We start from the raw sequence: 127954 nt of genomic DNA, 5'->3' as shown, positions 1-127954 counted from the left end.
AACTCTATACTTAAAGAGGATGTGAAAATTAGCACTTCAATGGGCTTCTAGTTAAAAAGTTAAGAGCTTTCTATCTCTCCTCTATTTTGAAGAGCATTTTTTTGCTCTTAACTTATTATTACTGAATATAATATTCACTTTCTTTAATTTCTATTCACTTTTTCCTCATCCTCTCTTCAACTTTTCTCTCAAACAATAATAAAATTTGAATAAAAATTATATAATAACTCATAACCTGTTATGAGTTATTATATATTTTTTTAAGAAATAAATTAGGAGCGCCTTTAAAGATGTTCTAAAGTTTTTTTATTCCAAAATACTTTTGTTTTTATACTTTTCATTGTTATTAAATTATTTTAACGATCTAAAACCAAAATTCTCAAATTTATTTTTTTATAATTGTCCAATTATATCGGTTTTAAATCAACTAATTTGATAATTAACCAATTTTTTTAAAATAATATATGACCCGGTTAACTTAATCGGGACATAATTCACCTTAACCAAGATAATTCTCAACTAATCGATAATTTTAAAACATCGATTTTAAAATTTAATAAATCATTTTTTCTAATAAACTTATTCAAAATGATAAATTAAAATTAAATATTTAGTTATTGATAATTAAGTATTTATGTAAACATCAGGAAACTTAAAAACCTAAAAGAAACTGAGCACGATTGGATAGCCAAGTGGTGGGTTTATCCTCTGTTATCCCGGGAGACCCGAGTTCGACTCTGGCTCATCCGAAAAATATTAGAACAGATACTAACTAGTTGAGAAGCCGCGCGTTGCAGCGGCCCATAAAAATTATATTAATGATTTAATATTAATATTTGTAAAATAAAATAATTTTGTGGCTGTATAGAAAAACTATATTAACGTTTCAAAATTAATATTTGTAGGATAAAATAAATTTTGTATTATAAAAATCTTGATGTAATACCAATACTAATATATAAAATTACAAAATTGGATTATAATTCATGGTGAAAAAATGAAAATAAATTTATACATGTAATTAACAATTTAAAGCACGACTAATCTTAATTTTATTTGTGTTTTTTTTTTCAAAAGTACTCATATTCTTACATTGTCACCTTCCGCTAATTTTTTTGGATTGATTGTGCACAAAAACATGTAACTTAAATCCATGAGGTTGTAGTATTGAGAGAGAGGGAGTTGTGTTTAGATGATCCAAAACCTTACGATTATAGGGGTATTTATAGGTGCAGAGAGACTTGTGTGCTACTCTTTCCCATAATTACATAATCTGAAAAAAAATCAGATTAAAACTTTCAAGCTACTATATTCCGTAAATAATCTAAAACAAAATTAGATTCTGAAACTTTCTTCTAATATACCCAAAACTAAAAAAAGTAGTTTTAATTTTTGATATTTTTAATTCAAAAATTCCATAAAATTAGAAAAATCAAACGGAGCGATGTGAACACTTACACGCCCCTCGCTTCTCCACCATATTTTCTTGTATACAAAGTAAATCATATAAAACTTAACAACAACAAACATGTCCGATGAACAAAACATATATTATAAAAGAATAACTAAAAAACATACATCACTAATAGTTAATTTATTGATATCATTCATCAATATCATGTCAAGACTATATTCTTTTCTCTTGTTTCAATTTGTCGACTCCCACATAGTGATCCATAACTACCTTTGCTTGCAATAACTTTTATTTTTTTAATACAATATAAACAGACTTCACTTATCGTTGCAAAAGAAGGGCACCACCGAGTTAGAAATCAAGCAATAGAACTATCACCAGATAAAGGTAGAGTTGTGGTATTGAGAGAGAGGAGGTTGTGTTTAGATGATCCAAAACCCCACAATCTATAAGGGTATTTATAGGTGCAAAAAGACTTGTGTGCTAATCTTTCCCATAATTAAATAATTTGAAACAAAATCATATTAAAACTTTCAAACTACTATATTTCATAAATAATCTGAAACAAAATCAGATTCTGAAACTTGCTTTTAATATACCCGAAACTGAAAAAGGTAGTTTGTGCTACTATTTCCCATAATTAAATAATCTGAAACAAAATCAGATTAAAACTTTCACATTACTATATTCCATAAATAATCTTAGACAAAATCAGATTCTGAAACTTACTTCTAATATACCTGAAACTAAAAAAGGTAGTTCTAATTTTTGATATTTTTTATCCTTAAATAATCTGAAACAAAATCAGATTAAAACTTTCACACTACTATATTCCATAAATAATCTGAGACAAAATCAGATTCTGAAACTTACTTCTAATATACCTGAAACTAAAAAAGGTATTTCTAATTTTTGATATTTTTCATCCAAAAAATCCAGAAAATTAGAAAAATAGAACGGAGCGATGTGAGAGGCGCCACCTACACGCCCCTCGCTTCTCCTTTATATAAGTATATTGATTTGTAAGACATATAAACCTGCATTGTAAAAAAAAAAACCTGAAAGAAACTTGAAAGGCATATGTTAAGCCTATTTGTATTTAAGAGTATCAACTCAACTCTGATAAGAAAGAAAGTAAATTAGCAAGCACTATTGAAGGAATCCGTACGAAGAACGTCAAGTGATTTATTAAAATCATATGTCTGAAGAATTTCAGGATGCTGCTGCACACCACTGGAAGAAGTTCATTAATATGTTCAAGCCTCAGTGTACAAATAATATTTTGTAGCACGTCCAGAAGTCCAGAAGGTATAAAGTTTTAATACTTTATTTATTCAGAAGATTCCAAACTATTTCTACTTATGAAGAAGAACTACGAAGACAAAGACTCGATGAACAAGCCACTTCACAAATGTTTAATTGATAAAGAATATTTGATTCAGCTAGATACAGATGAACCAGACAGTACATTTGTGTGTCAGCTACTCCGATTAAATATTCTGCATCAACAATAGGTGGTCGTTCAATCAAGACAAAGAATCAGATCGTTTAAAGGAAGACAGAAGACCTGCTACTGAAGTTGTGCTCAATATAATTATTCTTTTAATTAATTCACATCTCAAAATAATTATATAAGTTATGTAATTTATTTATTAAATTAATTCACACTCGAATTAATTTAATTTATGAATTTATATAATTAATATAATTAAGTGGATAATTATTGGATTAATTATATATAAGAAATTGCATTTTATATGGTTTTTGAGCACGGTATGACAATCTATTTGATTGTCATACCGCACTATGTCATCTGCCATAGTCAGGAGGCATGACAAACCTTTGGTTTGTCATACCGTTTGTCATACGGTCTGTCATACGGTTTGTCATACCGTTTGTCATACCGCTTGTCATACTACTTCAAGCCTTAGCCTCCAAGTTTAGATTGTCATACCGTTTGTCATACGGATGTCATACCTATTCAAAATCAGCATGACAATGCTTGTAATTGTCATACCTTCCCACTGATTGTCATTCTGATTGTCATACCTTCCCTTAGATTGTCATACCTTCTCATTTGTGCCATGACAATGCTTGTAATTGTCATACCTTTTGTCATAGCACTTGTGTAATTGTCATAGGGCTTCCTAAGGGTTGTCATGCCTAGCTTTGTCATACAAGTTCAATGGTTTGCCTATATATATGGCTTCACCACTTCATTTGTTCAATGTTCATTGCCTTGTAAACTTTCAAGTTGTTTGTAACTTGCTATTCGTTAAATCCACAGTTTCCTGTGCTTTGATCATTCGGTTGTTTTAATCACTAAACTAGAATACATCCTGTCGAATTTATTCTACGAACTAGTGGACATTAAAACGAACCATATTAATTATATAACGACTTAAAAATTGTTATATTAATTAATTTAAATCTGATTAACAAGTTAAACTCCGATCAGATTATTCCGCCGCGATTATTTTGTGACGATTGTATTCAACCCCCCCTTCTACAATCGTATCTGGACCTAACAATTGGCATCAGAGCAGTTGATACCATTTTCAGTATCAGATCCTATACACACTCTGTAACGTCCAAATATTTTTTATTCGAATTAATTTTATTCCAAAAATTAATTTTGATTTAAAATATTTTTTCTTTCAAAAATCCAAATCTCTCCAAACACTATTCACTTCAATTTCAAATATTTTTTAATTCGAATTAATTTTTTTTTAAAAAAAAAATTATTAATTTTGATTTAAAATATTTTTCTTTCAGTAATCCAAATCTCATCCAAACACTATTCATTTTAATCTTTAAAAAATGAGTACGCAAAAGATCAGTAGCATTAAAATCCCACCGTTCAGCCAGGAACACTTTGGCCTATGGAAGAGGCACATGTTCCTATTCCTCCGCACTGCGAACAGAAAATACATCGGGATTTTGGACAAAGGTGTTACTACTCCGATGAAGGTCATTTTAGCACACGAAGAGGATGGTGTGTTGATACCTCATCAGGTCATTCCGAAAGAACTTTCTGAGTACACCGATGAAGAGAGTGATCAAATGAACTTAGATGATGCTCTTCAACTAATCTTGGTTGAATCTCTAAATCCAGTGATGTACAATGCTGTTGTAAATTGTACGAACGCCAAGCAAATCTGGGATACATTAGAGATTATCAATGAAGGCTCAGAGGAAGTTAGGGAAAACAAGAAAGAGATACTGATGGCTCAGTATGAACAGTTTGGTTCCCATCCCGGTGAAGGGATTTCAGAAGTATTTATCAGACTTAATAATTTGATAAATAATTTAAATCTGAATGGGAAATTCTACGACAAGAAAGAAGTCAACTTGAAGTTTCTCTTGACCCTTCCCGAACATCTGGAACACAGAATCACTGCCATCAGGGAAAGCAGAGATCTGCATGAGATTTCTCTGGAAAGACTCTACGGAGTTTTGAAAACTTATGAACTGGAGCAAGTTCAGAGTAAACAGAGATATGGCTGGGGTAAAACACAGAACCATTCGAGAGCTCTAGTTGTTGAGTCACCTGTACTGGAAGAAAAGAAGAAGGATGTTGTTGTTCCTTCTAAGACTACTCAGGAGCTTGTTGTACCTGAGATGGGTCAGACTGCTTCTTCCAGTGGTGACGAAGAGTTCTATACAATGGAAGAGCTTGAACTGTTAGAAGATCAATCTCTATCCCTGTTTGCCAAGAAGTTTGGAAACATGAGATTCAGGAAGAACCCCTCCTACAAGTACAAACCTACTGTCAACAAGTTTCAAAAAGGAGGTTATTCATCTTCTACAAGCAAAGGAGGATACAAGACTGGGATGGTGGACAGAAGCAAGTTCAAATGCTTCAATTGTGGTGAACCTGGACATTTTGCAACTGAATGCAAACAGCCCAAGGTTCAAGGAAAAAGAAAAGATTCGTATGATGAGCTGAAGCAGAAGTATGATGCACTGGTTAGAAAGCATCATGGTACTTCTGGAAGTCAAAGCTTCAAGAGCAAATCATATCTAGCAGAAGGGAAAAGCTGGGATGATACAGATAGTGATGAAGAAGAGCAGATTGGGAATGTTGCTCTCATGGCTAATGCTGGATCATCTTCACCTCCTCCTGCTGGAAGCTTTCAGGTAGATCCTACATGCCCTAAACTTTTTATGCAATTAGGACTTGAAAGAGATGATGCTATTAAAAGGTTGAAAGCTGCCAATCTTAAAATTGATACTTTAGTCTTGGATATTCATGCTTATAAAATGAATGAGATGAAAGTATTAAAACCTAAAATAGAACAATTGACTATGGATTTAGGATTACAATGTGCTAAAGTCAAAGTTCTAGAGAAAGGTGAGATTGCTTTAAGACTTCAGCTAGACGAAGAGAAAGTGAAATGTAAAGCCTTTAAGGATGCCTCCATGATAGTCAAAGAACTTAATGATAAACAAGAGATCAAGAGAACTGTTGGAATAGGCTTTGACTATAACAAATCTGTAGGTAAGGCTAGTAACATTACTCCCTTTAAGAAGAGTGCAAAGGAGAGAGGAATTCCTTTTGTTTTGAAAGATTCCCCTCAACCTTTGTTTAAGGCCTCAGAAGCTGAACCTCTGTTAGAAACTCCTGTTGTCATTAAATATGAACTCAAACAGGAAGACCTTAAAATGAAAGAGAGTAATGAGAAGAAAGATGAGATCCTGACATCACTGAAACCAATCAAAGTGAAAGGCAATGTTAGGTTGCCTAAAGCTGGTTTAGGTGTCAACTCTGAGAGAACTAAATTCAACAAGCCTAATAGTTTCGTGAATAGTAAGAACAAGAACAATAGATGTCATTCTACTGAGAACTTTAAATCTGATAACAAGGTTAGAGTAGAATCTATTGATGTTCCTACTACTATGACTGATACTCCTGTTGTTCCTGCTTTTGATGCATGTCATAAATACTGTGGTGTTGATAATTGTATGACTTGTGCTTTCAATTTGATGTCTGCATATTTTAAAAATTTGCATGCTAAAAATGAAAACACATCACCTAGACAACACACAAACAACAAGCATGCTAGATCAAAGACTGCTAGTCCCTCTCACAAGAGAAAGGAGACTTATGTTCCGAAGCCTAAAACCAAGGTTTATAAGGCTGTTCTTAAGGAAGTAAGTTCAGTCAAATCTGAACCAAGTATCAGTCCAAGGGGCTCTGTTGTTACACCTGATAGAAATCAGTTCTTTAAGTTTGCTGGACCCAATCAAGTGTGGGTCCCAAAGGATGTTTAATCAAGTTGTCTTTTGCAGGGTGCCAGTGGAATTGTTCGTGTTACCTGGGTGCTTGACAGTGGAGCGTCAATGCACATGACTGGCAACAAATCCCTGCTGGAGGACATAAGAGAAGGAGCTGGCCCTACAGTCAGTTTTGCTGATAATAGCAAAGGTCGTACTGTGGGATATGGCAAGTACAAAATTGGAAGGATCATCATAGAAGATATTGCAATAGTTGAAGGACTTCAACATAATCTCCTGAGTGTCAGTCAATTCTGTGACAAAGGATATTATGTTCATTTTGAAAAGGAGATATGTATCATTAAACATATCAAGGATAAGCGTCCTTCACTATGTGGCATAAGGAAAGGCAATATATTCGTAGCTGATTTGTCTTCAGGACCTGGAAACGAAGTTCACTGTTTCTACGCCAAAGCGTCTGCTGAAGATAGTTGGTTATGGCATAAGAAACTCTCACACCTTAACTTCAAAACCATGAACTCTCTAGTCAAGAGAGATCTAGTGAGAGGTTTGCCTTCCCTGGAATTCTCAACTGATGATCTTTGTGAAGCTTGTCAGAAAGGAAAAGCGAAGAGAGCATCTCACAAAGGCAAAACCATCAATACCATTACAGATCCACTTCATTTGTTGCATATGGATTTGTTTGGCCCTGTGAATGTTGCATCTATTGATGGAGGAAGATATGCCTTAGTCATTGTGGATGACTTCTCGAAATTTACTTGGGTTTACTTCCTGGCTTCTAAGGATGAAACCCCGTTGACAGTGATTGATCATATAAAGTTAGTTGAATTGGATAAAGGTGTGCCAGTCAAAGCTGTAAGGTCAGACAATGGCACAGAATTCAAGAATCAAACTTTAATCAACTTTTACTCTGAAAAGGGAATTAGAAGGCAGTATTCAGCACCAAGGACTCCTCAGCAGAATGGAGTCGTCGAAAGAAAGAATCGTACACTGATCGAAGCTGCAAGGACTATGATTGCTGAAGCGAAGCTTCCACTGTACTTTTGGGCTGAAGCTGTGTCTACTGCCTGCTATACCCAAAACAGAACTTTGATCAATAAGGATCATATGAAAACTCCATTTCATCTGTATAACAACAAGAAACCTTATGTCAAACATCTTCATGTCTTTGGAGCCAAGTGTTATGTTCTCAAGGATGGAGAAGAGAACTTGAACAAGTTTGAACCAAAGGCATCTGAAGCAATTTTTGTTGGTTATACTAATAATGCTTATAGAGTTTTTGTAATTGATACTCTGTCAGTGAAAGTTAGTGTCAATGTTACATTTGATGACACTAAACTACCAAGTTTACAATCTGCTGATCCATCTGAATCTCTGAAGTTTGATAACTATCCAGATTCTGATTCAGATGATGATGTGCCACCTGAGGTTGCAACAGGTGATGACAACAATGATAATGATCCAGGCAATAATGCTGGAGATTCCACTAATGCTAGTGGTGGATCATCAAGTCAACCTGGCAACAGCTCAGGGGGAGCTGGTGGATCAACTAGTCATACACATCAGCCTAATGATGATACTGCTGAATCATCAAGGACACAACTTCCAAGGGAAAGGATTTGGAGCAGAGATCATCCCTTTGATCTGATTATTGGTGATCCTGATGTTGGTGTAAGAACTAGAAGTGCTACGACAAATGAATGTCTATTCTCTGGTTTTCTTTCACAATTAGAACCAAAGAAAATAGATGAAGCACTTGCTGATCCTGATTGGGTTCTTGCCATGCAAGAAGAACTCAATCAATTTGAGAGACAAGAAGTCTGGGCCCTGGTTCCAAGACCAAAAGGAAAATCTACTATTGGAGCTAGATGGGTCTTCCGTAACAAGTTAGATGGTGATGGCATTGTTGTGAGAAACAAAGCCAGACTGGTTGCAAAAGGTTATTCTCAGGAAGAAGGAATTGATTACGATGAAACCTATGCTCCAGTTGCTCGTCTTGAAGCCATCAGAATATTTCTTGCATTTGCTGCACACTCCAACTTTCGAGTTTATCAGATGGATGTGAAAAGTGCATTTCTGAATGGAAAGCTGGAAGAAGAAGTATATCTGGAACAGCCCCCTGGCTTTGAAAATCCAGAATTTGCTGATTTTGTGTACTTCCTATTCAAAGCTGTCTATGGGCTTAAGCAGTCACCAAGAACATGGTATGACACCCTCTCTGAATTTTTGATTGAAAATAAATTTACTAGAGGTGTCATAGACAAAACTCTCTTTTACAAATTGCATGATAATGATATGATATTTGTTCAAATATATGTTGATGATATTATATTTGGTTCTACTAACGATAACTTGTGCAAGAGGTTTGCTAAGTTAATGCAGAGTAATTATGAGATGAGTATGATGGGTGAACTATCCTACTTCCTTGGTCTTCAAGTAAGCCAAAAGGAAGATGGAATATTCATTTGCCAGTCAAAGTATGTCAGAGATCTTCTAAGAAAGTTCAATCTAGAAGACTCTTCTCCGGCAAAGACACCCATGGCCACTGCCACAAAGCTTGACCAGGATAAATCTGGTAAGAAAGTTGATATCACAAGCTATCGAGGTATGATTGGCTCATTACTTTATCTTACTGCAAGTAGACCAGATATCATGTTTGCAACATGTTTATGTGCTAGGTTTCAGGCTGATCCTAAGGAATCACATCTTATAGCCGTCAAAAGAATCTTTAGATATCTTAAGGGTACACCTGGTTTAGGTATTTGGTACCCTAAGAATACTGGTTTTGACTTAACCGGCTATACAGATTCTGATTATGCAGGTTGCAGGATTGATAGAAAGAGTACGTCTGGAAGCTGTCAATTTCTAGGACGTCGGTTGGTTTCCTGGTACAGCAAGAAGCAACACTCTGTGTCCACTTCTACTGCTGAAGCTGAGTACATTGCTGCTGGCAGTTGCTGTGCTCAGATTCTCTGGATCAGGAATCAATTAAATGATTATGGTATTTCTGTCAACAAAATTCCAATATTTTGTGACAATACCAGTGCCATAGCCATTTCAAACAATCCAGTGCAACACTCCCGGACCAAGCACATAGATATCAGGTATCATTTTATTCGAGAACATGTCATGAATGGAACTGTGGTGTTACATTTTGTACCCACAGCTGATCAAATTGCTGACATCTTCACTAAACCACTTGATGAATCCACTTTCTCTAAGTTGGTTTGTGAGCTAGGGATGTTAAATATGCCATGATTCTCTTTGTATATTTTATATATTTGTTTTATATATTATTATATATTTTTGTGAATTTTCAGTGTAATTATATGTATTTTATTAGATTTTATATAATTGTTTGTAAATTATCTGATAATTTTCTGTGTAATTATGCATGTTCATATATGTCTCTTTTAATTTTCTAAGTGCTGCACACTCCCCTGTATTATTTATCAAGCATTTAGATGATTATTTGTGTCTATCTTGTATTTTTCAAAATTAATTAAGCATAAATATTAGTTTTTAAGTTAATTCATTTTAATGAATTAAAGTTAAATTCATAAATATTTATATTTAATTAAAGTTGAATTTTACAGAATATTTGTGTAATATTTTAGATATTATTTGTATTAGATTTTTGATTTTATGTGTAAAAGGGTTTTATTTCAAAAGAAAGTCAAAAATCATAATATTTGTATTTATTTTTTCGTTTTTATTCTTTTAAAACTCGGTATGACATTGTTCAAAATGTCATACCGTGTGCTTATTTCTGTTAATTTCCGTCGGTATGACAATTATCGATTGTCATACGAGTTCTGTGTTACTTCGGTATGACAAACTTTGCTTTGTCATATTAACGTTTCAGTGGTGTATCCTATACGCTTCAAAACCTCGGCATGACAATCGTAAGGATTGTCATACCGAGTCTTTTATTCACCTACCACACGACGTATCAAAACCTCGGTATGACAATCTTAAGCATTGTCATACCGAAGTCAAAATCCCCTATGACAATGCTTATCATTGTCATACCCGCTGTTTAATTCATATATATACACACTGCCGAAATACACACAACTCCATTGTTTCTTCGCCGAGTTTTTCAAGTTTTCTCGTTATAAACTTGCTGGTTACTCTCTTTTCAAGCTTAAATCGCTTGCTGGTTACTGATTTATCAAGTTCTAAGCCGTTATAATGCCAAATTTTTCTTAAAAATCAAACCCTCGTTCACGATTTCGAGGCTGTAATACGCGACTCTTGCTCGAATTTGGGACTTCAAATCTTTACTGTGATCTTCTCCTGGGATTTCCATCTGCATTGCGAAGAGTTTGACAGATTTGGAGTTTGTATCTTTTCGAATTCTTTGAGGTGTGAAGTTTCGAATTTTGAAGGGTTCGTGTGGATTTTGGGACTTGTTTGGCTAAGTAAGATTATTTGGGACTTAATTGAGTTATTGAGAATTTGAATTGGCCATTTACAATTTAATTAATTTTTAATTCGAGTTTAATCAATTAATTCGAATTATTAATTAATTGGTTAATTGTTAATTAATTATTAATTGAAATTTGCGAGAAATTTGAGAATTAACATTTTATTTGAAAAATTCTCGTTTAATTCAATTTTTAATTATAAAATGGCTGGCCAATTTGTTATCGGTGAGACAAACTACAACGGATATTTGGACCCTGATTCCAGCTTAGAGAGATTCCGACCTTGGGTGAGGTTTCTGAATAGTCAAAGCTTAGTCAGCACGGCCATCACTGCTCATGCTGATTTACAGATTCGTCCACTCCAAGACTTCTACTCCTCTGCACTTAATACCACTCTCTTGGACAGCTACAGGGTTTCTGGAAATATTACTGGTGGTCGGAGCATTACCATTTCAGTTGATGATGTCAACAGAATTCTTGGGTTTCCACGAAACAACTTTGCTGAGATTCCGACAGATGCTGAAATTACTCAATTCTTTCAGACCATTCTTTATCAGGGAGAGATACATCTACCAAGGATGCTGAAAGGGAACTTGAAACCTGAGTGGGATTTATTCTTCGATACACTGGCAAAGGTCTTTTCCCCAACCACTCGAAGTAACTTCAATATCATATCCTCCCTTCTTCAAATCATTGGATTCTGCATTGTTCACAATCGACGAATCAACTTTGGCAAGTTGATTCTTCAGTCGATTCTAAAGAAGTTGGGACCACTCAGTAGTCGATCAGTTGCACAGAATCCCAGGGTTGTCTGTTTTTACCCTCGGTTCTTAATGCTGTTTTTGAATGATAAGATGACGGACGCTGAGAAGAATTCATACTTCAACTCTCCAATTGCACCAACTCAGCGTGTCTGTACGAAGTTGATGAAAGCTCTGACAAACAAAAGGAAATATGAGAATCTTCCACTCATAGTGACTCCATACCTGATGGAGAAGATCAATGCTCAGCCACAACAACTTCATCAATTCCAAGTGGCTCAACCTCAACAGCAACAACCTCAACAGCAACAGCTTCAACAAGCTCAACCACAACAACAGCAACCACAAGAACCAGAACCACTTCAAATGCAACAACTACAACAACATCAATCACCACACCAATCACCACACCAATCACCATACCAATCACCACATCAATCTCCATACCAATCACCACACCATTCCCCTCTACATCAATCACAATCATTTGAAGACGAACCTCAGGAATACAACTTCTTCGAAGCTCAACCGTCTTCATCTGAACCACTACCACAACAACAATACACCCACTATATACCACAAACACAATCAACCTCCCAACCTTTACCTGCTGACTCAACATCAAATCCAGAGTTGCAGTCCTTTCGACAGGACCTACAGGTAGCTCAGGTACTTTCTGACTTCTCCTCTAATTTTAATGTTGATGTATCTGATTTTGTTGGTGACATTGATTTTGTTTTCCAGACTACCAGCAATGAACCTGACAACACACAGGTTCATAACCTAGCTGAAGATTCTCTTCAACAAATATTCGATTCTCCAAACACATCAACCAACACTTCAATGCAACCTGTTCGTAAAGTTGCAAGGAAACGGAGTTCGAGTAGTTTAACAAGTCAACCCGCAGCTCTGTCTTCCATTAAGAAGCCAAGGTTGGAAGCCCTGGAGACATCTGCAGCCTCATCCTTGCCTTCCCAAAAAGGCTTGGACTTGGAACAGGCAATGAAACAGTCTCTGGATTCATTCTCTCAACAGAATGAAGCCATTGAAGTTGACCGTTCTGCCACGGTACCCTGTACAGAGTCAAGCACTGCGCTAGCACTCACGCTAGTGCAAGACCAAACAAATACACAGGTTACTATGTTTACTGATTGCACAGATTTTCAAAACCAGTTTATCATGTATGAAAACTTTTCTGATCAAACTTTCTTTTCTGATCAGGCGGTACTTGGCAACGTGCAAGTAAACTTGCCCTCACAGGCTTCCGGAGGACAGTTTGTTCCTCCACTACCTTTGAACCCATCTCAGGGGGCATTGGTAGTTTATACAGGTACAGCTGGAAGAGTGCAAACAATGAGTGATGAAAGGCAAACACCGAGCGATACACATGCACGTGAGGCTAGTGAAACAGCTATGAGTGTACGTGAGGTGAGTGCACACACTGACCCGGCTCTGTTTGAGGAACAAATGTCTAAGCTTAGAGCTGAATTAGCCCGGATGATAGCTGAAAATGAGAGGCTAAAGGGTGCACAGTTGGTGACCCTAGAGAAGAAAGCTGATGAAAGCCCATCCAGTTCTTCCAGGGATGAGCTTAAAGGAGAAATTCATGAGTTGACTGTCGAGATGAGATCTAATCATGCACTGTATATGTCAAAATTTGATGATATCGACAGAAAGCTGGATCAACTCCTCAGTAACTCAAAGTCAGATGCTGATACCTCCAGAGAGGATCCCTCAACTAAGGGGGAGAATAGAAGAGATAGAGGAGGAGATGGAGACAAAGGTGACAGGGGCAATAGTTCGAATCAAAGTAACAAAGGGAATACTTCTGAATCTGCTCCTGACAATTCTGGAAAGTCTAAGGGCAAAGAGCCGGCACATCAATCTGAGAATGTCTTTGATTCTGATAACTATGATGATTTTCCACAAGACATGGATGATGATGACGTCTTCGATGCTACCTACCGTCAAGCAGAGGAAGAAGGCAAATTTGAGGAGAGCTATCTGTTTCAGGATGAAGAACCTGTTGACCCTGAACATGAAGAGAATGTCCGGAAGTTTAAAGCTGAGAATGAAGCGAGGAAGCGTAAGCTTCGTGATTACCAGAAACTTCTAGAGGACAAGTTGATAACTGAAGAGCAAATCAAGATAGAAAAGCAGAAAATCTATGATGCTGCGTGCAAGCAGAAGAATCTTGATATAAGAAGGAAAGTTGGAAAAAGCTGGGACATCGCAAAGAGGATTTTCAATGGACCTCAAAGGGAGTCTTTCAATGACAGAAAGTTCTTATCTCTGATCTACGATCTTCGAGAGGTAAACCCTGACGAGGATATCTTTATGCATGCCTTCGCTTTAGAAATTGATTACTTGACTGTTGGAGTCAATAACTTGCTAGAACAGTGGGAGCTGATTGTATATACACGGAGAAATGGTTCATTCAGATTATCTGTTGAATTTCTTAAATCATTCTCTGTGTCTGAGCTCTGGGTACTTCGCAATAAGGTAAAGCGATGCTCCAACCTGAACGAACTCCTTCGTGATAAGCTGTTGGATTGTGCTGTCTTCAATAGTCCACAGGTTGTCAAGAATCCATATTGTGTAAAGTTCGTTCACAAGGAGCTCTTAAGCACTGTCTATCTGAATGAAGAGGCTTTATCAAAGTATCCTGCTAAGCAACTGGCTCTAGCATCCACTCTACTTCGAACCAAGGGCTTCGCTTCTAAAGCCAAGTCTGATGCTGATGATGTGATTCTAGCTTACTGCACCCGAAGGAATATTTCTCAATATTTCCGGAAGATGAAGAATGTTACAAAGGCTCAGCCATCGGACTTCCAGGAAGACCCTGTAGAGTTGGAAGTGTTACATCAACTGGCTCTGGCACGAGAACGTAAGAAGCGTGGTGAGTCCACTACATCAGAAGTGCCATCCAGAGAAGAACCGTCAACTCCTGTCCTTCACAGTTCAGATATCGAAGAAGGAGAAGTTGATCTTTAGATTTGATAAGGAATTTGTAATATATGTTCAATAAGAACATCCTTATGTAATCTAATGTACTTGTTTGAATTCTGGTGAATGTTTAATGAAATACCAGAAACTTTTTGCTATTTACAATTCATGTTTAATCCTTTGTCTTATCAGTTAGTTGAGTTATCCTCTCGATAATTTGCATGTTATGTTAACAAACAAATAGGGGGAGATTGAAAGGCATATGTTAAGCCTATTTGTATTTAAGAGTATCAACTCAACTCTGATAAGAAAGAAAGTAAATTAGCAAGCACTATTGAAGGAATCCGTACGAAGAACGTCAAGTGATTTATTAAAATCATATGTCTGAAGAATTTCAGGATGCTGCTGCACACCACTGGAAGAAGTTCATTAATATGTTCAAGCCTCAGTGTACAAATAATATTTTGTAGCACGTCCAGAAGTCCAGAAGGTATAAAGTTTTAATACTTTATTTATTCAGAAGATTCCAAACTATTTCTACTTATGAAGAAGAACTACGAAGACAAAGACTCGATGAACAAGCCACTTCACAAATGTTTAATTGATAAAGAATATTTGATTCAGCTAGATACAGATGAACCAGACAGTACATTTGTGTGTCAGCTACTCCGATTAAATATTCTGCATCAACAATAGGTGGTCGTTCAATCAAGACAAAGAATCAGATCGTTTAAAGGAAGACAGAAGACCTGCTACTGAAGTTGTGCTCAATATAATTATTCTTTTAATTAATTCACATCTCAAAATAATTATATAAGTTATGTAATTTATTTATTAAATTAATTCACACTCGAATTAATTTAATTTATGAATTTATATAATTAATATAATTAAGTGGATAATTATTGGATTAATTATATATAAGAAATTGCATTTTATATGGTTTTTGAGCACGGTATGACAATCTATTTGATTGTCATACCGCACTATGTCATCTGCCATAGTCAGGAGGCATGACAAACCTTTGGTTTGTCATACCGTTTGTCATACGGTCTGTCATACGGTTTGTCATACCGTTTGTCATACCGCTTGTCATACTACTTCAAGCCTTAGCCTCCAAGTTTAGATTGTCATACCGTTTGTCATACGGATGTCATACCTATTCAAAATCAGCATGACAATGCTTGTAATTGTCATACCTTCCCACTGATTGTCATTCTGATTGTCATACCTTCCCTTAGATTGTCATACCTTCTCATTTGTGCCATGACAATGCTTGTAATTGTCATACCTTTTGTCATAGCACTTGTGTAATTGTCATAGGGCTTCCTAAGGGTTGTCATGCCTAGCTTTGTCATACAAGTTCAATGGTTTGCCTATATATATGGCTTCACCACTTCATTTGTTCAATGTTCATTGCCTTGTAAACTTTCAAGTTGTTTGTAACTTGCTATTCGTTAAATCCACAGTTTCCTGTGCTTTGATCATTCGGTTGTTTTAATCACTAAACTAGAATACATCCTGTCGAATTTATTCTACGAACTAGTGGACATTAAAACGAACCATATTAATTATATAACGACTTAAAAATTGTTATATTAATTAATTTAAATCTGATTAACAAGTTAAACTCCGATCAGATTATTCCGCCGCGATTATTTTGTGACGATTGTATTCAACCCCCCCTTCTACAATCGTATCTGGACCTAACAAAACTTTTAATGACCCACGTACCAGGACCGCCCACATTGTTTATTATAATAACGAATTTTCTATGGTGTGCCCAAGCGCACACAATAGTCACTAACTCCCATAAAAATTCTAGCTTTTGATTGGTGGATGGATAATAAATGTAAATGTCCCTCTGCATTCACATCAATTCCACCACTCAAAACAAGTCATTTTCATGAAAATTGGTACTTATTGTGTGCCTTAGAAAGACAGTTATAATAAGATAGACAAACAAGATCTCAACGAATTACGATCATATCTCCTAACCATAAACAATTAGCCTTGGCAGAGGGTTCAATGCACCAATACCTAGGAGATATAGTTATTTAAACACAATTACACAACACTAATGAAACTCCAAATTACTTTTGTTTTAATACTTGTCCTCACGCCGACCCATTTGCATTTCACGAGTTGCTTTGTATCAATAATCTATAAATCCACATATTCTTTAGCACGTCATGTGGATATGCACGCTTTAGGTGCTCAACATAAACTTGTATAATGGTGTTTGTGTTTATTTTTTCCAATAAAGTATATTCGGTACGTCAACTCGTTCCTTTTCCTTTAAGATCGTCAACAATTGGTTCTGTACAGAGGGTGGGATTTATATAACTGTAACGTTGTGTTCACCTGAATGGAATGAAATAAAAAGAGAATGAAATGAAAAATTATATAAAAATTTATGGAGAAAGAAGAAAGTATGAGCTAATAGTGACAAAATATGAATGAGTTAAATTTTTTTTGTCATTAAGATTGTAAAGAAATATGATGTAGAGATGGAATGAGCATTCCTTCCCAAACATGTGAGATAGAATTCTAGTTAAAATAGTAGGACTGGAATGATTGAAGTAATGAAAATTGTATACATTTTCTTTGATAACACCATTTTTGAGTACAAAATTCATCTCATTCTCCCTCCATTCCATTCCATCCAAATGAACACAATCAGATTGTGTTCATTTGGATGGAATGGAATGATGGGAGAATGGAATGAAAAATTATATAGAAATTTTATGGAAAAAGAAGAAAGTATGAGCTAATTGAGACTAAATATGAATGAGTTAAAATTTTGTGTGATTAAGATTGTAACGAAATATGATGTAGAGATGGAATGAGCATTCCTTCTCAAACATGTGAGATAGAATTCTAGTTAAAATATTAGGAATGGAATGATTGAAGTAATGAAAATTGTATACATTTTCTTTGATAACACCATTTTTTAGTACAAAATTCATTCCATTCTCCCTCCAAGTGAACACAACCTATGGAATGGAATGAGAGGAGAATGGAATGAAAAATTATATAAAATTTTTATGGAGAAGGAAGAAAGTATGAGTTAATTGTGATTAAATATGAATGAGTTAAATTTTCTTGTGATTAAGATTGTAACGAAATATGATGTAGAGATGGAATGAGCATTCCTTCCAAAACATGTGGGATAGAATTCTAGTTAAAATATAGTAGGAATGGAATGATCGAAAAAATGAAAATTGTATACATTTTCTTTGATCAACACCATTTTTTAGTACAAAATTTATTCCATTCTCCCTACATTCCATTTACTCCAAGTGAACACAACCTAAGTCCCTGATATTACGTTAATAACATATATTTAACTAGAAAAGAAATTTTAATTATAAATTTTGATAAAAATTTTAATGTATATGTAAATGGTGCTGTACTATCACAATTTCATTTAGCCGAAAATTATCTCATTTAGAAATTTTGCACATCCAACACTTTTTTTTCATTTAGTGGTTGTTTGGTACGAGTTCTTGAGGTACGTGGATTTTCTTCATTCCAAACTTATATTTGGTGTTTGGTTAAAAAAATATTTTGTAACCAATACCTCAAACCAATGAGATATGAGTTTTAATTTCATATTCAGGTAGGGTGGTGAGTTTCATACAATGATACGAGAAATGTAAATAATTACTTATATATTTATATAATTAGATGTATATATTTTATATAAAACTAAATCCCTGGCTCAAAGATATATAAAAATATTAATTAAAATATTATTTCAAATTAGTTAAAATTAATTATTCAAAAATATTTTATTCAAATAATATTCATTCCATCACATCTTCAACCAAACCACGCATCAGAGTGTTCGAACTTATCGCCAACTGCCTTTATAATTTTATTTAAGTCAAATATTATCAAAGCATTTTTTTTGGAAAGGTAGCTCTTATTAATTAATATTAATTTAACACGCTGACCAGCAGAATTTTGTATGCAAGTATGGTTAGATACTTGGGTTATAAGAAAAGTCAAGCACGAATGGCATGCCTGATGCCTCAGCGCCTTTGTGGTGCTAATGTCAAAACATTGTGATATTAGGCCATGTCTGGTAAAAGGTTACTCTATACTAACATACAAAGTTTGGTGGAGGTGGCATATAAAGCGCAGAATTGGAGTATCAATCGTAATTTTTAATTAAATCATATTTAACATAATAATTTGAGTATTCTATTTTGTACATAGTCTGTTATTTATAAAAGATCTTAGGCATTATTATCAATTAATTATTAAAAATTTTAAACTTTAACAATCATTAAGATCATTTTCTGTTTATGAGTTATATGGTATAATATAGCGATTTAAAAAAAATAATTGTTTAGCTTTTTGATTACAACGATTATGTTGTAGAACATAATCTACAGGTTGTCGGATATATAAATATATTATAAAACAAAAAAATTAAAATTAAAATGATTAAATTATATTTTATCACATTTTAAACTACATACATATTTTGTGTATCGCATAATACTTAAAATATCATTCCGGAGATTATTAGATAATGGTGAAAAAATAGAATAGGGGTAAGAGAAAACATAACAGGAAAAAAATGAAGATTTATTGAAATAAAATATGTTACTTTTTCAACAGGAAATAAGGAGAAGAGGAGACACGAGTATATGTCAAATCAGACTAAAGGCCTGTTTGAGAGTGCTATAAAAAATTATTGTATGATCAGAAAAAGTGCTGGTAAAAAAGTGCTGTTGTAAAAATCAGATAACTGTTTGGTAATTTTTTGATATTTGCTTATTTTAAGTTATAATATAAAAAAATTCATGGTGAGGTTTGATAGTGAAATTTGTAACAGCTTCCTGCAAAAGCTCAAAGCAGCTTTTTCCAAAAGAATAGGAGGATCTACTTTTTTAAAAGCAGTTTTTCAGTTAAAAACTGATGTTTAGAAAAGCTGCTTGTAGATTTACCAACCAGTTTTTCATCTGCTTTTCACCATTCTTTCACCAAAAAACTGCTGTTGCTGTCTACAACAGCAACCTCAAACCGTACCTCCTAATAAAACTTGGACTTAGAGGCAAGAAATAGACTTATTTGATGAGTTCGTGATCGCGAATCAGTTAGGTGTCCAAACATAAGATTTATAAGGTTTTGTTATATAAAATTTAGGATTCCTGGAATTAGACAATCTGATTTTGTTGTGCATTTTCATAATCTTCAAGATTTAGGTGTTGTTTGGCGTGTCGTTGTAGACAGCGACAACATTTTTTTTACTAAAAAACGGGTGAAAAGTTGTTTACAAATTTAAAACAGTTTTTCCGAAGAGTAGCTTTTAGCTGAAAACCTGCATGTGAATTTTTGTGATATCCCATAATTTTTAGAATAATATTAATTGATTAGTAATAATAATAATAATAAGAGGTTAAAATTGGATTATGATTAGGATTTAAAGGATCAGACTTATATGCGGATAGGGGTGGGTTCTGGTACAAACTTACAAACTTACAAACTTTCTGTGTTCAACACATATATAATTTGAGTTCAACATTTGTTTAACATATTTTGTTGAACATCGATTAAAATAGTGGTGGAGAAGTACATAAACTAATTTTTAAATGTAAGAACTAAGGTAAATGTGTTATATAACTAATATTTATGTTTCTAGACCCTACCCAAACCCCAGAGGTATAGTTTAAACATCTTTTTAGATATATTCAACACAATGATAATTAGTGTTCTACACCCGATGTTGAACCCCAGTAATTAATGTGTTGAATGTACAATTTATTTATGCGTTATTTTTAAAAATTGTGATGTTTTTTCAAGAATTTTCAACATGGATACTTTTTATAACTAAGGATTAACACCATGGAAGAATAAAAAAAAGTTTGTAAGTTTGTAACTTAAAAAAGTTTTTATTTGATCTTATTCCTATGCGGATAAGTGGTAGGTCTAGAATTAGGGTTTTGAGACTCTTTATATATTGATTGTGTTCTGTCATTCTTTTATAATCTTATATGAGCCGCCCAACTTTTTCATCGTCTTTATTACAAAAATTCGTAGGGCTTTATTCACACAAATCAGTTGTCTTGTAAAATCCGTAGTAAATTTAATTCTTCTCGGAATTCGATAATTGTTGATGTTTCGGAAAGTTCTTTCAATTTTTTACAACTTTCGTTCACAATGTTTTCTCATATCTGTTTCGAACTATTTTCAAAACTACAAAACATATTCAGATCCTGTTTTCCGCTTTAAATCTAAATCAGCAGACGTTTTATTTAATTCCTGATTCGTTACCAGACCGTTTTTGATGAGCCATACCTTTTCAGAAAGGTCTTTTCGTTCTCTACAACTTTTATGTTTTGAATTTTTCCAGAAAATGTCGTTTAGAGGGCCAAAACAGGTGATTATTGGTCTGGGCAAATTGGATTCATGGAGGATTTCGGAGTTTCAAATGAGATAATTTTGGCCTTTTATGAAGGATTGATTATATGATTTAGAATGATGTGAATTCTTAAGTCTGCGTCGGTGAGGTAAGTATTTTTTGACTTACCAAGATATTTTGGTTATGTGAATTTCGGATTTTCGTATAAGATATAAGAATAAGAATTTTGTTTCGGAATTTACAAGATATAAGACATGAGAATCTTTGAAGACCCAATCTCTACGTTTCGAACCCGTTCGTAATTTACGCTATAGTTCGGGAACTAGCCTTAGATACCCTTAGTAGACGCACAAGTGTGCAACTTCAGATACCTATTAAATGGTTATTGAATTTTAGATCTCGGTCACTTGGTAAGTGTGGCAAACGAATAACAATAAGATCCCGATCACTGGGAAAGTGTGGCCGTAGAGCAAAACTGTGGTATTTATAAGATTTTTATTTCTGTTTTTGTTTCCGTTTTAAATTCTGTTTGCTTTTAAAATATAAACTGTGGGTTGGATTCGCTTTTACAAATGTTTTTAAAATTATTATTATCTTGAGAAACAAGGTTTTATAAAAACACCCCCTGATTTCAAGATTAATTGTTAGTCAATTTGTTACTTGATGAGCTGTGTAGCTCATCCACCTTTACATTTTTTCATGTTTGATTTAAAGAGCGAGTTGATGTGCATTGTTGCTGGAGTTCGACTATATTAGATTTGGAGACTTTGACACGTGGATTAGAGATTTTAGCTAATGGATATTTTTGTGATAGGATTTTAGATTAATAAATTGTGTTGTATTTTACCTTTTGAGTTTAGTATTAATATTCTGAAAAGTCGGGATGTTACCGTGGATTATTTAGAAAAAAGTGTGGGTATCGAAATTCAGAATATTTTGTTGTTTTTTGAGCTGTTGGATTTGGAAAATTTTATGGTTTATCAATATTTAATGAATTTTTTTAAATAGCTAAACTCGTGTTGTTAAAAGATAATAATTCAAGAATAAAAACTCCTCAAATAAATATGATGTTAACTAATTACTTTGTCAGGACAGAGAAGAGATCTTTGTAAAAAAAAGGAGCATGGACCAGCATATCCTGAGGCAGTGACTTAATTGAGTTTGGGGACCAATCAAAAGCACTACATGTTCGCTTTAACAACGCCATGTGCTTGAATATCTCCTTAATATCGATTTACTAATTAATGTCCCTGCATATACAGAATACAGCTATAGACTGAGCTGTTCATCATATACACTTAGAGCACAACCGGATTTGAAGAAGAAAAAGCGAAAAAGAAAAAGCAAATTATGATTGTGAGTGACTATCTATGCATGTTTCTTAACTCGTTGAGATATGTGTGGGTAAATTTAAGTATTTAGAAGTTCATACTTTCCGGCTAGCAAAGTGATCCTGATGAAATCTGATATTCCACAAGTCAATTATCAGATTATTTTATTTTCAATATCTCCAAATTATTAATGATATAAAATGTTGTATAAAGATGATCCTATATATATTTGCAAATTCAAACTTCAGAAATACAAATAATTCAATAAAAGAATTATGATTCTCGGAGTAAGACTTATAATTTATAAATCAAAATTTTGATAAATGATTTTAATTTATAAATTAAAAGCTGAGTTTTTTTAATTTAATCAAACACCCATATTATAAGTTGTTGAGTATGCTAATGTTAATAAAGAAATCAAATTACAAAAATCCATGTCTTAAGCATATTACTTTGAAAAAAATATTCAATTTCTAAATTTATTTCCAAAAGTCCACTTTGCAACACCAAAAGAATTGTTAATGTATTATAGAGCAATCCTATTAAATCAGCCTCTTGCAACAACAAAAAGAATTGAAACGAAAAAGGAAAGACAATTCAGGTTACATACCATCTTTTGCGAAGATGAAAACTAATAATGATAATTTGTTCAAATTATTTTAGAAAAGTAGAATGAAGGAAAAAGAAAGCATCGGAAACTAGGCAAAGGGGAGGGGCAGGGTAAATCTGCAGAGAAAAAAGCAGGTAAATTCGAGAAAAAGGACATTAGAAAAAATCCCAATCAAAATCAAGTCTTTGTTTCCCATGCGCATGTCCGATCGTTGTTTTCTTATATTTCAGCTTTCAGCTTTGTCTGCCAGAAGTAACACATACAACCACCAGTCAATGCTTGTAACATATTTATCATATCCCAGAAACCAGATATAACATCCTGCTCCTGAGTTTTAAATAGAGAGGAAAGCAAGTGAAGATAAAGTAAGGTTATTTAACTTTCACTTATATTCATACTTTTGAGTTTTTTAAAGGGATGAAAGCGAGTGAAAGTGAATGCAAATATAACATACTTTTACTCCAAAACTTTCAATTCAAAAGTAGGATGCTTTGACTTCCATTCACTTGTTTTCTATTTTTAAAAAAACTCAGGAAGTAAGGCTTTAAGGTTTTAAATGGTGGACAGTTTCTAATTAGTTATGACTTGCAAGCATGAGGGATCAGCTTAATTATTCGCCAATTGTGTGCAAACAGCATGCACATTCGATCCAGGTATTCTTATGGAGCTACTGGGCAATGAAAATGAGACGGACAATTCGTGTTATTACATTTTTCATGCATGCGAATGTGAAACATATCACACGTGTGAATTTATGTATTTTATATAGAATAGGTATTTGATTGGAAATATTTTGTGTCGATTTTGTGTATTATAAATATAAATATGTCAATATAAATTAATAAAAAAATATATTGAGGATAAATTCTTTTATACAATTTTAATCAATATATATTAAATTTTATATTTACCTATAATTTTATACAAATTAATTTGTTAATATATTTATGTGTATTACTGCACTTATAAATATATTTGTATAATTTATAAGTATATCTCTTTCGTATATTTTTATGCATCCAAAATAAAAATATGTATCACCTTCATGTTTATTATAAAATTATGTATTTATGTAATTACGTATTTCAAAATTTGACGTTCGAGATGTTAAATTTTGATGTCTCTCATGTCATATAACGAATACCGACTTTAAGCAAATCCAAAAGAAAAGGAATGCACTTATGCACAGTAGAGTAACTTGGATTATACAAAAAATGATAAGAAGAAATATCATGGTATGTCGGAGAATCTTTGCAAGCAACAAAAACAAAGACCCCGTATTATCTGTCACATTGTACCCAGTTTTTGTGGCGCGCTCATTAACAACTGGGTGGATGGACCTCGACCTTTCTCCATTCTCCTTTTTTTTTTTTTTTTTTAGCTTTTTTCATAAATACTCAAGTCTAAATGATTTTTTATAAAAATATTGACATTTTTTAAAATAAACTTTACATATATTATATTTTAAAAAATATTTACAAAAATACAGAAGTTGCATATGCAACCATATCTGCAACTACTAATAACCATATATATCAGCAACTTTGAAAAAAAAATTGAATATCATATTTAGTTGCATAATCAGTTGCAAGTGGTGGCAACTGGTCAAAGACAAAAAATGAGTGGCTTGCACGGCCAATGCTAATATCACAAAAACAACTATGAAATCAACTCAAAATAACTATAAAATCAACTAATTAACATCAACACATCCATTAACTTAGCAACATCGCCTCCAACCACCACCACTCCTCTATCGGCACTAGATGCCTCCACTTCTCCACATCCATCTGTTCCGTCTATCTCCATCAATTCCGTTGCAATCCGTCATCTCCATCAACTTTAGCGACGTCAACTCCAACACAGTCAATAACCCTTGTTTCTGATCCAAGTCTTAGAAAAGGGATACCAAAAGACAAATCAATTAAAAGCATATGCTCAATTGAGCAAGAGAGAGGGGGAGGGAGAGGCGAATAAGAGAGGATAGTGAAATCAGCCCGACCATCATCGAGCGCTCCTCCGCCGCGAGAATAATAGAGAGAAAATGGATGCATGAGATAGACTTTGCTACGACAAAACTCACCTGACCACCATCGTCGTAGCGCTCCTCCGCCGCGACAGTAATAGAGAGAAAATGGATGCATGAGATAGATTTTACTAGGACAAACCTCAGAAAGCCCAATTCAAGCTCCCTTCTCTCTGGTTTTTTATCTGTTAGCTTAATACATGTTTTTTTAGAAGATACCGTATATTTGCATGATACGAAGGTAACAGTATATTTGCAATAAAAATGTCAAAAAGTAGTATGTTTGTTAAATTCCATAATTATAATGTATGCAATTTTGAAGAACGTGGATTACAAGACTTTAACAAAAATGTAAAATCCAAATAACTTTATCATATATATTTATTCAAAAAAAAACTTTATCATATATATATATATATATATATATATATATGTGTGTGTTTAAATTATCTATCCATTATATGAATTATTTAAATATATATATTTGTAAACAATATCCATAACACCACCATTATAAGTTAGTATAAATGTATAAGAATTATTAAAAATAGTGTATCACGATTCACACCTACAATTGCTTAAATCATTTTATGACTTTGTTGAATGTCTGAGTGAAAAATAAGTGCACTAGATGACATGCATAGGAAGCAAAATAAATCAGAAAAGACAAAGAAAAGAAAATTTGGTGGTCATGAAGATATATGGTTAAGAGGCCATGATATATTAAATAAATTTGTTTGGAAAAGTGTCGCACACATTATTTGATACCAGTGGAGATGGCCACCTCTCCCTTACCTGACCTCACCTGTATCTCTTTTCAGGATTTTCATGGCCCTACCTCTACTCTCCAATCCCGACCCATCTTTCTGTTCAATCCCGAAACCCACCAAGTCTCGCACCATCTTCCACTCACATGTCACGCATACCTTTGTTACCACTAATTATTTTTATTTTTTATATGTATTTAAAATTTTATTAAAATATAATTCAAAAATAAGTTATAAAATATTTTAAATGCATATTAAAATGCTTGTTGATGAAGCAATATTAAAAATAAATATCAGAAATGGAGAGAATGTTACTTATAACGAAAGAAATAGGATTAAAAATTAATTTTCTATTAACAGAATGGCTAACTATCTTTGTATACGCCGGTCTAAAATAAATATAATAATTTTTTGTGGACAAAAGAAATCGTCATTCTTTTAACAATATAATTATATATGTTTTAAAATTTGATTAATAAAGCGTTGATCATTTTTAAAAAAAAAACATATTCAGAGTTTTGACCCTTCATTTTTAATAAATATAAATGTGTGTTGCAACAGCAAGGCGTTTGTTGTGATATAATTATAAGCCTCAGCAACAAGAATCACTACCAAAATTATATTAATCTTTAAGTAGACTTTGCATTACTTATATTATCTATTATTGGTTTCTCAATATATATACTAGTCTGTATTGATTCCCTTGATTATCAAAACCATTGGAAACAAGTGGGGAGATCTTTGGTTGAAATTTGGTGAGATCTTGCTTTGTGTGCTGTGGATTTTCAGTGGGCACATTTTCTTTAGTACATAAGTCTCTTGTAATTATCTCCCACTCCATTATTTCAACTCAAACAAAAACATCTAAACCAGCCCAAGCTTCTCTCAACTTCTACATTTTTATTGCCATATCTGAATCATATATTGCTCTGATGGGATTAGCTACAGAGTCTAAGTTTCATGTCTTGGCTGTTGATGACAGCATCATAGATAGAAAGCTTATTGAAAGGCTACTCAAGACCTCTTCTTTTCAAGGTACTTCACAAATGAATTGTTAACACTAGCCAGATTAAATTTTTATCATATAAACAGAGTTCATTTTGTTTGGTTCTGATTGTTGTATATGAAATCATGGCAGTTACAGCAGTTGATTCTGGGATTAAAGCCTTGGAATTTCTTGGTTTGCATGAAGATGATGAACAGATTAGTCCCAACAAGGCATTTACATCTCCAATGAATCAACAGGTACTCATTTAACTTTTCTTATTATTATCTTTAGTTATAAACTTTAAATAACTTGGGAAGATTGCTGATATTAAGCTTCTTGATTTCAGGAAATGGCAGTGAATCTTATAATAACAGACTACTGTATGCCTGGAATGACAGGCTATGATTTGCTCAAGAGAATAAAGGAGTCATCTTTCAGAGACATTCCAGTTGTGATTATGTCATCTGAGAATGTCCCTTCAAGAATTAATAGGTAAGAGCATGTACAATAGTAACAATTAAATTTATTTTTTAAAAATTATTGTTCATCTCAAATATTAAATTAGTATGTTAATGAATTTTTGACAGATGTTTAGAGGAAGGAGCAGATGAGTTTTTTCTTAAACCAGTGAGATTATCAGATGTGAACAAGCTTAAACCCCATATAATGAAAAGAAAGAATTTAGATGGTGAGAATCTGAAAAGGGAAACAGGTCAAGAACAAGCCTTGGAGGGTTTAGAAGTGATTCAGTCATTACAGCAAGAAGCAGTAGCCCCACAAAAACAAGGCATTGGTAATAATAACAAGAGGAAGGCTATGGAATTGGAAGAAGCACTCTCACAAGATCATAGAACAAGACCAAGATGCAGTGGCCTCACTGTCATTTAGAACAAAATGTTTCTCCCTCTGGGTGAGTTCAGAGAGGATCAGATGTACGCAGACCAACCTCCCCCATGATTCCGTAAAGGCTTGGACAGTGCATTCTTTATTAACCGTGTACATATCATAATTAGTAACAAGGATCTCTGTTGATGAGAAACTTGGGCAATTTTGCTTTAGAGGATAATAGGTCAAACTTTTTTTCTTTTTTTCTGTGGTTATTGATGTACAGTAAACATAGTGTGACATCAAGATTTGAGATTCTTGCCTGCAGGCTGCAGTTGTCCCTTTGCATCTACAGATTCTGTAGCTAACGTATGACCTCTTTTGGATGTAAACATTCGTTGACTTTTGACTCACTAAGGTTGCTACCAAGTTCTTAATCTTTATTTTTTCTAGACTGGAAACTCTATAGTAATCCTCACCTGTGCAGAAAACAACCTTACCTTGAACAATGTGGCAAGAGAAAACAACTGATTTGGTGTTTGCGGTCCGAAGACGGGGCTATGGCTGATTTAATGAATTAAATTAAAGCGCGCACATGGAATTTAAACCATTTTTCAGACCACATTCGCATCACGCATAGATCCGACACAACAAAAATTGCAATTAATGTTTCCGCTAAATAAATGTAATTTTATGAACAGCAGATATCAATGAAAAACTGGGAAATGGCATCACAGAAAAATTCAGATGCCGAATATATTTATAAAATAGTGGATTAAATTTTGATGCAAAAGCGTGAATTTGAAATGGTATAACCGTTTAAAGATGAAGGAAAACTGGCTAGTGAGTGACTCAGTGGTATCCTAGTATAATTTGAGCAGAGACAAGGGAAGAGCCGCAAAATACGAATAATGAAATGGGCATTACACAAAATCGTTCCTTGTTTACTGATTATATCTGTTATTAGTTCTACACTATATATCCATGTAATTGATTGGACCCTGTATTCAAATCTAGCTTTGATAACTGTCACTGCAATATGCCAGAACACCTACAAGTTTTAAGGATGGGAAAAATATATTCCAGTTTCTTTCTTTACCATTGAGAGTTGATTACACTGTTAGAGTTGATCAAGCAGATATCAAGCAGATGATGTGAGATACATCATATCATATAGGGGTTTTTTAAAACAAAATGAAGCCATATCCACAACTACTCTGAATAGAACTTTTCTGAATGCAAACTTATACTCCATCCATGGCTCAAACACCTTACATATCATACCATAGAGGATAATTCTTTTACTGGTTGAAAACCGAGGATCCGAAGCTGTTTTGTCATACATTCCTGCATACAATACAATAAAATATTATCTGAGTTCTCCATAAAAATTATATATCATATATTTTCGGAAACATACAAAATAAAAGGATAAAATTCCTATAAGAGCAAATCCATGCAATGTTACAGTTAGTGATATTGTTATATTAGAGCATCAAATGCTATAATACTCAACTCCAAAGGGGTGTTATATTTGGATGCATCTATGCAAAAATGCATCCGTGGTTCTATATTTGAAACCAAGAATGGATCCTTCCTTCATTGCCACATTTTCAATAACTATAAATGAAGGTTAAGAGTTGAACAATATTGTATTGTACATCACCAAATACCAAAAGTGTATTAATTGGGATAAAAGCTAAAACAAAATAGCAAAATCTGAAACTACTTGTGAAACTAGCATTGGAGTCCAACTTTTATTTTAACACCAGTAAACACTTTTTAATGCTATATTATAACAATAGCAATAGATATTTAGCATCTAGCATTGGACTTGCTCTAGCAGTTGTGTAAATGCATAACTTTGTTTTGGAGTAAGTCTTCTCTTGACTATGGAATATTATTATTGTTGTTATTCAGTATTTACTCCTCCCTCCTTCCCATATTAATAGTCCACTTTGTCAAGAAAAAATTTCCCATATTATTTGTCCATCTTCTTTGTCCAATACAAATTATAACAAGTTTCAATGTTAACATTACTAGTTCACACAATTTTCATTATTTACAATGCAAACTATATTGACTTTTAAACAAAATGAATGAAAACTTAGTAGTATGTTTGTATAACCAATGCATGTCAATGATAACAACATATCACATTTAATACTTCTTAATTTGTGTGATTTGTGCAAAGTGGACAATTAAAATGGGAAGGAGGGAGTATCAAAGATTATGTAAAAAGCATGCACAATCACTGCCATCCTACATAGACAATACTAATATTGAGCATTCTTGTATGTGCCTAGGTTGATCAGTAAAGAGTGTTCATAAGACAAAAAATCATTGGAAGTTGGAAGTGAACTATTTACCTTTGAACTCTTTATTTATAAAACAGTTTTAACACAAACTATCTGCAAGATTCTCTGAACACTGTCTTAACTTATTGTTTGTTGAATTTATATGATCCTGATAAGGCCTCCTAACACCTTAAGATTTTGGATGAGTTGGTTACTTCATGGTATCCCACCCACATCAGTTTAATTAAGTTGTTTCTTTGTCTGTCCTCGATCTGTTTAATTTTGGTTATATGTTTGTCTGTGTTCAATTGTCATAAGGTTTTAAAAGAGGTGGTTACTTAACATTGACTGCATTTGTGATTAGTTACACAAGGTATTACTCCCACCATCCCAATTTAGATGAGCTAGTTGACTTTGGGCACGTAACTCAAGGTGCATTGACCGTCTAGTTCTGAAATTTAAATTTTAAAATTTTCTTTTGTAAGCGAAAATTTCATATTTAAACTTTTATCTGCAAAAATAAAATTTTAAAAATACGTAATGTTGCTATGCGGTCAATGAACTTTAAAGTGCGTGCCTGAAGTCAACGAGCTCATCTAATTTGGGATGGAGGGAGTACAATATTAACTAGTGGCGTGTGTTGTTTTGCAGTTGAACCCCCGACTGCTAAAATTTATGGGATAAAGAAGGTAATGTGGCGATATTTTCCATTTTGTGATAATCTCAAAAATATACAAACCAAGGGTACAATCAATAGATCTGAGTGAACTTTTTTCAAGTTTCCATTTTACAAGTATAAGATTGGGTTGGTTGACATATATTTCTACAGTTGTCCGTTCAAATCCTCATCATACAAGAAAAGAAGACTACATACGATTCAATTGGTAAAAGTTTTACTAATATATATACCAAAAAAGTAGGGAAGTAGGAACAAGTTGATTTGATATGAAGAGAACTTTACCTTCTTCGTGACCTGGTAATTCTGGGGGGAACTTCAGAGTCACACTTTTCATCCTTTACGGTGGCTTTCTTGGCTCTGGATTTCATCACCTCTGAAGGAATATAGAGATAAGTGCTTGATTACCAGAAAATCAAAGCAGAGAAGACTTTAGTGCTTAGGTTACCTTTAGATATAACTTGTGCAGACTGAACCTCGCTGTCAGAAGACTCAGGTTCTATCAGCTCACTAGAAGCAGGTGAATTATCTTCCGACTCTGGAATCCGTTCAGTTGGCACAGATGCAGTGCTTACTTCATCGGTGACCTCGCTGTCTGTCCCAGCTTCGGAAAATAAAGTACAACCCAATTCAAGATAATATTGTCACCCAAATTCAAGCAAATCAAAGTACAAGTTTACAACTAAATCAAGAAGCAAAGCGTGAATTGTCTCGTACAAGCCACTTTAGTAACACAACAGAAGGAAACTTTCTACAACACAAAGAAACTGAAAACAAATCTAATTGTGAAGCCTTAACTCGTAACATGTAATTTACTATATTTGATGCCCAATCCAACTGCCATCTATTTTGTATTTGCTACCCAGAAGCTCCAAAATGATTTTACTTTGTGAAACCACTAATCATGATTTTCTGTAATATGCCAAGTTTTTGTCTTTATATGTAGACACTCTTCTTGCTACTGTTACATTAAAGATATCAGTAGCTAAGTCAGAAATCAATAACATTAGTTTCAAATCGGGAATTTTAAATGAATTCCATGTTCCCAAACCGTGCATAATAGATTCTCTGATACTCATTCACCTTTTATCCCAAGATTACGAACCTATAAGCGTGTCTTTTTTTCCAATTCAATTGAATAATTTAAATTCACCCTTCACAATTATGAAGTGATAAATAGAACAAACTTGCATTTCTTTTTCATACAATGATATAGGAGAAACTTCCTAATGATCCTCTTGGCCTCTTGTGTTTTAACGAATAGCCACTGATTGAAAGATCTTCAGTTTCGTCATTTTATTAATGTGTCAAATCCATACAACAGATCTTGACTCTAGAATATTCTGGAGAGACAATTAAAGACTTGATATCCACTTTAAGACTTATAAGCTGCAGAAATCTTCTATTACTTAACATTAAACACTTAACACCCAATATGTAAAGTGAGATAAATAAATTTGAAACTAACATCAGTCTGGAAATAAAATGATTATCCCATGTTTCATATAAAAGATTTTAAGAGCCCTAGGATCTGGGAATATGTAAAATACCAAATATGATAGAGGAAAGAGAGAATTACACTCACCTTTAGAGGTTTTGGATTCCGTACTTTCTAGCCCATCCTCAACAGCAACTTTAATGTTTTCCAGGCTTCGAAGTTTTTGTTGGTGGGCCTCGGCATTTCTAGCAGTAACCTCTTGTTCCTTTTTTTCAATATGAAACTTATTTATCTTCTCCTCGAACTCCTCAATGCAAGTTTTAAGTTCTGGCTTAGCAAATTTCTTGCCCTGTTTAAGAATTTAAAAGAAAAAACTCATGAAACAGGGGATCAATTAATTTTTAAAATTCTAGTCAATAAACTATGAACCAGTGTTATTGAAGGCAAAAAGCACAGTGAAGCGTAAGTGGTCTCTTGCAGCTTAAGCATGAAGTACAAAACGAAGCGCGAGCTATTGTAAACGAAGCGCAGAGCCGCAGACTTTTGTAAACAAAGTGCAATATATTATTAAAAATAAATTTCTACATATTAAGATAATTAAACATGCTAATTACTATATATTAACTCAAAAGAAAAAACTAGACCCATGTGTCATGCTACTAAAATAATGTACAAGTGGATAAAATGCATTGGCCACTCCTGAATGTGTGCATTGAAGATTTGTAGCTGTTGGAAAGTCTTGTATTGGTGCTTCGTTGAGGATTTGAGAGGATGATTAGGCGGCTCAGTTTTTTGGGTGTATATGTGACTAAAAGTTGAGTAAGTATAATGTACTGGGCTTTTAAACAAGCCAAATAAAATTAAATATTGACCCACCTTTTGAAATCATGTCTAGATCTAATAAAAACAGCCATTTACACAAAAGCACACTTTTTATAGCTTTTTTTGTGCTCTAGGCTTCAGCATCAAGCGCGCATAAAGCGGGCTTTTTTATTTGCTCTGCGCTTCAGAAAAGCAAAGCTCAATAGGTGCGCTTTCGCTTAAGCGGCGCTTTAAGTACACTTTTGATAACCATGCTATGAACCAAAATTGGGATGCAAAATCAACAAGTATTACCTTATTGATGATATTTTTAAAGTGATCCATCACCAAATCTTCACACAGGACATGTTCATAAGTCTTGAATAACTCGATTAACTTTTTCATGCCTTTATCAGTAAAGGATAACTGAGAGAGACAGTAAGATATGTATTCCCATTGTTTGGTATCTGCACCAAAGAGAAGTATCAACAGTGAAACAAAAGCACAAAAGCTGCTAGGGTTCTTATCTTCAAAGTGTCAATAACTCAATGGTAGAAATAAGTTACAGCAGAAAACCTGAAACATTTTAACCATAAGATAGCAATGAACAGAATCAAGAAGAGAACAAAATACCTAGCTTCCTGTCACAGGTATATACAGTAAATAAACTAGAACTTGTAATGTGAATGCACAGATTGTTTCAAAATCTTTGTATATAATATTAAAACAAAGATAACAACAAAGCTTTTATAAACTGCATTCTCAATTTCATATAGCTGAACTTGCTTCCAACTGGTTACCTAGTTATATAAAAGACTAATACAAAATACTACTCCCTCTGTCCCAACCATTTCTTTACGCTTTCTTTTTCTGGATGTCCCTCACAATTCTTTACATTTCAAACTTTCTAAAGATAGTAAACTTTTATAACAAATAAATTACTCACCCGCTACTTTCATCCACATTTCCAGATCTATCAATTAGTTATTAAAGGTACCCACTATTTTACCCGCTTTTATTACTTTTCTCACTACTTTATACAATTTCCTTAAACTCCACAACCCACTCACATGTAAGGAATTGGGTGGGACGGAGGGAGTAGTACTTTTACCAGCTAAAATGAAATCGTAGGTAATAATAATAGACACAGTGACACCATCAAAAACAGCCACCGTCCAAAAAAACATGTCTGATTAGTAAGAACATTGCTAACGACTTTAAACTAGAAATTGCTTGGATATATTTAATATAACATTTTAGACTGATAATTCAGACCTGTGACTCCGCTGAATCTGTTGCAAAGCTTTTCAACGAGAGCCTCCATTTGTTTATCCTGAAGCCGACACAGGTTTCATGCAAGAACCAGATAATAATGACAACATCAGAAGGACATCAAGAGAGCAGTCTAACGATAAGAGCTTTCAAATTTGGCTGCATACTGTAGCCACATCACATCATACCTTCTTGATAGAACCAATCAAAAATTGCATAATGTTGCAAAAAGTTTCTCTTTCCAAGTTCTTGTTGGATAGTTTGCCAAGGATGTCAGGCAGCAAATTATAGATAGGATTACTCCCTGTAAGAAGAGAAAAGACCGTAACGTTTAATGCCTTTTTGCACAGACAGGTAAGAAACCACCATTTGCTGATCACCTATACAGATTTACAGTGATAGTGCACCTTTTTTTGACAACTCGTGAAAGAATAGTTTGGCAAGGCTAGAAATCCGTTCATCTTCATCTTCTAATCGTATAGCCATTTCATATATGTGGCCTTTAACCTATCACAGTCATGATTAGAATCAGAACGCAAAATATTTTGAAATAACAAATAGCATGAAACGATTTCCTGGTCTTCCAGACCTTCATCATGTCATTTAAAATCAGGTGGGACAAAACCAACACTGCATTCTTCCGAACAGCAACTGAGGTATCACTTAACCTTGCATACATATGTTCAGTCCACGGTTCCAATAAATTTGGAAATCGAACTGCCAGGTCTCCAAGAGCAATAGTGCAATTAGAGCGAACAGTTTCTGACGGCGCACTCTCCACCACAGTAAAAAGAAGCTGGAGATTTGCATCACTGGAAATATGTAGTTCATATAAAAGTATAAGAAACGATATTTTGGGTTTATGAACTATCAGCACCTAAAGATTCAGAAATATTACCAAAAATCTGTATCAATAATCATGAGTCGACATAGAGCAAGCATTCCAGATGCCTGCAACTCAGGATACTGCAAAAGAAACCACGCAAGGTAACTTCATCAAAACAACTATAATTTGGACAATTTCTAGTTGCAAATGAAATAGATTAAACAAAAGTAAAGTACATTAAACCAAATGGAGAATCAAAGCCATTCAATTTTGTTGCAAAATTTGGAAAACAAACCATCAACTTATATATTCAGTACATGTATCTTCCTCATGTTACTACCACATATGACAACACAAAATTTGCCGAAATCTACTTAATATCTTCAATAGACAATAATTCTTTATTATAACCTTTGACATAAAACACAGTAAATCACCTTCTGCATCAATGTTATATTTCGACAAAGTTTTGATAGAAAAGAGCCACACGACCCAATCAGATTCTTCTCAACAGAACCAGCAGAAACTATTTCCTTCTCTGCACTTGCAGATAAAGTATCAAGTATCGTGTCATCAGTGCAAGCCAGACCTAGCTCTGCGTTGATTCCATTTTCCTGTAGCAATAAAAGAATAGATGATTTACAATAACTTTTACCAGACAAAAGAAAGCTTCATCCTTACACACACATATATATATAGGCACATAAATTTCCATTCCACCTTGTCTGCATCATGAGGTGTCATGCCATTACAGTCAACACTCTTCCCTTCTGCAACTAATCTTTCTTTTTTTGCTTTCTCTTTCTGAATCTTTCGAACGCAAGATTCAATATAGACTAACTGACTCATGGCGATGTGGCTGACAATATATAAAAACCTGCTAAGTTTTGTTACTTCAAGTTTGGTGAGGACATCAGTATATTCATTGGGGGTGACAGTTTCCAGGTCATCCCCTCCATTAAAGGCAAATACAGATCTGACAACTTTTTTCACCAGATCCGCTGCAAAGGTCTCAGGACTTGGATGGATTGTGTATATTGTAGTAATAGCTTTATCAGCAGCAGCATACCATATGTTTTCTGGAAGACCAGACCCAGTAATTAGGCTTTCTAGAATACCAAATAACCGGCTTCCACTCTTAGACAACAGTTTTTTCTGATCCTCTCCTGACAACCTTTGAAGTGCAATGCAAGCTGTTCTAGCAAGCAAAGGGTCCATTTTTGCCCATCGACCGAAACCAATATCAACAATGTCTTGTAGGTGCAAACCAAGAACTGCAGGAGATGATTTTGCAGCCATGCAAAGGACAAATAAAGCACCACGGCTCTGCTCTGCTGTGGTTCCGCTGATGTTAAAACAAAAGAAATCCCATAAAGATGATAGCTGCAACAACAATTGCATGTAGAGGATTTAATTCGTATCCTGATCAGCGAAAACATCTAATAAAGAAGCTGAGCTGCTATGAAGAGTGCAATTTTTTAAATTTATGGATTAGGATCAGGATTCAGGACAAGAAGACCTACTTCATGTTACGAACTTTAGAACTAAAATTTCATTATATCCTCTTACTAAACTTTAAGCATAAATTTCAGGTCAGCATGAACTGTCGAAGATGCACAACAAAAGAGGAAAAGACAAGCAGTAACACTTCTTGGAGCAAGGTCCATATATGCTTTCACACGCAATGCTGCAGAGACTTGAACAATTTTCATTTGGTCTCAAATTAAGGAGACTTTTTGTATTCTTAGACAACTAAACTGAACTTTAATATAGAATGAAGGGGATCTAACAATTTCATACAAAAGACCTCAACAAGGAAACTAAACTCTTTTGCCAAAAGAAAAGTATAAATAACTAATAATGGGATGTGCTAAAATGAACAGCAGTCACATTAATCCTCCTCCTTTATGGCTTCTTTCTGTCACCAGGTCCGCACTTAGTGCCTTAACATCCAAATCGTAGTGGACAACTTTTGGATTGCTAAAATAACTAAATTACATAGTATTTCAGAAACCTAAAATCATATTGTGAAGCATACTACTTTCAGTATTTAACACAGTAGAAACACATAATCTCATTGTCATAAATACAATTAATACATAAAAAACAAATTGCGATATATAAGAGAGAAGCAATGTATACCATGCTACTCGTAATATCCCCTTTCGATACCAGAGCAGCAACAATGAACTCTAAAGCTGCAAGATCTCCGATATTTGATTCGATTGCAAGATTCATAAGATTTTTAGCAGTTTCTACAGGACTTTTCTTTAAATAGATTGTGATAAATGCATTCTCCACAGCTTCATATATAGATTTTTCCTGCGAGAAAACCTAAAGAAAACACAAACAAATGCCATTAACTTCTGTTTCATGATAGGCAAGGGCAAAAGAGATGCCACATAAATTTAGATAATGAGCTGCACAATATATCTGACATGTAATTAGAGCAGTACCAGGGGTAACATTTTACGGAGGCAAGATTCTGCTCCATCAATTTGAAACTGCTTGCACCTCATTAACAGTAGGATTGTGTTCTCAACATCAGATGCAGAAGAAGAAGCCATCAATTGCACAAGGGTTGACATTGTGTCCGATACACACTTCGAGAAACACAAGCCCGCCTCTAGTGATGCAATCAGAGTCCTAGTTTGCTCCATATTTCCAACATCTGGAACAACATTCTCCTGGATAATTTCATTATCTACTTCCAGCAAACAACTATCAGTTAAACTATCTTGTTGTTCCTTGGGTCTGGCTTCAGCTCTTGGATCATCAACCTCGCCATCTCCATTGCAAGCATCACTATCTAAAGGCAGCTCATCTAGAACATTCTCTGGTTGGGAATCAGGCACAAGCTCCTTCAACTTCTTCCTGTACTGCTCTAGAGTTGCCTCAAAAGAAGCTATTCGAAGTTGTGGACCAAACGGGTTATGTTGTAACATAATAATAAGTAAATTTAGTGCAGACTTTCGTACAATTGCACTTTTATCCTCCAACCTCCCTGCTGCTACTGCTGCAACCTCATTCCAAAGACCAATTGAAACAGCATGTTCTTCGCATAACTCAGCCCAGACTTGTAGAACCCGACTCCTAGTATAAGCAGAAACATCACGACAACGTTCCAGCAAAATTTCCAACATGGCCTGCTTGGTTCGAAGGCGAATAGATTTGGAACTCACTTCACCCTCGAAGTCACTGAAGGCTTTGGAGACCAACTTCCCTAAAACCCCAACAAGGGCATTCCTTATCTTATACGACTCTCCACCAAAGTGAGGAACCAATAAACCTATGTTAGTGGATATCAACTTTGGCAGTCTGTCAGAAAGTTCCACTAGAAACCGGCCAATATTTTCAGCCCCAACAGCATCTCTTACATACTCTTTTGGATTAGTTCTACCAATCTCTCGAATAAGGTAAGTGGCCATGCTTCCATCAGCATACTTCTTTTCAGCTATAGCGACCGCATGAGCCAAGTGGGAAACAACAAAATCATGTCTATGAATCAGATGAAGGATTGAAGCACATGAATGTGCCGTATAATGGTATTTGGTGGCACAAGTACCAATTATACGACACAAAGCATCTTTCGTGTCTGCATCCTTTAACATCGTTGCATTCTCAAACATAAAGAAGGAATTCCTACAATCATCAAAACCACAAAGAATAGTATGACATCACATACCAACATAACACAAAAATGAACACTAACAATGTGCAATAATTATACTCCAACTCACTTCATAATAAATGATATGTAATTTTCATCAGGATCCGAGGATCCAAATAACAAGGAAAGGTTGATCTCCAGAGAATTAGCAATCAAATTCAGTATCCGGCTTCTCTGTGATTCCCAGTTCCATGAATTAATAAGCTGTTTTTTCCTACTACTCGCTGCAACCTATACACAAATCAAGGAAATATCTTATAAACATAGCAAGCCATTTCAAAATCCTATGTAAGCTGTAAATATGAAATTACATACATAAATTGACCTACACCTAATTGAAAGAATTCATAATACAGTAAAAGCGATAGAATATGAGTTGTATCTAGAAGATGCAAATAAAGTAGTTTACTTTAGTGGAGTGATTGGTCGAAATGTTTGACTCCTCCGCGAGCACAACCTGAATAAGAAAATACGTGTAAATCTTAAACGCATTCCTGTGCGACGCAATACGATCAACAAGCGGAATCTGGTCATCGTGTTGAGACTGCGAAGCCCTGGAAAGAGAATCAACATTGGGAAGCAAGACACTGAAATTGGACCTTAGACTCTCGACGAGATTGAATTTGCAAGACGGAGAGAGAGATGAGAAGTTTTTGACGAGAGAGTAGACGCGGTCGAATAAGTCCTGCTCTTCGACACAGAAGAGCTCTTTGTCGGAGAGATCGAAGGAGACGGCTTTGACGAATTCTTCCAGAGAGGATGGGCGGAAGGAGGAGATGTCGGTGAGGGTTTGGACGGAGAGACGGTCGGACTCGGATTCGGTTTCGAGGTTCGGGGAGAAAATGAAGGGAGGTGCCATGGAAGAGTGAGCGAGTGAGATTGGGGAATTTTGGGGGTGTATGAGGGGCTGAGGGGGGGTTTCAGCTTTGGTGGATTTGAAAAGGGGAAAGTAGAAAGAGGCGGGAAATGAAATTTGGTATTGGATGGGTCATAGATGGTGTTTTACTTTTCTTTTTTTTCCCTTTTCCCTTGTTTTTTTTTGTCATAAGACTTTCACGTCAGTGAATTGTACCAAAATACAATACCGACAGAATCGGAAGAGTTTTTTTCATACATAAAAACTTTCATCTAACCAAAGGACATGTAAAAAAGCCCCACAAGAAATTAGATAAAAATTTATGATGCTTGAAAAAAAACATTCGAAGGAAAACAAAATATGCGGAACTATGAAGAAAGGAGAACCTTAATTCAAAAAAGTCTATCGACTAACCGAAGGTCATGCAGAGATGGCCCCGAAAATTTAGCCAATAAAACTTTAATGACTGAGAAGAAAACCCAGATGAAGAACAAAAATCCACGGAAAGGAAGAAAATAAGGTGAAGAGGAAAAAAGGAGGAAGAAAGAAAGAAACAAGCATGAAAGATTATGCTAGGCACCAAAACAAAGTAAATCTAAAATGACACAATCGTTAAAATAACGACAAGGGAAAATAGATTTTTCCCTTATTGATTTATTTAATTTTCGTAAGAGATGTGCATAAAATTCGCTCCTCACCGGTCACCACCTGTGCGTTTTTTGCCATGTTTTAAGAAGGGTTTGTGTGCGCCTATGGACATAAGCACGAAATTTTATATGTTTGGGACATTTTGATTGGTGTGGTTGTATATGCATGGGGTCCATCATTATTAAAATATAAGAGTCAATAAAAATGAGATAAACTTATAAAATTTCTCGCTTAGCATGTGCTCATAGGTGACATACCAAAAATACAACTGACACTCCAACCATACCCATCTGTTTTCTATAATTTTAGCCAACCTCCTGTGAATGGCTATATTTATCGAACCTCTACAACTCTGTAAAAAAATCTGTAGGAAGATTACACATCATTTCACGGTCCAATTTAGCCAATGATTATAGTCAACCCCATTGGAATTGCTTTTAAACAGATTATCTAGATACTCCCTTCATCCCAATTTATTTGTCTTGTTTGACTTTTTATAGTCAAGTTGATCAAATTTTGACTGAAATTCACATATGTAAAATACCAAGACCATGTCATGTTGACAATCCTAAAACTTTTGCGTTTATTCATAATTCATGTACTTAGAATTTATGTAGGATTCAGTGACGAATCCAGCTCCGAAAGCAATGGGTTTGATATAATATTTTGCAACAGTGATTAATCGGTTTACGTTAACATGTTAAATAGATTATTTAAAATCAACTCTAAATTTATTTTTTATATAGTAACTTTTTCAATTTTTCACTTAAATTAGTCTATTTTTCAATGTTCAATATTCATTTATCCGATATTTTTGTATGCGATAGTCTGGATAATCCCATTAAATGTTATGTCCAGTTTATCTTTTTTGAACATATAAATCATTCAATAGTAAACAAATCATGTTCACCTATAGGCTAAAATCTGATAAGTTGAAAATTCTAACTTAGTTTAGTAAAGAAGTCATGTATAAATCACTTTAAAATAAATGATATTATATAATAATTTATTATTATATTAGCAATTTTTATACCTAAGAAGTTGTAAATATCAAAATATTATTCGAACAAATTAAAATAACTTTTCATTTATAAGTAATTTCTCCCTTATAAGCATTAAACAATTTCTTTAAATTAATCCAAAGGACCTTAGTACCTTCTACAAGTTTATTGTCAACTATTAAAAGGTCAAAAAATCAATTTAGATTCTCATATCTGTTCTAGTATCCATCTGTCAATCTTTATAATGCCAAAAAGGTGAAACCAGTGTCAATACACAAAAAATTGTTGGGGAATCTGATTATTTGATTTCTAAGAATAATATATTAAGGCAGCTATACAATGCGAGGGTTACTAATTTTTACGAGACAAGGCTGCGGCTAGTCCACCCGCTACGAGTCCTACAACAGTGGCTGTAATGCCGATTCCAATGGCACCATCTGTAAATGAATTCACGATTAAGAAAAAAGCTAATATCACATTGAGATCTTAAAGCTAATAATAATGGCAACTAAGAGATAGCAAAATACCCTTTGTAATTCGATCTTCGATTGTCTTCTTAAGGAACAAAGCTTGCCTCCAATCTGGCGCAATCTACGATTCAACATAAAATGATTCCGAGTCACAAAATACTCAATATATTAATGCTCTTCTAAAGCAATATTACAATGTTGTGCTATGTAGAAACAAGATACACATCCCATAATTGTAGGATTTTAATCATCTGAGAAAAATTGAGTCCACTAATTTGGTCATAACAAATAACAAAAGAGAAAGGAATGGAAATGATGCACCTCTAAACATTGTTCTACAAGTTGCCTACTCTTTGCAAATTCACCACTTCTATAGTATCCAACTGCTAGAAGATACATTTTCTCTCTATTTTGGAGCGGACTATCGGTATTGGTTAAGGAAGCTGGCCATGGTAAAAATAAACAACAGGTAGTAGGTCAAATGTCAGATAATTTCACATCCAACGCGAAAGACAACAAGAAATTGTAATTGTGATTATATACAATGACAACTTGTTAAGTATGTACTTTGAATATAATGGGTTAATTAATGTTCTTCCCGTATTAAATGAAAGTTTCATTATATGATAACAATTGAAAATAGATGAAAACTAGAGCTTATAAGATAATGGAAGAAAATTGTAGACTTTTAAGGAGCTTCTAGAATTTCAGCCAAATTAAGAAACAATAGAATTTTACATTGCTTCAAGAAGACAAACATTTCAATAACTTTATCACGAAATACTTATAAATCCATAACCAACATGATGAAGGAATTGGCTATGCAAACTGCACTTTATAAAAGCTTTTATTATAGCATGGATGATAAACATCAAAAAGTAGTGATGGTCTCACGGAGCTAACATTCTATGAAATTTTATTATATATTATCATATTAAACCACATGTATATTTGAAATACCAAGAACAAAAAGAATGTATCAAAGGCATAAAACAATTTCAAGTTGTCATAGCAAAACTTTCTAAATTAAAATTCGAATTTGGTGATACTTTCAAGCATAGCAATCCCACGCTGCACATCGTCTGTCTGTCTAGAATGAACCAAAGCCCAAGAAAACCGCATTATACTCTCTGCCTTTTGTTCTTCTGAAGATTCTACAACCTCTTTCTCACAACCCTGGCAATTAAAATTGTTTATACCCTTTACATGAACAAAAGATCAACATATTAATGTCATAAACATGGCAAATTTAAATAGCATATACCTCTCATTCATGTTCATCGACAGTTAAATGATAAGATTCTCTTTCTGCTCATATGATTTTCCTCTAATTTTTATAAAATAACATGATCCTTTTATTTTCTTTTAGCGCTTTCATCCCCGGAATTTCAAAACTCCGTTGTAAAAAATACATTTAATCTATTCAAATTTGATGTTCTAACTCATCCCTTAAGAAACACTTGCTTATGATTCACATTTAAATCTCAATACTTAAGAGATAACCAATATAAACTACTCAGAAATCTGATTTGGATATAAAGGCCACATAAAAAACAAATAGCAAATCAAGTTTATGAGTCAGATTTGTGGGATATAATCTGATGTGAAGAAATATATGAGATTATAACCAAACATTAGGCATCAACAAACAAAGGATAAATAAATAACACGGGAGACACAAACAAAGAAAGCAATTTTTTGTCGCTGACAAAAGAAAGATGTTGCATATAGAAAACTCACGGCAACAACATCTGAATTGCACCAGGGAATATGATCTCCACCATTGAAAAATATGCGCACTGATTCCATAAACTCATCCATCTTTTAAGTTATAGATAGTCTCCGACGTGATTTGATATGAAATATGGAAATGATACCGGCCCAATATAATGAAAGGTATACATATATATATATATATATATATATATATATTTAAGTTCACTTCTTGTGTATATACATATTTTTGTTCTCTGTCATTAAAATCTTTTTCCGTGGAAGTATTATGTTAACAAAATTATATATATGATGTACTGTGTGTAAAATTCTATAAATGTTTTTAATAGATTTTTTTCATAATAAAATGGTTGACTAATATAATATAAAATAATGTTTATGTAAAATTTGCTCAATCTATAAGTCATTATGTTCTGGTAGAACTGATTATAATGATTTATTATATATTATAAATAGATTATTATCAGAAAAACTATTATTTCTAAATAAATGTAAATTGTGTGGAATCTGGAATTACACACCTAGAGGGGGGTGAATAGGTGTTATGGCTAATATACCCGATTTTTATAAGTTACCGAATAATTAATCTGTCAAAGACAGCCTGCTGTTAATTTTCAGAGTAAACTGTTAGCCTGCTAATAAGATAAATGCAATGCAAATAATGTATAGCAGTATGCTAGCAACACCAAGAATTTTAGCCAGGTTCGACCCCTAACCCTAATGGTCTACGTCCTGGTCCCCTACCAACTGGTAAGAGATTATATTATTAATCAAGAAATGTCAACGATTACAAGATTCAATAATATAACTCCCTTTCTCCCTTGTTCCTGTTATCAGCCTGCTGAAACCCCTGAACCACGAACCAAAAGCCTACCAAGACCTATACTTCCCAAGTATACTCTTCTAGCTAACTAGTTCCCTTGTTCCCTTGTTTCACAAGCTGGATACACAGCAACAAAACATTACACCTTGAACAATACAATGAATAAGTGTAATACAACCGAAACTATGAACTCTCAATATAGATATATATGCAAATATAAGTACTAGAGCTCAACAAAAGATTTAGCAATGTAAAGTGTGTTGTATTTCAGAAGCTTGAAGTGTGTTCTTGTTCTCTACCCAAAACGGAAAGCACACACAAATTTATATACATCATACCAACGGTCATAATCCAACAAATTTCCCAACGATCTTGGTAACAACCTCACGTTTAAATTTGAATTGAATGGTGAACGTTTGAATGATATATGTTTACTGAGTAAAAGATAAAATCCATTTGAAATCATCTCAGTAAGACATTTAAACTAAAACCCGTTTGAAACAAAATAGGAGTTTGTTAAAGATAAAATCGATTTGAAATAAAATCTCCTATTTGTTAGGAAAGCGTTTTTGAATGAAACTCTTTATAAAACTGAGCTCTAATATTTATATAAGATATATACAAATATTAGAATCCTTACAAAGTCGTTTCCTATTAAATCTCCATGAAAATAGACTTTGATCTTTATCCGATTGTTTCTCTGTTCACGCTGTTAGCCTGCTGATAGCTTGTAAATCATCCTGTAAGCTTGCTGACAGCTATAATCATGCTAACTTCCTGAAATGCTGTTAGTTCACATAAACACCCTTTGATAGTATGCTAACACATATCAGTTTCATGTTATTAGCTTGCTGTTAGTGTCATCATCAAAACCTTGAGAGTATCAATCTCCCCCTTTTTGATGATTACACTATATTAGGAAAAGTAATTAAACTCCCCCTAAATCTAGCAATCTAATATCACTAAACTTTCACAATTATCACAGAGAATAAAATCTAACAAATATATCTATTTCACAAATATGCAAAATTTAGCACAGAAACAATTAATCAAAGCAAATTGCATAGATATTTCAAATAATCCTAACCAGGATAAACCACCTGGTATCCAACAAAAATTATCCAAACAAAAACCAAGTTAACTCAGGATAAACCACCTGAGACCAGCAAATTCAAATCCAACCAGCACAAAATAACTTAGTCTAAAAGCAAATTAAACTTAGAGCCAAAGTACTTAAGCAGATTAAACAAACTTAAGTAAAAGTATTATTAATTTCCTAATTTCCTCCCCCTTAATCATTAAAAAGGTGAGAAAATCAAGTTCCAGCCTTTTCCTGATCATCCTTGTCCTTTGCAAACTTCTTGGCAAGCTCGGCAGCAATCAGATTTTCAGCCACCAGTGCATTCCCAGCAGCAGCATACTTAGAATCAGTTCCAGCAGCTTCCTTCAGTGCATCCAAAGCTGTCCTAGGCCTTGGGCTTTCTGTGGCATCATCTTCTGAAGTGAAAGTTGCCTTGACATCAGATGAACCACCAGACCCATACATCCGCTTGCAAAGTTCATAGGCAAAACTCCCAGAACTGCATTTCTCTGAGGCAGTTGAAGTTCTAGCCCCAAACATCATGTCCTTCCAGAACCCAAACTGAGAATTCAATGCATCCATCTGCTCAGACAACTGCTTCTGGCCATCCATCACCTCCTTGTGATTTGCTCGAAGCTCATCCATATATTCCTGAATCTCTTGTGCAGAGATTCCCAGATCAACCACATTCACAGACTGTGTCGTGGATGGAGGAGGAGGAACTTCAACAGTAACCAAGTGCCCATCCTTATCCAATTTTAAATTGGATTGAGCCAAAAACTTAGCATCCAAAAATTCCTTAGCAACAATGACTTCCTCATCAGCAAAAGACACACCAAACCACTCGAATACTCGAGTCAACAACAAGCCATACGGTAAACCACCAGTTGATTTACCCTCAACAGATTCCAACATATTCTTTAAAATCAAATCACTTAAGTCAAATTTACGACCAGCCACCAACATAGCAACCACAACAATATCTTGAGAAGATAAATTAGAACGAGTCCCCAATCTCGGACTGACATTCTCTATAGACAACTTAAATAAAGCTTGAGCCAGTGGGAACAATTGTGTAGTTGACGGAAACGCATTTTCAGAAACAATTTCAGACCCAGTGATTAATTTTAATTGATCTTTGTGAGAGAAACCCTCAACATCCTTAGGTCCTCTTTTAGTGTGAATAGACATAGTAGATGGTGGAATCTTAAGTATAGCCCCCAAAAACATCGAGGACAGACAGATCTTCACATCCGACACATACGATACATACTGATCAGACCCAACTAACTGCAAATTCGCATAAAACTCTCGAACTAGAGCAGGATAACAATTTTTAGGCATATCCACTAAAAATGACTGAAATCCTAAATCCTCAAAGAGCTTCACGATACCACAAGAATAAAAGGTTTTGCCAGAAAGAGGCTTACCCATGATGACTTTCCGACCCGCAAGACCACGGACTGCAAGAGCCTCTGACTTAACCTTCTTTTGTCCAGATTCAACACCTGCATCGCTTCGATTAACCCCGGATAACTCGTCGCCGCTTTCAATCGTAACCAACTCATCGTCTTCTTCGTCAATCAACTTGCGCTTTTGAGATGTCGGAGTAGGCTGAGGAGTGTGAGACTTGACATTTGCCCTAGTCTTCTTCCTCATCGCTAGTCGCAACCCGATTGATGCTATTGTGAAAACGAAAGCTTTTCGGAGAAAGTGGGTGAAAACCCTAGCGTCTCGGGGTGGGTTGTATATGTAGTTGAAGAGGCGTGGAGTGAGTAGTGATTTTAAAACTCTTTTAACAATTATCAGGGGAGTAGTTTTAGGAATAAAATTAAACGAACTAAAATTCCTAAAATAATTCATGTTTATCGACTAGATACCGAATTACTCACAAATGTTAACAGTACTTATCACTTATCACATATATATATCCATTTGAACTAATTTGAATTTTAAACCTTATCATAAATTACACAGATAAGCACATAATCACGTATCAAAATTCAACATAAAATTTCAACTTTCTAAACATACAACGGCAATATCATTTAAGAGCACAGATTTCAAATTAACACTTAAACTGACCGGCATGCAAAATAAATAAAAATTATGTAAAATACTAGGAGTAAGCTGATAGTACCCGGACCATGCTTAAGAGCCTGCTGACTGCACATCACACATACCCAATTCCCTTCTCAGCACGATATATCGTTCTTCAGGAAGAGGTTTTGTGAAGATGTCAGCTAGCTGATCTGCTGTAGCCACAAATATTAACTTGACAGCACCCTTTGCAACATTGTCTCTCAGAAAGTGATGTCGAACATCAATATGCTTTGTCCTTGAATGATTGACTGGATTTTCTGAAATGTTGATTGTACTTGTGTTGTCACTGAAGATAGGAGTTTGCTTGCATTTGATTCCAAAGTCCTTCAATTGTTGTCTCATCCATAGCATTTGAGAGCAATAGCTACCAGCTGCTAAATAAACACCTGCCTCCTGTTCTTCAAAGTTCAAAACATATATATTTCCTTCTCGTTTTGCAACTAGAGGAGTTTTGTTAGCACCAACAAGTATAGTACAATCATCCTTACCAAAGTTAACAATATGACCATCATCAAATAACTGACTTATACTAAGCAAGTTATAAGTAAGACCTTTAACATATTGTACCTTGTTAATAGAAATGATACTATTACCTATAGTTCCTTTGCCAAGAATAGGAAGAGTTTTGCTATCACCAATTGTGACACGTCCACCCTTCTTCATCTTCAAGCTTAGAAACTGAGATTTGTCTCCACTCATGTGCCTAGTGCATCCACTATCCAATATCCATTGATTTGGCTTTACTTTAGACACGAGACAAACCTACAAAACAAACACAAACAACTCAACGTTTTGGTACCCAAATTTTGTTGGGTCCAACAGTGTTAGTTGATAAGACATATAAAACATTAAGATCAGATTTCTTGATCCACATTTGGATCACTTTAGAACTCTTCTTCCATGTTCTGCTGGTCTTATCAGCATTCTGTCCTGGAGCTGTCTTCTGTCTGTTTCTGTTGTCAGCATACTGCCAGTGAGCTGACTTCCTTCCCCAGCTTGCTGATTGAGAATTCTTCATTGGACAATTATTAGCAAGATGGCCCTTCTTTCCACACTTGTGACAAGTCACCCAAGGCATGGCATAATTATATGGAATGCCATTTTTCCCTTCATATCTCATTGAAGAAGTGGATGTAGAAGCTGCACCAATGCCTCCTTTGTCATGAGAACCTTTAGCTTGTTTCATTATAGATTTGAGACTTTCTTCTCCTTGAACAAACTTTCCCATGGCTTTCTGAAGATCTTTGACTTCTTGCTCCAATGATTTGATCTTTTCAGCTTGAATAGAGATTTCGGCTAAGCTTTGTGATTTGCTTAACTCGAACGCTTCCAAGCTTGCATCCTTAGCTTTAAGATCTGCTCTCAGCGAGCTGAGTTCCTTCATGAGTGTATCATTCCTTCTTTGGATTTGCATGTTGTTCCCTTCAAGTTGTGAGATCTGTTCCTTGAGGGCAGCAATGATTCCACTACTAGCTTTGGCACTCTTTTCATTCAAGAAATCACCTATGACTTTCTTCAAATGAACGTTTTCTTTCTCGAGCTCATAATTCTCATTCTTAAGATCAATGAGTTCCATTATTGATGAACAACTCTTATCCTGCATGGTTAGTTCACAAGTAGTTGTATCAATAGCATGTAATTCAGAATTAATAGAGTTTACCTCACTGTTAGTGTCCGTATCTGAATCCGTTGTATCAATTGGGCCATCGAGACCAACAAGAGCCAAGTTAACCATCTCATCACTAATATCATCAGAAACTGATTCATCTTCATCATCACTCCAAGTTAGAAGTGCCTTGGATTTCTTTTTGTTCTTGTAATCAGCTTGCTGTCTAGGCGGCTTTGACTTGTTTTTCAGCTTGTAGCAATCCCTTTTGAAATGCCCTTTCTTGCCGCATTCAAAACATGCATCATCCTTTGGATCTTTCTTTGCACCAAAAGCTTTGCCCTTTTCTCTTTTCATCTTATTCTTCTTTTCGATCATTCTCTTGATTTTTCTGGACATAAGAGCTAGATCCTCATCTGATTCTGTTTCCTCATCTGATTCCAGCTTGCTGACAGAGGAGTGCAGTGCAAGATTCTTCATTTTCTCTGTTGGCAGCTTGCTGCTTTCTGAGCTGTTAACTTCAATCTTAGCTTCAAATTGTTCCAACTCAGCAAATATAGCCAGGTGATCCATAGTATCAATGTTAAGAGCTGACTCCAATGCTGTGACCTTGGCACCATATTCGAATGGAACAGCATTTAGAATATTCATGTTGATTTCCGATTGAGGAATCTTTTTGCCAAGTCTTTCAAGACTGTTGAGAGTGACTTGGAATCTAGCTTGGCTTTCTCGAATGGATTCTCCCTTCTTGATAGCAAAGCTTCCAAATTCTTTCATAAGCTTTCCGAGCTTGACTTTCTTTAATGCCTTTGAGCCTTCGCGATATGTCTCCAATGCATCCCAAATTTCTTTTGCAGATTTGAGAGAAGAGACCTTGTCATATTCAGCTTGATTCAGCCCATTGATTAATGTACTCCTTGCTTTTCCATTGGCAGCAACCTTTGATAGCTCGTCCGCTGTGAGAACATCAACGTCCTTGACTTTGCTATCGCTATCACGATATTCATAAGGACCTCTTTGCACAACTCTTTGCATTAGGGGATCTCTGGATAGATGAGCCTCCATTTGGCCTTTCCACCAATTGTAGTTGTCAGAACCCGTGAGGAGAGGAGCTCTAAAATCGGACTTTCCCTGAAAGTTATCAGCCATATCGATCGATACTATTCCTGTTACAGAAGTATTAGTACAAACCTGGCTCTGATACCAATTGAAATTACACACCTAGAGGGGGGGGGGTGAATAGGTGTTATGGCTAATATACCCGATTTTTATAAGTTACCGAATAATTAATCTGTCAAAGACAGCCTGCTGTTAATTTTCAGAGTAAACTGTTAGCCTGCTAATAAGATAAATGCAATGCAAATAATGTATAGCAGTATGCTAGCAACACCAAGAATTTTAGCCAGGTTCGACCCCTAACCCTAATGGTCTACGTCCTGGTCCCCTACCAACTGGTAAGAGATTATATTATTAATCAAGAAATGTCAACGATTACAAGATTCAATAATATAACTCCCTTTCTCCCTTGTTCCTGTTATCAGCCTGCTGAAACCCCTGAACCACGAACCAAAAGCCTACCAAGACCTATACTTCCCAAGTATACTCTTCTAGCTAACTAGTTCCCTTGTTCCCTTGTTTCACAAGCTGGATACACAGCAACAAAACATTACACCTTGAACAATACAATGAATAAGTGTAATACAACCGAAACTATGAACTCTCAATATAGATATATATGCAAATATAAGTACTAGAGCTCAACAAAAGATTTAGCAATGTAAAGTGTGTTGTATTTCAGAAGCTTGAAGCGTGTTCTTGTTCTCTACCCAAAACGGAAAGCACACACAAATTTATATACATCATACCAACGGTCATAATCCAACAAATTTCCCAACGATCTTGGTAACAACCTCACGTTTAAATTTGAATTGAATGGTGAACGTTTGAATGATATATGTTTACTGAGTAAAAGATAAAATCCATTTGAAATCATCTCAGTAAGACATTTAAACTAAAACCCGTTTGAAACAAAATAGGAGTTTGTTAAAGATAAAATCGATTTGAAATAAAATCTCCTATTTGTTAGGAAAGCGTTTTTGAATGAAACTCTTTATAAAACTGAGCTCTAATATTTATATAAGATATATACAAATATTAGAATCCTTACAAAGTCGTTTCCTATTAAATCTCCATGAAAATAGACTTTGATCTTTATCCGATTGTTTCTCTGTTCACGCTGTTAGCCTGCTGATAGCTTGTAAATCATCCTGTAAGCTTGCTGACAGCTATAATCATGCTAACTTCCTGAAATGCTGTTAGTTCACATAAACACCCTTTGATAGTATGCTAACACATATCAGTTTCATGTTATTAGCTTGCTGTTAGTGTCATCATCAAAACCTTGAGAGTATCAGAATCTTCTTAAAATATCTTTATAGGTTCTACAAATATATTAATTGAAAAAGTTTAAAGGTTTTATAGGTTTCATTTGATTTGGAACCGACTGGATATCCATCAGATTAAATTGCGATCACTAGATAAGTTTAAAAAGGCTAAAGACCAAAAATATCATATTTCACCATTTCTTTTGATGTGAATATCATTTTACAGAAAAATGATAAAAAAAATCTTATGTATTATGAAAATTTTTAAATTTTTTTGGAAGACGTGTTACGTATTCTCGGATTGGATATCACCGGGTAACAGATCGAATATATCTTCTTAATTTTTTTGAAGATATGTTACCTATTTAAAAAAAATGGATAACTAAAAACAAATAAATTTCATCTATTAATCCCACAATTCTTATTCTTATTCTTATAAAACACCAAATGTTCATGTTTACTCTCAACGATCATTCCATAATCATCTTTTCGTAATTATTCCCTCACTAAAGAATTATAGATAACAAATATATATATATATATAAATGGGACTATCTCGTACTCCCCCTTCCCCTTTTACATGTTCATTTTGACTTTTGATCAGTCAAATTGATTATATTTTGACTGAAATTTTCATACATCATAAAATTGATAAAAATAATAAAAATTATATCTTTAAAATGTATACTTAGTCTATTTTAATACTTAATATTCATATTTCAAAAATAATGAATTACATGTAATGTTTAGTCAAAATTTGGTGAATTAACCAAAATAAACATGTAAAAGAAGACGGGAAGTTGTTGTGATATTTTTAATCATAATTTTTAAAAATGATACTCTTGTGTAAATATATAAAAATTGTGTTAGTTTTATGGAATTTTCTTAAAGCTCAAAATATCTACGAGTGTTGGACCATTCGAGGAGTGTTGAAATTGGGCAGTGATGGCGAGTTCATCATCCGCGGACGATTTCTCAGTATTTGTCTTGGCATCTGATTTGGGCGTAGACGCTCGTCCATTCTTACAAGATAAGTGGCACGATTGCCCTACTCAGCTGGACCATGATATTGCTCCTGATGATCTTCAATACTTCTCACACCTTGACGCCTTGCACTTCTTGTCTCTTCAACCCGGTTTCGATAAGTCTGGAAATCGTATCTTTCGTATCGTTGGCAAGTACTTCCCCGGTAATTCGTTTTTTCACGATTTGATTTTAACTGCTAACTAATTGTAATCTGCATCTGGTTCGCGCGCTTTTATATGATTATAATCCTTTAGAAAAGACTTGTTAATAATTTGGGGGAAGGTGTTTGTTGTGTGTTCTCTGTTACGTCTCGTGTGTGTGGTGTTAGTTAACATAGATTGAAATGTCTTAATAATTGTTTGCTTATGGACACTTGGTTGAAACCAGGCAGCACATGCTGGTTTAGAAACTTCATATCAACAAAGGATTTCTCTAATCAAATTGAGATATACTTCGTGATAGATTTTACTTTACTTAGCTTTGGGGTAACCTTAGAGAACAGACACATTGTTTTTAATGGTCCTCACTTTTGGGCATATAACTGAACCTGATACTAATGCACTACTGCTTAAGTAGCAATTAGCAATTTTGTACTCCAACATATCCTATTCAAATATATCCTGATTTCTAATCCATTTTGTCCCTGTCCGTTCAGCCAAGCTGCAATACAATTGTTTACTACTTTCATTATTGTAGCTGTTTATGTTGCCACGTAACTGCTGTACTTGTAAAACTTGAATCTCCGGTTTTTATATAATTTTTTTCTTAGTACTATGGAGTAGGTAGGATAATGTATATTTTGTGATGTTTAGTTCTCTACCGCACATCTTCTCTTATGTTTCTCAGTACTATCGTCTGTTTCTCACAGCAGTAGATACTAATGGTAGTCCACCAGCCCCACAGTGATACAGATTCTGGTTTAAGTTTGCAATTCTGCATCTTCTGATTTGTAAGATAATAATTTAATCAGGATAGGGTGTGATATTGCCTTCTATTTATGGTTTGTAAAAGCCCTTTTCTTTTCTGCAGTAATTTGAATGATATTGTTAATAAAAGTAGACAGTCAAACCTGCTGTTTACATACATTCATTCATAAATATTGATATAAAAAATAAAAAGGTAATTTATAAATTCATGTGAGTCTTAAACACGTCAAATAATGTTATGTACCCAGTCTTCTTTATACTTAAGGCAGTTCCAACATCAGAAGCATTGAGTATACTGTATACCTCATCAAGTTTACCGTGTTTTTTTTTTCTTTTTCTTGAGAGTGGTGATAATTGTACTGACTTTTTGTGCTCTTAGTTCAATTTATGTAACTGATTTTTTGACAATGAGCTTTATAAATTATTTAATTATAGCCCCGGTTGTCGATGCTGAACGATTAAAGAAGTATGTAGTGCATAAAATATCAAATGAAATGCCAGAAGGTCCATTCTGCATTGTTTACATGCATACCACTGTCCAAAAGGATGATAATTCTCCTGGGATGAGTATCTTGAGGTGGATATATGAAGAGCTTACCGCAGACATTAAGGATAGACTACAGGTTGTCTACTTCATTCATCCTGGGCTGCGCTCAAGACTTGTCTTTGCTACTCTTGGCAGGCTTCTTTTGAGTGGAGGGTAAGTATATATTATCTTTTTCTATCTTTTATCTGCGTCTTTTAACCCGGAGTCCAGTACAACTTATATTCAATTACTTTTAGGTTACTTTCAGTGCTCATAACTTATTTGGAATCATGAGGTTTCACATTTATAACCGTGTTGTATTTAGCACTCACTCTAGAAGTCTAGAGGACTAATTTGCTGGGAATTTTTAGTTCTCCTTTATTAGTAATTACTTAGGTCTGCGGAATCTTGTTCCTTTGGGGCTTATCAGCAAGTTATTAATAATGGAGGAGTTAAGGATCATGTGTGTACATGTAGCATCGCCTTTTGACTTCATATTCCTCTATTCCAAGAAATCATAGAAAGAGCAAAAAGCTCTTTATGACTTGTTTTTTTACACCATATCAGGCACTGATAGCAGGTATTTACTGTGACACTGAGAAATATTCTCTAGTCTTCGGAGATATAGTCGTGATTCCGTGAAGCAATATCATGGTATTCAAATCTTTGTACTCTAATTATATCTATACATTGAGCGAAGACGTGTATTGTACCGAATCTAAAAGATAACCCCTTGCATTGTACACAACACTGGCACCTTTTTATAACTTGTATCAGATCACTGACAAATTTGTTAAAATTGTACTTCTTATTGTATGTTGCTGGATTTCTTATCATATGTCGCTGTATTCTGTGTCCTAGTTCCCCATTCTACTTAAAGTCATATCCATAAAAAGAGCATGTTATTCTTAATGCTGCTCTGCCCCTGGATGGACATAATGATCTTATGAACTGAAATTTATATAAAATAAGACTACAGAATATATCTGCAACACTTGCAGTATCTTTGTGTTCATTCATTTATCATTTATCAAGGATTTTCTTGATAATACATGTTGAAGTTCTTCCTAAGCATAATTTCATACATTAACCTTTGTTTTTCTGGCAAAAGTTCAATGGAGTATTCTTAATTGGATACTATACGTTCTGCAATATGTTCTGTTTATAAAATATTGTAAATATATATCAGAACATAATGCAGTATATTTAGTACTCCATTTAAGGGTACAGCACTCAATTAAGCCCATGTTTTTGTTAAAATGGTAGTAGCTCATTAATTTATGTGCACAGTTTTGGTTGATCCATGGTAAACTATACATTATATATAATTCATTTAGTAAGTGTATTTGGCTCGCGGCATGGGTTCAATTTTCTGCACTTTTACTGCCATTTTTATCAAGATACTTTAAAAGCTTTTGGTGCTTTTCCTGACACACCGACTCTGAGATTGTTTTCTTCTAACTTTTGGCAATTGAAGCTTGTATTGGAAAATAAAGTATATTAGCCGCCTGGAATATTTATGGGAGGATGTGAAGAAGGGAGATGTTGATATTCCACAGTTTGTGCAAGAGCATGATAAGATTCTAGAGAACAGGCCGCTCACAGATTACGGGATAGAACCAGATCCTCTCCACTTGACTGCAATTCCTTCCGCAGGCTATCCATTTGGGAGGTTTGAAGAGAGATGGTCTTCCAGAGAATACATGTCTTAGAATTTCGGAGCTCTGTCTACAATAAGGCGCCTTCTGTACCAGTTGTAAAAGTGCAATCTATCTTCTGGACACTATTTCAAAGTAGTAATTATGAAGAATTATCATCTTCATTTCAATGTGCATGATCTCTGGAATCAGAGGTTATAGCCTCTTTAGATGCAGAACTTAGGGAACTTTGAATGTCATGTGGTATCGTAAACTCGTAAAGTACTAAGGATTTATTAATACTTTTATTATTGACAAATCACTAGCAGTTCCTTATTTCATATATATTATAATTATTTCCAAGCTTTTTTATAATATCTTATTATAATAATTAAAACCCGTACAAGATTTTTTGTTAGAGTTTGATATGTAAAAATATTGTCTGAATTCATTTTTTAATATTTATTGTTGGGATTGATGATGCACAATATTGTCCAAAATTAGAACTTTTTTAATAGTATATATAGGTAATATACTTGAACATTTTTGAACTTGTTCAAGAAAAAATAAGATGTCATTTATTAAGTCCGGACAATATTTTTTGATAAATTAATTAAATTTATATATTCTTCCTTGTATAAAGAGAACACAATATAAAATTAATTTCTTTTTAATTTTTGAAAATGTACAAGTAATTTCTTGGCCATGCATGATTAATAGGGATCTTCTCTCGTCTTGTCCAAGATTAAAGTTGTCCAAAAATCAAAGAGGATATCCTATTTGACCTAAATATTTTGGAGGATGGTTAGAAAACAGACGGAGTCTATCTTCACACGTTGATGTCAGATCAGACAGTTGTCCAAGTAAAATTGGACGGCCAAACAAAAATTTCCAAAGCAAAATGATGAATTCGCACCATACAGCCGATACAAAATTTCCATATACGCATCGAACGCAGCAAGCAAATGGGATGAGACAGCTCATGCATGTCCCTCCCATTATAATAAAAAAAAAGTCACACCTCCAAGCAATATATCGCTTATTCTGTTGAGGTACATGCATGAACACTTGTATAAATTAAAAAATAATCTCTCATGGTGATATTTTATTTTTTTATTTAAAAAAGGTAGGCTATATTTTATCGTCTTATTTATAGTACTACTTTTACTTGATTGTAATTATAATTTGTATATTTGTGAAGAACGGCGCCGGCAGTTGGTTGACATGATTAAAATAATAATAAAAAGGTCATATATGTTTATAATATCGTCTACTAGATGTGAATAGCAAAACTCCGAAATAAGAAGTTGACATGGCAGGGGTTGAAAAGACAGAGGCAGAGCTGGACGTTGAATCTGAGGTCCAGTGCTAAAACTCGATTAGATTCTCCTTGTCCCCATGTCATGATCAACAAAATCCAGTGGTCACACCACTGCTTGCGATGATTGTAAGACAAACCCTAGTAGTAAAACTAGCTTTGCAGAAATGAGAAAACACTCACCCATACTTGTTGTATATATAGAGATGAAGATTTGTCTTATTGTGAATCTAAGTCTCGCCGTTGTGCTTATAGTCTCGACCCCATTTTATTTTTTGAAGTAATGACTGATGGTTAATATTCATAATTGTCGCTAAGATTTATTCTTCTCATTTTTAAATAATTGAAGACAGCTTCTCATATGTGTAAGCACTGCATTCTAGTTTTACCCTCCTCTTTTCTTTTACACATGGAGCATACGAGAGCAAAGTAAAGGTTAATAGAGTTTTTAATAACAAACTTTTTCTTCATCATTTCTCTCTGCAGCTTAATGTATGATCATGAATTTCTATGTGATATCAGAGCGAGTTTTGAGTGAAGCGATAATCTCCACCGGCCGCGGTTGAATTCTCTTAGACATATCTTCACCCGAAAGCTAAATAATAATTTTTATAATTAAGGTGGTTCATTTCTTTGCTCGCAATTTTTGATAAGCAGAATCATATCCCATTCCTCAATTTGTACATCCAGATAGACCCAAGTATAAATGTGTCGAGAAATATTAATAACAAAATATAGATAATGTGGGCGCAGAATTGTAGCGAGTAATTACTTGTTAGAACTCATGATGATGAGAACGGTGGTACATACAAGGATCTCTTTGGTTGTTTTGATTCTCTTCCTGATCATTCATATGTCCTGAACCAGCTGCGGCCCCGAGATTAAGATACACCATTCTCGAATCAACATTCAAATTGCCACCAGAACTCCCTCCACTGCCTCCGCCTCCTTCCTCTCGTGAAATCACAAGAGCCGCGGATTGTACAAGCTCAAGACAAAGCCTAAGCTTGTTAGGCTCGATATGCGTTAGCCCCGGGCCTGCCCCTTTGAACAAAAAATCTGATGTTAGGGTTCGTAGGACGTCGAGAGGAGTGATCCCTTCGGCCATTTGAACGTTGGGGTCCGCGTGGTGATCGAGAAGCACAGCCACCATGTCCGGAGACACCATCTCGGCTGCAATGTGGAGAGGCGTTTTACGGGCTTGGCCTGCAGGGTAGTTGACATCTGCGGCGCCTAGTTCGAGCAAGGCCTTGACGACTTCTCGGCTGCAATTCTCGACTGCATAATGCAGTGCGAGTGCTTCGTCTAAATTGAGCCCTTCGCCCATGACCATGAGTTTGACGAGTTCCACGTCAGAGGAATCGAGGGCTCGTCTCATTCGGCGGATTTTTTGGTCCTCGAAGTTGGATGAAGGGTTGGCATGGTGATGGGGCGCAATGGAGCGGTGAATGAGTGCTGATTTAAGGCGAAGCTCCTCGATTCTGGCGACGACATCCACGGGGAGGTGCTTAGCTAGGATTTCATGGGGAAGGCCGGATTTGGCAACTAAATGGGAACAGCTATTCCATAGTTGGTGCATCTCTTGCTTTCTTGAGGCTATTAGAACCTTCATTACATCTTCAATGGAGGCCTTCTCCACAATACTCTCCAATTGCTTCTGCAATTAATTAATACAAACCAGCTTAACAAAAATGCAGATAAAAATGTTTTAAATGCAGATAAACATGTTTAAAATGATTATTATGTTCTTAAAGTCGCTGATTAGTCACCGATTAATCCCTGTTACGTAGCTCACCGAACTAATTAAATATCTGATTATTTAATTAATCATCTGATCAATTCAATCAATCCTTGTTCTCTGTGACTTCACCGATTAAGTCCGATTCCCGCTTTTTACGACCCTGAAAACGAATATAAGTATTTACATATATGAAAGAAGGTGGGACACTTGGTTTGGTGTTTTGGTATAACAAGTTAAAATCTGGTTTCATTAGTCAATGCAAGACTAAATGAGGAAAGTGGAGCAGGTTGCATGTGATAGATCACTGTGGAAGACAGGACCAGAGAAATCAAGATCCAAAGTAGAAAGAATTGGGCTTGAAACACACAAACTGAGCAAACCAAATTAAGATATGAAAGAACATCAGAAATTTGCATGAAATGAAGATGATTGATAGGGTTTTGTTTCAATTGTTTTGTTTTGTTTGGTCTCATCTAGCTTGTCTTTCATATATATCTTCTCAAGTCATGATATATGTCTATCAAAAACTGATGACTCAAACATTTCATACTACTAATAACATTCAACTGTTAACTTCTGAGAAAGTACTGAAATAAAACACATAGTTGCATCAAACATTAGCTAGTGCTAGAAAAGTAAAGGAACAAAGTACTGTACTAGATTGCAGTGAGAGATCAAATCCAACTTTTATAAAACTTTAAAACTTAATTAACAAGCGTGCAAAATTCAAATGAAGATGTAGCTCCAAATTAGAAAACCCTAATATTCGGATTAAATCCAAATTTGTGGGAGTAGAAGAGAGAATCAATAATCATAAGTTGAGGCGCTCAGAAAATACGTCGTAAGTTATCCGTCGTAAATGTGCCAGTTTGTTGTAGTTATAAGTAGTGGAGTAGTAATTAATACTTAAAACATTAAATCAATTAATTAGTTAATCAGAATAACCTGAGAAATCGAAGCGAGCTGTTCGACCCCGAAAGATCTAGCCGCAGCAAGAATATCGAGAGCAAGATCAACGGCAGCAGTGCAATGCGTATGCCAGCAGCTCCTCTCCCCACAACTAGGCCTCGGCTCATGTTTCTGTGGCACAACCGAGACTTGTCCACTATACAAAAACTGCAACATCAACAAGAACACCTCGTACCCGACTGAATTCACCGGTATCACGTGCTGAGGACCAGGACCCCCACGCGGCGATGAGGCTAAAGCGCCTCCTCCCCCGCTTATCCTACTGGAACCACCGCCATCGGCTGCCTCAGAGAAGAATTTTCTGAAAAACAGACTCCTAGCTGCTAAGATGCCGCGGTGAGCGTGTACCAGACGACCCTCGACACTAAACGTTACATCACTAAAAGCTTGCCCGTTTATTAGAAGATTTAGGTAATCAAGTGAGAGCGATCTCAGCGATTCATCTGACATGGTACTTAACTTATAAGCACTCGAATATAACCACTACAACAAAATAGCGGCTTTTCTTGCAGTGAACCGTGTTCAATTTCTTTTAGTGCAGAGAGAATATGGTTGAGTAACTTGTGATCAAGAACTTGTTTGAGAAGATAAGAGAAAGCAGAATAGGACAAGCCATTTCGAACTAATTGTTGTTTAAGCTTGTGATAGAAGATTAAAAAATAGTGTTAGTTCAGGTTAGATTCTCTGTATGTTGTGATGTTAGATATTTGTTTGTTTAGGAGAGAGAGAGAGAGAGCGCAAGTTTAGTGGCTGTTCTGGGCGGCTGATCCTAACTTAATTTAAGGAATCATCACTAGATATAATAATGGTTGAAATATTAATCTTGCTAGCTAGGAAAATGCTTTGACAAAAACAGTATGTTCATGTGCCTGGATGCAATTAATAATGTCACAAGTAAACTGTCTGGTGATGATAAATATCATTATGAATATATATAAATCTAACGCCAGACTAAACTAATCATTCTTCTCATGCAAAACATGGATTAACACGTTTCATGGTGTGTACTCGTTTGGATTGAGAACGACAATCTGTTAGTAAAATACTCCCTCCGTCCCATTTTAACTGCTTTTGACTTTTTTACACGTATTTTAAGATGTTAAAAAAATCACATCTAAACATAATAATTTTTTATAAAATTTATATCAAATAAAAGTTTAGAACCTAAACTTTTATTTGATATAAGAATTGAATTATTTTATTGAGTGTAGATATTGTTTTTTTACATCTCAATATACGTGCTAGAAAGTCAAACATCAGTTAAAATGGGACAGAGGGAGTAATACTCTATGTTAGGAATACATTTGTCAATAGATTTTGAGTCTAGGGACGGGCATTAAATCCGACCCGCATGATCTGGATTCGATGTTAGGTATGGTTTTGATTTAGTTATGTATATTTAGGATGTACGTGTAAAATAGATTTACGTTAAAACAAATAAATAGTATTATCTAGATAAGTGGATAAGTGGCTATGTAATAAGACAATTGCTAAAATGACGAAAAAGAGGTTGTGAATACTCTCAATGAATAGGTGATGCACAAGTTTTAGAAAAATACAACAAAAACAATATACAATCTCCTTGCAATCCGAAAAGCAATATACATAAATTAATTCTTATAAAACATGTATGTTATGTATCAAGGTAATTTTATGTTATAGATATAATTGTTGATCTATTTTTTCACAAGGTGGTTTATTTACTTCTATTCTTGGTAACAAATTTGCTTTTATTATTTATTTCATTTTATTTATTCCTGGATGTCCCAATATCTAATGTCACATGTCATACATGCATATATTATAAGACTAATAGTAATCGGAAATTGCATTGTTATTCGTTCATTATCGATTACAACTAGAACCTTGAACAATTCATGATCAGGTTCAAGTCTTTCTTTGCTAAAGCCTTTCTTGTCCCTACCAATAGAAACTCTAGCCATTATAGAAACAGACTTCCAACCCATTCTTTGTTAGTGCATAAATTGAAATCAAATTTCTTCTCATTTTCCGGATCATACAACACGTTCTTGAGTTCTATGATACTGTTCTCAACGTCCAGTTTATATGTGTCAATTCCAATCAGGCCACTTCAATATAAGTTTATATGTCATCATTCTAATCAGGCCACTTCAATATAAGTTTATATGTCACCGCTCATGTTTCCTTGATATTGCGAAATAACAAAAAGATTAGGTACAATATAGTCAAGATGTTTTGTAATTACCAAACATATGCAACTAACTAATAAAAATGATTACGATTAATAATAAAGTAAATAATTCGAATATAAATCTTGAGAATTTTTAGAGGTTTATGTAAACTTAAATGTGATGTGTAGATTGATATACAATTATAGAAAATGAGATTTTCCTATAAATATTTTGACGCGCATTTAAACAATATTACTGCACAAAATAACAAACAATCTCAAATTTTAACTTTCCTACACAGGATAAATCAAATAAAATTATTCATCAACTAAATGAAATATTTTATTCAAAGATGTTAATAATACCAAATATCTTCTTCAAAAAAAATAATACCAAATATCTGAAATACGAATCATCCCATGTATTCACGGGTATTCGGCCAACTATCATGCAACTGCAAATAGGTAGATAAAACATATTGAATATACTCATCGTCTTTTTTTAGTTGTGGTAAATCTATTTTTATTAGTCAAATTGATTAATTTTTTATCAGAGATTATAAATCACTCTTATACTAATTTAAAAAATTGAAAATTACATTTTAAAGTAGATTAAAAATTATTTTCAGTAATCTTTTTCTTATTTTATCAATTGATAAAATGTTAATAAATTTTAGTTAAATTTTGATTAAATTAACCGGTACAAAACCAAATGTGATTATTATAAAAATGGACGGAGCGAGTAAATTACAACATGTTATGCATTAATACACTTAGAAAATTTTTGGTCAAATTTTGTGCCGTCATCCCATATATGTAGCAACTGATGCTTATAATATATAATTGCTTAATAATCCTTCAACTGGACCGAATTGATATGAACCGGATTGATAAATCACTAGGTCCATAAATTCATGTACAATAACATGATAAATTTTAATATGATAATTTAATAAATATTATATATATATAGACCATCGGAATATAAAGATATTTTTAAGTATATATGTTATAAAATACTAATCAACTTTTAGAAAATTTGTGTACAATATTAAACACCTTTCATTTTCTTTGAATGTCACTTGACTTTCACGCATACTTTAATGTGTGTGTATAATATTTTTAATTATTTTTTTTAGTGTAAATATGTAAAATAATAATCAGATACTATGCACCTCTAAAAATTAAAAGAACACGTAAAAAGGGACAAAAAGAGTAAATTTAATATTTTATTTCTTTTGAAGTAGTAATTTTAATATTTGTAAACTTTTAAATTATATGTAATCATCGCTTACATTGACCAACAAAGTCACTATTATAAATTCAGTTGTGTCCGCTATTGTAGATGGGGAGCACAACTAGGTTTGTTGATATCTTGTTCGTCATTTGTAATGGCCAGCATAGTTACATAACTGAGATTTTTCAGGATTGTTTTTACTTTTGTTTATCGATGGACGTCATATTATTATTTTTTCTGAAAAACGAAGAGTTGGTAAAAAATCAACTTCTGAACAAGATCACTCTTCAGCAGAGAGGACAACTGATCAGGAGATGAAACACTCAGTTGAGTGATATATTCTTCGAAAAAGCTTGTTGAGCAACCGGTAAAAAACACCATTACAAGATTTATGTGCAAAAAAGATTCTAATACGAAAGGCAGTGGATGTGTTTTTTAACCAAAGAAGTAGCCCTATTTGATCTATTTATTTATATGGATATGGATAGTTAGAAAACTAATGTGCTGGTAAATATTCTCCTGTGTGACTCTACACAGATGTACTATTCTTGCAGCCTAAAAATTTAACCCTCACTAATTCAAAGACATCTATGAAAAAACAACTCGTGTGTTTAAATCACATCAGTTGTCGTTGACGGACTGTCTCCCATATCTTATGAACCCATGGCCTGTTTACAAGAATATATTGTCATTTTTACTACAGGGCACAGGCTAATAAAAGACCTGCCCGAACTCAGCCCTACAAATATGGTGCGGGACTGGTAGAGCTTTTATAACACTCTAAGAGCATCTCCAACCATCTAAAACCCTTAGCTAAAAGGTGAGTTGGCTTACTTAAAATAAAAAAATTTAGTAGTCAACCTCCTATGGATGGCTAAATTTGTCGAACCTCTACAGATCTGTAAGAAAATCTGTGGGAAGATTGGACATCATTTATTACTATATTGAACTGATATATTCTATTTTAACAATTTAAAATATTAATAACATACTATTTTTAAATTATAGCCAACCAATATAGCCAGTACTATCGAAGCAAAATGTCTTACAAATTCAGCAAATTTTACAGGTCCAATTTAGCCAACGATTATAGCCAACGCTGTTGGAGATGCTCTAACTTATAAGTTAAATTAACTTATAAATTCAGATCGATGTTTTTGTATGTTGTGAATGTCTATAAGTTAGTTTATATTTTTAAAATATTGAAGGGTTAATTTTTATATATTTTTCTCGATTTACTTTAATTTTTGAAATTTAATTTTATACAAATATGTATAACAGCTTGAAAAGATAAGTTGTAATAAGTATTTATTAGCATTTACTAATTTTGTAATTAATAAGTTATCCAAATAAATAAGTTAATAGTTAATTTTTGATAATAAGCAATAAGCAAAGGCCTGTTTAGGAGTTTGAAAAAATGCATGTAAAAAAAGTGATCATTCTAGAAATCATTCTAGAATTTTTTTTAATATTTATTTTGAATTAGACGACAAAAAAATAATATTTTTAATGAGGTTTGATTGTAAAAACCGTGACAGCTTCCTGCATAAACTGAATTATTTTTTCTTCAACAACACGGAAACCTGCTTTTTATAAAAACAGCTGTTTGAAAAACTATTTTTGATTAACAAACAATTTTACTACTATTTTTCAGCAAAAAATTGTTGCGAAGTTTAAATCATTTAAAACTAATCAAACCGCATAAAATTGAGTTTGATAAATTCAGAATCGGCCAAAATGATGAGCTACGTACACTTTGAACATGCACTAGTGGTGTAGTTGCAACGGTACAAAGGGAAAAGCCCACTGGCAAAGGTAGTTGGGATTCTAAGTGATGTGATGACACATGCATGCAGTAATAAAATAGGGAAAATAGAGAGGGTGTTTCCAGTGACAAACAGCAGCAGGCAGTAACATGAAAACTGTTTCCTCAGTCTCATTCACATGTCAAACTATGAGAGACACATGAAAAGGCAGGGCCGGGCACTGATTTCCACGCTCACAGTAGTAGTAGGAGTAACATCTACATTATTTTCCTCTCTCACGTCAATAAAATCCACAAGGGTTGAGTTTCAGTAGATCATGTGTTCCGAAACATTGAAAATGTGTTATATAATTTCATTAAAAAAAACCTTTTGGGATTGCGGTTATACATGTAAAGAATGCCATAATTTGGTAAAGGAAACAAACAGGTACATAAATGGTAAGCATAGAATAGGCAAACAGGAACATAGGAGGCAACAGTTAAGATGCATGCAGTTGGCAGAAGAAGAAAATAACACAACTGCAGTCGCATAGTAAATTATAAAGGGACAGTTGGGGGATGGAAAGCTATAGAAGAAATGTTACTGTAATTTAGAACATGGGTTGGGTCAAGCCCCAGCCAAGCATGAGCTTGTCTTGTCATGTCAATCTCGGCCCCCACCCTTTACTGTTTATGCACATATTAGGCATCACTAGAAGCTTGTGCTATTTATGAGCAACTAATAAAATATTTGAATTCAACTCCACAAGAATCAAGATGAACTCCAGCTTAAACTTCCTAGTCGACCGGCAATCAGCTTAGTTCCACTCTGGTGACAATTTACTCTCCAGTAGAAATGAAAATCAACCCCACAGACCACAGTACTTGAGCTTGTTTTATTTCTTATTCCCCGGTGCCCCCTAGGCTACAAAATGGATTCATAGATCTCAGGAATAGTCTAAGAGATATGATCTAGTACATGAAATCTTATACTAGCTAGGTTGCATCCTAAGCATATAGAGCAGCTTCTAGTTGAATATTTGAAACCCAATTAGGACAGCTGAGCTAAAACTATCACTTAGCAGTCTAAGCTGATACTGTTGGGCTCACCCTTATCTCTTTTTCTATCCTATCATATAGGGTCTAAACATATTTCATATCAAAGCCCTTAACCATATTTGACATACTCACAACCCCAACTGTCAAATGTTCACATGGGTTCCTAATATTTCCTTTCCGCATGTTTTATTTTTGGGTGTCAATAACAGAAAATGTCAATGTGTGCATCCTCACTAAAACCAACAATTAATATCATTATCATCATATAGAGAGAGGAGTATCGAACCTTTTAAATCCATCAACTTCAGTACATAAAACGAACATTGGGACAGATCTTTGTTGGTTTTGGTGTGTGCGCTATGTTACCGCTAAAAGTGTCGCACTTGACTAAAAATGTCCAACATAATACGTGTCCGAGTGTCGGACTCGGCAATATTCTGAAAATTCTACATGTTTTTCGTCTAAAATAAGTGTCAGACTCGGTAATATTTCGAAAATTTACATGTTTTTTTGTCTAAAATAAGTGTCTGAGGTCCATACTCATGTCCGAGTGTCTAGTGTCCGACACGGGTACTTCAGACAGATGAAAAATCGGGATAACACAGTGTGTTTGTGTATCTGTGAAGAGTGCCAGATTGAAAATTAAGGAGTTCCCGAGCAGTGAAAGGCTCTCTGCTGGAAGATGTCTAGAAATCGATTTTAAGTTTTTAACCTTCATTTCTCCTATATATGAAAACATATCAGATTTTAGCTACCAAAAGAGAGCTAGGTTTTTTATTATACAGAAAATCAACCACCTAAAAATTGGTACTGTACAGGGCTCAGTTATAACAGGAGGGTTTTGTGTAAATAGACACTTACATTTGGAGATGTAGACATATGAATCGTGTCTAGAAAAAGGCCAAAAATTACAAGATGGGACCAAACAGTGATGCAATTAATAGTTTAATACAGTAATATCTAAATCCCAGAATACAACTAACATATATCATGGAGTTCAAAATTACCACCAGATCAATGGATAAAAAGTGGTGTTTTCTGTGGCATACCAAGGACTCGTAAGAAAGGAAAATTTCCGTTCTCAAATTCAGAAAATGGAAATGGAGAATGCACTATATCAAATGAAATATCAACTTAAATGATACATTAGCAAAGCCTCTTTTCATGATTAACATCGGAATGTTGGTAAATGATCCACTCCGATACAGACAGAGGATTCTACTACAGCTGCAATAATCATAAATGCATGGAGAACATCGAAGTTTCCAGAAACTAGGCCATAAAAGCAGTTTTATCTCTTCTGTCCTAATTCCACAATACAATCGGTGTTCATCATACCACGAGGAAGGGTTATAACCTGCCTTATTACAATTCCAGTTCTCCTGATTTATAATAATACAAAAATTTCTCAACTCTAATAACCAATACAGCAGCTAAAGAAAAATCACAGTGACATACTGCAGATATTTTATGGAGACTACCTGGTTATAAAATAAAGAGAATTATACTGAATCCATCACAAGTTAGCAGGAGTAAACGGCAAGCGCTAAACATGTCAACTACTTTGATTTCATGTAAAGATTTAATGCAACAAATGGTTTGATCGAGTCATATTAGCTGATTAAAGATTAAGGTAAAGAACCAAGCTCTTAAGTATGTACCTGCAACTTCCTACTTAAGCTACACAAAGTATCATATATTTCGGCCACCCGGGGATGAGATCTACTCTAGCTGCAAAAATAACCAACCTGCTAGCTTTCTATGCAGGTCCACCCAGGTTGCTTTACAAGATTACTATCTTGGACATAATTTCTAATTTCTTCCACATCAGACCACCCTTCCAAACTAGCTTGTAAGTTGCTTAACAGAGTATGGTATCCAGCATTTTCTGGTTCCAACTTAAAGAGCATTCCAGCAGCAAATTTTGCAAGCAATTGATTTTCATAAACTCGAGAAGCTGAAAGGAGTGATCCCCATATTCTACAATCTGCCAAACTGACAAACTTAAGAATAATACCCAATGCCTCTTTGAGCATTCCAAATCGACCCAAGAGATCAACAATGCAAGTGTAGTGACTTAGATCAGGTTCAATGCCAAATTTTGATTTCATGGAGTGAAAGACTTTGCAGCCATCTCTCAGCAGGCCAGAGTGGCTACAAGCAGAAAGTATGCCTAAAAAGGTGACACTGTTTGGTTCTACTCCCTCCTCTATCATGGAATGAAAAATTTGCATTGCTTCATTACCCATTCCATGTGTACCAAAGCCCACAATCATTGATGTCCATGCCACAAGATCCCTGCAAGGCATTCTGTCAAAGCAGATTCTAGCAGATAAAATGCTTCCACATTTTAAATACATGTTCATAATAGATGTTTCCAGCGGTGCAGTCTTGTCCTCGAACAAGTTCTTAAAACAGTAGGCATGAACACTTTTACCCAGATGCAAGGATCCCATGTCACTGTAAGCTAGAATGACATTGGTCAAGGGTTCAGCAGTAGGCTTCAAACCAGAAGATAACATTTTTCTAAACAACTCAATAGCCTCTCTAGAATACCCATTATGAATAAATGCACTCATCATAGCATTCAGCGTTATATGGTTTGTAAAAGAAAATTCACTATATAACTTTTTAGAAGAATCCAAGTCCTCGCACTTGGCATAGAAATCCAGCAAAGAAGTTTTCAACATACTGTCATACTGTCCACTTTTAATGGCGAGGCAGTGCACCTGTTTACCATAACAGATTGGACCATCGTCTGAAAACGACGAAACAAGTAGAGTTAAACTCTCAATACTGAGCACCGCCCTATCTTGCATTACACGAACACAATCAACCAATTTCTTAATGTCTCGTCTCAAAGAATATAAAGAAATCATTATATTCCACGACACAACATCCATTTTATCATTTTCACTAAAGAAAACTTCTGCATCATCAACACAACAACAATCCGTATACATTTTCAAAACTGAATTATAAACACTTTGATTCCCCAACAACCCACATTTCACCACATATCCATGAAGTTGTCTTCCTCCATTTACACAATGACAACACCCCTGAAACATCACCATTAAACTCACATGATTCGGTTTAAACTCCATCCGCAACCCATTAAACAACCGAAAAGCACCAAAAACACTTCCTTCCCTAACAAACCCAGAGATCATCGTAGTCCATGAAACCAAATCTCTCACAGACATTTCATCAAACAACTGGACCCCTATCCCAGTCTCCCCACATTTCACATAAATATCAAGCATCGTATTACAAAAATAAACATCCGATCCAAACCCCATACGTACAGCTAAACAATGTATAATTCTTGCACATAACAAGCTATCTTGACGCAACAAAACAGCTTGATTGATAATAGGAAAAGTAAAAGAATCATGCAAAACACCCAACTCTCTCATAGACTTATACAGACTAAACGCAGAATCAACCAAATTGTTATCAACATGAGCCTTAATGATACAGTTCCACACAAATGTATTTCTATCATTTAACCCCTTAAAGATTAGATTAGCACTATTGATGTCATTGAACTGAGCATACAGAGATATAAATTTGTGTGTACATTGAAATGAGGTAATAAAATGAGCATGAAGTTGCTTGACTAGTTCAAGGTTTTTGTAATGGGGTCTTAGGTGATGGGTCTGAAGTAGAGGAGGTATGGAAGTTGAGAAATGTTGATATTTAGCGTAGAAAAGAGATGAAACTCGAAGACCAAGTGATAATACATTTGGAAGAAGATTGTGAGAAGCAATTCTGACCAAGATTTTGATGTTCTCTAGTCAGCCAAGTGGTGACACGGCAGTATCAGGTCTTCTCGGTCTGAAGTGAGACTCACATCGGATCAGTGGACAAAATATTCGCCAAATTCCGGGAATTTTTCACCTAATATTTCGTGCATCATTTTACTTGTGGTTTTCGAGTTTTTGCGATACTTTCAAAAATCATCTGAAATTTTCAGAAATCAGAGGGTTGTGTCTAGGTCGCTCTTGATAATTTGTATTTTGAAAATTAATACCTATGTATCAATTAAATACAAATTTTAACTTTCATTTATTATAAATTTTATAATAGATTTAAATAATAGAAAAAGTAATTTTTCATTATTAACCAAAATCATGGTTGAACAGGGTAATCAAATAAACAAACGGTAAAGTAGGCACTTTAGTTGAACAGTTATTCTTAGGCAAGACCAAACTAACACCTGCTGCAAGACATTTAATGAGGTTGAGACATCTTTCTCCTTGTGTTGCTGACATCAAATAGTAAATAGATACTCTTGTATGCAATACAGTTTTATGTAGGACGAAGAAATATCCAAGTAGAATTCAGAAAATATTATGGAGGAGTATAATTCAATTAACATCTCTAAAAAAACAAATAAATAACAATACTCAATTTCACAAAATTATCTTCTTTATTACAACCATTCAACAACCAAATCACAAAATCAATCCAAATGATGATCATGCAATCGTTGAACAATAGCTGAAGAACATGATTAGCCCTTACATGAACAAAAAATTACCTCATATCTTTAGTCATAGTTGTAATTTCTATTAAAAAAAATCTTTTTAGAGATGATCCTAGAAAATTGTGATGAGTTCTTGTTCTGCGATATTATAACCAATTGATCGAGGTTGTTCCGACTATAGAGATGAACTAGAAAATTGTGATGAGTTCTTGTCCTATGATATTCTAGCCATGTCCCAAACAAAACATAATCTTGCATTCAAGTTGAAAATTGACATAAGAGAAGAGCATGATTATCACAATAGAATTATACGAATCACGAGTGTGTTATATTTACTAGTGCTTCTAGAAAATCATTTATTTTAAATTTAATCTTATCCATAACCCGATCCAACAAAAATTAACTGGATCACCAATGTCTCCAAAGGATATGAGTAATACTCTCTCGATTAGTGACTTGAGGCTTAGAACCATTCTTACAATTTATTTTATAGTAAAACAAAAACTGTACTATTCAATAGCTTTTCAAAAAATAAGGTTGCAACATTATATGAACACAATATTGACCTCACTACAATAACTTCATGTTTTACTTGGACTTCAGAAATTTTATATACTAAAAATTAATCGAGCTGAACAGACGTGTCTAGTTTCACAATCATGCATGATGGCACAACTGCAATGGAGATGGGAGACTAATAATAGATCTATTTGTCGTGAACCATTTATGCGCCTTTCCACCATTTTGTTGCAAAGAATAATATGGAAGTAACATTGCCTTTGCAAGCCTGATTCTAGGCAAAGAAGAAAAGTACAAATATATAGTTAGAAGATCCAGCAGGATAATTACACAAGCTGTTTACAGAATAAGAATAAAATACATAATTATGGAAGAAAAAAAACCTTTATTATCATAGACTGTGATACAATTAGATTACAACACATCTATTTTGGCAGTACAAAATTTCAGCCATCATTGGCCACCTCCGGTCTATATAAAGATATCAAGCTTGGGCGTTCTCGCCACACATCATTGCCTCCTGTTAAAATTTAATTGTTTGAAACCTGCCTGTGCTGGCTCTTGCTCAAATCCTCTCGTTATATATGATTGTATCAAGCACTGGTGCTATCCACATATTCCATTGCCTTTCTTTTTACATATTCGATGCGTTCTTCGTGACCAAGAGATTTCTCATACTCCAGATACTTCTTGAACAAAAACTGCATTATCAAGACACATGTAAAAACCAAGCAAAGCAAAAAGTAACTATTATATAACTTGATAAACTTATCAGGAGGATATGTGCTATGCTATGACAGATATACAAACCTTCATCTTTTTTGGTGGAAGGCTTAAACTTATTGCTCTCTCGAATAATGAACGGATGACATCCATGTCACCGAGTCGAATTTCCTGTTAAGAAAAACAAATTAGATACAAGGTGGAGACAGTTTCGGCCAACCCTCAAAGAAAGTTATTTACTTGATCAAGATAAATGCTCCACAAATCTGTCCTTTTTGGATACTCCCTAAGCATTCCCTCAAACATAGATCGTCCTCTATCAGGTACTCCGCCTTTAAATTCAAGAATAGCTGCCTGTGAGATGAACTTTATATGCTTGTGCCGAGGAAGGCTCATAAGAGCACGACTTACAAGGGGCTGAACACCATCCTGTTTTTGTTTTAGAAGTATCTGAATTCGCCTAAGCCAAACCTATATTTAAGAAGAAAAAGAGTTAACAATTCAAGAATCTCCGGAGGAGATCCAAAGCAGTTGGCACTAAATAGCACATACCTTGCAAGAATGTTTAAACTTCTTCACCATTTTCTCGATAAGTTCATCAGCCAACTTTTGCTGCTCTGGTCTTTCGGTTCTCTCATACATACCAAGTAAAGCTAAATGCACTTTCTTAGGATCACAATACTGCAATGCTCTTTGAAAAATTTTTGCTACAGCATCCTAGAGACAAAACACAAAGAAACCAGTCACTGAGTGAATGTAAAATATGTTCTTAAGAGTGGATTATAAAAAGAAATATACATATCATACCTCTGGCGGATTTCCATATTCATTCTCAAGATTAAAAAAAGCAACCCAGATATTTAGCTTTTCAGATTCTTCACGGATGTTGATTGTTCTCAGGGCCCTACAAGGTTTTATTCCAAAAGAAGAAACAAGTTAAGCACTCACAGTCTGAAAGGTCACAAACCACAACATTTCTTGTCGCAGTCGTCTTGTATATATGCATCTAGAAGATTGCTGTAAAATTTCATATGTCCAATTATACTCGAACAACTATAAAGGTTAAGGCACAAAATTGAAAATTAAATAAACTGAATACGGAGTACAATATAACAGAAAAAATAGAAAGTTATATAATTCCACTACGCCAGACAAGGATTTTTGAAAGTATTTTCAAAACTGAAAGGAGAAATATTCTACTACTATGGTAATTTCCATTGAAAGAGCTACCAGACCATAATTTGAGGATTATGATAAATTAATAGGTATAGGGATAAGAGCTGTGGACAACTATATTTTATACGTTTTCTGTTAATTTACACACACACACACACACACAGATATATATATATATATATATATATATATATATATGAGGGAGAGTGGGGGATAGCAATCCAATTCTATTATTTATTTATTATAATTATAATTCTGTAGTAGATGATTCCCTTCAGTTGGTGATTTTAGTGAATGACGATAATGGAAAGAAGAAATGAGCATTCATCCAATAATTGAAAGGTGCAACCCTAGTTTGAACTTGTCAAATGGAAATAAGTAGGGAAGAAAATTATACACCAATAACTACATATCATTCTAAAGTTACATCCCATTCCACCCCCATTAAGTTCCATCTAACTAACGCAACATGAGTGTTAATGTAGCAGTAAAGAGCTGCTCAAGAGTCAAAACTTTGTACCTTTCAGCAATTGACCGGGCCTTCTCAACATCAGATAAAGATATCATAAACTCCATATATTTTATCCAGAGAAAGCTGTTATTAGGGGAATTTCTAATTAGCTTCTCAAATTCATCAGGAGTCCTCGGTACATCTTCCTCGATCAGTCTTTCCTCAGCAGCACTAATTTCTCTTTCCCTGTATACAACAGTTCAATGAAAGGAATACTTGAGCTTTGGAAACTATACACCTGGTTAAAAGTTAATCAATCTCTCGAGAGGGCAGTGATACCTCTCTTTTTTTGCTTTTTTCTTTGCCAATTTGTTCCTTTGTTCCATGGTGTCATTGTTATCAACATTCTCAAGACTTTGACCATCTGCATTGCTACTTACAAGGGAGTTCTCTGCATCATCTAGAGCAACCTCGAGGGGAAGGACCGAGGCCCTGGATTCCACTTTAGAAAGGACTGATGCCCTGGATTCCGCTTCAGAAAGAATAACAGCCTTTACAGAAGCATCATTAGACATTATTTGTTCATCCTCTACCATAAGGTTCTCCTCGGAAGCATCATCAGACATTTGGTTTAAAGGTGTCTGGATATGTGCATCATCACTCAAGTCTGAATCTTTCATCCCAAGAGAAATCCTGTCTCTATCTTTGTCCACCTGGTAATAAAATTGAAGGTGTCACAGCTGAAACTTGGAGCAGAACTATATAGCATCCGAGACAATCCACCTAGTATGAACTGCTTATTGCAACAGTTTAACATTACATGATTTACAATGTCAAGGGGTACCTTCAAAATCTTCGCACTAACTCTCTCTCCAACTCTGTATTTAGCTTCAATATCTTTACTATTTTCCTCTGGAAGCTGTGAAAGATGGCACAGTCCAACCTAGGCAAGAGAAATACTCAAGCATTAGTAGAAAAAGAAGTATGCGTGCATACACCTAGGAACATGAAAAAAACACAAACCCCACAACAGTTTTACTATTAGGAATGGTAAAGAGGGAACAACTGTTTTTAGCAATAGGGCTGAGTAAGCATCTGAGGTATATGACTTAAAAGTAAAAGACGATCTATAAACAATTGTACAAGAGAAGTACCTATCCACAGTACACAAATTATGGTGTTAGAAACAGGTCAAGTAGCTGTTCAATTAGAAAGGCACAGTTTCTTACACAGTTTGTCTGATCAATAGAGATAAATAAGCCAAAGGAGGCAACACCCCTTATATACCCAGAAATGATATCTCCAACACTAAGGCTGCTTGAATCAGCTATTCCTTTATTTGAGGCTTTCGGTGTGTTGCTTGTCCTAAGAGTGACTTCAATTCGCATTGACAGAGGCTCAACAGATATTACCCTGAAATGCATTGCTTTGGTAAATTATAAGTATATAACAATGCTGTACTCGATAAATCATAAATAGAAAGTCACACAGAAACTTACTTCCCATTGACGAGCATTCCAGTTGGGAACTGCCTTTCAGGATTTTCAACAAATCCATCAGACAAATTTGAAATAATTATTCTTGCATCAAACTTGCGTGATAGCATGATGAAACATCCCTTGGGTGTAACATTCTTAACATAGCCCTAATAACAATTGTAGAGGCACAAACTAATGTTTAGGACATGATACTGCAGATGGTAATGATTAAAGCTAATACATTAGTCAACAGCCGCACACAGATTAATTAAATCTAAACACTTACGATCACTATATGTATACCTTTCTCATGTCTTTTTTTAAATGTAATTATCTGTTATATTAGTGCATGACATTATCTGATTAAATATCTAGTGTCTATCGTCTTTTATGTGGCATCCTTATATTTGTGTCATGTTGGTGTTTTTTGCACTTTTGAAGCTGGGGGGTCATTGTAAATAGGCCTCCCCGCTTTCATCAAGTAGAAGCAATGTCAGCAATGCAACCTCCCCAGACGCCGGTCCAAGAGCAGGATATACTGCATATATTTGGTTTGCTTTCTAACTTTAAGATAAAACGAGAGAGAAGAAATTAGCTAACGATGGTCTATTTGGTATCATTACATTTTATTGATAGAACTCATTCAACTGGATGGAGCACAACTTCGAAGTTAAAACCCAGCAAATTCATAACACTTTAACCTTTAAGACTATGGAAGCAGTAGTAGATTTTTATATGCATGCATATAAGTACTGAGGTTTGTATTAAAAATAATGATTTGACAAAAAAAATAAATAAAAGAAAATTAAAAAAAAATTATTTCCATATACAACAGCATAAAACCTTAAAATAAAGTATCCAATTATAAAGTACCTGCACTGCTTCATTAGGACGAATATCTTCCAATTTCTCCACACGTTTAGAAATAGGCTGCCTGAAAACATTAAAACATCAAACTCTCGAAGAGCTTATTCCTCATATGACACGTATATTCTAAAAAAGAAAATGATTTCCAGACAAGAATTAACTATAGAATATAAGCCCTATATTGCATGCCTTGCTTTTAGATACCTTTTCTTCGCTAAGCAGCTTTACTTTTCTAATGGCTCCACAAAACATTAGTTCAAAATTTCAAATAGTAATAGATTTACCAATGAATCTTCAATTTATGAAGCATGTACTCCAACGCATAAACATAATATATTAATACCAGAAGAGAAAGATAGGACTGGGCTAAAAACAAAAGATTGATGGGCCCCACAGTAAATGTAACAATTTTTAGGTAATGACTTTTATAAAGCAAACAGGGGCCAAAAATGAAGCACTAAGCAAAAGATAAAACTGCATCTCAAATTATGTCAACTAATCAGTAAATATACATACCAGATACAGAAGACAGGATACAAAATAAGTAGCATTATTACTAAATCATACCCCATTTCAGCTGGTTTCTGACTCTCCATGCCGGCTGAAGATGAACGTAGTGACAGCTCAATGTGGGTAGTACCTGTAACTGAGCGGCTGATTTCTAGGACTTTGCATGTAACAAATTGCCCTTCCCTATATCCAGATAATGGATCTGGTACCCAATCATCTGTCAGTTCTGTGTAATGAACCTTACCATAAAGGTGAGGATCGATCTGCACAAGCAGGCCACCGATACCCGGTAAAATTTTAAAAATCCGGCCTCCAACAGCCTGACCTTCACATAAATGAGCCGAAATTTCTCTCGAAGTAGGGTTCGATACATCTCCATTTTCTTTCTCAGGAACAACCAACGGCTGCATCACCACACGTAAAATCTTTTTCTCCTTATCAGTACTCAAAATGTAGCCATTCAGAGCTTGACCCACATGAAAACGCTTCTGAAATTCCTGAAGCTCATGAGGTTCACATGCACTGTCAAGAACATACAGCCGAGCCCTTACATCACGAGTTATTGATAACCAAACCCAGTCAGTATCCACCTTGTACACAAATCCCGCAACACTTTGGCCAATCACATAACTGAATTCTTCAGCAGTAATTTGGGCCCCTGTATCAACTGGTTTCGAATAGCGCAAAAAAAAAATAAGTTCAGTGAAATATATGACAGGACTTTACTAATTAAATATATGAGAACTGAGAAGTTTTTTACAGAACATTCATCCTACTAATATGTTCATATTCCCCTTGTAGTTTAAACTGAAAATCATGCGTTCATCAATATTCTCTTATTTTCATTTGAACTCGACGTACTATTGATCTCAATTTGCCTCCTACAAGGCTTTTAAAACTTCAAAAATTAAGCAGGGGGCAACCCATTCAAATTAAAACCCTTCCACTGCTGCTCTCTTATAATGTTGTTTCAGCTAAGCAATTGAAGACTTTCAATTTCGCTATTGATCAAATCCAATCTTTTTACATCTTAAAACAATCCACTCACAGTTTTTCATGTGTATAGGATAACAATGGGGAATCATACCAGTCAATTTTTTACAATTACATGTGCCAATAAAAAAGTTTGCAAGACAGAGGGAACTACTAAAATTCATTTTATTAGTTTAAAACAGCACGTAATATAGACTTACTGCAAGAAACTGTGTGCAAAACCAGTAACTTACAACACTTGAAGACGCATATAAGCACCCTAAAAGTAATGTACAAGGCAGACAGTAATGAAAAAGAAAGCTTGCAAGAATTATGGTAGTAACCCAATGGTATAGAGGCATCAAAAATGCTTGTGAAGCTATTATGGGTATACAGGTGGTCAGTTATCTAGCCTAGACAAACCAATCTTGTGGTTTATTTTACCTGCAAGTAATGAAGGTTTGATAGAAAGCTCCCAATTAGAAAGTTTCTTAGAACTTTCTAACTTCTTAGGCTTTGAGACAATCTTTGTAGTTAGCATCTGCCCAACCTTAAAGTTGCTAAATGGATCTTCAACAGTATCATCATTTGCCTAAAAATAAACCACCCAAGATTACACATGACATATTGACAAGAATAAATAATTCTTAAAAAAAAAAAATCATGTAATCAAGCCTATCAATACCTCAGTTATGTGTACTCTCCCATGCAAACTAGGTCCAAATTTGACTCTCAATTCAAGAGACTTTATCTCAGTAATCTGAAAAAAATTATGAACTTCAGATAAGTGCATCCAAAAGGGAAAACTAATAGGTGAGCAAAATATAACTTTTACCTCCGCCTGAACAAGGGTTCCCACATCATAACTCAATTTTTTTTTCGCCCTCTTTGAACTGGAAGTCTCCTTCTGTTCACTTATAGAGTTAAGAAGTAGCAACAATCTTCCTGCTGTTGATTGACTTGGAAGAGCTACTACTGTCGCACTTAAACTACACCAAACAAACAATTCTGTTTCAAACTGGAAAATATATAGTAATGGATGAAAAGAAGTGTCTGACAACCAACATTTGCTAGCATTCTAACATTCTAATTTAAAATATTCTTCAATAACATAAAATAAAAAAGCAAGTGAGAAATAAGAGAGTAAAATATTATAAATGTTCTTACCTTTGTCCAGGAACAAAGTGTTTAGGAGGCAACAACTGAGTGTTGTAGTCCTTTACAGACGCATAACCCAGGGCAAAGTTATACTCGGGTATTGAAAGAACCTGAATTAAAAAATGCAAACAAAAGTATATAAATTTTAGCAATGTCAAATTATTAGAACAGAACAAAAAGTAAAAAGAGACACTTGCCAAATAATTCTCTTTTACAATCTCAACTACTGCATTTACAGCTTGGTGCAACTCCATGTCTTTGTGTGCTTCCCGTTTGCGTTTCTAAAATCAGGAGACATACAGTATGCATCATTCTCTGATCCAAGATGGGATGTTGGAATATATTTCCCACTAAATGTTCAATTCCCTGATCTGACCAATATAAAGATTATAACCATAAGGTGACTATAGTGAGCAACTTAGAGAATACCTTTTTCTGAGATTTAAGGCTAGAAGTGCTCTCTTTTAACCTATTAACAAAATCTGGCTTCAAAGATACATCCACAAGGCGTTCCATCTTGGAGATATCAAGAACCACAGCTTTAACAATGGATCCAATCTCCACAGAATGTCCACCCACTGCACGATTTTGTCAAACCAAACAATATAAGTACAATAGTTCTGTAACTATGATGTTTTCCTACACTTAAACAAGCGACTCACATTGATATGGAGTTATAAAGCCAAAAACATCATCATGGTTCTTAAAGCGGATAACAGCTCCGATGTTCTTGGTCTCTTGCACCTCGCCCTCTATAAGGCTACCAATACTGAATTCTTCAACCCATTTCAACTCCGAACCATTCGAGTTCAATGATTGCAGCTTTGCAATCTGGAACATAGGGAAAAAAATGTGGAGAGGACACAAATGAGCACATATGAAACTGTAAAACTTAGATTCTGTTTAAGCTCTTACGTACAACAAATGATCAGAAAGAACAGAATCTATCATATAAGCATCTAAACAAGGTGTAAACACAGAGAATGTGAAAAGCAAATAGGTCTCAATCTCTTTTTCAAAGTTTGTTTATAGATTACCTTTTCTTCCAAAATAAAATACTCCTGAATAAAGGACCCATCCGTTGAGGAGCACATCAATTGCTTCAAAGATAGTGTCATTCTACCAGTTTCGCTATTTATCTGGATAGCAAAAGGTATGGAAACTGAATTTCTGAAACATATTCCAAAGCCAGCATTATACTCTCAACCCTTCACCTACCTCAAGTATGTTACTCCGAACAGATTGTCCAATATTAAATACTGTGGACAGATTAACCCTCCAGTCATCAGTGGCCTACAAAGAAGAGGAGCTACAAAATAAAGCACCAAGTATATATGAACTTCGGGTGTGTTCATACAAAATACAGGAAAATTAGTTCAATGAATTTTACCTTGCTTTTTGGAGCAAAACCAGTCAAGCGCCCCATAAAGCGGACAAAGCAACCCGTTTCAATTATGTTGCACACATATCCCTGTTTCCCGAAGCATACTTAAATCATATGATCAAAACATATCACAATAATAAATACAAAAATAATCAAGTCCATATTATTTTTTATAGCTTATCATCCTTAAAAATAATCAAGTCCCAGAAACCATATTTCATCTTTAAAATGACCTTCCACGATGATTACTTATCATTCTCACTTCAAAAGTTTTGACACCAAAGGAGAATATTCTGACCATGTACATTCTATATGGAGGTAACCGACTATCTTACATGGACAACTGAATGAGGGCGAATCTGACTGACATCCAGAGGAAGTTGGTCGCTCGAATTAATGAGCGAATGTTTAGCAGTGAGAATCAGGCTGCTGCTTTCAACATCTATAGCAACCAAAAATGAATTTCAAAGTGTATTAGCTACAACTATACCTTGAGAGAATTATGTTTTTACACTTAGAGCGGAGAATTATAGCTTGAATATCCACAAGAAAGGATACGATAAAATAAAATTATAACTTGTAACTAATAAGTATAAACATTTTTAAACAGAACATCAATTTAATAAAATCTACAAAAATTAGCAAGTTTAAACATTTCTAAACACATCTCCATACACACTTTTTCCTCGTTATCATGCAACACATTTATATTTCTTTCAACTTCTAAATAAAGGTTAAACATGATACATATTGCTTGCTCATTCTTATAGAACGTTAACTTCAAAAAGATTTCCCCTTGCATTTTATTTCACACCGAGGCCAACTGACTTTGCGCTTGCAGAGGATGATTTTATTCCCCTAGTAATTCATATATCTCATCCAGTAATCCTTCAAGTAATATATTTCGACCTTTATCATGTTAATATATCCCAGATACAAATCTTGACTGCTCAGGTCGGCAGGAATGCAGACAAAATATATACAAAGCAACTCAATTTTAATCATTACAGCTCATCGTAGCAGTACACTCTGCCTTGGTAACTTTGTGCACATCAAACGCGAAAGAGAAATTATGAGCATTTAAAGCTGGGGAAAAAATAAACAAAGAGAATACCAAGGACCAAGAGTCGATCAAACTGGTATCCTGGCTTCAAAGCTAACTTCATTATGGCAGCAAGCCCTGTGAAGCAACACCACAGAAAATCAGTACTTCAACTGATTAAATGAAAGCAGGGACTGGCCAAAGCATACAAGCATGATGTAATATCACCTTGGTTGTCAGCTAGATGTTCAGTAGAAAGAGTGCCCTTCATGTAACCATTAACGTCACTACTAATTATAATTGAATTAGGAGTAACCCGTTCAACAACACCAGAAATGAGCCTTCCTGGTTTGACCACATCATCTTCGGAAATCCTGTCAACATATAATAGTGTAAACATATTATTGACTCTGATTGGCCTACGTATGTTAAATGTTATTGGGTAAGTGAGGGTAGGGGAGGGTGGGGGCTACTGCGATTTTGAATTAAATAATAAAAGACCATAATGACCATCTAGAACATATACTTTATGTACACACACACACACACACACACACACACACAAATATATATAATTTATTCATAGAATTCAAACCTTGAAGGCGACATTATAAAACTAAGGTTGATCCGTCGTGAAGCAGGAAGAGAACTTATGACTCTACATTTCACCACCTCCTCAACATGATAGATCGAGCTTATTTCACTCCCTTTATCCAACCCTAGTTCAGATCTGAAACAAAATATAAAAATCTCATTTTCAGATGTCAAATCAGAAGAATATTAAGCCTATTATCTTTGAACTAAGCAAAAGTATGTAACCATGATAATGCTAACTAAAAATAGCTAGACAATCATAGAAAATTATTGGCAGATTTGCTTTATCCCTTAATGAACTAAAGCATGTACTGAAAATTAAATACATCGAAACTAGCATTTCCTCATTAAATACTTAAAATTCTAGCATTTCCTCAATAAGACTAAGCAGAGATAAAAGAGTATGTCAGCTAGTCAATAAATTGTCCTGCACTCGTTACATTAAGCAGCATATAAATTTCTCATTATCCCCAATACATGCCTGAATAAATTAGGCATTAATCTTGCTTTTCATAGTAGTTATAAAAAGTAAAAAAAACAGACTGTTAAGAGAATCGAAGAAACAATAAAAGAACACAAAGAAAGGTATAGTGAAACTAAGTAACCAATATGAAGTCTCTTGCCAACCTGGGAGCAAACCCTTGCACTCCATTGTAAAATCTGACGAAACAACCATGTTTCTCAATTTTCGTTATCCATCCATGGGTTATTAATCCTTCAGTTGCATCAGCATAGGAGCAAAGGATTTCAAGCTTTGATTTAACCTAAAGTAACAATGGAAACAATCTTGTATTAACTTAAAAATACACAGCTCGTTCACGAGTCAAGAACATACAGAATGGACAAAAATATAATCATACATTAGAGCTGTCAGCTGTGTACATACAAGCATACTTGGAACAAGCGAGAAAACCACAAGGTAATATTTAAAACTGTATGACTGGTCATATGAGTTTCGACATTTATTATATGCATCAACGAAGCATAATTAATATAGTAATAAGAACAGAAATAAAATAAAGCCCACTTAAAATTATTTAAGTTTATTGTTTCTGAAACTGAAAAGACAGGAAAACAAAAATAAATAGAATTACAAATTCGAGAGACTGCATACAAGTGTTTTCTTGTGAGTAACGGTAATTCTTTTGGACTTGCAACCAAGAACACGGAAGATTAGTTCCGCTCCAACCTGAAAGAATTGTCCAAAAAGACACATAACAAGGGTAATCAAAGACATAAAACTCAAAAGCCATAAACTAATGCCTGCTAGAAAATCACCTGAAACTTTTTTCTAGGCTTAGCTATGTCGAGTTCCGACATATGACGTAGAGGACAAAGTGCCTTCACCCCGCTAGCAAGTTGTACGATGGCACCAAAACTATCAACGACAATAACTTTTCCCTTGACAACCATACCAGGCTTAACATCGGAGTGGGTGAAGACAGACCCTTCAAAAGCACTAGTCTGCAAACATAAAAAAACAGGGAAACAGAATTCATTATCGATTGAAAATTAGTAGGTGAAATTCTGTTTGATTACAGCCATTAAGTAGTCAATTGAATCCCTAATTTTATGGCATGTCACTGTACTAAAGGTCAGCCTAGGCGCTAGGCAGTAACTAAAAGCCAAATTTTAAGAAAATCACACCATTTAGTCTTCTTTTGCAAAAACTTTTAAGATTAAAAAAAAGAAAAAAAGAACTAACACCACCAATGCACAGTATACAATCCCCCATACTTGTATATGTATGTATATAAATATAGTACATGGAATGTCAAATACCCCAACAACTTTTATCCATGCCACAAATGATATGTGCCTAAACAGAATTTCTGGAATCTGAACAAGTTCAAATTAAAAGAGAAGTAGCAAAAAGTAACATCACCATTCCTACTTTCCACTACATCACTAATCCTATTGCCATTCAAAATTAGGTAATAATTGGAAGATTCCACCTTGTAAAAATGCACAATTTCGTTATATTAGAAATTGAATATCATCTCCAGCATCAGCCACCCAAAGCACGATATGACAGCACAAGTACAGGGTTGGATGCTTCTTTCTAGGCAGTCAGTTAAGCAATTTGGAGTCATTTAATTACTTCAAGCCTAACAATTATTGCATTACATTATTTCTGTAAATGAAAATTACTACGGTTTATATGTAAAAGTTCAATCGTATCATCGTATGTCACTTTTAAGCGTGATCTTTTCAGCATATCTGTAAGGAATAGCCCTGCGGATGTACCTCTTCTCTTGATTTTACAAAAGTTGGAGCCCCAAAGGGGGTATGTGTTTGTTAGTAATTAAATTTCAACCAAAACCACTATATAATAATTTTAAAAAATAACCACTTTAGATCAATTTCTATCCAGAAGTTCTGCTGACAAGAATTCACTTGATTAAACCATAGTAATATAAATGCTAATTTGTAGGGCAATGTCTCTTGCTTTTTTTTTTTTAAAATTCAAAATGAAGTTTGGCAATATTAACAGAAGTTAGAAGAAATTCACCATCTTCATATACACATTAGCATTTTGTTAGATAAAACATGAAGAATATAATGTGGTAGATAGATAAACAAAAGTAACCTTCAAAACACCAGTAGCTAAGCCCTCCAGGTGCCTGAACCCAAGAACTCTAGCACGAACATGACTTCCTTCCTTAAAACTTTTCTCTAATTGGCGAATTTCTTTGTCAGATACATCGAAAACCTGCAACATTGTGTTTCAGTGTCTCTCCTGATATGATCAAGTAGACACAGTGAACAATCAAACTGAACTATCTGTGTAGAAACTTACACGGACATACGCTGGAGTTGGAACTGGTAAGGAGGGAACTTCCAAAAGAAGGCCTAATCCTCTATCAATCCTGATCACCTTAGAATTATCAAAGATATCTCCTGCATTTACAAGCTATTTGACAGATGTTATCACCAGATAAAAAGAGTAACAAAACCAATTTATTGCTAACTAGACGTACTAGAGATGTGATTGCATAGTCATTCAGAATGCCTGATTAATACTAACGAATTTGTATTGATTTATACAGGTAAATCCATTTTCTTATTCACAAAACACAGTACCTAGTAACAAAGTCGGGTAACTAAGTATTTCAGACATACCTTGTAGCCTACAACTGCTATACAACAGAAAAAAGGAAAGAAAAAAAAAACTAAAACTCCAATGAAATCACATGTTTCAAACCCCGGTTTAAAAAGAGTTATTATAGTCCAAAAACTTACTGCAGGTGGAGCTTTGTTATGGATAAGATTGGGATTCAGAGTCAACCCAACAGCTCTTGTTGAAGGATCAACAAATAATATCCGAGCATTTACCTAAGCCAAGAAACAATTTACGGTAAAGTGGCCATATTACAATGTATGAAAAATAAAAGACAAAAACAAATTTGACCAAAGAAACAAGGCACATAAATATTTAACTTGCAAATTTACATTTTTTAGTCCTGGTTCTAATTTATCTATCAAAGCAATGACCAAAGACTATTATACTTGAGCCTTTCAAAATTAGTAAAGAAAGCGAGACCATATCCATACATAATTACTACTGCTCCCTATTTCTTTAACTTGCTCTTATTCTTTTGGACAAGAAACTAAAATATCACAGCTAACTACTCTCCATTTTAAGCGAAAAACATTAAGAATAAATTTTATTCTTGATGAAAAAAAATTAAACATTCAAAACCATTATAATAAGTCGTGGTCCAAGATCAATTTCTCTCAGCACTGCAATACACTACACCATAAATTGCTTTACCTTTTATATAGAATAATATCATTACCTTCTTATATATTAGTATATGCTTATTGAACCCTGTTCAACAATTTTCAGTGAGCCTGTATCAGTGGCTTAAAATACAACGAATCCAAATCTGAAAAGAATTGGATCTAGTGGCAGGCTCATCAATTAGCAAATGGTACCTAGAATAGTCTCCCATTAAATCTGTACCACGTAGGACTTCTCATAAAGTAAGACATTCATATAAGTAGTCGGTTCCAGATTCATAATTCAGTTAGTTCTCTACATCTTCCAAATCATGTTTTCTTCAATAGCTAAGAAAAGATGAGCCAAAATATAAATGTCGATCCCAAGACAAGTAGGAACGTTACCTTTTTATGTTGATTGTACTCTTCTTTCCATTTTGAATTACAGAACGGATTCTCCAGATTAAAAATATCAACCTGCAAACAGATGAGTGATGTCAGACATCTATCGAACATAACCAACCTATTACTTGACTAGAAAGTATTCATGAACTTACTGTTCCGGAAAAATATGTAAGAAATGATAACAATATGCCATTCTCAAGGGTTGACTTCACATGAGCATTGACCATCATCCCAGGAACGAGATGATCAATTGAAATACCCTTAATATCTCTAGTCTACAATGAAATCAAAACTTGAATTAATAGGCAATAAAAACACTGAAATTAGAGCAGATAAGTTAAATATTACAATAGGTGACACAAGACAAAACAGTTTGGCTTCTTTCAGAAGTGGCATACCAAACATTTAGACATCAAATCACTGTCAGAACAAAGATAAACTACTTTTCGACTTCTATCAACACTCTTAACTACTCCTTGTAAGAGTTTGCCAGTGTGCATAATAGCCCTTCTTCCTGCAATGAAGTTTCAGGATCAGGTTTAAAATGTAACAGGATTAATAATGCATAACATAGTTAACTCTAATATATATAACAGAGAACGAAAGTAGCTAAATGCAAGTAGTAAAAAAATAAACAATTTAATGACATGGCTACATATTAATATGTTCCATCATCAGCCTGAGAAACCTCGAAGACTCAAACAGAAGTTTCATTGGACATGATACTTGACTCAAGCTGTAGACTGCAACCACATCCTTAGAGTAATTATATGCAAGTTTAGCCAGGATTTTTATGATACTTTTGTCCAATTGAAAATATTGAAACGTCTGAATCCCTACCAAGCAAATTTTAACATCCTCTAAAAACAGCAACAGCTACATGCAATTTTAATAAGCTTATGCTTGCTTGTATTGCAAGAACAGTCTAAGGGACCACCACAAGGTCAGACTCATATGCGGCCCTCGACATTTGTCTGATCCTCACCATTGCTTTTAAGGTTACAGCCTTTACTCAATAAACTATTTAACTTTCAAGGGTAGCGATAAGCTTCGGGCCCAAGTTATCTGTTCTTAACATAGTTAAATGGAAGTGAAATGCAAGGAAAATTGACCCCTCAACCTATCTTACTGGAGGGTAATATAATTCGTATGTTGTGCACAGCATATCATGTGATTATTAGTTCTAATAGTGAATGCCTAAATTCAGTTAGAGATTTGTTACGAGTGTATTATGTAATTACAGGGGAATATCTGGTTACCTACAACTCACATAATACTTATCAATCAAGGCTTACTCGAGTCAGATATACGGAGTATTTGCCAATGGAAGAGCCTCTATATGTCTGCTAAGTGCTAACTAAACTGAGTGTAGAGATCACTCTTAATCATTTATGCACAGATTTATATGGCAGCTTGACAAATGAAAACTGGAATGATCCTTACAATCTTCCATAAGTATATACAATACATCAGATCTATCTGGCGACTTCTAGACCTTTTACTTCATTAAGAAAACAGGACTTCAAATAAGCCGATAATAAGTAATTACCAGGCTGAATTTCTTCAGACATAAACCCTGTAAATGAAGGCAGCCCAAAATGAAGCATGTACCCATGGTCTTCAATGCTTTTCACATACGCGCTAAGAACCTTTAAATATAAACAATCATAAGAACAATGATAAAACTTGAAATCAAGTAACAGACAATCATGTGCCTCAAATATAGCCCTAAATCTATTTATTAAACAAAGATGAGTCAATTAAAATCAGAGGTTTTACAGATGAAACAAGCAGGCAACTATAAAGGAGGGTAGTACTTTTGGCTCTAAAAAGACTATATATATTCCTGCGGTCCTGCCAACACTCACCACCCAGTAATTGAGACACTTTTGAATCATTTAACTACAACTATATTTGGAAAACCACCAAGGGAAAAGTAAGAGATAATAAAATTAGATAATGGCATACCATTCCATCTTGAATGGCATCTAATGTTAAATTCTTGTACAGCAAAGACAGGCGCAAGGAAAGCCACAGCTTTTGTTTCCCATTGTCTTTCTTGTCAGCGTCCAATTTCAACACAATGCATGGAACCAACTGTCCAGTATGGTAAATGCTGCATAATATATTCCTTTCTGGTTCCTGCAATTAGGGGGAGAAAGGGGGAGGGGGATATAACACATTCCTGTTAAATTAAAGTTAAGTAGAGGAACCTACTTTTATTAAACGTTTACTTCTTATACAGAAATAAAGTCATGAATCAGAAAATTAAATGGAATCAAAAAATTCTTAATATAATGAAACAGATATCATTGTCAATTCAGCATACCCCTCTTCCTTTATTATCTGAAAAGGAATCAAGTGCTTCACAAGAATTAACTAGCCCACGTAGTCCCCCTGGCAGACCAATAACAATATCTTTTTCATTCACCTCAGTAATTACACCCCAAAGCTTCATTCCCGGAGAAACATTCTGCAAAAAATTGCAGAAGAAGACTGAGACACCTTAAAATATGTAGCTGGAGTTATTGACACATCTAAGCAATTTATAATCAAATTTATAAGTAACATATAAGTCTATTCACCAAAAAGGTCCCTGCTACCAATTCTATAGATATTATGGATCCATTTCAGTTCAATATTATATAAGCATCAAGACTGTGCCAGAAAGGTGCACAAAAAAAGAGTAGAGGAGCAAGGAAGAAATATCAATGTCTGTACGTATAGCCACAACTTCAATTAGGAAAGTGGCAAAAAAACAAATTGTTTATCCTCCATAGGCTTCATTTGTATTTACCTTTTCATCTTAGATTAAATAAATTGTGAAGTGTTAAAAAACTTCCATGACAGTTACATATGATGCTTGTTCTCTTAATTTTTTTTCGTAAACACACAAATGTCCTCCACAAGTTGACATATTTGGTAGCAGTAAAAATATCAACTAAATGCACTTATAATCTATCAAAATGTACTTGCATTATACTCTTCGCAAGTTAACAAAATGTGCTTAACTTATGGTTACAGCAAATTCTAACCTAACAAAATGACCTCATTAATCGCAGTATCAACAAACTCGAAACAAAGCATACCTTCAAGGTAATTTTATTAGCAAACCTCGGTAATTTCCCGGTAAGTCCCTCACCAAATAACGATCCCAATTCATCATCCTCCGCTCCAAAACTTCTACTCTGCACCTTATTCTTCCTCCTCTTGGAATCTCGAACTTCGGAATCGAACTCCGCATCGACTTGCTCCCGAATTCCGTTCCGCTCCTCTCTCGTCAGTGAGCTTCCGCCACCTACACCACCACAATTCAAACACACACAATTTACACATGTGCACACACAATAAGTAAGTCAGTACGTGTAAAAGTGAATAATGAACCTCTCGGGAAGTCAGGAACGTCGTCGTCTAGGGGAAGAGGAGCTGGTTTCGAAACGGCGTCGTTATTGCGTTTGAAAGACGGATTGTGAGGCTTTTTGAAGGCTTTATCAGATTTGTTATTGTTAAATTTCTTTGCCGGAGGCGCCATTTTGGGGTTTAGAAGAAGCCGGAGGAGGCTTAACAAGGGTTTTAGAGAAATTGACTGTTACTTATTTTCCGGGTATATATGTCTCTGTGTGTATGGGTGCAAACCTACTGGACTTCATGTATTGTTGTTTGGGCTCATACTTGGGCCTTCTTTTTTCGCTCACCAATGCAAGACGCGTTATAAATTCTACTCCTGGGTCTCGGTTTTTGTCGTCTAATTTTGATTTTTAACGATGAAAATTTAACTAAAATTTATATATCTTTAAAAATATTAAAAAATATATAAATCAGTATAAATTACATATAATTTATTTTAAAATGTAAATTTCAAGCTTTTAGAATGATAAAAAAATATCTTAATTTAATAAAAAAATAGATAATTGGTCCATTGAAAGTCAAAAGTAGACAACTAAAAATCGACGGAGATAATATGTTTCTAATTGCGTAACTTTAGTGATGGTTTTTTTTTAATAAAGCTGAATATGATTAATTCAATAAAGCATCTAACAAAATAGTCTCCAACAAACTTAGGAGGAGTCGACATAACAATCAAGTTATTAAGCTCGACAAGTAATTTTAGTCATTTCATGGGCTAACTGTTTGCATGTTTCCTAACATGAACTATCAAAAAACCAACTCTCCTGCTAATAATATTCTTGCGGTGTTGCACCAAAGAACCAAGCTCGAGATAATTTTGATAACTCCTATTAATTGCATCAACGCTCGATAAAGAGTCACACTCTCTATGATTGCTATATTCACTTGCAAATCCTCCAATCAGGATAAAGCTTCAAGAATTGCTATAGTTTCAGCTTCAATAACTTGAACCGACCCTGCAAATTTCCTCATTTTACTCATGATAATCTGACTTTGATAATCTATAAGCACCAGACCCACCGAGAAATGATGCTGACTTTTTTAACAGATGCGTCCACATTCATTTTCAGGGTACCTTCATTTGGACTTTGCCACTTACATCTTTGTTGCTGCAGATTATTTCCTGATTGCGAGACTGGTCCACATTCATTTTCAGGGTACCTTCATTTGGACTTTGCCACTTACATCTTTGTTGCTGCAGATTATTTCTAGATTGCGAGACTGGTCGAATTCTGATCTTGATTAGCAATGCGCTCATTGTATGTTTCATACTTCACTCAACACTAACCCCTGGAGACAAGGTTTTATTCTAAAAATGTGCTTGTTTCTTGAAAACCACAACCCCATAATATTGCTGAAAGTTTAATTAGATTCTCCTCAAATTCACTACTCAGACTGTTTAAGAGTCAATTTAGAGCACTTTCCACGTCATCAAAGAATACACAAGCCCCGGCCTGCTCCAACACTCCTGAGTGAAAACTACATTGAAAGAAAAAATGGATATATAAGGCTTTATATTACAAATTGTGTTAAAATCTTTTTATATCATCTGTTTAAATTATTATGTTTTTTTCGAAGTAGTGTCATAGTTGATGGCTTTGTGATCCTATATAACGTTTTTGTTTCGTCGTTAATTGACAATGGGATCATTTTAGATAGATGATGTAACAGCCTGATTCCAACCATAACAAACACAAAAAAGATAAACAGCTAAAAACCTTCAAGTTAGATCATTACAAGATTTTACAAATCAGGGGAGGTTCCCAGGTCTGCAGCCTATACATAGCAGCAACTACCAAAAATCAAGATTTTAACTAGCCAACTTTATACAATACTAGCCTAAAACTAGTACAAAGTATCACACCTCCTGGTACAAAATTCAAAAGTCATCTGCTCACTTCACACATCCAAATTGTATGATCAAAAGTAGGAAGATATTAGACTACCCAGCCCACTTGTACTTTTGCTCTAGTTCTGGTGTTTTTCTGAAAATCATAAATCATCACAAAAATGAGCATTGATATGCCCAGCAAGTCCGATAAGATAAACACAGGAAATATTTCAATTTTGTAGGAAGCAGGAGTAGGCAAGCACACCAATAAACCAACAAATGAAGATAAAAATATACCCGCAATCATGTAACCTTCATTTACTAGAGTGATCAGCTCTAGTGGCCATCAATTATGTAACATGCATGTACTAAATCCATCATTTGTGGCTGATTACCATCATTTAGCCACATAAAACATAATCGCAAGCCAATAAGTAGAAAAGATTATATACCTTCTATGTTTATCAAAAGAGCCAATACATAACTAGCAATTTACTCATCAGGATAAGAAAGTGGAGACAAAGTGATGCTTGTTACTCGACCACATCAAAAATCCCTTTTACTTTCAATAGAGCTCACTATAATTCACAATAAGGCTACCAAATTAAAAAGAAATAAGAAGAAGCTCACAAACCTCAACTGGAAACCAACAATCAAAGCAACAGAAATAAGGGAGAACAGAGTAGACTACGAAAAAAAAAAACCATTAAAAGAGAGAGGGAAGGAGAGAGTGAAGGACTTGCCTGCCTTCTCTTCTTTGTGCTTACTTCTTTCTAATTCTTGATTACTACTTGTTCTTTGTTTTCCCTCTGTATCTATTCTTCTCTCTGCTTTTGGGAAATAAACCCCTAATTTTTCTCTCCCCTGTCTATGTCCTTCCTGACCTGGCACCTGATGCTTGTTGTTTTTTTCTCTCTTTTTTTTTCCTTTCTTTCTATTTTTCTTTTAATAAATCAATTCTTAGCACTTAATAAAAACTATTATAAAGATATCCAAAAAAATTCCATTTATTTGTATTATTATTAATATGACAACTTTATAGCTAAATTTCAAACTAATTTAATATCTAACAAACTTTCACACCACTATTTTAATTAATAACTCTATTTACCAAGGTAGTGCCAACTCTTACTATTATCTATAAAACCAACTAACCTGATGCATTACAGATGATTTTGTTTCGGCACCGGAAATAAGTTTTTGTGCTTAATTCTTTCTTTTATTTAACCTTTTTTCTCTCCCTCCTTATTTTCTTCCTGCCGCAGATCTTGTATCTTTTATCTGAGTTTTTTCGGTCATTAAAGTTTTATCAGCTAAATTTCCATGACCATCTCTGCATGTCCTTTGATTGGTCAATAGGTTTTTATGAATTAAAGTTCTCCTTCTATCTTTAGGTCGGCGGATTTTTATTTCGAGTGTTTTTTTTTTCGGACATCAAATTGTTTTATCTAAATTTTCGTGGGACATTTCGACATGCCCTCTGTTTAGATGAAAAATTTCCACATACGAAAGAAACTCTTCATTTCATCCTTTCAATATTATATGTTAGTACAATTCATTGACATGAAAGTCCCGTGACAAAAAAAACAAATACCAAACGTGCAAATACAGACACAAAATAAACCTGGCACAAGATTCAGCATTTGGCTGAAGAACTCTCAGTAAGTACTCTTGTGATATTACAGGCAATATATCTAAATTGTTCTGTATATATATACACACGGGGATACTCACAACTTGTAAGCATAGATGATTATATGCTGTAGCCTGTAAGCAGCATAATGCACAAACCTACTACACTGGTATTTGCCTGCAGGTTGGACAAAACCATTTCCCTTTGAACCTTGTCTCTGGTGTGAGCCCAACACATTGGTAATGGAACCATTCACCTCCTTGGCACTGTCAAAGTATTACAAGCAGAAGAATTAAGTAAGGATTACGAGAAAAAATCAACAATTAACAAGCAAACGGACAAATCACATTTACTCATAAACTATAAAGTACAAAAATTTAAAAACCATTAAGTACACTAAAGGACAATTTCATTCTATAATTATATATGCAACAGAATCTATAGATGTATATTAAATAGTATGCAGCAGTTATTTCTAATGGCCACCAAGGGTGTGATTTCTGGCACAGGTGAATATTATTTTGGGGTTAATCTTCGATTATCCGTACTGGCAAGTGAAAGCAGTAATTGATTTCAATTGTCTGGATCATGCCCTCTTACAGTTTCACAGATTAACAGCCTACGTACTATGTAAGTAATACTTCTGGGTAACTTCATGTCACACATTCAATTAGTTTGTGTCAAAAGATGCATAAAAGAAGGGAGAGAGAGGACATGTGGAGAAATTGAAGACAACCAATTAGTCATAATATAATATTTTACTTTTCCTCCTGCAAAAAAGATGGGAAGGCAAAGGTCAACCCTAGTCATAGAGTGTCTCCATCCCTGTCGCCAAGGGCAGGGATCAGAAACTGATACAAATGGTCCATTTTAGTGTTCTTTATCCTTATATAGCAATAACCGGAAATGAACGCAAATAACTGGAAAAGCTCCGAGTAACCTCAAAATACAATTATTCCCAACATTAAAAATGAGCAAAATCTGCCTACATTTCTAAAAAATCCATGATCCAACCCTGTCTCCTTTCATGTCACACCCACAACAACTTCAAAACACTTTCTTTTGGCCCAGTTAAGTTAAGAACACATGTTTTCATTATGTTTTGTCATTTGTGGTCATACTGTTGTACTGGTTAATCATGTTAAACTAACCAGAATCCAAAATTTTATAGCTGAATTGGAAACGCTATCTGTAAAAAAGTACATTAATCAAAATCAAAAAGAATTTGTGAAAGTAAAAGCTGAATACACTTACATTTTCATTGTCACAAGCTATCATATCCCCGAATGATACCTGAAGGGTGCAATTAATGATTGTGGGTCAATGAATACTGACTTGCAAGATTAACACAGATTAAATAACAAAATGAGAATCAAAGGAAGAACCTGATGACAGACGCAGTATGTTGGTTCATTAGGGTCAATAGGCTGATCAATTTCAATAGGGGCATAATCCTTCTTAAGACTGCCTGGAGGAGGCATGAGCTCAAAGTCCCTCTCACGATCTCGTTCCCAAGCCCTATCCAAATAAGTATATTTCCTTGACTGAGGAGTTACATAGAGTGGTTTCCGCTTTTCACTTTTGGGGACCAAAGGCAATGGGGGAAGGATTGCCGGCTCATCTGGTGATAGTTTTCCCTCTACATGGCACAGGAAAAAAGTATGAGCCCTGGATGAACTGTATATCAATCTTTCTGCTTTTCTAGTCTTTGCAGGCATCTCCTTTACTTGTAATATTCAGCAAGTAGTTTAAGAATTCAGCGATTAGACTAATATGTTCCATTCTTTATTTGACAAGTTCTTTTACTTAGAGAGCCTGCTTTTTCAAAAGTAGAACCTATTTGTTTTTTTACAAATATTCGTTCAAAAGATAAAAGATAAATACCAAAATACAATATAACCAATTTACTCCAAGGGAAAAAAAACTGCACCTTGCTTCAGGTCATCTGCAAAGTTGTTTAAATCCTCATCAAGCCGCTTTATATGGCTATCTATCTGAAAAAACAATCAAGGTGTGCATTTCAAGTAGTAAGCATGTAAATTTATCATTTCCATCGCCGAACCTAAAACACACTATCTGTCCTGCATTGTTTTGTTTCTGGGGTATAGTAAATGGGATATGTACAAATTTGAACATACTCAGCAACCCAAGGTACTAGTCATATAACAGCTACTAAGTTTTCTTGCTATTAAATACTACTAGTTTGAGAAAGAATTCATCAAAAAACAATAAAATTATATAAAGAAGACATATTTAAAATGAATGGAAAGAAAGTGAACTTACAAGGTCATAAGCTTGCCGCGCCAATAATACCTTCTCGGTACAAAGACTTAAAGCATTATCCTGGCTCGCCTCTATATCCTTTTTCAAAGTTGCATCATCTTCTTCGTAATTCACTTTCTTTGTGCTTTGAGTCGCCAAACCCAAAGAGTACTTAGTTTGCTGCCTCGTCTGATTTATCATAGCTTTTATTAAAATTAACACAAATCAGCAAACTAAACAAAAACGGGAAAAAATGAAAATTCAAAAATATTGTGATGTTTGATTCACTTAAAGATCCTAATTTGATCAAAAAAATCCTAGATTTAGTTATTGTAATGCCTCGAAAATCACACAATTGATAAAATTATGCAGTGATCCTGATTAGTAGATGTTATAAACAGTAAAAAATGAAGCAAAGTGATACCTTGTGACCGATCATCGAGTTCTCGGACAGTATTGAGAAGTCTCTGGAGCTCAGCAGGCAATGTGCTTGCATCTAATTCACAAAATTCATAAATATGCAAACACAATTTGATTCAAGTGAGTTCGAGAAAATTGGAAGAAAAAAAATACATACATGTTATGTATAAATGAGAAATGATCAATTGAAATTGATTGTGAATAGCGATAGAGATTTACATTCCAAGTAGTCGTCGACGAAAACACCTGTTCTTGCAATCGCCATGAGTATGGATGGGATGATCTGAGTTTTTCGGTTAGGGCTTGAACAATTTTACCGGTAAATACGTTCAGAAAACTCACAACTAACGGAGTATAGTTAAACTCTGAAATGGTAATAACATCAACAATCCTCTCAACTTTGCTAAAAATGGTCGGTGAGAATACTTCCTCGGTCCCCTACGATTATTAACATTATTTTTTGACACGTTTTTAATATTTCTCTAAAATATATTTCGACTATATTTTTTGAATTATTTTTTCTTAATAAAAATTTAATGCTTAAAATTTTATTTAAAAAAATAAATTAATTAAAAAATCATTATAAAACTATACATTATAGCATTCTCAAAATACGTGCAAACAGTGGACGTTAACAATCTCATGAGCATATATTAAGGCTCCGTTTGGGAATTAACGGTTAGCTGTTAGCGGATAGAATTAGCTGTTTTGACTGGCTGATTGAATTAGATGTTTTGACTAGCGATTTTTTTTTTTTTTTTTTGAAAATGAGAATAAATCTCAACGAGAATCGGCAATTCACCGTGATAATTCTTTCATTCAAGAAAGCTTATTATCGAACCGTCGGACATGCAAGATGATCGGGGAAATTTAGACAATAGAACTTTAATGTCCGAAAAGAAAACGGGTCTTCTTCCAAGAATCCTGAAAATAAAAAGGTTAAATGGCAATTAGGTCACTCAACTCGATAGTAATTTTCACTTGGGTCATCCAACTCAAAAAGCTATCAGTCAACTCACTTTTCACTTAAAATATTTCAAAAAGGTCACTTCGCGTTAACGACGTTTAAAAATGGATGGAAAGCTGAGTTGGCCGTTTGACGTGGCAAGCATCAGCTGAGTTAAAACCCGACCCACTTGTTAATCACCCCATTCAATCTCTCATCTCTCATTCCCCCATTGTCATCTCTGAGTTAGGGTTCTTCCCCCTCCCCCTTCCATCTTCTATGTCGGATTCTAAGAGTAGTAGTTCATCGGTTAGAAATCCATTTGGAACAATTAATAACTCCTTCACAACCCATAAACACTTCAATTCTGAATTGGAATCTTGCTACAATGGTATTAAATGTAGGTGTGATCTTTTGGCTCCATGTCAAGAAGCTTGGAGAGAAGGAACATTGGACCCGGGAAGGAGGTTTTTTGGTTGCAGTCAATACAAGGTATAATTTGTGTGTATTTTTTCAGTTTAGTATTTGACTGTATTAAGCTAATCTCTACCATTCTGTTTAGGATGCAAGCAAAAACTGTAACTTTTTTGTATGGGCTGATCCCCCATACACAGAAAGAGCACGAGAGGTGGTTCAACATTTGAAGACAAAATTGAGAGTCAAAGAAGATCAGCTGGAAAAAACTATGGCGGAGTTGCGTTTTATCGAAAAAAAGATGGTGGTCTTTAAGCAAATAAATCTTGAGTTCTGGACTTCTAAAAAAAAGAGAATCAAACTCACCAACAGGACCTTTAAAACAGCTCTTCAACTCATCGATGCTAAGCTTCTCCAAATCAACGTTCTTGTAGACTCTCTTCACATTACTTGTATACGATTCGTAAGGAACATGAACAAAATGCCCACCATAGTATAATTCAACATTGTACAGATTTTCCCTGTTAAATGTAAAGAAATTAAGAACCCTAATTACAAAATGTAAAGGACGTTTTAATAAATCACAAGTGAAACAGCCTTACAATGTTTCTTCACCATTGTTACGACTTTCGTCTTCACCATCACTTGCATCGACTCCATCATCTTCACCAGCGTTATCATCTTCGATCACAATCTCGTCTTCATCATTTCGTTTCTGGACTATACGAACTTCAACACCTGATCGCGTTCGAACCATTTTTTCAACAGCTTACAACGAACGAGCGATTGATTCAGCGATTGATTTGGGTGATTTGAGTGTGGTTAGGGATTTGAGTGTGATTTGGATTTGTGTATACAGAGGGTGGGTTATAAAAAGGGTGGGTTATGGGTCGGGTTTTTAATTTGGGTTAAGTACTGATGAGGCTGATTATGTGGCAGTATACGTGGCCGCTGATGTGGGACAATTGACGGACTTCCGTCTATTGTCAACGCAAGTTAACGGTTGTGAAATTTTAATCGTGATTGATGATTAGTTTGAATATTATTATTTGATTTGTGATCCAATTGAAAGCTTTTTGAGTTGGATGACCCAAGTGAAAATTACTATCGAGTTGAGTGACCTAATTGCCATTTAACCCGAAAATAAAACAAGAGAAACAAAAAGAATATAAGTCGATATATTTAACAGATTACATCAAAATATTCCCACAATCATGAATCATGATAACTCATGATTGAGACAATTAAGCTCTTAATTAAGGCATAATAATAAAATATTAATATCCTTAATTAAGACACAATTAACGCCCTCAATAATTTACGCCCTCAATAATTGAGGCACAAATTACGTCCTCAATAATTGAGGCACAAATTACGCCCTCAACAAAGAGGCACAATTAACGAGGCACAATTACCGCCCTGAATTAAGGCACAATTAGCGCGTTTTCCTTTCTGAAACCGGATCTCGTCCTGAAACCGTCGTCACCGCCACCATCGGCCACCACCGCTATGCTATCGGTCAAGTTGCCTCGTCGTATGTGAAGTATGTGAAGCGAACAATGAAGCATCTCACATATAACATGAAAAATCGCGAAAAACACCAAAACCAAACAAAACACAGGGATTAAACAAACAAACAAATACACACAAACAAACAAGATTAAAGTCAACACCTTTTGCAATTCCACTCAAAATCATGAGAAAAAAAGAATATTGTAAATAATTGTAATAGAATCAATCCGTTAACTACCAAACACTAATATTAACTTATTTTAGTGGTCAAACCTCTAAATCAACTTAAACCTCTAATTTAGCCCCAAATCTCAAACTTCCAAACAGGGCCTAAATTACACTCAGACCCCTTTTTTTCACTTTATCTGATTTTATGATCTTCTTTTGAATAAAATTTTAATATAAATTTTTATTTAGAAAAAAATAAATAAATAATAATATTATATTATATGAAAATTTTAAAATACGTGCCGAACTATAGCTCGAAAACATTAACATTTTAATAGAATGGAAGAAGTATAAAATATTGGCTACATATTTGTTAATAATTATATAAAATAATTGCTAGATAAGATCGGTCTATAACTACATTGATCAATTATATTTTGAAATTGAAATTGTTTATTATCGTTTCAAATAAAGAAGATATATTATTTTAAAATCATAATAATTAGGTGGTATCCTGATAAATGTTATCAAAATATAGCCGATTATACAAATATAGCCGATATATAATGATTGATCATATTTTTTTTTCTAAATCTTCTAAAAAACAAAATTACTAAGAAGACTGACCTGTTAAAACATCTTCACATTTCATCCTATTAAACCCTTAATTAAAAATAATTATATAATATAAAATAAATATAAAAAATTATATTAAAAAAATCAACTCCAACATCATTCAACTTGTGTATGACATGAGTTATATTTATCAAATCTGAAATCTGGAACCCAAAAATTCAACATTAATTTTTTCATTCAACTAATATATTTTATTTATAATAAATTACAATAATAATAATAAAATATAAAATATAATGCACTCAATACTATCGAATTACAATATCGTACAAGTCAAAAAAAATTACATGATCGCCAATTTTTATTATTCGGCAAATCATTTTAGCCAATCTATACTGATAATTTGTCCATTTTACACGTATTATATTTTAAGTTCATCACATATCACACAAAATTTTTACATTTTCATATGTATTATATTTTATGTTCATCATTCATCGGCCAAACTATATGTAAACAAATATGTGGACGAAGGGAGTAACGATTTAAAACTAATAACTATTAATATTGAAAAAGATATTTTACCAATGATAATTAATGTTATATGGATTTCAACTTTTAATATAAATAAATAATTAACGTTTTTGAAATGTTTTTTTCTTAAAAAATAGATACGTTTTCTTAACATCTCCAAAGTATTTAGGAGACTTTTTAAACTCCTATATGAGTACAATATTTTTTACGTATGTTCAGGTTCAATTGCGTATTCTTTTGTTTTTTTTAACAAATAAAAAAGATGCTGATTTACTAAATCAACCACTTATTGCAACTTTATGTAACCACTTATTGCAACTTATACTTTTATAAAAAAAAGAAAATATTAAAAATAATTTACAGAACTATACTATATTGAAGCATTAAAGTCCGTGCCGCGCCCCCGTCCCCAATGTATACTATTGACCGGGACGGAGGGAGTAGCAGGAAGCTGCCGTGTCAAAATTGGCATTGACCTCGTTATCCTCAGCTACGCACTGGCTGACCTCTACATCAACCTCCAACAAATTATAAAAACAGCAGCCATAAAACCCCAAACAAACAGAGCCCACCCGCTTTAGTCTTGTACAATGTCGAGTGATGAAACACAAACACTCCCTCTACAAGGGCGAGTTGCCATCGTAACCGGGGGCTCTCGCGGCATAGGCCGGGCCATTTCTCTCCACCTCGCCTCACTCGGTGCAAAAATCGTCATCAATTACTCTTCCAACTCTAACCAAGCTCAGCTCTTAGCCTCCCAGCTCAACTCCACCTCCAATTCTTCTAGTCCTGTCGCGATTTCGGTTGGAGCCGATATTTCAGATCCTGATCAAGTCAAGTCACTGTTCGATCAGGCTGAGCAGCATTTTAACACCAAGTCTCACATCCTGGTCAATTCTGCTGGCATTCTTGATTCCAAGTATCCAACTCTGGCGAACACCACATTAGAAGACTGGGACAACACTTTCAATGTTAATGCAAAAGGTAATCACGTTGTCCGGAAGTACTAATTGTCTCCCAATTTTAGTGTTATAAATTATTTTTTCTCCAATAGTCTATCTAACATTCTAACTTGTATATTTTAGTTGTTGATGTTATGATGGTGTTGAATGGACAAATAATAAGATAAGTAATACTAGATGATTTATCGGTCTTTTTAATATGTGTCCAAGGACACACAATAAACACTGAATTTGATGACTTTGGTGGAATTGGTGTGAGTGGAGGGGTCCATCCATATTTATGATTAGGAGACCAATAAAAATATATCAAACTCATAGAAGTTAACGCCGATTGTATGCTTTTGGGCAAATATTAGACAAACCGATGATTTATTTGCTCAACTAATCTTATAGCTGTGTTACAAAAGGTGCATTTTTGTGTTGTCGAGAGGCTGCCAATCGTCTAAAACATGGAGGCGGAGGAAGAATTGTGACATTAACGACTTCGCTGGTTGGTGCATTGACACCAGGGTACGGTGCTTATGTAGCTTCAAAGGCGGCTGTGGAAGCGATGGTCAAGATTTTGGCAAAAGAGATGAAAGGAAGCGGTGTGACAGTCAATTGTGTTGCTCCAGGGCCTGTGGCTACTGAAATGTTTTTTGCTGGAAAATCCGACGAAATGGTCAAGAGGATTGCAGAGGCTTGTCCATTAGGAAGATTGGGAGAACCAGATGATATTGCGAAAGTTGTTGGATTTTTGGTTAGTGATGCTGGGGAGTGGGTTAATGGACAGATTGTTCGTGTTAATGGAGGATTTGTTATTTGATTTCTCTTTGTTTGTCACTATTTCACGATATGTTTCTTGATTAGCATGTATGATGCTTGATTTGGACCATCGTGTATCTGTGTTTCATGTTTTCATTCGTGAAGGGTTTTTTTTAGAGATTAATTATGATTTACTTTTCAAGATTATAATATAATTTTATCTTTTCCTGAATAAAATAATCGATCTTTATCTTTAAACTTATAAAGAAATATGCAATATAATTATGCAAAAATATAACACAAGCTTTAGATAACTAATTTACTCATTCGATATCCTAAGTTACTTGCCAACTCTCAAGATTACGAGCTTTCTAGAATTTAGATTTAAAGTCCCCGGTCTAAATCTGTTTATAATTTAAAGTTGAAAAATGTTTGTTTAGGTTATAATTCAGAAACTCACTTAAAATTAAAAACAAGTCAGAGACTAGTTTAAAATCAAAAAAATAGTTCTTGGCAAAAAAAAAATCAAAAAAATAGTTCGAGTGACTTGATTCAGATTTTAATACAATTCAATGCGAAAGTTATTCCAATTCACTTTATTACTTCAATCAGTATTAAAATAAAGTTGCTTTCATAATTTATATCACTAATAATGAAGTATTTTGTCAAGTTAACCCATTAGGAATATGAGGTACATGTCCAAAACTAATAATTTATATCACTAACAATGTGAAGTATTTATATTACTAACTAATAATGAAGTATTTTGTCAAGTTACCATCAGGATTTCGAGGTACATGTCTAAAACTAAATAAACTAGAGATAATACAGCTCTTCCATCACTATGTGTCAACGACTATTTCATACGGCGCGACATTTCAAATTTAGCCATGCAAAGACATCTCATAAGTTAGAGGTAAAGAAAGACAATTCTCATTCATATTTTGCATATGGCTCCAAAGTATTATATTCAGGCAACTTCATTCGATACTCTGCAAGAATTTGGTAGAATGAGGACTGTTTACTCCCATGTTGCACCAAATTGGCAAACGAGTCTGATTCTTCATAAAAATTTTGAGCATGTATGCATCACTCTATGAAATATGTGATGTGAGCACACGAACCGATAATTTCCTCCCTAAAACGCTCCAATGGACATCTGATGACAAAGTTTTGTTACTAATTAATGAATTGAGGAGTCTCGATGTATCATCATGTGCGGCAAGAAGGGCCTTAATATTGCTAGGAAGAGTAATCATTTGGCCAGTAGCTAAAGCAGCTCAAGCTTGCTCAAAGGAGAGGATTTGAACTACTACACGAAGCGGGAGCAATTCATTCTGTGTTCCAGGCTTTTATTGATAACTTTTTGCAATCTAGAACTCGGCATAGACACCTCCGTCCACTCTTAAGATAAAAAAAGAGTAAAATGAAGTATTCGAAACTATACCTTAAGATATACTCCCTCTGTCCCATTTAATTGTATACGTTTCTTTTCAACTGCGCATTTCAATGCTCTTATAAAATATAGTTTCGTAATTTATTTTTGAGATTTTTTTTTCCTGAATAAAAATATAACATCCAAATTTTAATTCAGAAAAAGAAAATTTTAAAAATAAATTACACAACTACACTCTACAGGAGCATTAAAGTCCGTGCCGCGTCCCCGTCCCCCAATGTATACAACTCAGGGGACGGAGGGAGTATGTCAATAGCTTTATACATATCATCATGATTGAGTAACTTAAGAATAATCCCATCAATTGCAAATAAATATTAAAAGTGCCAAATTAACGTCACAAGCAATCACCTACAGATATCTATAAGCCTTGCAAATCTTTATTTAGAGCCATGAGATGCTGAAGACGGCCTTCTACTTCCATGTAGCTTAAAAATATTTTCAGCCAAACGAGACCTCCACCTAAGAAAATCCTCACCGGCTCTTGAAGGACTATATACTCACAGTGAATTCAATTACTTGAAAATTGGAAACCATATTAACCGCTGTACGAGTTCTCGTTTAGTGCTTAAAATCTGCTGTACGTGGTCATCATTCCCGTACAACGATTAAAAAATGTTGCATGTATTAAAAAGCACAATATAATCTTGGTCGCTGGATATTCATCCTAACGCCCAAAAGTTTGTGTGTTGTGTAACTCCTCCACATCCATTAATGGTTGTGGACTGCTACTCAAGATAGCTAGTACTCCCTCCATCTCTTTTTAGTTATCACATTTGCATAACAAATTTGCCCCTTAATAGTTGTCTTATTTTTGTTCCAATACATATTTATGAAATATTTTTCATATTTACCCCTTGAATGTGCATGAAAATAATTTATAACATTTATTTTTTCTTAATATATGTGTTTTTTGCAAATGTGATAATTAAAAAGGGACGTAGAGAGTATTGATTAAATATAACATAACCGGGTTAACACGGGAGCTAAAAAAGGTACTCCCTCCGTCCCATAATAATAATATCGTTTGAAAGAAATTTTTCCCCATAATACCTGTCTACTTTAGTTTTCATTATAAATATATTGATATTATTTCAAAATTATTCAAAAAGTTGTATATCAATCCATGAGAGTTGAATAAGAGTTTACGTTCATATATTTTATTTAATATATGCATAATTTTTTTTAGGAGAGTGTATTATGGACGAAGGGAATACTGCTAAGTGCTAATTAATTGCTGAGGCGGCCCAATAACAGGAAGCAGTGAAACCAAGAGCATGACCGGCCCAAAGGCAGGATAGCCGGTGAGCCTATATAAATAGGGGTGACAAGTAGATAAGGTTGGAAAGCCAACGCTCTGCCTCTTTTTCAGATCTCATCTCTTGTCACATAATTTCCTCCTCTCCCTTGATACATATATACTCCCTCCGTCCCAAATTAACTGTCCAGTTTGACTTTTTGATGGTCAATTTGACCCAACTTTGACTGAAAAATATGTATATTAAATAATTGAATAAAATTATGAAATATATATCATTGAAAAGATTATTAAATCTATTTTAGAATATATTTTTCAGTTTTGTAAAATTGTAAAAGAATAATTTTTAATTTTCAGTCAAAGTTGGGTCAAATTGACCATCAAAAAGTCAAACTGGACAGTTAATTTGGGACGGAGGGAGTAATTGTCTCTGTCTCTCGCGAACCTCACCTATATATAAACACAGATCTCTCTCCCTCCCTCTCTAATCTCGCTTCGCTCCTATATATTCACCCTTTTTCAAAATTCTCATAACCTATAAAAAGGTTTTCAAAACACAGGGGACTAATTCAATCTAATTGACTAGCAGTAATTGTTAAGAAGAGTAGGGTTTCAATTGATTTAGATAGATATAATAAGATGGCGGAACAAGTCTTGGAAGGGAACCAGCCCGTGGATCTTTCCAAGCACCCTTCTGGAATTGTTCCTACTCTTCAGTAAGTCCTCCTTCCCCAATATATTATGATACAACATTTTCTACATTAAAGTGAAGGTTCAATCGTAAATTAAACAAGCTAGTGTTTCCTATCTCAACAAAATCTATAAATTGGGCTTTTCGAAGAGAAGTTGCTGAAATTTGCTTATAATTAACCCAATTATTGTTACTCTTTTCTTAGCTGTAATCTAATGACAAGATATGTGAATTTTGGGTTAGGGCTACCTTGAAAATCTTTTTAGTAGGAGAATCACTTGTGCAGACACCGGTAGGATGTTGTGTTTATTGTGTTTTGCCTGACCTAATTGTTCTCGTAAAGACGCCTTCTGAACAAGATACTGCATCTATTTGGTGAGAGATGAAGATTCTTTGATTTGGGTGTTTTGTTTGATGGTGTAACGGTACATGTGGTAGCTCAGTGCGGTCTCTGAGACTTGTTGGTTGTTATAGAGGGTGCAAAATACTTCTAGAAGATTTGGATGTGTATATTTATACGCGATTTAGCTGATTTTCTTGAGAATATGAAAATGTTATTGATGTTTTGGCGCTGAATGACTTGTATTTACATCTGATTTACTTTTTCTTTGTCTGTGTGCATTGTTATTTGTTTCTCTGTTTGCATTATTTTGTTGCCCATGGCTAGTTCCATTGTTACTTGGGTGCAAAATCTTTAATGACTTGGCTGAAGGATGCAATATTGATTGGCTGTTATATACTGCTAATAGGAACATAGTCTCGACGGTCAACTTGGATTGCAAGTTGGACTTAAAAGCCATTGCATTGCAAGCAAGAAATGCTGAATACAACCCTAAGGTATAAATCTTTATGTTTTTTTGATGTTTGCTGTAACATTTGAAATTATTTTGGGATTGTTTTATTTTTTCTTTTTAGGTAAAAAAAGTACCTGTGGCATTCGCTAATGTTTTATTTTAAGGAGTGCTCATACTTTAGGTTATTTTGTTTACTGAAATGTAATAATCTTTTTGCACTATATATTTAGCCATGTGTATCAAGTTCTCTTTGATGATTATACAGCGTTTTGCTGCTGTTATTATGCGAATCAGGGATCCGAAGACAACTGCCCTAATATTTGCTTCAGGAAAAATGGTAAGTTTTTCCAAATACAATCTCATCCTTTTACTTGTACACATTTTTTTTTTTTTTTATCAATTATCAGCATTGTGAGGTTATCATTAATCACTGATGATGTACCAAGTTGTATTGATTTATATTAAAGAACTGCATGTGTCCAAAACCTTTGATAGTTCTGTACTTCTGGCAAAACTTTTTTGAAATTGTTATTACAAGTCAAATTAATTTATACGAGCAACCCAGAAACTTGGGGTTTTTCTTTTCTCATATCTGACTTGAGTTATATAATATAATGGTTGAAGGACTTGTTCTCTAATATCTTTTAAAATTTACTAATCTAAACCTTTCAGGCTTTCACTCATGATATATTTTTGGCGTTGCTTTTAGGTTTGTACTGGAGCTAAGAGCGAACAACAGTCAAAGCTGGCTGCAAGGAAGGTTAGCGACTTTGATATTTACTTTCTTTTGGTGCGTGTTGCCATGTGCTACTTACATTGAATGCAACTGAAATTGTTGGGAAGCAGCTACCCTCTGCAGTCTATCAAAGAAAGTGATTTTAATTGTAAATGTGATTTTCTAAATATCTAAAGCTTTTAAGAATAAGTTTTTTGGAGATTGTGACATTTAATGTTTATACTCCATCTCCAGTATGCACGAATTATTCAAAAGCTCGGGTTTCCTGCCAAATTTAAGGTATCCTCTTTATTCTTCTGTGTGTGTGTCGTTTATGAACATATATAGTGCACCGCCTGATACAGAAACAGTATTAAGGGATATTGTGTGTCCATATAATCTTCAGTGTGTAGTTGTAGAGTTTTATATTGTTATGCTCCTAATTTTATATAGAAACGATATGACAGGACTTCAAGATACAAAATATAGTTGGTTCATGTGACGTGAAATTCCCCATCAGACTTGAAGGTCTTGCATATTCGCACGGTGCTTTTTCTAGTGTAAGTTTAAATGTCTTGCTCGGACAATCTAAAATTTTAATCAATGCCCTTTCGTCTGATGGTACTAAACCAAGGTAATTAATGTTTGCTGTGCTTCTTTGGTGCAGTATGAACCAGAACTGTTCCCCGGTTTGATTTATCGTATGAAGCAACCCAAGATTGTCCTTCTCATATTTGTATCAGGAAAAATTGTGCTTACTGGAGCGAAGGTGATGCACACAATGAATACTAATCAGTACTTAACATACTATTTTAAATCTTGACTTCTCTCAAGGCTCACAGACATGCCATCTGGCCTAGTATACACAGGTGAGAGAAGAGACGTACACAGCATTTGAGAACATATACCCTGTTCTAACGGAGTTCAGGAAGAATCAGCAGTGGTATAAATAAATTTTTCTTTCTGCACTTTTATTTTTAAACTTGGGCCTTTAAATTTTTTAAGTGCAAGTTATCTTTTTGTTATGTTGTTTCTTTAAAGGCTGAAATGCAGATATAATTTTCTTGGTAGATTTGGGCTTGATGAAACATCGATGATCGTGAAGAGCTTTCAACTGCATTTACCAGGGTGACCTGATGAACCAGCTATAACAATTACCTTGGCTGGATTTAGGTTTTTTTTTTTTCTTTCTTACATTTCTGTACAATGGATTTGAAAGTACTAAGATGTAAAGGTTTTGTTGGTGGATATAAAATTAAGACAGACAAGATTTCATGTCAATACATTTCATATGTAGGAGGAACCAATAATGGATTCATGAGTCCTTTTTCTGCTGTAGTTGCTAGTCAATCTTGTAGTAAATAATTTGGAAACATGGACGATGAAATATAGAAAAAAAAGCCAAAGATTCCAATAACATTCTCAATTGTTTTTTTCCAAAGGTTGGTAATTTTAAATGGGTCCTGTTCCCGACAATTGATTGTCAGGGAACATTTACCCAACACGATCCAACGGCTGGGACAAAAGGAAAAGTTTTTAGGTATCCGCGATAAATAACCGCGGACACTAAGTCTTTCTAAGTGGACACACAGGGGTATCCGCGGTTAATGACAGCGGACAACACAGACACATGTATGACATAAACCCTAGGTCTCTCCTTCATAAAAATGAAATTATACTCTTCTTTTTAAATTTATGGATTTAGATGATTATTATGATTAAACTAATTTTGTTTTGAGTAAATAACAATTAACTTTATTTTATATTGTATGTTTAGAATTTTTTGTTTATATATTTTTAATAAGTAGTCGATTATTATTAAAATTATCATTATTATCTATACATTCTAATATTAGTATTTTATTATAAATTTAATTTTTATTTTTTAAGTTTTTTATTGATTGACTAATTTTTTTTTGTGAATAATTAATATATAATTTTTATTCTTGTCAAATATTATATATTATAAGTATTATTTATTTTTTGTGTTATATAAAATATATTTAAATTTAATTTATTTAACAAAAATATAAAATGCTACTTAGACAATGTATGTTTTTTAGACGTTTTACTTGTTTTAAAATTTAAATTAATTTAAAAGAGAATAATATTTATGTGATATATATACCACATAAAAGAGAATAACCACATAGAATAATATTTATGTGGTATATATACCACATAAAAGAGAATATAAATATTTATATATTTATGTATATTTTCTCTTTAAGTACATAAATATTATATATTTATACCACATAAATAATATTCTCTTTTAAGTACATAAATATTATTCTCTTTTATGTGGTATATTTATATCACATAAATATTATTCTCTTTTAAATTAATTTAAATTTCAAAACAAGAAAAACGTCTAAAAAATATACATTGTCTAAGTAGCATTATATATTTTTGTTAAATAAATTAAATTTAAATATATTTTATATAACACAAAAAATAAATAATACTTATAATATATAATATGTGTCAAGAATAAAAATTATGTATTAATTATTCACAAAAAATTAGTCAATCAATAAAAAACTTTAAAAAAACAATTAAATTTATAATAAAATACTAATATTAGAATGTATAGGTAATAATGATAATTTTAATAATAATCGACTAACTATTAAAAATATACAAACAAAAAATTCTAAAGATACAATATAAAATAAAGTTAATTGTTATTTATTCAAAACAAAATTAGTTTAATCATAATAATCATCTAAATCCATAAATTTAAAAAGAAGAGTATAATTTCATTTTTATGGAGAAGAAGAGACCTAGGGTTTTGACAGTTCATACATGTGTCTGTGTTGTCCGCTGTTATTAACCGCGGATACCTAATGTCCGCGGATACCTAAAAACTTTTTCTTTTGTCTCAGCAGTTGGATCGTCGATCCAACGGCTGAGACACAGTGTGTTGGGTAAATGTTCCCTGACAATCAATTGTCAGGGAACAGGACCCATTTTAAATTAGCTTCGTTCTTGCGAATAATAATGGATCCGGTTTATGAATCTGGTTTATACACATGAATCACTGCCTTATATATCTAAATTATTAACTAAAGTCTAAAATCAGTCTAACTCATATTTATGAAATATATGAGTTTGCATTCTACTCCAAGTGAACACTTAAGTGCACACAATTTATATAAAATGGTGTTGCCTCCCGTTGTCATAATATTTATTATTAATGTCCACAATATCCTAATTTCAAAATATATTCTGAATATCATTTATTAACACTACATTATGTAGCATTTTGGATATTTATCAAAAATATTATATAGTTTAGTGTTTGTTAGGGATTAAAAGGACAGAAAGCTATTTCATGAAGAGTTCTATTAGAGTTTTGAAAAGAACATAATGCTATTGTTATTTCGTGTATCGTCTTACTCGAGTTAAAACAACGAAACACTACACGATCTATTATTTTGTTTCAAAATTAAAAAGACTATATTACCCCGCGTAAATAACTGATATTTGAGATTATTTTTCCCAACTCTATTATTTTGGACGTTATTTATGTGTTTTGTGAAATCTAAAGCTTTTTGTCTCAAATTTAAAAAGACTAGATTACCCCACGTAGATAATTGATATTTAGGATCATTTATCTCAAATTTTATTATTTTGGACGTTATATGTGTTTTGTGACATCCGAGGCTTTTGTCTCAATCGAGACGTATTCTCCTTATATTTAAAATAAAATAATATTTATGTATATCTCTCTTATCTCCATCGATTCTTTTTCTACAAAAATGAACTCAAGAAGTTAGAAATGAGTGGGGGCAAAAATGTTCGGTATGATTGAAAAGATGAGAAGGTGTTACGTGTGACGTGTACAAGGTAACAAGGGACATCCCTGCCGACTAATGCTGTCACTTTCACGCAAGGAAACCGGACAAGGTGCAGGACTGCAACTGCGAGAGATGGGATAAGGCCCTTACACCTGTACATAATCTATTCCATAATTTTAGTATTTTTTTACCGACGACTATATTCATATAGCACTGTCATGTCTTGAATTCAAAATAAAGCAATAATCGGTATTTGACCTGATTGATTGGGTTAGAAAATTCAGGTCTCTAATTTTCCGGTTAGCATATGAGATAACTGCTGAAAAATTAGGGTTGCCTGAGGTTTTAGAATGATTTGAGTGTTTCGTTACAAAGTTGAAATTACACAAGTTTGTTAACGTCAGATGAGATTGCATAAACTCTATCGAGTTATGAACTATGATATTATATGTGATGGTTTTAAAACTACAATATTACAAGCGGTGTTTCGCATAAAATACACTTTATTCTAAATGACATCATACCTCGCAGCAGAGAAGTACCAACAAACACACCCAGACTCCCATCACTTTTTTCATACTTCCTTCCATATTACTCCCTCTGTTCCATATCACATGTCCACTATTGAGAGCAAAAAATTATTTCAAATTACTTGTCCATTTTAACTTTCAATGGAGTGTAGTCGATATTTATATTTCCAAGATGAGTTTTATACCACACCTTATTAAATTATATTTCCTAGATCAAATATATGCCACATATTATACTTGGTCAATGCAATAAATACAATAATAAATGAAAGATTTCTACAAAAATTAATTTTTCTTAATATACGAAATCTGTTCAAAAATAGATATATATTATGAAACGGAGAGAGTACTACTATTTGTCATAAGAATATTTGTCATAAGAAATCATCCACTTCTTTCTTATAGTTTGGACACAGAAAAATATTGTAAGCATCAAATTGATTCCAAATACCGCGTAATATATCTATATTCATTATGCAAGAATAATCAAATAAAGACGACTTTCTGAATTTGATGAGTATAAAGATGACTTTCTGCATCTGTATGAGTATAATTAGTCAACGTCCTCCTTAATATTGGTCAAAAATATCATGTCTTTTACAAAAGGGTTTTATATCAAAATATCCACCGAACTCGTTAAAATGTATCAAGTACCTGCCCAATCTCCACGACGACTCATTTAACATACTAAAATCATTATATATATCAGGCTGTTAATTTTTTTTTAATTTCTGAACATGAACATGCGTTAGTGATGTTCCTCAGGTTCAGACTAAACTTGTCATGAGCAAGCATGAGTTAAATTGTCATGCAGTGCACACTAAACTTGAAGAATGCCATTTAAGAGTTTCATATACCAACTAGAAATAGAATAGTTTGGGATGTCCTGACTATACGCAGATAATACTTCGATCAAGGTCCCTCGAATCATTTATATATAAATGTATGAGATAAGCCTCTCAAATCTATGAGCAGTCCCTGGAGGTTCCACAAAACCAGTCTAAACTCAGGTGTTTTTCTACCCATTTCCATGTTCTTGTTACACTAGTAATAATAAATTAATAATTCAGGAAGCATAGTGTTAATGAAAGTAAGTCGCTCAGTTTCACTGGGTGATAAACAATTTGGGATAATAATCATGTTCAGGGGTGTTAACACAAGTCGATAAAATACTTTCATTAAGAGATTAAAAAAATTAACAGTCTGATATATATAATGATTTTAGTATGTTAAATGAGTCGTCGTGGAAATTGGGTAGGTACTTGATACATTTTAACGAGTTCGGTTGGCAATTTGATATAAAACCCTTTTACAAAGTAATTCGGATAGACAATTCGGGGCGTATGGATCATTCACGTCTGAAAATAACATTTGCATATTATTTTTTTCATCCCATTTTAAGTGATCATTTTGCCAAAAAAAAAAACTTCCAATAGAGAGTAATTAATGAGGTGCGTAGTTAATACTCTCTCCGTTTCAAAATACAAAAAAAAATTTGTTTCAAAATACCTGTCCACTTTCAATGCAAAATTATATTTCCAAAATCAACTCTCCTTCACATATTTCTAACTTATATTTCCAAGAACAACCAAATGCCACATATTTTGTTCAATTAATGACTTAACACACTTTTTTTTTCTTTTCAAAATCAACTTTTATTAAACTTTGTGATTTTTTGAAAGTGGACATGTAATATGAAACGGAGGGAGTATGTATGATAACTGCCGATTAGTTGTGGGAAGATAATGATCAAAACATTACATTAATTATTTCTTAATATGTGTGAAATTTGTAAAGTTGACACTTAAAATGGGATGGAGGGAGTAGTATTGGTTTTTCTATTGTGTGTCCATGAGGACATGGTAGCTACTTAGAATTCACAAACTAATTTTGGTCGGTTCTTGTTACTTAACAATGGTGGATTCCCTCGTATACAACAAACACGATAATAAAAATGTCCCAAATCTATAAAATAAATGTCTGAAACCTATAAAATTAAGTACTTAAGATGTGTCCGTGAGCACACACCAGACAAACGCTTACAATATTTCACAAAGCATTACTCCACTAGCGAAGAAAATATGTTGTACATGAGTATTGAAACTAGTTAGTTTATCTATCCATTCAGTACTTTTACTGAATATTAATTTGGACTTTTTGTTAGTTCAATTTATTTTAATCATTAAAATGATAGAATATTTTATAAAATTTATTCGGAAAATTTCCGATACACACTGGTTTTTTTTAAATACCTGATTTCATGTACGATAAACTAGATTCGATGGATTGATGGGTACTGTGGTTTTTCTCTAATAAATAATAACTAAAAATAATATTGGTTCCATAAATCGTTGCGATTTTTTTGTAGTATATTACTGCATTATTTGCCGACACAGAAAGATGGTATATTAAGCACAGGCTCTCCCTCACTCCCCCTCTTGAGCTCACTATGGCTTTCTGCCGGAATGTTACACTTTCCGGTGGCTTGCCGTCGGAACATCAACCATATCACGCTCCCGCTACTCTTGGCAGCTTAGATGATCTTTTCTCCGGCAATACAACGGTATTGTTCGTGTGCTTTACATTACGTGTTCTTTCTTCCTCTGATATTACATGCTCATTTACAACTTGCCTGGTTTTGTCTATGTTTTTTTGGTTATTTTTACTTTTGGTTTTGTCATTTTAAATGGTCTAATTCGTTCCTCTAATTTTAAATGGCCTTTCTTTTGTGGATGATTATTGTAAAACGAATAGGTGGAAGAAGAGGATATAAACTTGGAATGGCTATCAGTGTTTATTGAAGACTGTTTATCCACCCCCGGAAACTGCCTCCTGCCTCCTGCTTCATCAACATTACCACTTGACCCTGTCCCAGAACAACCAGCCACAGTAGAAGCAGCTTCAATGCCATTGAGGAGCCCCCCTGGAGCTTCAAGGGCAAGAAGCAAAAGAAGCAGAGTTCCATGTAAAAATCCCAGAAAAAGCATGAGATGGAGCCCTGACCCTCCTTTGCTCCACCAGGCTTATTGGTTGGCTGACAGTGAACCCATTTTCCCCAAATATCAGGAACAAAGCATTGCAAAAGAGGGAAATATGGGCAGCAGTTTTCAGGGTCTAAATGGGCAGCAGCCAAGGAGATGTAGCCACTGTTTGTCACAGAAGACCCCACAATGGAGGGCAGGACCAGCAGGGCCAAAAACACTGTGCAATGCATGTGGGGTGAGGTACAAGTCCGGCAGGTTGTTGCCTGAGTACAGGCCAGCAAAGAGTCCCACTTTTGTGAGCTACAAGCACTCCAATTCTCACAAGAAAGTCTTGGAGATGAGAAGTATGTCAGTGCTTTCCTCCTTTAATGGTGATTAATTTTCCATCTGTTTTATCTGTTTAATCACCATAAGAGTTGTTCTTAAGCCCCTTTTTGAGGTGTATGAATAATATGATGTTTCCAGGGTCAAAGACAGTCATGTAGTGTACTGGATATGTTAGTTCATCTAGTTCTGGCTATATGGTAAACTTGCAAATTTTGTTCGGATAACGGTCTCTGGTATATGATTGTCACGGAGCTGTTAAGTAACTTATAGATTCTGGGCCGTTAGATGAATATCCATCGGTCAGGATTTTAACCGCTAGATGGGGATACATCGTCTCATTTTTCCTGTCTTGCGGTTAAAAAGCGGTAGATATATTAAAAATTTGTTATGATCTTAGCTGTTGGATATTCATCCAACGACCGACAATCTATAAGTTAATTAACAGCTCCGTGACATATGCCAGACACCGTAACCCATTTTGTTCTACTCTTACACTCTTTATGCAACTACTTGCACTTTCATAATTTTGAATATCGTTTAGGAACCAAACTAAATATATATGATACATGATGCATAAAGTGTAAGATATGCGATAATATGATGGACGCCGGACAGTACGTTATTGTCGTCAAGAAAAATATCTGAGATGCCTTGATTATAAGATATATGCATACGTGATCTTTATAAACTACAAACAGGAAAAGAAAAGAAGGTAAAATTGTTAATGGATTCTGGAAGTTTCAACTTGTGAGACTTTAGTTTGGTTTTACTGGAGTAGCAATAAACAGGTGGATTGAAAGGGGCACTAGTTCACAGGAGAAAAGGTGATCAATCCAATCCACAGCAGGCACCAGGCAGGATGGCACGTGACCCTGTAAGCGATATTCCTCTGTTCAAAGTTGAGAGAAAATAAATGTCAAAGTGATGAATGGTTGAATGATAATACTACTATTGAAAATTTGAACACTGGTGTGTTTTCTGGATTCTTTCTTCATTTTCATGTGACGCCACCGTCCTTTTTTCATCTTACTCTGACTCAAGAGCAAATTATATGACAGAGCAAATTATAACAGGTCGTGATTGTAGAAATCAGAATTAATCAGAAATCAAATTATATGGCAGACAGTTGTTTGTTTTCAAAATGAGGCAGTTTCTTTCACATTAAAAATTTAGATTTGATGTTTTTGGCTGAAAATTCCTTGCCGGTAATTTATTTGATCAAAATAGCTTGTCAGGATGGACCCAGATCCTCACTAATTGCCGTGTTCATGTGAGTTCTTGATTAGAGCAAATCACCTAGATTCAAACAATCAGGCTCACTTCTGCTGAATTTACAAACCCTGCCTCTGCCTCAGTTCGCATCGTCGGCATAAGGCCAGCAATACAACTTTCTGTAAACAACACAACATTTCGTATAGATTTCTCGAAGGTGGTTGCCAGTTCTGATTAACATGCGAATTTCATTTCAGAGGTCATCTATATGGTCTTCGAAAATAACAAAAAGATAAGATACATGGAACACGAGTATAAATATATCCTACACTAAGAATTCTCCAACAAAAATGGCAACAGAAAAGACTAGCAACACCACTACAGATGGGCCTGTTTGGCAAGACCCTGATAACAATATCTGAATTGAAAAATTGCATTGGCTCTGTGACAAATTCTGCGTAGTCTCTGTAGCCAAACCTTGAAAATCGCAGCTCAAATTCCTCTGATTTTGTACCTGAAAGTAGGCATTGAATGCATATGATGCATTTCCGTAAGCATCTAAGCCATTACAAGATGATCCATAACCAAGTGTGGTACAATCTGCAAATGTGCATGCATAATCGATATTCTCAGCAAGCCTTCTTAAGTCTTTGGCGTTCGGATTAAATGCACACCACCTCTTGGCTTGATACTGCACATTTTGTGCACCTACTAGAAGCTTGTTCTGTCCTCGCCCTGAGAAATCCATTCCAAATTTTGGTTGTCCGTCGTACTTGAAGATTCCCCAGTGTCGCTCAAAGTTACCGGGAGCTACACTCTTGATATCCTCGTCGATTAGTCCAAAAAGGTACACTTCTATAAATCCAGGACGAAGTGGTGTGCCTTTATTAGCTGCAAGCTTCGGTAGAAGGCCATTATAGAATCTATACGCGTTGTTTATGTTGGCATTCTTGTCTCCATCTGTCGGCCACCCTACCTCACCTACGATAACAGCCATGTCACCATATCCGGCAGCTTTGAGGGCCGAGATCAGAGTGTCAAAGTTGGCGTCAAAAACATTTTGGTATGCAATCCCGTTATCAACAATGGGACTGCTCACGCCATCAAAGAAGGCATAGTCGATAGGAAAGTTGTCATTGCCATAAAGACTGAGAAAAGGATATATATTTACGGTGAAAGGGGCCTTGTTCTGTGCCAGGAATTGGATGATTTGGGTCATTTGGCCAAGTATGTCCTGCCTAAACCTTCCGCCAGAAGGAACAGGGTTATTTGTATCAGGGGAATTGTAAACATCAGCATTTAGGGGAACCGTTGCTTTTATGGTGTCCCCGACGCCTGCTTCAATTAGCGCGTTTTGGATGTTCCGAAGTGCTGGGAATGTAACATCTAGAAATGAGTTGTTGTAGGATGTCAAGAAAGGCTCATTGCCCACTGCTACATATCTGGAGAATCAAGGGATTCATCAAGTGCATAAAAATTAGTTGTGGCAATGAACTTGGACATGCCTAGATAATAAGATCTTCACCAAATCATTTAGGAACAACATCATAAGCCAAAACAGAGCTAAATTCCAAGAATACTCGCTTAAAATCACACTTGTTAATAGCCTTTTAGGTCTGAAACTTGTCTGGCCTTGTGTTATATCCCAATCAAGAAATGTGATCATGGTTCAATGCATACCACTACCCTGTAGGTTTTACAAATAGAAAACAAAAAGTATTGTTCTAAAAATTTAACTATCGCTATAAAGTTAGTTGTTTAATTGAAAGATACTCCCTCCGTCCCAAATTAACTGTCCAGTTTGACTTTTTGATGGTCAATTTGACCCAACTTTGACTGAAAATTAAAAATTATTCTTTTACAATTTTACAAAACTGAAAAATATATTCTAAAATAGATTTGATAATCTTTTCAATGATATATATTTCATAATTTTATTCAATTATTTAATATGCATATTTTTCAGTCAAAATTGGGTCAAATTGACCATCAAAAAGTCAAACTGGACAGTTAATTTGGGACGGAGGGAGTATTATTAAGTGATCAAGATTAAAATAATCACGATTCACGAGTTTGGATCTCTCCTGTCCCCATGAAATGATCAGGAGTTTGGATCCCCAGTACCCAAAACTGTGTACACTATGAAGATTAATAAAAGAAAAATGCTTCATGCACGAAATTTGATACAAAATCATTCAGGAGTATAAGTTAAGTTTTAATTGAAATGGGCACCCTATATAGAAGTATGTATTAATAGTATCGACTAAAACATCCCACCTCAATTGCCACGTTATATTATGCAAAATTCTATACATGTAACCCTACTCTTAATCAAAACCAGCAAGAAGCAGTGTCACAATTAAGTAAAGTCAAAGATAAAAGGATCATGGTTAACACTTGAACTTGATCAACTACACAGCTCAGAAGATCCGCACGTACAGCTCAATCTCAATACAATATTGCGAGATGCTTGATAATGCATTACTTACGCAATGCTTTATGCTACGCTTCATGTGTATACCTTAATTAATCAATTTATTAGTACGAAAAAGCAATCAATACGTACACATCTAAAGATTTGATTAGTAATATAACTATATAAGCTCCCATAAATTAAAGTAACTCATCAAGCTCCAGGCTTGAGAAAAGCAGGCACCTTCTCACAATTTGCAGAAGCAAACCATAATATATATATACTCACTAATCCCGATTCTTTTGTCTTGTTTGACTTTTAATGGTCAAATTAATTAAACTTTGACTGAAATTTACACATATCAAATAATTGGAAAAAATTATAAAAAATATATTATTGAAATTTATATTTGTTTCATTTTAAGATGTATTTTTTGATTTTAGAATCATGTAGGAATAATTACTTATTACTACTAATCAAAGTTTGGTCAATTTGACTATCAAAAGTCAAACAAGACAAAAAATTGGGACGAACGGTAAAAATAAGAAAAAGAAAGAGAACTCACTTGATGTTAACACCTCCGTTGTAAATGTAACGTGTAACGTTGCGCTGAACCCATTGTTTAGCTCGTTTGTAGGTGTTCATAGCAACAAGCTGGTCGTTAGGAATCGCAACCATAACCTGAATATCTGAACCAGTAAGCGCATTCATCGTAGTATCATTCGCATCGAAGAGCTTCACTTTCTTGATTCCATTGTCTTTCAGCATCTTAACAACAACTTTTGCAGGTAAGTTGTGACTAGCCATGGTACCCCAGTTCACACCTATACCTTCAACTATGTACACACCTAAATATAGGACAAATATGGTTGCCCATGAATACCCTCTCCGCATCTTGAAAATTAGTCGATATTTTTACGATAGAAAGATGAAAATTTTCAATAAAACGAGATGATGGTGAATCATGGCATGGAAGTCCAGTTTGTGAAGCAAGCTGTAGAGATTTTTTTGAGCTTGGAAGGGTGTAGAATATGTATTGAGAGAGACGTGTGTATATTGAAGCGGCCACAGCCACCTTTTTGTGAAAAGATGGATAACTATGCAACAGAGTGCCGACTGATAAAAATAGACAAACCGTGATGTGAGTACACCATGAGTAAGAGATTATGTATATATGTATGAAACTCCAGAAGAAAATCTGTCCTTGTTTAGATCTGACTTCTACGGTGAATTTGTGAAAAAATAGGGACCTTAGAGCATCTCCAATAAGCTCTTTAAACAAGCTCTTAAATAAAAAAATAGAGAGCATTAACAAAATGGAAGCTCCAATAGATTCTTAGAGGCTCTTCAAAACCTTAAGAGTCTATTCTCTCTCCTCTCTTTTAAGAGTCTCTCACTCACTCTTAAGTTATATTTTATTATAAAGTAATACAAGCATCCATTTTCTCTTTCCACTCTAGTATTGTAGTCCTATTCATTTAATAATAAAATGGTTAGTTAAAATAATATTCTCTATGTTTTTATTTATATATTGCTTGATTTTATTCACACATTTCAATGTATAATCTAAAATACTAGAATGAAAACGAAAATAATTAGTAGATCAAATTTTAAAAATCTCATTGTATTATCTAAATTAAATACTTGAATTCATAACTTTTCATTTGGTTGCGGTAGCATTCAAGAAAAATGTATAGAATTCCATAGATATAATTTTTTAGTTCTCGAGCACATATACGAGGTATCCGTTTGATATTTACTTTGACTTTAGTGATTCAAGTGATACCCCGTTAAGTTTGATGACTAATTTGATACCGGCCCTTCACAACACTTTGAGATTAAACCCTTTTCCTATTATATACATAATTTTAATGTTAAACTATCTAATCTTAATATTTAATCATGATTAATTATTTATATTAAATTTAATAAATTAATTAAAATTAAATTCATTACTTATAATAATTCGAATTAGTTTTATGACAAAAAAATTCGAATTAGTATATCCTTTACACAAATGCTCAATTAATACATCTCTAAGTTCAATATAGTCTATTTATTTTTATTTTTCTATGTCAGCTTAGAAATTCTTGGAATTGAATACTTTCATCGATCGGAATCGTCGCAACTTTGTGGATCTGGCACTTCGAATTGTTCTTCAATTGTAATTATTATTTCATACACTTTTAATGACATTTGTTTTCCTATTATTGTAAGTTTTATTCTAAAAATTAATTTTATTAATTACAAGCTATTATTAATTAAATATATATAATCATATTGCCACTACCCTACACATTATTCTATTATAAACATCTGTGATGTTTCAGTACTTTTTTATACACTTTATTAATGTTAAATTACCTAGTATTGAAGATTTGATATAGTTTCATAAAAATCATTGGTGTTCAATGTGTATGGTTATAACCATAAAGATATAGTACCATCTTCAATGTGTATGGGAACCGTAAAGATGAACTACCATTTTCATTTGTACTTGAGCATACTCTTGATTTGTTTATTTTAAAGTGACTGATGTCTTTGGGTAGGAGGAGTGGAAATCACAAGTACACACATATTATGATTATTAAGAAACAAAATGGAGCAAAATAATAATAACACTGATAATTTCTGATATTATTTCCATTATAATAATAGCATGTTATATTTTAAAGAGTGATTCTCATTTAACCCGCAATGGAGCGAAATTGATATAATATATAAAACTAAATTCCCACACAAATATACATAAAGCTCAATTCACAGATATCTTGTTTAATTTATACCTATACCAACAAATGTATTAAAATTTGAATTATAAATCTTAAAAAATTACGATATCTATGAGCAAACTATAGTATTAATATCAACATAATATTACTACCCGATACATAATTCCATTTTGTAAAAATCTCGAAGTGTATCATTTTTATAGATATTTTACTACCCCTTAAACCTTAGAGCTAGCTAGGTGCATCATCTCGCCTGTAAAATTCTCCCAACCCATCAAACCACCAACCCATTTTTCCTTATCATATATACACAAAACACAGAGCAAGAATATAAACACTTATTTTTCTTTTATGGCGTATCAATCAGTGGATGTTAAGTTTTAAACGATGTCTTGGAATGTAATTAATGCAACTGTGAGGATCTATTTTGTTGGAAATGACAAGCATCCATGGACTGACATGATTGTTGCGTCAAACTCCGACTCCGGCCAGACGATGATACTTACGGTGGCACATGCCTTACAAGTTGAAGGAATGTTAGTAGAAGAAGTTGAACAAGATTTGCGAGTAAAGTTTTATGAAGACGACGAGGAGTATTCGATCAAAATTTGTCTTTAATAATTATCTCGGAGATTGCACTTCTTCGAGTCAATAGAGAAACTCCGTGCCAATATGTGTTAAATTTTACTCCCACGGATTAGTGAGAGTTATACCATTTGCAGCCAATCATGGGTTTCCGCCACTCGGAAGGAGTTTGTATCGGTTCGGCCAGAGACGGATTTGATAGAGGCAAGAGGGGTCAGTCGACCCCCTTTAAATTTTTGTTTTTAATTTTACATAATTACATAATATCGTGCAACGGTAAAAAATTATATAATCTAAATATTAATATTTTGTTTTCTATGCAACTGTGAGGATCTATTTTCCAGGAAATGACAAGCATCCATGGACCGACATAATTGTTGTGTATAACTCCGAATCCGGCCAGACGATGATACTTACGGTGGCACATGCATTACAAGTTGAAGGAATGTCGGTAGAAGAAGTTGAACAAGATGTGCGTGTAAAGTTTTATGAAGACGACGAGGAGTATTCGATCAAAATTTGTTATTTAATAATTATCTCGGAGATTGCACTTCTCCGAGTCAATAGAAAAACTCCGTGCCAATGTGTTAAATTTTGCTGCCCCTGATCAGTGAAAGTTATACCATTTGCAGTCAAATATGGGTTTCGGCCACTCGGAGGGAAGTTTGTACCGGTCCGGTCAGAGACAGATTTGATAGAGGCAAAAGCCGTCAGTCGACCCCTCTTATATTTGTGCTTTTAATTTTACATAATTACATAATTACATAATGTCGTACAATGGTAAAAAATTATATAATTTGAATATTAATTTTTTGTTTTTTTCTATTTTATCATATTGGTATCCACTATTCCCTATGAGTAGTGCATATATGGTTGGGGAAATGCAGCGCCACTGGGAAGAATAAGCGCAAAATTTTCTGAAAGAGAGTTCCGACGTAATGATATAATACCGTTAAGTATACCAAGTTCAAGAATGAAGATGTCTATTCATATCAAGTATATCAATTCTGCATTGCGTGCAAAGGTTTTCGAAAGAAATCTTATCCTCCCTCTCCAAGAACTGATTGCGCAAAAGTTTTTGACGGACACTGATTTTTTCCGTGGTGGTGAGGGTAATGGTGGCGCCAGTTCTTCTGGTGATGGTGGAGGTGCAAGTTCTTCTGGGCATGGTGTTCGTCGCCATCCTCGTGGTTAGTGGTTACTGTGATGGTGCGGGAATATGAAATATGATATTTCAAGTTTATGTAATATTTATATTTTAGTTATGTTTGCTTAGTACGGTGCTTTTTATGTTTGTTCTGTTAACTTAAATGCTATTGATGTGTACACCTCAAACTAAACAATTCAATTGTTGAGTTTGATTTTACGTAGAGCTTTTACGTGGTGAATGTGGTCACTACTTTTTTCTTTGTAAAATTAATTAGGTTACCTCTGTTTTTCTTTTATTCATCAGAATCTACACTTTGTTGCTTTAGTTCAAATCTATTTAAAATGCTTTTGAAGGCGGTCACTTTTAAGTGGTCTCTTTTAAATACCAAAGTCACCACTTCGTTATGGTGGTCGCTTTTATGCTGTGTGAGGGTAGGCGGAAAATTTCTCGCATGATGGCAGAATATTAATTTTCTGTTTCTATGTTATTATTTTGGTATCCACTATTCTAATTAAAGTGGACATGACTTATTTATGTTGTGAAACGGTAAGGAATTATATAGTATGATTTTTTTCCTTGTATTTATTCTAATTAATTATCGTTACAAAATATCCAAACCCATATGAGAGGTACGATGAAAATATGTTATTGTTTGATCACCGACTCGATTTTGTGGTCGGCTGTTCGAGTGCAGAAATCATTAATGAATTCGGTGATATCGTGGGCGTCGCCATCGTCTTTGTCGTGGTTAGTGGTTACTGTGATGGTGCGGGAATTTGAAATATGATATTTCAAGTTTATGTAATATTTATATTTTAGTTATGTTTGCTTAGTACGGTGCTTTTTATGTTTGTTCCGTTAACTTAAATACTATTGATGTGCACACCTCAAACTAAACAATTCAATTGTTGAGTTTGATTTTACGTAGAGCTTTTACGTGGTGAATGTGGTCACTACTTTTTTTTTGTCAAATTAATTAGGTTACCTCTGTTTTTCCTTTATTCATCATAATCTACACTTTGTTGCTTTACTTCAAGTCTATTTAAAATGTTTTTGAAGACGGTCGCTTTTAAGTGGTTGCTTTTAAATACCAAAGTCACTATTTCGTTATGTTGGTTGCTTTTATGCTGTGTGAGAATAGGCGAAAAATTTCTCGCATGATGGCAGAATATTAATTTTTCATTTTTTATATTTTTATTTTGGTATCCACTATTCTAATCAAGGTGGACATGACTTATTTATGTTTTGCAACGGTAAAAAATTATATACTATTACTTTTTTTCTTGTATTCATTCTAATTAATCATCGTTACAAAATATCCAAACCCATATGAGAGGTACGATGAGAATATGTTATTGTTTGATCACCGACTCGATTTTGTGGTCAGCTGTTCGAGTGCAAGAATTATTAATGAATTCGGTGATATTGTGGGCGTCGCCATCGTCTTCATCGTGGTTAGTGGTTACTGTGATGGTGCAGGAATATGAAATACGATGTTTTGAGTTTATGTAATATTTATATTTTAGTTATGTTTGCTTAGTACGGTGCTTTTTATGTTTGTTTTGTTAACTTAAATGCTATTGATGTGTACACCTCAAACTAAACAATTCAATTGTTGAGTTTGATTTTACGTAGAGCTTTTACGTGGTGAATGTGGTCACTACTTTTTTCTTTGTAAAATTAAGTAGGTTACCTCTGTTTTTCCTTTATTCATCAGAATCTACACTTTGTTGCTTTACTTCGAGTCTATTTAAAATGCTTTTGAAGGCGGTCACTTTTAAGTGGTCGCTTTTAAATACCAAAGTCACCACTTCGTTATGGTGGTCGCTTTTATGCTGTGTGAGAGTAGGCGGAAAATTTCTTGCATGATGGCAGAAAAAATTGAGATGTAAAATCTACCGAATTCGATGACTTTTATAAAGCGACGGCTATCAGTGACTTTGACACGTTCACAAATGTAAACTGATGTAGAGTCTGCTGAATTTGACACACCGTTGACTGCTGTCATCCATAAAATATAGACGGCAATTGGGAAAATAATTTGAATTACAAGACAACACATGTGACACTGACATGACATAAAAAGACAAGTCAGGGGATATGCAAGCAACTCGGAGATGAACAACTTTTTACTTTACAGTTCTACAGTTACTAGGATTATTGTCATTACGGTACTACCCTAACCTAGCTGGCCCTAGCTCCCAGCAATCTTCATTTTTCAGACTCATACATCAACTAAATATAAATCAAGTAAGTATTTCTCATTTTTAATTATGTTGCTTATTATTTGTTTGTTGTATAATTTGAAATTACTTGATTATGCTAAACTAAAATGATAAATATTAGTTGCTACTTTTATTAGATGTGAATTGCTATAGAGAAAATAATTAGTTGCTAATTTTAATTGTTTCTTTAGAGAAAAAATGTCGGTTGATAACTATAGTAATATCCTTGTTTAAGAAGCTACAAATAATTATAGAAATGTGATAATTATTATTTGTTTTTGTGTATATAATGGTTTTATCTAGATATTTTTAAGTGGAATAATATATATATATATATATATATATATATATATATATATTTACCTGTAGATGACATCTGATCATAGTTAGATGAATCACCAGTTTGATGCGAGTAAAAGAGTAACAGATTACAAAATTGGTATAGATAATTTCATTAAATTTGCTATTGCACGAACTAATGATTCAAAGGGGAAAATAAGATGTCCATGTACAGTGTGTGGAAATTATTACCACAAGTATCCAGATGATGTGACATTGGATTTGCATCGACATGGTATTACGCTGGGGTATATAATTTGGTATTTTCACAAGGAGGGTGATAGATCACATGTGGGTACTGGAACGAGTTCAAGGAATGTTGGTTGCACAAATGATTTTTATGATGCACGAGAAATGCTTGACAATTTTGTCAATGCAACTGGAAATTTCAAGAATGATGAAGAACCGAATGCAACAGTAAATTTTTTTCATAAGATGCTTGATAGTGCTTCTGAACCCATTTATCCAGATAATACAAGGTTTACAACATTATCATTTGTAAACGAACTACTCTAGTTTAAACACAAACATGGTTGTAGTAATAAGGGTTTTGATGAGTTGCTTGAACTTATTGGATCAGTGTTGCCGAATGATCACAAGTTGCCCATGAAATACTATGACGTGAAGAAATTGATAAGTAATTTGAACATGGGATACCAAAAGATTGATGCTTGTGTGAATGATTGCATGTTGTTCTACAAAGAGGACAGTGAAAAAAATATTGTGACATATGTAATGAAAGTCGTTACAAGGCTCAGAAAGATCATAAGAAAGAGTTGATCCTTCAGAAGATTTTAAGATACTTTTGTCATACATTGAGACTACAAAGGTTATTCATGGCTGAGAAGACTGCAAAGTGTATGACGTGGCACCATGATAGAGTTGTCGTTGAGGGTCAATTAAGTCACCCTGCCGATGGAAATGAATGGAAACAATTTGACCGTAGATTTCCTAGATTTGCAAAGGAAATACGGAATGTCAGGATAGGCCTTGCTAGTGATGGTTTTGACCCCTTTCGTGATGCACACGCAAGGGAATATACTGTGTGGCCTGTGATTGTTGTTGTTTATAATCTTCTACCATCCATGTGCACAAAAGCTCCACACATGATTATGCCTTTTCTCATTCCTGGACCGAGTGATTCAACAAAAGACTTTCATGTCTATCATCGACCACTAATAGATGAATTGAAAATGTTATGGCATACAGGGGCTGAAACATAAGATAGGGCATCACGTTCAAATTTCATGATGAGAGTAGTTTTGATGTGGACAATCAATGACTTTCCAGCACTTGGTGTGATTAGTGGATGGTCGACTAAGGGCAAGTTGGCATGTCCAGTTTGCATGGGAGAAGTAAAAGCAAAACAACTCAAGTATGGTGGTAAACCTACATTCTGTGGCACAGCTCGATATTTTTTGGAAGAAGATGATCCACCAAGAAGGAGTATAAAATTTGGAAGATATGATAAACATTCATCCACAACTCGACATTCAGGATTAATAGCAAAGACAATGTGTGAACAAATACAATTTCCTCCACCAGGAAAGACAACTAGGCAAAATCCAAGAGATTATGGCGTGACACATAGTTGGACTCATAGTTCTCCATTTTATGAGCTTCCCTATTGGAAGACTTTGAGGCTTCGTCACGACATAGATGTCATGCTAACTGAGAAAAATGTATTTGACAATATATTTTACACAATGCTTGATGATAAAAAGAAGTCCAAAGACATTTTAAAATCAAGATATGATTGTAAAGAACTAGGTGTACACCGTGACTTGTGGATTCGAGATGATGGCACAAAGCCAGTTGCGCCATATGTGCTTACGAGAGATCAAATAAGCTATTCCAGTGGATTTGAATCTTCCAAATGGATATGTCTCAAATATATCTCGGTGTGTGAATATGAAAAAAAGATGTATTCATGGGATGAAATCGCATGACTGTCATGTTTTTATTTCATGCAAAAGTTATTGCCTATTATTTGTCGTGACTTACTACCAAAGAATGTAGCTGATGTTCTTATTAAGTTGTCCAACTTCTTTCAAGACCTATGCTCTACGAATTTAAAATATACGAATATTGAGACGAAGATGTGAAAAGATATAGTAAAAATAATGTCTAAACTTGAAACCATCTTTATTCCAGGTTTTTTTGATTCGATGGAACATCTTCCGCTACATTTGGCTACTGAATATAAATTAGGCGGTCCGTCAAATTTTAGATGGATGTATTTCGTTGAAAGATTCTTGCATGACTTGAAATTGAAAGTAAGAAATAAAGCACGAGCAGAGGGATCAATGACAGAACGCCACATTGAGGAGGAAATTGTACACTTTTGTGAGTTGTATTGTGAAGACATAGCTGAAACAGTGCATACTCGGCTTCGTCGAAATTAGGTACCTAGAAGTGTTCATGATCCCAACTTGTTGGAAATTTACACGTATCCGGCACAACTTATGCTACGAATCGGTCATAGAATTTTGAGTAATGGTGAACATAGACTCGTGAAGTACTATGTCCTTATCAATTAACCGGAGATTGCAAAATACTTATGATAAATTATCCGCCACCTTTTTTTATTAATACTTTAAGTTTATGAATTTTACATAGTATGTCTTTGAAATGTAGTGAGTTTCAAAGATTAGTGCCCAGCATAACCCGCAATTTGATGATATATATATATATATATTTATATGTAATTTTGTTCTTATTTTCTTGTATTTTCATTGGCACGGTTATACATATACTTTATTTCTATATAATTTAGGTAAATGATGACATAGAGCTTTAAACCAAATTCAAGGACTTGATAAAAGGGCCGACATATGAAGTGCAATCTTATAATTAAGGTTGTAAGTGCAATGGTTTTAAATTCGATTGTGGAAATCTTACTGAACGAACTTCTCCAAATTCTGGTGTATTTGTCATTGGTAAGAAATAAGAGATGTCCTAAATATTATTCTTATACAAAATATTTGTCTAACTTTATCATATTTCAATTGTAGGAACTTCTTACAAAGAAAGTGTTGGAAATTACTACGGACGACTAGAAGAAGTGTTTGACCTCTACTATCACCATGGCTATCATGTTATCTTATTCAAATTTCATTGGTTTGATCACACAACACACGTTAAAGTGGATAGAAATCGAATTACCACGATAGACATCAATCAGTGTTGAATGCTGAAGATGTATTCGGGCCGGCGAGTCAAGCTTATCAAGTATATTATGCACCAAATATTACAAATCCAAAGTCATCATGGTACATGGTTCTACCAACAAAGAGTCGACAAATTAATGAAATTACGTCATCCACAAAAAAATTACATCTAAAGATGACGGTTTTTAAAATGAAATATCGAATGCTTCATCATCACACGTCGAAAGAGTTGTTATTCGTGATCCCATCAATTTTTTTTTTATTGATATGAGGAATTTTGAATATGACAACCCTATGAATGAGGATATTGAACAAAATAGCGACTAAGACATGAGTGTTGATGAATAAAGTGATCGTGATGATGAGGATGATGATGATATGTAATAATATATTGTGTAAAATCTAATATTATAATATTTGGATTTATGTAGTACAACATACGATTTATATCTATGATGTTTACTATATGTAATATTGATCTTTTGTGTTGTTTAATTATATTGTTCAAAAAGCTACTACTCTTAGTATCAACTGCAAACTAACTTCCTCCCCAGGCTGACCAAAGAGTAGAAACTGCATATGGTATAATATTTCAGTTTTAGACGTAGGATTAAATTTTACCGGGGGCACAACATACTAACAAAAAATATAGTAAAAAGAAAGAAACAAGCAATAAAATGTAAAATGAAAAGGAGAATTACCTCAAAGAGACAAAGAACTCAGTTAAACAAGCTTTTAATTTTTTACATTAACACACAGTCACACTGACTCGGAACTTTGGTACTCTGGTAGACTACTGCAAGTATTTGCAACTAGAAGGGAAAAGGTGCATTCTATGGGCTACAATAATAAAGCATGAACCCTGAATGTCAAATACCTGGTGTGTAGCTTAAGGCAAAACTAACAGTCTGACAGCCAATTCCATGTTCTGTA

General features: G+C 34.2%; 12 protein-coding genes across 17 annotated transcripts; 5 read left to right on the top strand and 7 right to left on the bottom strand.

Annotated features, from left to right (window-relative positions):
* The first annotated feature begins 26578 nt into the window (after positions 1-26578).
* On the top strand, positions 26579-28046 carry LOC108223555 (two-component response regulator ORR9). Its single transcript, XM_017397880.2, has 4 exons — positions 26579-26934; positions 27038-27144; positions 27234-27379; positions 27475-28046. Exons 1-4 carry the CDS (start codon positions 26832-26834, stop codon positions 27773-27775), a joined length of 657 nt encoding a protein of 218 aa, XP_017253369.1. The 5' UTR covers positions 26579-26831; the 3' UTR covers positions 27776-28046.
* A 724-nt stretch (positions 28047-28770) lies between these two features.
* On the bottom strand, positions 28771-39660 carry LOC108223554 (condensin-1 complex subunit CAP-D2). 2 transcript variants are annotated; one of them, XM_017397879.2, is made up of 16 exons: positions 39102-39660; positions 38763-38923; positions 37479-38664; positions 37165-37356; positions 35743-36405; positions 35460-35636; positions 35095-35162; positions 34786-35008; positions 34604-34703; positions 34385-34500; positions 34200-34257; positions 33240-33391; positions 32271-32472; positions 31134-31280; positions 30971-31061; positions 28771-29059 (listed from the first exon to the last, which is right to left on the bottom strand). In XM_017397879.2, exons 1-16 carry the CDS (start codon positions 39549-39551, stop codon positions 29050-29052), a joined length of 3996 nt encoding a protein of 1331 aa, XP_017253368.1. In that variant the 5' UTR covers positions 39552-39660; the 3' UTR covers positions 28771-29049. The 2 variants fall into 2 exon arrangements, with proteins under 2 accessions (XP_017253368.1, XP_017253367.1); XM_017397878.2 differs by having other exon boundaries at positions 31134-31289; positions 39102-39657.
* Positions 39661-41548: 1888 nt separating this feature from the next.
* LOC108222619 (mitochondrial fission 1 protein A) lies at positions 41549-43494 on the bottom strand. The gene is made up of 5 exons (XM_017396514.2): positions 43408-43494; positions 42717-42843; positions 41989-42110; positions 41725-41788; positions 41549-41634 (listed from the first exon to the last, which is right to left on the bottom strand). The coding sequence occupies exons 1-5, from the start codon at positions 43486-43488 to the stop codon at positions 41549-41551; spliced, it is 480 nt and encodes a 159-aa protein (XP_017252003.1). The 5' UTR covers positions 43489-43494.
* An 8794-nt stretch (positions 43495-52288) lies between these two features.
* On the top strand, positions 52289-55832 carry LOC108223908 (uncharacterized). Its single transcript, XM_017398376.2, has 3 exons — positions 52289-52587; positions 53786-54050; positions 55354-55832. Exons 1-3 carry the CDS (start codon positions 52344-52346, stop codon positions 55586-55588), a joined length of 744 nt encoding a protein of 247 aa, XP_017253865.1. The 5' UTR covers positions 52289-52343; the 3' UTR covers positions 55589-55832.
* A 1720-nt stretch (positions 55833-57552) lies between these two features.
* LOC108222139 (regulatory protein NPR5) lies at positions 57553-60293 on the bottom strand. 2 transcript variants are annotated; one of them, XM_017396044.2, is made up of 2 exons: positions 59518-60293; positions 57553-58488 (listed from the first exon to the last, which is right to left on the bottom strand). In XM_017396044.2, the coding sequence occupies exons 1-2, from the start codon at positions 59989-59991 to the stop codon at positions 57607-57609; spliced, it is 1356 nt and encodes a 451-aa protein (XP_017251533.1). In that variant the 5' UTR covers positions 59992-60293; the 3' UTR covers positions 57553-57606. The 2 variants fall into 2 exon arrangements, with proteins under 2 accessions (XP_017251533.1, XP_017251534.1); XM_017396045.2 differs by having other exon boundaries at positions 57553-58485.
* A 7191-nt stretch (positions 60294-67484) lies between these two features.
* Positions 67485-69035, bottom strand: LOC108221282 (pentatricopeptide repeat-containing protein At4g35130, chloroplastic-like). Its single transcript, XM_017395170.2, has one exon. The coding sequence runs from the start codon at positions 69033-69035 to the stop codon at positions 67485-67487; it is 1551 nt and encodes a 516-aa protein (XP_017250659.2).
* A 2011-nt stretch (positions 69036-71046) lies between these two features.
* LOC108222887 (rRNA biogenesis protein RRP5) lies at positions 71047-88835 on the bottom strand. The gene is made up of 40 exons (XM_017396847.2): positions 88612-88835; positions 88317-88525; positions 87557-87700; positions 87196-87369; positions 86777-86876; positions 85626-85741; positions 85380-85502; positions 85228-85299; positions 84343-84435; positions 83900-84013; positions 83690-83812; positions 82378-82563; positions 82214-82288; positions 81727-81863; positions 81101-81235; positions 80734-80879; positions 80578-80643; positions 79799-79905; positions 79470-79550; positions 79298-79372; positions 79117-79218; positions 78742-78910; positions 78509-78657; positions 78277-78360; positions 78089-78189; positions 77757-77910; positions 77607-77681; positions 77366-77513; positions 76007-76616; positions 75446-75506; positions 74594-74739; positions 74324-74507; positions 73939-74037; positions 73434-73807; positions 73164-73340; positions 72275-72371; positions 72020-72184; positions 71708-71938; positions 71555-71638; positions 71047-71445 (listed from the first exon to the last, which is right to left on the bottom strand). Exons 1-40 carry the CDS (start codon positions 88757-88759, stop codon positions 71338-71340), a joined length of 5742 nt encoding a protein of 1913 aa, XP_017252336.2. The 5' UTR covers positions 88760-88835; the 3' UTR covers positions 71047-71337.
* A 3135-nt stretch (positions 88836-91970) lies between these two features.
* LOC108220914 (PHD finger protein ING2) lies at positions 91971-95184 on the bottom strand. 4 transcript variants are annotated; one of them, XM_017394804.2, is made up of 7 exons: positions 95001-95184; positions 94786-94857; positions 94383-94550; positions 94030-94093; positions 93485-93738; positions 93354-93392; positions 91971-92365 (listed from the first exon to the last, which is right to left on the bottom strand). In XM_017394804.2, exons 2-7 carry the CDS (start codon positions 94855-94857, stop codon positions 92261-92263), a joined length of 702 nt encoding a protein of 233 aa, XP_017250293.1. In that variant the 5' UTR covers positions 95001-95184; the 3' UTR covers positions 91971-92260. The 4 variants fall into 4 exon arrangements, with proteins under 4 accessions (XP_017250293.1, XP_017250291.1, XP_017250294.1 ...); XM_017394802.2 differs by having other exon boundaries at positions 94383-94564; positions 95001-95164; XM_017394805.2 differs by having other exon boundaries at positions 94939-95127.
* Positions 95185-99400: 4216 nt separating this feature from the next.
* Positions 99401-100767, top strand: LOC108220621 (NADPH-dependent aldehyde reductase-like protein, chloroplastic). The gene is made up of 2 exons (XM_017394435.2): positions 99401-99915; positions 100301-100767. Exons 1-2 carry the CDS (start codon positions 99522-99524, stop codon positions 100696-100698), a joined length of 792 nt encoding a protein of 263 aa, XP_017249924.1. The 5' UTR covers positions 99401-99521; the 3' UTR covers positions 100699-100767.
* Positions 100768-103837: 3070 nt separating this feature from the next.
* Positions 103838-106889, top strand: LOC108220597 (TATA-box-binding protein). Its single transcript, XM_017394403.2, has 9 exons — positions 103838-104067; positions 104792-104879; positions 105102-105173; positions 105546-105596; positions 105807-105851; positions 106019-106111; positions 106219-106320; positions 106421-106494; positions 106623-106889. Coding segments are annotated over exons 1-9 (603 nt in total). The 5' UTR covers positions 103838-103990; the 3' UTR covers positions 106624-106889.
* Positions 106890-112266: 5377 nt separating this feature from the next.
* LOC108220761 (GATA transcription factor 2-like) lies at positions 112267-113388 on the top strand. Its single transcript, XM_017394617.2, has 2 exons — positions 112267-112447; positions 112639-113388. Exons 1-2 carry the CDS (start codon positions 112334-112336, stop codon positions 113245-113247), a joined length of 723 nt encoding a protein of 240 aa, XP_017250106.1. The 5' UTR covers positions 112267-112333; the 3' UTR covers positions 113248-113388.
* A 1235-nt stretch (positions 113389-114623) lies between these two features.
* Positions 114624-118039, bottom strand: LOC108222106 (glucan endo-1,3-beta-glucosidase 8). The gene is made up of 2 exons (XM_017396008.2): positions 117386-118039; positions 114624-115849 (listed from the first exon to the last, which is right to left on the bottom strand). Exons 1-2 carry the CDS (start codon positions 117712-117714, stop codon positions 114733-114735), a joined length of 1446 nt encoding a protein of 481 aa, XP_017251497.1. The 5' UTR covers positions 117715-118039; the 3' UTR covers positions 114624-114732.
* Positions 118040-127954: the final 9915 nt, after the last annotated feature.

The sequence above is a fragment of the Daucus carota genome, chromosome 5 (genome assembly GCF_001625215.2).
Source record: "Daucus carota subsp. sativus chromosome 5, DH1 v3.0, whole genome shotgun sequence".
NCBI classification, from domain to species: Eukaryota; Viridiplantae; Streptophyta; class Magnoliopsida; order Apiales; family Apiaceae; genus Daucus; species Daucus carota.
The sequence above is the reverse complement of the archived record's forward strand: the minus strand, read 5'-3'. Positions and strand labels throughout refer to the sequence as shown.

Bases quoted from the DNA above. Each gene is read 5' to 3' on its own strand.
- LOC108223555 (XM_017397880.2), top strand. From the start codon at position 26,832: ATGGGATTAGCTACAGAGTCTAAGTTTCATGTCTTGGCTGTTGATGAC. The intron at 26,935-27,037 runs GTACTTCACAAA...AAATCATGGCAG, and splicing joins CAAGACCTCTTCTTTTCAAG to TTACAGCAGTTGATTCTGGG. The intron at 27,145-27,233 runs GTACTCATTTAA...TCTTGATTTCAG, and splicing joins CATCTCCAATGAATCAACAG to GAAATGGCAGTGAATCTTAT.
- LOC108223554 (XM_017397878.2), bottom strand. From the start codon at position 39,551: ATGGCACCTCCCTTCATTTTCTCCCCGAACCTCGAAACCGAATCCGAG. The intron at 35,163-35,459 runs GTGATTTACTGT...TTTCTTTTGCAG, and splicing joins ATATAACATTGATGCAGAAG to TATCCTGAGTTGCAGGCATC. The intron at 34,258-34,384 runs GTATGATGTGAT...TGTCGGCTTCAG, and splicing joins TGATTGGTTCTATCAAGAAG to GATAAACAAATGGAGGCTCT.
- LOC108222619 (XM_017396514.2), bottom strand. From the start codon at position 43,488: ATGGATGAGTTTATGGAATCAGTGCGCATATTTTTCAATGGTGGAGAT. The intron at 42,111-42,716 runs GTATCACCAAAT...TACCATGGCCAG, and splicing joins TGGGATTGCTATGCTTGAAA to CTTCCTTAACCAATACCGAT. The intron at 41,789-41,988 runs GTGCATCATTTC...GTTGAATCGTAG, and splicing joins TTGTAGAACAATGTTTAGAG to ATTGCGCCAGATTGGAGGCA.
- LOC108223908 (XM_017398376.2), top strand. From the start codon at position 52,344: ATGGCGAGTTCATCATCCGCGGACGATTTCTCAGTATTTGTCTTGGCA. The intron at 52,588-53,785 runs GTAATTCGTTTT...ATTTAATTATAG, and splicing joins CGTTGGCAAGTACTTCCCCG to CCCCGGTTGTCGATGCTGAA. The intron at 54,051-55,353 runs GTAAGTATATAT...TGGCAATTGAAG, and splicing joins AGGCTTCTTTTGAGTGGAGG to CTTGTATTGGAAAATAAAGT.
- LOC108222139 (XM_017396044.2), bottom strand. From the start codon at position 59,991: ATGTCAGATGAATCGCTGAGATCGCTCTCACTTGATTACCTAAATCTT. The intron at 58,489-59,517 runs GTTATTCTGATT...AATTAATTGCAG, and splicing joins AGCTCGCTTCGATTTCTCAG to AAGCAATTGGAGAGTATTGT.
- LOC108221282 (XM_017395170.2), bottom strand. From the start codon at position 69,035: ATGGGGTTTGGATCGGATGTTTATTTTTGTAATACGATGCTTGATATT.
- LOC108222887 (XM_017396847.2), bottom strand. From the start codon at position 88,759: ATGGCGCCTCCGGCAAAGAAATTTAACAATAACAAATCTGATAAAGCC. The intron at 85,503-85,625 runs GTATGCCACTTC...ATTTCATTGTAG, and splicing joins ATTTGATGTCTAAATGTTTG to ACTAGAGATATTAAGGGTAT. The intron at 72,372-73,163 runs GTACAAAGTTTT...AAAACCTTGTAG, and splicing joins GCCCGGTCAATTGCTGAAAG to GGCCCTGAGAACAATCAACA.
- LOC108220914 (XM_017394802.2), bottom strand. From the start codon at position 95,046: ATGGCGATTGCAAGAACAGGTGTTTTCGTCGACGACTACTTGGAAT. The intron at 94,858-95,000 runs GTAAATCTCTAT...TTTGTGAATTAG, and splicing joins CGTCGACGACTACTTGGAAT to ATGCAAGCACATTGCCTGCT. The intron at 93,739-94,029 runs GTGCAGTTTTTT...TGTGCCATGTAG, and splicing joins TGCAGATGACCTGAAGCAAG to AGGGAAAACTATCACCAGAT.
- LOC108220621 (XM_017394435.2), top strand. From the start codon at position 99,522: ATGTCGAGTGATGAAACACAAACACTCCCTCTACAAGGGCGAGTTGCC. The intron at 99,916-100,300 runs GTAATCACGTTG...GTGTTACAAAAG, and splicing joins TTTCAATGTTAATGCAAAAG to GTGCATTTTTGTGTTGTCGA.
- LOC108220597 (XM_017394403.2), top strand. From the start codon at position 103,991: ATGGCGGAACAAGTCTTGGAAGGGAACCAGCCCGTGGATCTTTCCAAG. The intron at 105,597-105,806 runs GTTAGCGACTTT...CTCCATCTCCAG, and splicing joins CAAAGCTGGCTGCAAGGAAG to TATGCACGAATTATTCAAAA. The intron at 106,112-106,218 runs GTAAGTTTAAAT...TCTTTGGTGCAG, and splicing joins CGCACGGTGCTTTTTCTAGT to TATGAACCAGAACTGTTCCC.
- LOC108220761 (XM_017394617.2), top strand. From the start codon at position 112,334: ATGGCTTTCTGCCGGAATGTTACACTTTCCGGTGGCTTGCCGTCGGAA. The intron at 112,448-112,638 runs GTATTGTTCGTG...TAAAACGAATAG, and splicing joins TTTTCTCCGGCAATACAACG to GTGGAAGAAGAGGATATAAA.
- LOC108222106 (XM_017396008.2), bottom strand. From the start codon at position 117,714: ATGCGGAGAGGGTATTCATGGGCAACCATATTTGTCCTATATTTAGGT. The intron at 115,850-117,385 runs GTGAGTTCTCTT...TTGATTCTCCAG, and splicing joins AACGGAGGTGTTAACATCAA to ATATGTAGCAGTGGGCAATG.